The 144,179-nt window shown below is 43.7% G+C and overlaps 2 protein-coding genes across 2 annotated transcripts; one reads left to right on the top strand and one right to left on the bottom strand.

The window, feature by feature from the left end:
• The first annotated feature begins 5,138 nt into the window (after positions 1 to 5,138).
• si:dkey-183c6.8 (protein O-GlcNAcase) lies at positions 5,139 to 41,348 on the top strand. The gene is made up of 17 exons (XM_060925077.1): positions 5,139 to 5,246; positions 11,833 to 11,884; positions 23,949 to 24,046; positions 24,142 to 24,272; positions 24,550 to 24,721; positions 25,079 to 25,177; positions 26,296 to 26,565; positions 27,326 to 27,412; positions 28,980 to 29,380; positions 31,181 to 31,355; positions 31,511 to 31,567; positions 31,636 to 31,721; positions 31,846 to 31,950; positions 32,603 to 32,694; positions 32,852 to 33,047; positions 33,282 to 33,438; positions 41,056 to 41,348. The coding sequence occupies exons 1-17, from the start codon at positions 5,207 to 5,209 to the stop codon at positions 41,190 to 41,192; spliced, it is 2,355 nt and encodes a 784-aa protein (XP_060781060.1). The 5' UTR covers positions 5,139 to 5,206; the 3' UTR covers positions 41,193 to 41,348.
• Positions 41,349 to 50,295: 8,947 nt separating this feature from the next.
• Positions 50,296 to 113,679, bottom strand: si:dkey-183c6.7 (urea transporter 2). The gene is made up of 8 exons (XM_060933956.1): positions 113,586 to 113,679; positions 103,819 to 104,008; positions 103,560 to 103,688; positions 101,642 to 101,834; positions 83,360 to 83,507; positions 51,410 to 51,544; positions 50,560 to 50,609; positions 50,296 to 50,466 (listed from the first exon to the last, which is right to left on the bottom strand). Exons 1-8 carry the CDS (start codon positions 113,677 to 113,679, stop codon positions 50,296 to 50,298), a joined length of 1,110 nt encoding a protein of 369 aa, XP_060789939.1.
• Positions 113,680 to 144,179: the final 30,500 nt, after the last annotated feature.

The following is a 144,179-nucleotide window of genomic DNA, read 5'->3' as shown; positions in this document are numbered from 1 at the left end:
CTGATGTGGATGGCCTCCAATTGCGGTCTTTGCACGAGAATGCAAAAACTTCCAGTCTTTGGCATTCTCCGAAACAAAATTAAAATGCAGAAAAAGGGAAAGTGAAAATACAAACAAAAATGAAAAAGATAGTGGAAAATTATTTGTAGAAAAGATGAAAAAAGATTGTAGATTAAACTCCAACACCAAAGAAAAAAGACTCGTGGCAAACAACTCGAAAACAAGAATTACGTCACAGGAAACTGTGTCACGGCATCACAGCTATTGACGTCACAGCATCAGAATTCATCATAGCCCTACCATACACCTCATAACTCTTACTTTTCTTAACTATACTTCTTATATGTTCTTTCTACGTTAGTCTGGGGTCAAAATGTGCTCCAAAAAATGAAAGCATTCTGCTCTCTTTATATTATTTCCAGACAACTTTAGAATTCCTCCCTTCCCTTACTTTCTTATTGGATGAAAAACATAGCTTTAGTTTTTTCCACTCAGAATTTTAAACCCCATTCTGTTCCACATCTTTTCCACTTGATTTATCTCTTCTTGTAGTTTCCTAACTATATGTTCTACATTCCCTCTCCTCTTCTACAATGCTCCATCATCTGCAAACAGAGACCTTTCTGTGCCTGATGGTACACTTTCAAATATATTATTTATTATAACTGAGAATAATGTAGGATATATAACACTCTCCTGAGGCATACCATTTTTTTTTACAACATGGCTATCTGAGAACCCTGATACTGTTTTAACCTCAGTTGTCCTTCCACTTAGAAAATCCATAGTTCAACAGAAGGTGTTTCCCTTAATTCCCATTTGATGTAACTTGATCAACAACTCTTCTCTCCATGACATATCATATGCTTTTTCCACATCAAAAATCACTGCGGCCACTGTTTCGTTATTAACCTGGGCTTTTCTGACCTCATCCTCTGAACACATAATCAGGTCCATTGTGCTCCTGCCTCTCCTGAATCCACTTTGGTATGCTGCCACCAAGCCCCTCTTTTCCAGACAGTGCATGAGCCTCTCATTAATGATTCATTCCATTAGTTTACAGATATGTGATGTTAGGGCTATGGGTCTGTAGTTTACCAGCTTACTAGGATCTTTCCCAGGCTTTCTCATTGGAATTATAATTGCTTCCTTCCATCTCACAGGAACTCACAGTTCCTTCCAAACTTTATTGAATAATGACAGCAATTTACTTAAAACTCTTCCACTTAGGTGTTTAATCATTAACATATTTTCTCTTGTATCTTCAACTTTCCAATAGTAAATGAGATATTTAATTCACTATCTCTCTTTTATTTTTTTGCCAGCTGAAACATCTCATCAGCTTTGGATCAAATGCCCTCACATTATAAGTTATAAATCCAAAATACAACTAAGTTCTTTTGGGATATGTTTGGCATCAAACTCAACCAGGACTGTGTCTGTATTTTTTTCTCAGCTCCTCTTGTCATTCTTTTTGTATTTTTAATGACTGTTATGCACTTTAAGGTTTTCAACTAGCTCCCTCATACTGACACTAAGGGAAACCCCTATTAGTCTATGACCCCCTTAACCACTGGTTCTCTGCTCTCCAACTTTCACTGTTTTTGTGACTTTAACTTTTCCTAAAAGCTAAAGGGTTAGGTGAAGCCATGGCCTAATGGCTAAAGAAGCAGCTTTGGGAAGAAAAGGTGACTTGTTCGATTCTCTGGACCAGCAGGAATGGCTTACGTGCCCTTGAGCAAGGCACCTAAACCCCTAACTGATGCTCTGGGTATGTGGTACATTGCTCTGGATAAGAGCATCTGCTAAATGCCTGTAATGTAATCCTACACACAGTCGCTTTCTTGTCCTACACTCACATATTTAACTTTACTTACATGCTCTGATTAGTTTTGTGAGATTTACAGGGTTCATTTTCTTTTCTCCCCCTTCTCCCTCAAGCCTTATCACAACATTAAGGAATCCTATGTTGGGATTCTTTGCTTCATCCGCCTGTTCCTCACTCTCTGTTTCTCCCAAGCTAGCCTTCTGTTTCTTTCTCTTCCTATCACTAGCCTTCTGATACCTGCCTCCCTTCCTCACAAGAGTTTGATCAGTTTTAAATGGTCCTTGATCCCTTGCTGTCATGTTCGACATCCTCCTGAGACAGTGTTTCCCTGTACTGAATGCATCCAAGAAAGAAGAGTTTTTATAAAGCGGTGGGCAGATGTAACAGTTTATAATCTCATCTCATCTCATCTCATTATCTGTAGCCGCTTTATCCTTCTACAGGGTCGTAGGCAAGCTGGAGCCTATCCCAGCTGACTACGGGCGAAAGGCGGGGTACACCCTGGACAAGTCGCCAGGTCATCACAGGGCTGACACATAGACACAGACAACCATTCACACTCACATTCACACCTACGGTCAATTTAGAGTCACCAGTTAACCTAACCTGCATGTCTTTGGACTGTGGGGGAAACCGGAGCACCCGGAGGAAACCCACGCGGACACGGGGAGAACATGCAAACTCCACACAGAAAGGCCCTCGCCGGCCCCGGGGCTCGAACCCAGGACCTTCTTGCTGTGAGGCGACAGCGCTAACCACTGCACCACCGTGCCGCCCCAGTTTATAATCATGTCTAATAAACATTTTAAACCATTTCCATATTTGTAAACCAATATTTGTTGGTTAAAAAAAAAATCAAACTTTCAATTTTAAAAGCCAGGAGAAGACAAGTGACAGGGTTAGTCAAAATTATGTTAACACAAAGAGCAGAAACCAATCGGATCTGTAGTGGAAGTTCATCAATGGTGTACTGCTGCACCATCTGTAAGTAGACGTCTGACATCACTGTTGGGGTGTCAAAATAGTAGGGCCCAATTATGCCAGCAGCGATCACGGTGTATCACACATTCAGGAGAAATATAATCCATTAGTGTTAACATATTTTGACTAAGCCTGTGTATATATATATATATATATATATATATATATATATATATATATATATATATCTGTCTGTATGTCTGTCTGTCTGTCTGTCTGTGTATCTCCATCTCCTAAGGCTTAGAACCTAAAGTTAATTAAGACACTTGTTTCTTACCTGGTTTTCATAATCAGAAATGTTTAATAAACATTATAGTTCACTTTCACATTTGTAAACCAATATTTGTGGGCCAAAAAACAAATATCAAACTTTCAATTTTTTAAATCAGGGGAAAATAACAAGTGATGTTTTCTTAACAAGCCTCAATGTATTTTTTAAATCAAATTAAATTAAATTAAATTAAATTAAATTAAATTAAATTATTTATTTTTGCCTCAGGCTTAGAACCTTAGGTTTATTAAGACACTTGCTTCTTACCTGATTTTTCTAAATGACTATAAATTATAATGAGATGAGGGGTACTGGGGTCATTTCTTTTAATTATATTTTCCTACATCATATATTAATACAGAGAGCAGCAGCATTGAATATTGCCTGAACAGGGAAAGGAGAGAGATACTGTACACAAACTGGTCGTTAGCTTGCCCTATTTCTTAAAAGATCCGAGTCATTTGAATCGATTCATTCGTGTTTCAATAGGGCGGGAGAAGAAGTGAACCACAGCAGCTACAGTGAGCTTCATATTATTTCTCTTCTCATCTCATCTCATTATCTCTAGCCGCTTTATCCTGTTCTACAGGGTCGCAGGCAAGCTGGAGCCTATCCCAGCTGACTATGGGTGAAAGGCGGGGTACACCCTGGACAAGTCGCCAGGTCATCACAGGGCTGACACATAGACACAGACAACCATTCACACTCACATTCACACCTACGGTCAATTTAGAGTCACCAGTTAACCTAACCTGCATGTCTTTGGACTTTGGGGGAAACCGGAGCACCCGGAGGAAACCCACGCGGACACGGGGAGAACATGCAAACTCCGCACAGAAAGGCCCTCGCCGGCCACGGGGCTCAAACCCAGACCTTCTTGCTGTGAGGCGACAGCGCTAACCACTACACCACCATTTCTTATTATCTCATCTCATCTCATTATCTCTATCCGCTTTATCCTTCTACAGGGTCACAGGCAAGCTGGAGCCTATCCCAGCTGACTACGGGCGAAAGGCGGGGTACACCCTGGACAAGTCGCCAGGTCATCACAGGGCTGACACATAGACACAGACAACCATTCACACCTACGGTCAATTTAGAGTCACCAGTTAACCTAACCTGCATGTCTTTGGACTGTGGGGGAAACCGGAGCACCCGGAGGAAACCCACGCGGACACGGGGAGAACATGCAAACTCCACACAGAAAGGCCCTCGCCGGCCCCGGGGCTCGAACCCAGGACCTTCTTGCTGTGAGGCGACAGCGCTAACCACTACACCACCGTGCCGCCCGTTTCTTCTTATTATTATTAAATTAGGCATCTGATTTTTTAACAACAATAAAAACATTAGCCTATTTATACTAAGCCTATATGTATAATTTTACCTGCTATTCTATAAAACCTTTTGGTCTTTATACTGTACTTTTGAAAGGTTTAATTCAGTCATGCAAACACTGATTTCACACACTCTCTAAACAGCTATGTTTTAGTTAGTTATGGCAGGGTTCTTGGCTGAATTGATAATCACATGATCAATTTTTTCGCTGCCTAATCAGATACAAGGTACCAGGGGTTAGGCGCCTTGCTCAAGGGCACTTGCGCGAGCTCTGCTGGTTTAGGGACTCGAACCAACAACCCCGAACCTGTTTCTCTAACCATTTAGCCATAGCTTCCCCTAACTGTTATGGCTATATTTTAATTCCATTCTATGTATTTTTTTTTTTTGAAGAGAAAGCTACAGTGTAAACTGAAGCTCTAGTTCAAGAGAAAAGAACCGAGTCTTTTACACGACGGCGAATCGACTCGATTCGTTAAAAGAATGAATCATTCTCGAGCGACACATCAGTTTCAGCCGGAGAAAGAGAGGAGCACAATCGGTCGTATCATTCTCACTTTACTCACATCTCTTCCCCCAGTGATCTACCTGAGGACTCAGGGCCAGAGCTCCTCTTTCTCCGACTCTTTGGGCAGTGAGAGGTTAAACTGGGCTTCAGTGGAGTGAAGCATCCATCGGTTGTTAAGCAGCTACCTGGGAGAAGAGGATGGAGGGATGGAGGCAGCATCAGAGCTGTAGTGTGTGCTGATCACACGCTTTTCCTTTCGTTTTTTTTAACCATAATCACAGCGATGGAGGAGAAAGAGGAGTTTTTGTGCGGGGTTGTTGAAGGTAAGCGGCGCTTCCTTCACATCCTGTAAACATCCAGGTGAAATCTGATCTAACGGATCATCACTTCTGCAGGGCAGGCAGCCAGGGACTGTGTGCTTTACCATTCAGACAAAAGAGATACAGCGGAGTGCATTGGTTCTGGTCCTGTTTTAGTCTACCATATTAAATCAGGCTTCTTTTATAGAGTAGTGGAACAGCTGATTCATTTCATGCAGCCTCAGTGCATTATAAATAGCCACATTCACAGAGAGTGAATAGAGGCTGTTCAGGCAGTGCTACACACACACACACACACACACACACACACACACACACACACGTGTGTGTGTGTGTGTGTGTGTGTGTGTGTGTGTGTGTTTGTCTCTTACTATCCTTGTGAGGACCTTTCACTCAAATAATTATTTATTAATAATATTTGTTAATAAATTATTAACAATTACTGTATAATTTGTATTAATAATTATTAATTATTACATTGGTTACTTTGCAGATGCTTTTATCTAAAGCGATTTAACATTTATCCAGGATGCAAATGAGTAGTTGAGGGTTAACAGAGTTTTGGTCCTAAAGCTGCTGTTTTCCCTTTAAAAAAGTTTTCCTCATGGGGACCAGCCAAATGTCACCACAAGGACAAAGCTGTCATATATTCCTTTGTTCCCCACCAAGTTATAGAAACATGTCTACACACACACAGAGAGAGAGAGAGAGAGAGAGAGAGAGAGAAAATCTAATTGGCTCAGCCAGTGTCTGCATGTCCAAGTGATATTATTGGGTGGTTTAATCTTTTGCCCAGCAGGGAAAATGTCAGTCTGGAAGTGTATGTGTGGGTCTCCTCTGTCTATTGACCCACTTGCAGCAACACACAGCTCAATACAATTTGCTTATGGCTAAACAGATTTCTGTACAGCAGGCACTAAGCGTACATACATACAGTACTGAACATGCAAGCTACACACACACACACACACACACACACACACACACAATCAAAGAATATAGATACTTTATTGATCCCAAGAAAAATTTAGGCATCCAGTAGCTTATATAACACATACAAGAACATTCATGGTGCACATTCATACTAAAGCCCTGTTTCAACCGTATCACTTCTTCAGTGAACAGATGAGTTAACGTCATGAGCAAGTCTGCAACAGGTTTCTTTTGCTATGAACTTACATTATTGTGTCTTGTGTCACAAAGATGATATACAATAAATTTTATTCTGCAAAAGTATAGCTTTCATTATTCTATCCACATTCACTGGATATGAGCAATTGCGCACTCTGATTGGCTACTCTACTTCTAGGATATCAGCTCATATACCATGAGTAGAGAAAAACAAAAATAGTGGAGCATGTTGCTGAACCAACCAAGGATGAAATAAAAACTTGAAATCAAAACCCCCCAAAATACAAAAAAACCTGCAACAAAATATGGAATAAAAGTATTTGATGGTAAGAACATGTCTTTTTAAAATTTTTCAAGAATTATTATTATTATAGCATTTTTCACAAATTGCTCCTGTTATTTCACCGGTTTGTTTACATTCTAAGCGGAAATGATTTTGTCAGACATTTTACATAAAGTTTTTATTGATTGAATTTGCAAAAAATAAAAATGCTCTGTTTCTCACAGTCCAGTGAATGTGGATAGAATAAAACAGTTATTCTACTCAATCTCATCATACATGGCTTATAGCCAACTCGGCGCTACGAGCCTGGTCAGCTATCAGCTCATGCACAACTTGATGTCATGGAATAATTGTTAATTATAACAGGTAATTTACTTAGCTTCAGTATTATTACACTTTTTGGATTTACTTTATATTTTCCTTTCAGTTGACTGCCAGTGAAGATGGTGCTTGCCATTAGGACTGTATTTAGAAATTCTCTGGATATGTGCACAGAATCAGTTAACTATGAATGGGGGCGGGTTTGACCAAAAATTTTTTTCTACCCCCTCCAAAATATGGAGATGATCTATCTAAGTATGGAAATACCAATATTTGGCCAACTGAAAAATGCTAACCCCCCTGTACATACAGTACCCTCTGAAGTTAATAACCCCTCCAAATGTTGGAAGCATCCCAGAAGGGAACTCAGCCTGCTCTATGTACTCTACTACACCTAGTATCTTCTTAGCTTTTGACCGTGTTGTAACAGAAGCCATTATTTACCGTACCTGCAAGAATACAAATAATGACTATTTAATACATTGGGAGATATAATTCAGATATGAATCATTTGTGCATACTGGTTCTTAAAACTCAATTAGTAACCTTAAGTAATGATCCTCTGTGCTTAAAAATAGTTCATGTTTGAGGTATTACTGAAGAGTGTGACATTCATCAATAACTTTAAAACTTGCTGAAAAAGAGCAGAATTACCATATGTTTAATTTACTTGAATGTAAGGTTACTTACCACTAAGCTTATTACCTTAAAATAATGATCATCTGCACTGAAAATGTTGTAATCGTACCTAGTGGCATACCTGAAGAGGTTCTCATTCATCGATAACTTTAAAACACATTAAAAAAGTAGCATTCTAATATTAAACAGCACTGTAATGTATTTTGTCATATTGTAAGAATGGAAACTTTCAGAGGGTATGTACAGGGGGGTTAGCAAGGTTCAATTTAATAAAATTTGACATTTTCCCACATAGATGGACCATCTCCATATTTCTAGGGGGGTAAAACACGGAAAAGTCAAAATTCTTAAAATAACAATCCTCCCACTATGAAACATGATAGTGGTCAAAATTTTTCAAATGCAAGAGACAAGATAATTCTGTACTTCTGTTTGTGAAAGTACAGAATTATCTTTTATAGTGGGACTAAAATGATCAGATGTTATTGAATAATATTAGATATTTTGGATTATAAGGGATAGAAGGAGTAAAACACTGACATTAGATGTAAACCAAAGAAATGAATAATAAATGTAAGAGATGGAGGTTTCCTATTGGCCCATGTAAAACAAATGCCATTCTAATCATCATCATCACATCGAGCTTGCTCAGATTCTTTTGACAATATCGTGCCAAGCATTTCTGTCCATCATCACAGTAGGTACTTCATCAAGGTTGAGTCCAGAATCACAGATGAGTTGGTCTATGTAAGTCTTTGAAGGCCTTCCAGCACTCTATGGCCATGAGATGGAGTCCAGAGAATTAGGTCACTGATCAGCTCATCTTTACTTCGGAAACTATGCCCAGCAAATCTGAGTCTTCTTTCTTATACAACTTCTGAGATGGGGGCAAGATTGCCATAAAGTTTGGTTTTTGTAGGATGTTCCTGCCATGAGATATTGAGAATGGCTCTGAGCATCTGAGTATAATTGCCATTTAGTGTGTTCTCCAATTTTTTTGTAAGGGTCCAGGTTGAGGAACCATACAGCAAGACAGATTCGACTCCAGCACGGAAAAAGTTTTTCTTAACTTTGTTGGGAAGATTTGATTTCCAAATAATTGAGAGCCGTTTAAGAGCTGACCATGCTTTGGCAATTTGGATGTCAATGTCTTTTTCTGAGAATATGACGTTGCTACCAAGGTATGAAAAAGTTTCCACTGAGTTAATTGGAATACCTGATAGTGACTTGATAATTTCGTGACAGTTGATGTTTATATATTCAGTCTTCTTTGCATTTACATACAGCCCTATGCTAGATGCTGCTTGCTTGAGAGAGTGTAGGAGTTTGGTTGCTCCTTCAATTGTGTTTGACATTAGAACGAGATCATCTGCATAGTCTGCATCAGTGATGTTTAAGGTAGGATGTCTTTGACTCTTTCTTTTTCTGAGGGTAAATCCAAGCTCATTTAAGTCATCCAGTGAGGTTTGTAGGACATAGTCCAGGCATATAATAAATAGATATGGGGCAAGTGTGTCTCCTTGAAGTACTCCAGCCAGGATGTCAAAAAACTCAGTGTCTTCATCTGGTGAGCGGACTTTAGCTTTCGAGTTTTTATACAGTATCGTGGTGGCATTGACTATCTCTTGTGGGATTCCATATGCGAGTAGAATTTGCCCCATCTTTTCTCTGTGGATTGAATCGAAGGCCTTTTAAAAGTCTATGAAGAGTAAAACCACACTTAAATTTTTAGCGTGAACACCTTCCAGGATTCTATGTATTGTAAGTATTTGTCTAACAGTTGATCTACCTTTGCGAAATCCATTCTGATTTCTGCGTACGATCTTTTCTATGGATGGTTGAATTCTGTTCAGCAGCACTGAGTTGTAGATTTTGGCTGCAATTGAGGTTAACGTGATGCCTCTATAGTTGTCAGTTAAGCCAAGATCTCCCTTTTTTGGAAATGGGAGAATGCATCCTTCTGTCCAATTATCGATAGGGTTCTTGTTGTAGACTTTGTTGCAGAAGTCAAGCAGGAGGTCACTAAAAGCTTTTGTCTTCCAAGTTTCAGGTGGAATGCCATCAAGACCTGAAGCTTTTCCATTCTCGATCTTTGAAAGAACCTTGTTCAGCTCATCCTCACTGAAGGGCCCAAGTTTGATGTCTAGTTATTGGTGTACTACTGGAGTAATGTTTCCATCAGTTATAGTAGGTGGTTTACCAAGGAGATTTTGAAAGTGGATTTTCCATTTGTCTAAATGATCTTGGTGACTGGAGGCCCTAAGTTTAGCTCGGCATGTTTTCTTTCTGCCACTAATTTCTTTTACAACTTGCCAGGCAAGAGAAGACTGTTTTCAGAACTCTGTTTGATTGCATCTATTTTGCTTTGAATGTAATTCTTCATTTCAGCATGATACAGTCATTCCATTTCTTCTTTATGTTGGTTCTAAGAAGCAATATTATTAGGGGTGGGTTTGATCTGCTTGCGCTGCGCTGATTGCTTAATTTTGTTACATTGTGCTTCAATATCTGCTGATTCCCATGGGCAGGGGCGCAGATAGGAATTTTGAACTGGGGGGGACTGAGCTGTCAGCAAATGATTCCATTTTGTGTGTGTATATATATATACACACACACACACACACACACACACACACACACACACACACTACCGTTCAAAAGTTTGGGGTCACTTTGAAATGTCCTTATTTTTGAAAGAAAAGCACTGTTCTTTTCAATGCAGATCACTTTAAACTAATCAGAAATCCACTCTATACATTGCTAATGTGGTAAATGACTATTCTAGCTGCAAATGTCCGGTTTTTGGTGCAATATCTCCATAGGTGTATAGAGGCCCATTTCCAGCAACTCTCACTCCAGTGTTCTAATGGTACAATGTGTTTGCTCATTGCCTCAGAAGGCTAATGGATGATTAGAAAACCCTTGTACAATCATGTTAGCACAGCTGAAAACAGTTTAGCTCTTTAGAGAAGCTATAAAACTGACCTTCCTTTGAGCAGATTGAGTTTCTGGAGCATCACATTTGTGGGGTCGATTAAATGCTCAAAATGGCCAGAAAAATGTCTTGACTATATTTTCTATTCATTTTACAACTTATGGTGGTAAATAAAAGTGTGACATAACATTTTAACATAGCCTATGGAAATCCAAAGTTTACACATTATCATCACGCACAGAAATTGCAAAACTGCAAAACTAGTTTTAAAACCGCTAAGTTCCAACTGTTAAACATAGCGAGAGGCTGGGCTACGTGTGTGTGTGTAAAGTGTAAACCAGTGCATCCTGACTTTCTAACTATGCCTGTGTGTTGCGTGAGCGGCAGTCAGTCAACAACTCTTCGCAAAGTTTCCTTATGAAACAATATGCTCGCTGAAATTATGGCAGGGAACGCCAGATTAAACATTAAAACTGCCTTCTGAGCACTGTATCTACAGGCTACCACCGAAAGAAGGAGGCTACCAGAAAGGCATCTCTACTCCGTATGATTTTACTTTCACTACGACATTACTTTGAACAGACTATCAAAAAATTGCAAGGTGATATGATAAAGTAAGGCACAGTTTACTTACAGTCGTTTTTTTTTTTTTTTTAAAAACGATGCAATCGTTTTCTGCCTTTTGGCACCCTTCATCATGCCGTGTTGGGGTCCTGAACTAGGAGGCGCTGTCCCCGATATGCCTGTCAAACTTGTGGGTAACCATAACTATGTATGTACTGCTGTGCACCTCAATAAACCGAATGGTAATTAGTCTTTTGATTTTTCCGTGAGGTTTGCCTTATGCAAAGAAAGACAGCATAGACATTTTTTCCTCCCTATAAGTGGGGGGGACCGAACGAGGTGAATTTAAATCTGGGTGGGATGAATCCCCCCCGTCCCCCCCTCTATCTGCGCCCGTGCCCATGGGACTCTTTTGCGAATGTTAGGCTTTAAAGGAACAAATCTTTTAGTGGCTTCACGATGTGCTGTAATAAAGTTGTTGTAACTTTCGTTTGGAGAGTTTACTTCGGATTCTAGTTGGAGTGCCTCAAATCCATTCTAATAGGGCTTTTGCAATCATGCTGTACTGCGTTCTTAGTGTTTGAAGAGGGCAGTGTGTGAGATGAAGCTGATGGAAGACTTCTGGAGGGTATTTTCCTTTGTACTGTTTATGTGAGTGTGTTCATGCATGCAGATGTGTGAGACGTGAGTTTAATGTGTATATATCCCTCCTGCAGGTTTCTATGGGCGGCCCTGGTCCATGGAGCAGAGAAAAGTGCTATTTCAGTGGTGAGTATGCCAGTCACACCCACACACCCACACACACACAACATAATAAAGCCAGATATAATTAAAAGTTAATTGCTGTTGAACAGTATTCAGATGATCTGTATTCAGAAGTCCTTTTCTTGCATAAGCTGTGACTGAGTTGCACAGTTTGTTGGTGAAAGGCCTTTGCAGTCAGAGCGACTGGGCACTGACTGGTGCTGGCATTGTGCCACTGAGTTGCAGTTTTACAGGCCCCAGTGGCTTTACCATCATCCCTCAGAGAAGTGAGTGACGCAGAGTAGCTGCGTTTTCCCTGGGTGAGGTGGGAATCGATAAAGTGATGATTACTCTGGTGATGTAAGGCGTTAGATGAGAACTGGAGCAACTGGAGAGAGAGAGAGAGAGAGAGAGAGAGAGAGAGAGAGAGAGAGAATTTTATAGCTGAATGAAAAACTAAGAGAGAAAATAAGTTAGAGCAAGTGAGCAGGACAGACATGTCTGTGTGTGTCTTTTTGTGTATGGGCGAAAGTTGAAGCATAACCTTCTGAAAGAGGGGTCAGTGCTTCCATCTCTCTAACCTTCAATCTTTCTGACTTTTTCATTTCCCTGCTTTTCAGTGTTGCATAATTTTCTTTTGTAGTAATCTAATTACATTCAGGTCTTTCACAGTTCTGTATGTCAGTGTTACTGTTAAATGTTTGTATGTCAGTAAAGACAACAACATATTATATAAAAGACCACTTTTCAGACAAAAACATCATGAAGGCTGCCAGTTTTTTCCCCCAAAATAAGAAGCAAGTGCAACAAAGTGTCCAGAAGAACTGTGGCTGGTTCTGCAGGATGCTCAGTAAGGGCCTGGTCCCACAACACCGATAACTATAACTATACCATCACTACAACTATGACTGTACCTCTGCCTGAATTTAGTTCCAGTCTGGAACAGTTATACCACAACTATAATCCCAACTATAATATCAGTTGGTGCTGCCACTCAGGTAAATAAATGCATGCAATTTAGGAATAGTCATGGAAGTTTTTTCCAAGTAGTAGCACATTATTCTGGGTCATACTGTACAGCTTGGACTTCAAAACAGCCCATTTACATACTACAGTGGTTGATATAATACAGATAGGTCACAGACTACAGAAATATAATTAAAAATGATACAAAATATGGAGTGGTTATGGGTTTTAATATGGATGCATCATGGATGCTAATAATTTACTGATTGGTTATGGACGTTTCAGTATATTACAGATTGGTGGCCGATTTCATACAGATGATGCATCATGGATAAAACATTAAGAAGTCTAAAACAATAAAATGTTTGGACTGCCAAAGTTCATAATTAAAATATCTTACCTGCATTTATATGTTTACTTTATTAATTTACTATTGATATGTCATGGAAAATCACATATCCATGAATAAAAGATCTGTGCTTTGTATTGTATTTATTTTCCGTGAATCTGTATTCTGTGACTTCATGATGCAACAAGGATGTACAAAGACACCCAGGAAAAATAGCAGATGCTCAGACAACATCACATATAAACAATTACCTGATTGGTCAGATGTTTTATTGGATCAGGTCCAGGTCTGGAAAAATTGCTCCAGAAGCAATCTCACTGATACGGATAAACCCAGGCCTGGGCTATAGGTATCATTATTAGTCTGGTGTGACCACCAACTACATGAACTGCAGGGGACCGATTTATTTATAGTTATCGTTATAGTTGTAGTTAAAATTATAGTTATCAGTATTGTGGGACCGGGCCTTAAAACCCACAGCTCATTTCTTTATAAAACTGCACTAATTGCATCTGAGACTACTTTTTTTTTTTTAAAGCAAAGGGTCATCATACCAAATATCGACTTTGTTTCATTTATTACTGTTTACTGCTATTTATAGTATTTTTTAAATGTAGTAACTTTTAATTTCTGAAAAAATAGTAGTCTCAGGTACAAGTTCTATTATAAGGAAATTAGCTGGTAAGTTGCCACCTTCCTACTCTATATAAGTGCACTAAATATGTCATATAGAAAACCTTTTCACATTAAATCCTATTGTCTCCTCTTTGCTACACATACACTTCAAGCAGCTCAGCAAATGAGAAATGTGTTTGTGAAATGCTGTTGCTGTTCTAAATTAGTTTTCTACTTCCTTTATGTGTATTTCTTCATGTGTCTGTCTGCAATGTTTCTCTTTCATGATTGTCTCATCTACAACATTCTGCAGTAGCAGTGGGCCCAAGTGTGCATTTGTAGTTTTTGAAAGAAGAGCACAAATGAGCAAGACACCATCTGGACAGGAAGAGAGGAGAAAAGAGAACATTCTACCCACACAGAAAAACAGAGAAAGAGTTAGGAGGAGAGGAAGGGCACTGGTCCAAGTTCAGTGCTGGAAGAAAGGATTAACAGTAAATGAGTGAGAAAAACAGAGGAAGATACTGAAGTAGGCAGGTGAGAATACACACCCGGTTGAGACTAGAGAGTTCCTGCTGGGTTGAGGCAGAGAGCAGGAGAATTGACAGGTGGGGACATCCAAATGGGTGAGTGGGAGAGAGCCAGGAATGGCTTCGGTTTTTTTTTTTAAATTAATTAATTAATTTATTTATTTATTTTTAAGATTTCCCAGAGGTGGGGGTTATATGCACTAGCAAAGAGCTACATGCTTCACATATCTGGTGCAAAGGCAACCCTCAGGAGGTGTGCTTTAATATTTCAGAGCAACTCCAGCTCAACTTCAATATATGTAGGACATCTGAATTTTTGCTTTTTATTAGAGACTCTCTCTTTCTCTCTCTCTCTCACCCAGCCATTGCATCTGACCCAGTATATTACCAAACACCCACACACAGACCTCATACGGCTGTTCACGTCAGGAATTACTCACACAGAGGCCACTTATAATACACCATGTGCCGTTTAGATCGGTCACTTTATAAATGGTATTATATTATAATATCCATACAGTACAAGTCAAAACAAGTGTTGCCAGGCAAAACAAACCTCACCCGGTAGCACTTATGATGAATATGAAAGAAGATATTGTGAAAAAAATAGGTACCCTATGGGTCCATGTGGCTACTGCTTATAAATAAAATTGTTTTCTGATACCATGTCCATACAGTAAATATACCATATACAGTATATTTACTCTATGAGGCAGTAGCCACAAAAATGAAGCGTAATCCAAAAATGAATTATTTAAAAATCACAGAAGTAAAATATACCGTGTCTGTACTTTATATTATTCTACTCTTACCTCTTACAGTTTTTGAAACTGAAACCTCTGAACCGAGGCTGACATACACACGCTGTCGCCATGACCCAAACACTTATTTCCCGGAAATGGCCTGGCGCTAGAGCTCAGTGGAACGCACTTTCCCTCTGTAATAAGCATAAACATGTCTGAAAGCGATTTTTTTAGTTTAGTCCATTTATTTTGAATGGTGAATTGAATTGCATACTCTCACTGGCCATTTTAATCGGAACACGTGTATGCGCATGTGCAGTGCACGATCGTTACACTCTTACATTCTTACAGCACAATGACATAGTGGCTAGCACCACTATATGAGACAGTAGCCACAAAAAAAACAACGATTTTGCCCTTTTTGGTGACCTTGACTGGATGACCCTCAAAATGTTGGGAGGTTCTATTTGAGACCAATGCCCATCTATCCTGAAAGTTTCATGAAGATTGATCCAGCCATTTTCCCATAATATAGTGTGAGGGAAATTTAGTGAATGAACATTGACATTCCTATTCTCTGTGTTTCTGTGTGTTGAGCTCAAGTGGCCTAGTGTACTGAGAAAAGTTGTTTTTCCACATGATGTAATCGCTTTTCTGTGGCCTTGGCTGGTGATAAGCAGGGTGTTTGAGTTCCTGCACATCCCAGAGCATGCCAGGTGCACGCTCTAACAACGCTTCATAGAAAATCTTGAGCTAATCACGTGAAGACGCGAGCAGTAAGCGAATGCCTTTAGAGTATAATAGATAACAGCCACTAAAACACAACTCAGAATGCGCGTACTCTCGGCATCACTGAAGTGGTGTCTTCTTTTCTTCTTCTCTTCTTTTTTCCTTTCCTATTTTATATATCTGTTTTATATGATCTACTATAATAAATAACTGAAAAGACAACTGCTAAGCGTTCTGAAGTGTTTATTAGAAGTTTCCATTACAATAGTTAACAAACAAACCCAACCAAAAACAATACCTCACTCCCTGATGGACTCCGTCCCGGGCAAGGTAAAAATTGGACAAACTGTCTAATTCAATAGTTTTTCTTTTTTTAATTAAAAGTCACTTCATGTCTTAAAGTAATGATGGATGTCATTTCTCTTTACTTATTGAACGGTTCTTGACATAATATGGATGACTACAGTTGTGGAATAGGGCTATTTACTGTATTTGTATTAATTATTTACTGTTTGAGCTCAAACTCATTAAGAAGGTAAGAAATTGGACTAATTAACTTTTGACAAGGCACAGCTGTTAACTGAAAAGCATTCCAGTTGATTCCTTCATGAAGATGGTTAAGATAATACCAGTAGGGTGCAAAGAGTCATCAAGGTAAATGGTGGCTACTTTGAAGAGGCTAAAATATCAAACATATTTTGTTTAATACTTGTTATCTACCACATAATTCCATATATGTTCCAGATGTTATTTCATAGTTGTGATGTCTTCAGTATTGTTCTACAATGTAGAAAATAGTCAAAATACAGAAAAAACTATGAGTAGGGGTGTCCAAACTTTTGACTGGTACTGTAGATCCACATGTCCTCCCTGTGTCTGCATGGGTTCCTCCAGGTTCCTTCCATCTCCCAAACACATGCCAGGTGTTGGACTGGCTGTCTGAGTTGCACTAGGTGTAAATGAGTGTGTGAATGTTTGCATGTGCATAGTGCTCGGTGATGAACTTGTTAGGGCTGGTGGAGGTATGGTGAAGTTAGGATCCGAAAACAGACCACAGACAGTAATCCAATAAATAAGATGATTTAATACAGGGGAAAAAAATGGTGTGGCAAAAGATAAACAAACAGGATGAAAAACAAATAGCAAAAATAGTCAGGGCAAAATGAGAACAAACAACTTGACAAAAACATGACAGGCAAAGACAAACACTAGCGCAAAAAAAAAATATAAACAAGAAAAAGACCCTTAGTGCAAGAAACCATGAACCAGAAATAACCCTTAGTGCAAAAAAAACAAGAACCAAAAAAACGCTTGTGCAAAAACCATGGACAAGAGAAAATAGCTAGAGAGAAAAACCACGAGGAGCTAGAGAGGCAAACGAGACATTCTGGCAAAAACAGAGTCTGAGAATGGCCTTTAAATAAGCGAATTGTGAATCTCGGCCCACGCAGTGCATTATGGGATCGCTAATTTTTTTGGGCTACCAAACAGCACTTCAAAATGTCGGAAAGCAGGATTGACAACTACGATTTAGATCAGTTTAAACTTTGGAAAGTTGACGATTTGAAATGGTTTTGCAGTCGTTGTGGACTGCCTGTGACAACCAAGACCACGACTGGCACTAGGGCAAAACTTAAAGAAGAACTGGTTGCCCTTGCCTATGCAGCATCAGTCCAGAATTTACCATGCGTTTTATCTTAGGCCTACATTGTCTAGACTATACACACATACATGTATATATATGAATACATCAACTGTTAATTATATAAAGTAATCTAAGCCTGCTTTAATCTGTAGGCCTCCTGACTATAATCTATATCTACTGTATATGGCCCTTATTATGGGACACGAAGGTGGGCAATATTACAGTAAGATGGAAAGATTTAGTAAACCTGTAGGCCTTTTCTGCATAATAACTACATAATATTTTGTTAGAATTGCCAAAAATAAATGACAAACTAAATATCTTAACAAACTTACAACTTTTTGCCATCTTTTACGTCCTTCTGGGTCTTTTTGTTGGTTGGAAATGTAATCAAAACAAACAGAGGTTCACATTTACATGACCCGTCTTCAGATGTAGGCCCAGTACAATTGTGTGTTTTCTTCCACCGCTTAAGTTTATAACTTCCGTTAGTACATTGGTAAAAAGCACAGTGTGCACCTGTCATAGTTTTACAATTCACTTAAGGCTTAAGGTCTTTAAGCCAATCGCTATAAAGCTTTAAAGTTCACGGTCCACTACCCGTCTTCCTATAGTAACTTCAGCGCCTCGGTAGTTCGTTTGGTAGCCGAAATAGTTGACCTAGAAAAGCCGCGCATGCGTACAAGTGTTGCGCACTTCGCTTATGAGCAGCAGTGAAAACCAGGAAGTGAGTTCAGGGGAGAAGGAATTCCTGTCCCGGATCAGGATCGGCACTGGCATGAGAGATCCGTAATCTCCAGAGTGGATGTCCGGGGCAGAGCGCGACAGAACTGGCATCCCATTCAACCTACCTCACCCCCAGTATTCCTGTGATAGACTCTGGATCCACTGTGACTCTGACCAGGATACTGAACCTGAATGAATGAATGAATGAATGAATGAATAATTTTATCCAAAGACAAAAGTTTCTGCTCCAGAGATATTTGTCAAATGATTACTCATCCAGAGCCATATCAGTTTCCAGATTAACAGAAAATCTTTGAAACTGACTCTGAGTGGATCCATTGAATGCATTAAATATCGTTCCAGATCTATAAATATGAAATCTGAGACTGAACTTTTATTGACCTGCGGTGTGTCTCTTTGCCTGCACAATATCAGCGCAATGAGATGGTGTGCATAGTTGGTAATGTGACCTGTCTGAAAAAATGCACGCAACGAGCCACAAGTAAAATATTCGCTTACGTATTGTACCTGCAGTAATATATCAGTAATGTTATGGATGTTACAGCACACAGACAAACTGTGATAAGGATTCAGATTCAGTCTACTCCATTATTGATAATGAAGTAAAGTGTAGCATCTCTCCCACTGCCTTGGATGCTCTTTTTGCCATATCCGTTTTATGTTCTTTAAGTGCCCCATACTTAATGTACATTCGGTTCAAGGATTCCATCTGGGGAGGCTTTTTATAGGACCAGTATGAAGGAGGAGTTTTTAATGTTAAGCTAGCTTCTGCTTGCAAGATCAATTTCAATTTCATTTGCAAACAATGCAAAATCAATTTCAAACTGTGCATGGATCATCTTTTAAGGAGAAGAAACAGAGTTGTGCACCTCTTTGAAAGCTGGGCTAGAACATTGTGAGCTAAAGCTTGGTATAAAGAAACTATCCACATCCATCTATCATCTATATTGCTTATCTGTCAGGTTTGTGGGGGAATTTGGAGACAATCCCACCTGACTTCTGGTGAGGTTCACCCTGAGCAGGTTGCCAAACTATTGCAGGGCAAAAGCAGAGATGAACAACAATGGTCAAGTCAAGTTTATTTGTATAGCGCTTTTAACAACAAACATTGTCGCAAAGCAGCTTTACAGAATTTGAACAACTTAAAATATGACCTAATTTTATCCCTAATCTATCCCCAATGAGCTAGCCTGTGGCGACGGTGGCAAGGAAAAACTCCCTCAGACGACATGAGGAAGAAACCTCGAGAGGAACCAGACTCAAAAGGGAACCCATCCTCATTTGGGCAATAACAGACAACATGACTATAACATTAACAGTCCTAACATAAAGTCAGCTTCGTTGATGCTATAAACCCCCCACCGACGGAAACCCGAGCACAAAAGCATTCACGACAACCGCAGTCCCAAAGTCAGCAAGTCAACTGCAGTCCTAAAGTCAGCAAGTCAACTGCAGTCCCCAGCCACAAAAGCACCACTGCAAGAGTCAAGAGCGTCCTCCAGGTGCGATCCCCAACTGTCCACATGGGGCCGTCCTCCACAGGAGCGAAGCGATGAGACTCCAACCAGACACAAGGCACCAGGATGGATCAGGCAGGTCCGAGGAGCAGAAGAGGTCAGCATCTTGATCCCAGGACCAACATGTAACTATTGTAACTAAATGTAACAATGTAACTAAATTAACAATGGTTAATTTAGAGTAGACAGTTGACCTAATCTGTATGTCTTTGGACTCTGGGAGGAAACCAGAGCACCTGAAGGAAACCCACACAGACACAAGAAGAACATGCAAACTACACACAGAAAGGCACCAGTTGATCGTAAGGTTCAAACCCAAAACCTTTTTGATGTGAGGTGACAGTGCTAACCACTGCACCACCATGCCACCCCTGTACCTTACCAACCGTAATTCATAACTGCACTAGTATGGTCTGTGTTTAAAAAAAGAGGAGCAATCAGAACTGATTTTTTTAATAAGAAATATGTTTCATTACAAATGAATTAATCAAGATGTATAAGAAGGAGCTATGTGATTACTTAATACTTATTATTATCCATATGGGACACTTTTTTGATGGAAAAAAAAACGTATTCTATTCCCTTCTAGTGGGTTTCATTCATTTGGTTTGATAGCATGCAATATTGTTAGTATATCATTTATCCTATGTGTATTACATCACTCTACCCAACAGAGAATGACCGTTGAATATGGTTTATGATATTGCATGGTTGTCAAGACAACATGACGTCACATGTTGGAGAGGTAAAACTTCCGCACTAGCAAGTGACTGTGACAATTTGTAAACAAACATGGCCTCCAGGTTTGCTTTGTTAAATACGGAATATTTTGAAAGAATTTTGAAAGAGCAAGATGCGTGAACACCCGAAAGGAATGTGTATGCATAATAATAATAATAATAATATTGGCTGTTTTTTTACATGGCATATCAGACATATTCCATTCAGCTACCATGATATTGAATGAGTTGAAGATGAGTTATATCTGATATACCACTCAACACCAACTAATATTATTTAAATATTTAAAGACAGACTGCCTTTCAGATTTTTCAAGTGTAGGTCATTAAAATAATTTTCCCTGACACCCAATTATTTTTGTTTAGTGGACCATAAGCTACTGAATTCGAATAACAGACTTCCAATTTTATTTTTTATATAGAACAATTTAAGAATTTAGGGCCATGTGGCCCTAAATTCTCCACTATTTTTTCCTGCTTCACCATGACCCAATTCAAGATACTACATCATGCATCACGTGGTGGGCTTTCCCCATTCACACAAGGCATTGTGGGATACAAATTTGAAACAGGAGAGGAAAATGGAGGACGTGAGTATGCAAATGAAATATGAAAGATCGACCACAGTAACGGAAAGCAAGAATAAAAGACGTTATATTGCGAAGGAAAGGAAATGCAGGACCAAACTAATAAATATTGGCGGTCAGCAAGCACCTCGGTGTGATCAGCTGTTCGTTTAGCAACAAAATGATGTAACTGTTGGTGCACAGTCAAGGAAAACCTGTAGATGGCAGTAATGCAACACTGGATGCCAGCTACTGTAAAACCTAAAAGAAGAAGAAGCTAAACCTGCACATGCGCACACGGACTTCCTCTGTGTGTGCAAAGCAAAGCGATGTGCGATTTCATGCACATTATTTTCTAGGGAATCCCTTCAAATTAAATAACTTCCCAGCCACAGAATGGCCTGGATTTTTTTTAGATATTACAGAAATAAACATATATCACAATGACCATGTTAGGGTTTTTTTTCACCTCTGGCCCTCACCATCTCGAGATCAGTCCCCTCGTGTCACCTAGACGTCTGGGGGTGAGTCGCAGAAAAAAGAAAGGAACCCCACAATCTCCAGTTCGCAATCTTTATTCGCAAGTCCCCCAATACAACAAGAGAATACAGGGATTTTATATGTGTCTTATCTGTGTGATGAAATGACATCACTGTTTGATATCTGTCTATGTGTGTGTGTGTCTGTGTGGATATGCAGCTATGCTATGTGTGTGTGTGAATGTGTGTGTGTGTGTGTTATGTGTGTGCGTCGTAGGATGTCAGACTATGACAACAGTGACTAGGTCAGTAAACCTTGGACTGAGCAAAACACATCTTAATTCCATTAATATGTATGTGTGTGAGTGAAAATATATCCTGTATACATTTCATATTAGCAGATGTTCTAACAGATATCAACATTTACGCACAACCTTATGTTCTGATAGAATGTTCCAAAAGATATCAGTATTACGTCTCGAACAATGTGTCTAGCTTAGACAGAAGGTCACACAGTAACTTGGTCAAGTTACACAGGAGACAGAAGAATTCAATGCCTTCTAGCTGAAATAGTAAAATAGAACAGAACAGAACAATATTAAGAATAAATCATTACAATTTTGTCACAAAATAAATTACTGCCTTCTTGGTCAAGAATAAATACCGTACTTACAATTATTTATCCTTACAAAGGAATAAAACCTTACAGACCAAATTTTGGAGGGAACTAAATTTCACCGATTTTAAGAAATCGAAAATCCGTCTAGCTTCAGTTACGCAATATTAATCTCAGTGAATGTCTTAAATGTCTTAAAGCTTAAAAAAAACTACAGAGCAGTAAAACTTTCATAAGCACAGGCAGACAAGGCTAGTTTACACAAAATACAGTAAGCTGCCCTTTGGCTAGTATAATCACCAGCAATTGAGGTTTTTCACCTGATGTCACAGGGTCACGTGACGCCCCGGTGTCCGCCATTTTGAAGGTCAAGCTACATACCAACGCTGCAGACAGAGAGGGAGAACCAGCTTGAAAAAAAACGTGTTACAGACACCGGACCCAGTGTAAATAGCTGCCGGAGCGCGCTCCGGCTTGCTCCCCCTCAAATTAAGCAGCGCGCTCCGGCTTGCTCCCGGAGTGCTCCGGCCGAGGTTCCAGAGCGCGCTCCGGCTTGCTCCCCCTCAAATTAAGCAGCACGCTCCGGCTTGCTCCCGGAGTGCTCCGGCCGAGGTTCCAGAGCGCGCTCCGGCTTGCTCCCCCTCAAATTAAGCAGCGCGCTCTGGCTTGAGCGCGCTGCTTAATTTGAGGGGGAGCAAGCCGGAGCGCGCTCCGGCAGCTATTTACACTGGATCTGGTGTAAATAGCTGCCGGATCATAATTACAGTAAACTAGTAAATACAGTAAAGGAAAAACTTGAGACTGAAAGGTTTTAACAGTCATCCAAATGACTGAACGTAAATACTAGCTACTATGTTGTTGACATTAGCTAGTGCTAACAGCTAGCTGCTAGTACACTGCTACAACACAGACACCGACCCTAATAATACAGTTCTTGGTCATTGCCTGGTAACAGCAAATTTATAACGGGCCATGTCTCAACAGACTAAGAAGTTATTTCAATGACATTTAATAACATTTTGTTTATCCTGAGGACCGAAAGTAAATGAAAATGTGAACAAACCTTAGCTGTAATAAGATGGCGACCACCGGCTCCAGGGACGACCCACTGATGTAGGCATGTTACCCAGCCTGACACAAAATATTTGTAGGCATCCAAACTCTTATACGCTTTCAGATCAATACCTGTGTATGGCGATGGGTTTTTAACGACATAGGTATACAGATCATGTGGGCCGAAGTCAGGTAAAGATGAGGGCTTTGTGTACTTCCGTACGTCAGTGAACAATCCTGGTGGAAGCAGGTAAACGTCGTTCTCTAAGCCTGCTAACCTCAATTTTTGCAAATACCTCTCCCTCTGCTCGCCCTGTAAATGCCCTACGTCGTTGGATAGTGAAGGTGTTTTCTGCATCTCGCTCCTTTTTCTTTTATGTTTTTCATTTGTCGCCTTCCTCGCATTCAGACTGATTCGAGCCGTGACGTCCAAAATGGCACCCTAACGATGCATCACATGACTTGGTCACGTGGGTGAAAAACCTCAATATAGGCTGTACTCCAACTTTCTTAAATCACATTCAATAATAGTTTATACTTCGAGTTATTGGGCTCTGAGTGTTCTCCCAGGTAGGCTTTGCTTCTCGAGCATACTCTGGCATGGCCATTAAGTGTTACAGTTAGGTTCTATAAATACAATAACTTATAAATACACTAATTGCTCTGCACGTTTGAGTAATTGCTAATAATTTGGTATCTTGCAAATATAATACTATTTGTGCTCCTCTATGCTATTATGTGTGTACCATTAAAGGCAGCCTCTTCTTTTTCAATGTCTGTGTTATACACACAGGATGCAAAGATGGGGATTGAACACATACCTGTATGGCCCTAAAGATGACCTGAAGCATCGTTTGCTGTGGAGAGAGGTGTACTCCACAGAAGAGGAAGGTATAGGATGGTTTCACATGTAGCATTATTTGTTTATTCTCGACTTCTTTTATTTTTAACTCTCATTCTTGCTCTGACTCTCCCCATCTCTGTAGCCCAACTGAAAGCATTGGTGCATGAAGCTGAGTCGAGAGGGTTGAGGTTTGTTTATGCTCTCTCTCCTGGTCAGGACATTGTGTTCTCCAGTGCCTCTGACCTCACACTGCTGAAGCGCAAACTTCGACAGGTACATGAATACATGCATACACTTACACAGTCACATGTCTGCATATAAATCTGTTTGCATGAGAGACATGACTGCAGATCAAGGGCAATTATTATTAGCTTCCACCTCCTTAACTGCACACATAACCACACTCCTACACACACCCACACAGCCCTTCTTTATTGTTTAGCTTACCAGTGGCCTACTGGGATTAAAATATCTCCCTTTTAGCTCAGTCCCTTAAGTGATACCAAAGCCTGCTCCACTTTCTCTTGTATCTTTTTGTCCTCACTACTAGGTGGCAGAACTGGGTTGCCAGGCATTTGCCATTCTGTTTGACGACATCGACCACTCCATGTGTCAGGCTGATACTGAGGCTTTCTCCTCATTCGCGCATGCTCAGGTGTCTGTGACCAATGAGACCTTCCGTTTCCTGGGGGAGCCGCCTGTCTTCCTGTTCTGTCCCACTGGTAGGCCACTTTCCATGTTTATTATGAGCAAGTTGGCATGAACATTTGCTCAGCAATAATATGTACAGCTAAGAATCGTAGTCCAAAAATATTAGCACCTTGGTTGAGTACCTGGGTCTGTTGCATATACAGTAGGTACTCAAATGTAGGAGCTCGATGACATCATGGACATAATTTGCCACACAACTCTAGTTGATGCTAAGTAAACAAAGTAAGCTTTGAGGTCTGATTTATATTTTACTTGCCATTTGGTTGATGGCAATAGAGACAGAGAGCTCTCATTTAGCAAGTAGCATATTCAGCTAGAATCTCTCTCTCTCTCTCTCTCTCTCTCTCTCTCTCTCTCTCTCTGTGCAGAGTACTGCAGCTCTCTCTGCTCTCCCAGTGTGTCCAAGTCTCCATACCTGCTGACAGTAGGAGAAGATCTGCTGCCCGGCATCTCAGTCATTTGGACTGGTGAGCATATGATATCTGATCAGTTTTTAGCTCAACCGGCTGCAGGCCAGGCTGGATGAGCTTATGCGATCACACGCTGTCCGTCTGTCATGGTCTGTCCATAATTTGCAAAAATCACTACTCCTCCTACAGGATTAATTGGATTTCAGTCAAACTCACATACAATGTTCCCCAGGTGGGTGTGCATAAAAGTTGTCAAGATGGTGGTGCCACCTGTCATATTTACGATTTTATGAGCAGCTGGAATTTTTGGGTGACTCGTCACATTGAACACTACTCTTTGTAAACTGCTGAGACGTTTTCACTGAAACTCACCCAGAAGACTCTAAAGACATATTCCAACAAAAATTGTTCACCAGGTGGCACCACCTACCATGAATGAGGCTCCAGAGGGGTCACATGCATTTCATAAAAATCACTACTCCTCCTACAGGAGTGATCAGATTTTGATCAAACTCATATGGAATGTTCCCCAGGTAGATGTGCATAAAAGTTGTCAAGACGGTGGCACCACCTATCATATTTATGATTTTATGAGTGTCTGAAATTTTTGGGTGACTCGTCACATTAAATGCTACTCTTCGTAAACTGCTGGGATGTTTTCAGTGAAACTCACCCAGAAGACTCTAAAGACATATACCAACAAGAATTGTTCACCAGGTGGCACCATCTGCCATGGATGCAGCTACACAGGGGTCATATGCAATTTCACAAAAATCCCTACTCCTCCCACAGGATTGATCGGATTTCAAACTCACACACAACAACAGTGGCCGGTATGAGCTATAGCCTCATTGAGGCTATTTTTAAACTAAGATGTCCATTTCCAAATTAGGAAAATGCCTGTAGACAATTTTCTGTCATTGTGAATGCATGGGTTATTAGCGTTCATGTAAGATTCAATATATCTTTAAATAATATTACAGCTGTAACTGACATTAATTAGTTTATAGATATATGTTGGCTTATTATATTGATTCATGTGAGTAATATGAATAATATGTGAGTTGTGAGTGCAGAATTGTGAGTCTGTGTTTATAACATCATTTATCAGCCTATCCATTGCCATAGCCTCAGAAAATCGTGATTAACATGTTTATATGTCTTTCATCCAATAGGAAGCAAGGTGATCTCTCGAGAACTGAGTGCTGATTCTCTGATGGAGGTGCAGTCAGTGTTACAGCGCCCTCCCCTGGTGTGGGACAATCTGCATGCTAATGATTACGATTCACGTCGTGTCTTCCTGGGGCCGTTTAAGGGTCGTCCACCTGGCCTCCATGCTTATCTCAGGGGTCTGCTGCTGAATCCTAACTGTGAATTTGAAGCAAACTACATCCCTCTACACACACTTGGGACATGGCACAAAGCAGGGAAGGAGAAGAGAGAAGGTAAGAGGAAAGATGTGTGTAGGAGAAAGAGGAGAGGAGAGGAGCAGATGGAAAGTAAAAATACAGTAAGAGTAATGGGAAAAGAAAGGAAAGAAAAACAAGAAAATATGAATGGCAGAAGAAAGGATGGTGGTAGATTGCGTGGGAGACTGAGGATCTGATTTCATGAAAGAAGTGATGGTGGGTTAAGTGGGCATTGATGTCCAAATGAATCATGGAGGAAATATGTGTGGTTGGTTATTAGCTCAAAGAGCAAAAGGATGAAAGGGAAAGAGTTAGACAGGACCGAGTGGTCAATTACATAATATGATTAACTTATGAGCATTCTAAGGACTGAAAGACATTAATACACCTTCATGGACATTATAACACTGATTTTCTATTCACTATCACTGTTTCTCTGATGAAATGGTGCATATGTAGGACTTTACGGATAATGACTGTTGGGTTCAGAAATGTTAGACCTGAGAATACTGTACAATGCATTTTGATGTGTTTCTGTTCCCTAATGAACATGTAAATGCTGTACATGAATGAGGGTGTGATTGAGAACGCTGTTCTGTTATCCTTACTGTTCCCATTGACACTTAATGCTGAATCACTGCAGGGATGTTGTTTATGAAGTTAATAAAGTTATCTTGAGAAGTTGGCTTTTTGAAACAAGGAGCAATGTTATGATAACAAAAACAGATAATAATTGAATCAATCTAGGGATAGACCTATGGTATAATAATAAACAAAGCCGTGCATGTGTGTGCAGGTAAAGGGCATCAGTACTGTCCGGAGCGAGCACTTTCTGCTGCGCTGAAAGACTGGATGACTGAGCTGAACCAACCTCTACAGCCTGGTATTTTACACACACACCTCTCATCCATTAGAGTCAAACACGCAGCTCATGTTTGTGTTACTGATTCTGATACATCATATATTCATATGATTCATATATTCATATGATTCATATATTTATATATATGATTCATATATTTATATATATGATTCATATATATATATATATATATATATATATGGACATGAATGTTTTACTGGGAAATATATCACTTGTATTTTTCATATGAGCTACATCCAGGACATGGAGATCCAAATCCGCGACATAAATCTCTGTATGTCACTCTTGAGGAAATCGATGAATTGTTTTGATAAATTTGGGTACTTTTTGTTCGTGAATGTGTCTATATAATAAAAAGAAAATCACACATTGGCTTGAAGATATGAAATTCATCTTCTCGTGTTGAAAAAGTTGCATTTTTCAGACGAAATACATTGAGGATCTGAATGACATATTTAAATAATATTGGCTGGTGTTGAGTGGTATATCAGATATATTCCATTCAGCTAGCATGATACTGAACGATGTGAAGATGAGGGAAAAAAAAGCCAGCCAATATTATTATTATACATACACATTTATTTCTGATGTTCAGTGCATCTTTCTCTTTCAAAATTCTCTCAAAATCTTCCATATTTAATGAAGAAAACCTGGCAGCCATGCTTGTTTACAAATTGTCACAATCACTCGCCAGTGTGGAAGTTTTACTTCTCCGACATGTGACATCGTGTTGTCTTGACAACCATGCAATATTGTAAACCATATTCAATGCTCATTCTCCATTGGGTAGAGTGACGTAATACACGTAGGATAAATGATATGATAACAATATTGCATGCTGTCAAACCAAATGAAGGAAACCCATTAGAAGGGAATATAATACATGTTTTAATTCCATCAAAAAAGTGTCCTGTATGTGTAATAATTCCCGATATTTTACTTTGATGATGTCACTCCCAGTGTTTTCCTGCGTTGTCAAAATGGTGAACCGGTTCAAAATTAAAATTATTTTGATTAACTTGTGTATTTTTGTTTTGTGGATGTGTCCCTATAATATAAACAACATTACATGGTGGCACAAAGATATGAAGTTCATCTTCTTGTGTTGAAAATATTTTCACTCATTCACTTCGCTCACTCTTAAATATGTTCACCACTTGAAGATAAACTTCATATCTTCACACAACCGTGTAATATCCTCTCTCTCTCTCTCGTCAAAATGTTTAGATGTTTATAAATCACCTGCTTTAAAAGATGATTAAAGAGACATTCAAATGTGAATTTTGCCTCCAAATGCATTCATATTATAAAAATTGAGATGCACAAACATTGGTTTCATAATTGCATCATGGCACCCTAAATCGAAATTCAATTCAACTGCAAACTCACTGGAGACATTTATATCTTATTTCTATTTTGCTTTGTCAGTGTATAATTTAAGGACTGATTTCCTGGGCAGGTATACAAAGATTATTCTGCAGCCAGGAAAGTGTTCCTGGAAAAAGTGTCCAAAATTAGACATTTAAACAATTCTGATTTCTTCATTTGTGACACCTCTTCTCCTCAGGACGGCAGAACAGGCCTACAGAGCACAAACCATCTGCCACCTCCTCCAAACCTAAACCTCCTGAAAGCTTAGACAATCTGCATGGAGCCCAGTCTAAATCTCCATCTGCTGCTGGGGTTCTGGTTCCTTCTTCCACATCGGTAGTAAAAGTCTCGGCTGAGACTGAGAGTGAGGAGCGGGCCCCTGGAGGCCAAAGCAGGGAGAAGGCCTCAGGAAAGGGCCCATGTGCTGGGAAATCTCCACTCAGCGAGGCCCAAGTGCAACTGCTGGTGGGACTGTACTACCTGCCCCATGAGCATGGCCCACCCGCCCAGAGCCTGCTGCAGTCACTTACCTGGCTCAAAAGCCACTGCCATTATGTCAGTGTCAACGGCAGCAGCAAGAAGATGCAACCTCAGAAGGTCTTTATCTGTGATACAGAATGGTCTGTGCATGTGCACAGGGTGCACAAAGGCTAGATGAGAGAAATATGTGTGGAACTTGTTGCGACAGGTGCATGGCTTCTGTACATTCTGTCAAAGTCATCATATGAAGACCATAACATTTTTCACGTATTGAATAATAAATGAGTGACACTGGAGGGCAGCAGGTAGTCTTGGTGTTTCAAGGGTCTATGTTTTGATCCTTGCCCCAGTGTGAATGAAAGTATGAGTGTAAGTGGTGTGCTGTGTGTATCCCAAACTTGTATATAATATAATATAATATTCCTGGGATAGTCTCAGTATAACCAGCTACACTGACCACGATTAAATAGTTTCTGAAAATTAGTCTATTTATAAATACTTTAGTACTTGATTTGACTAATGCCATTTGATGACAGTAAAACACACAGAAGTGCCTACACTTTTGTCTTTATCCAATTAGAAATACTCACTCACTCACTCACTCACTCACTCACTCACAGTATCAGCTTTATCATAGTCTGGCTCATGGTGGAAATGGAGTCGGTCCTGGGAACATTGGGCAAAAGCCCCCAACTCCAGCATGGCTATAGCCTTCTCCTGATAGACTGATGAAAGGTTTTAAATAATCTTCTATACTTTGCATGGCCTGCATTTGCATATTTGAGCTTATATTTTATGATGCAGTAAGTTTACAGATATGCATTTAATACCAAATCTCACTTAGCCAGGTGTCAAATATACTCAAATTAATTCCCTGAAAGGATTCGTCATAAAAATGCATGTTTTAAAAAAAAGTGACTGTAAAGCTTCTTCCTGTCTTACCATTTCCCCTATAATTTACACTCCTACGTTCTCCTAATTTTTGCAAAAATAAATAGTAAGAGATTATAAATATCTACTAGAGATTGATCCAGTATGAGTATCAGTATCAGGCTAATAGCAGCAAGAAAAAAAAGAAAGAAAGAAAAGTAGATCATATATCAGAGAAAACAGATTGGATATCTGACTGGAATTGGATTTGGAAAATAATTTAGTTTTAGAACTGGAAATGTTTAGATATCAAGAGACTTAACTAGTTTTTATTTTGTTAGGATCAATATTATTATATTTATAGGTTATGTTTCATTATATTTATTATTTTACAATGCATGTGACTTTTATGCGAAGGAGTTTAACTGTAAAGTGTTTTAGTTAAAATAATAATTTAAGGTTTCATAAGTGAGTGGCACAGTGGTGTAGTGGTTAGCACTGTCGCCGCACAGCAAGAAGGTCCTGGGTTCAAGCCCAGCGGCCGACGAGGGCCTATCTGTGTGGAGGTTGCATGTTCTCCCCATGTCTGTGTGGGTTTCCTCCAGTTTCCTCCAAAGACATGCAGGTTAGGTTAATTGGTGGCTCTAAATTGACCGTAGGTGTGAATGGTTGTTTGTTTGTGTGTGTCAGCCCTGCAATGACCTGGGGACTTGTCCAGGGTGTACCCTGCCTCTCACCCATAGTCAGCTGGGATAGGCTCCAGCTTGCCTGAACAGGATAAGCGGTTACAGATAATGGATGGTTTTGTAAGTTTTAAAGAAAACAATCGTGGATGGGTATCATTAGCGGCTGATATTCAGGCTTTCAGTATATTGGATTGATATCAGAAAAATGAAACAACATATGCCATCTCTCAAATTTACCTAAACAGATCATCTCCTACTCTATGATCTCTCACTTTTCTATTTAATTAATTTCATGCATTTTGTAATATAATAATAGAGTCTCTTTCCTTCTTAGCTACTATGAATCTTATTTTTCCCTCAGATGGAGGAGTGGCGGGTGCGGGCAGGCCGGTTTCTGGTTGCATGTGATGAGATTGCAGTTCTGCATGGCAGCGTGGTGAACAGCGTGAACAGAGCTGTGCTCTATGACCTTTACCCATATGTCTGGGACCTGAGAAACACATTGCTTGTAGCCAAGGCCTTCATCAGTTGGCTGGGTGAGAGAGAGAAATTAGAAATTGATTGAAAGAAAATGTGAACTTGGATTGATTTTCATAGCTTGAGACTATACAGATGTATTGCTTTATACCTGAGATGATTTGAATTGTTCTGATACATCTCTCTCCCCCTTTCTCTATTTTCTCACCTTTAGAGGGTCGGGTGATAAGTGAAAGTTCTTCACTGGGTTCCTGGAAGAACTGTTTTCATTGTGAGTATCGCTTTCCATTCAACTCCATATTGCACATGCTGTGGGACTAAGTGGCTTCTTCTCAACAGGGTGTGGAGCCTCATCAGGGGCAGAGCTTCTCGGTGTTGAAGCGGAGCCCTGGGTATTTAAAGGAGGGCTGTCAGGGGAAGTCCAGGTACAAATAACATTGAGCAATTAGGCGAATAATGCAGCATGAATGTGGTTAGATTATGGCTCATGCCATATATTCCTCATAATTTTTTCTCTTTGTTCCTCTCTCCATCCGGTGTGTGCCGAAGATGCTTCTTCCTGTAGGCACCAGCAGTGAGCTGTTCAGTCACCCCCCTCCTCTCTTCCCTACGTCTCGTCTCTACAACATACGGCCCTTCCAGCACAAAGACAAGGTGAGATATACTGTGTACAGCCAAGGCCAAGTTAATGCCATGCTGCTTTTCTTGGAGATACACAATTGTGTTGTAAAACTTACAACTTCACAACACGCTGAAGTCCCTCATTCATAGTGTGCTCAGACTCTCACTTTCAAAATTTAAATAGGCTTTCTTAACATTTTTATAACAATTTAATACATTTTATAACAATCTTATACTAACTAAAAGGCGCATAGATTCTAGTTACTGGATGGCTTTATAAGTAATAGATATTGCAAACCTCATCTACATTATAATTCCTGGGTATGTTTGAGGCAAGGCAAGGCAAGGCAAGTTTATTTATATAGCGCATTTCATACACAGTGGCAGTTCAATGTGCTTTACAGAGGTAAAAGCAAAACAGTAAACAATAGAAAATAAAATTACATAAAATAAAGGGGGAAGAAGAGAGAAAAAATAAGAATTAAACAATAGTAGAAATAAAATAAAATGAAGTAAAAGTTCAGTAAAAAACAGCAGAATGAAATGGAATAAAAGTTAAGTAAAGTTTAAAACATGCAAAGACTTTAAAAGTTAAGTAAAGTTTAAAACATGAGGATAAATGCAATCCTCATCTGCATTATAATTCCTGGGTATGTTTGTGTGCTCTTATCCTGTTTCTTGTTAGGTAGAGCTGTACCGCATGGTGCGTCAGCTTTATCAGAAAACCAGAGGTGCTCAGGATGTGACTGTGCTTCATCCAGACTTCATCGGTGACAGGTTACATTTGTTTACATAAATATGCAAACTTTACAGAAGTACCTTCACAGAAGTTTCTCTGTCCCTGTAGTGTCATAACAATAATTCCTAACGCTGGCACCTGGAGTAACTTCAAATGAATGTTTATGAAAGTGTTTCTGCTTGTGTGTGTGTTCAGGTGTTTGGGTGCATCTCTGTCCCTGTGCCCAGAGTACAGCTTTGTTCTAGAGGATGAGCTGGGTGTGTGTGGGTGTGTTGCTGGCATTCTAGATGTACGCTCATTTGTCAAGAAGTGTCAGGCCACCTGGCTGCCTGCTATGAGAGACAAATACCCCACACGTACACACATAGCCAATGGACACACTGCCCAGAAGGTCAGAGTTCAAACCAGGAGAGATAAGCATCATAGGATTATGGCTCGATCAATTTTTCTTTCTGTAAATTTAATATAGTCAGATCTCAAACACATGTGCTAGACAATAGTGGTGTTCACTGCTGTATTTCTGGATAAACAGTCAGACTTCCTGCCTCACAAACAGGTACAAAGATGGAACACAAGAATTTTCACACAAAACATTCACTAATCTCATTTCTCCCTGTAATCACAGGAGGTGCTGCTGAGTTTGCATGAAGAGCAGGATTACCCTGACTCCCTGCTGTACCACTTCCCGTCTCAGCTCCGACTTGAGGCGCTGCCTGAACTGGTGGACTGCAGTGTCAGCAGAAGCCTTCTCACGTCCCTGCTCACAGCACTCAAAGCTAACGGTAATAAACAACTGCCATTTGTTCTTGGGCGAGTGTCTTTCTTTTAATTATTCTGCTTTCAGCACCAGAAACAACAACTAGAGCATCTCAAATTATCTTAATGATCATTGTTAATATGATGCTTGATCAAGCCAAGTAGGAATCAACCATTTCACTAATAAACAACACAAATAAAGAGGAAACGCATGGCTAATGGTCATGGTAAAGCTTCCTATGAACAGCTACACACATCTAGCGTGTAATTAGCTCATCTGGCTATGGGCAATTCCGTGGTTATGGATGTACGATTCGTACACTTCGCAAGGACCTCTCTGACAGAGGAATAGTAGTAGGATGGTTTTGATTTGTGCATGATATATGTACTACTTAGCACTATTAGTCATACCATCAACAGGGTTGTTGACTTTTTTATATTTGAGCTGTAAGGGGAAAATACACCGGTTATGGACGTATGCAGACAAAGTCAGTTTTTCAATGTTGTGTCATTCCTTGTCAAAACTCTGTGAAGTATACAGAGATATTAACAAAGAAACACTTTTCATGGGTAGGCAAGTATATCTACTAACAGAAAAAATAACCATTAGGATTATTCATTGCATATTAAATGAACGGCCCAACTTAACACTCGGTTATGGACGTACATGAATTTGGTTATGGACGTACCCGTGTGAAGGTTATGGATGTACATGGTAATTGACAGTATGAAGTCCTTTTCAACATAGTTTATTTGAATATGGCAAGTGTGAAACCAATAAAGGCACATTGAAATTTTAATAATAGGACACAAAACAGGTATTTTAGAAGATTTATTAAAAATTCTGGAACAAATTACAAATTCACATTGAAAAGATTTCACACGTTCGTATTTAAAGAAAAACATCATAACTAATCAAAGTAAGAGTAATTGTCAATTCTTCATTATTTCTTTAATGCTTAATCCATATCAGACTTTAAACAAAACAGGATAGGTTTTAATGACTGCAAACTGAGGGAAGGATTCTGGCCACCATTCCCAAGGATCAATTTGAATGGTCACAGTTCCAACATCATATAACATGCATATTTGCATATTCAATTGGAGTTCTAGACTATTATATTATATTTGGGATTTGGCACCATGAATAGCACATAACTTAAAATACCTCATTGAGATTTAATGATCTCATGTTTTAGTCTTCGGCCAAAACTGCCGTGACGGCCTTACGCTTCCTCTGCGATTTGGGAAGGGCTTGCTTTGCCTTCTTTACAGCCTTGCCCAGTGACTGACGTGAGCAAAAACCTGAGGGGGATTCTTCCCCAGCCCCATGACCCCCTGCATTTTTCTGCGCACGGAATTCTCTCAGTCTCTTGTTTTCTTTCGCCTGATATTCTTTCCACTTTTCTGGATTTCTCTTCAGGACTTGTCTTTCAAGGGATTTTCGTTTCCGGTCCTTCTCTGTAAACTTCTCATGAAGGGAGGGGTTCTTCTTCAGGCGCTCCCAGAAGCGGGCCTGCTTCTCTCTATTCGTTAGAGCCATGGTCCCCACACCTGGTTGGCAAATAAACCTACTTTAAGTATTTGACTACATCCACAACAAATCAAAAACTCGTAGTCAAAATGAACAGGATAGCAAAGAACTTGGTAAATATTGATTGGCTGCTTGCAGTTTACAAGGATTTCACATTACTCTGAGAATCAGTGAGATGTAGCATCCATTTTGGGAAGTGTCAGGAATTTTTTTGAGGGAAATGAACATTACACATGTATGGAAATTGATTAAAAAATAATTAGAAATTCTATCAAATAACTTCATAAAGAATATAACTCACCTTGTATTCCATAGAACTGGGGTTCCTTTAATGTCGATTGTTGCTGATTTGAAACTTTGTATCAGGTAGGGCTGGGCGATATGAGAGAAAATTATATCACGATATATTTTTTCAAAATTTTCGATAACGATATATATCACGATATAAATCAAATCACCATTTTTGTATTTTCTTTAATTTTCTGCTCAAAATATGAACATTACAAATTAGTAGTTCCTTCCTAATTAACAAAAATAGCTTAACAAGCCTTCAAGTTTCACAGAACCAAAACAAACTGGATGCACATTCTTTTGTTCTTTTTGTTCAAATGAATAAATTGAAACTGAAAAATAAAAACTATATACCATTGTTAATCATTTGTGCAAATTCTAGCAGCTTTCAAATAAACATAAAAGACATATTGACATGTAAACCTTATGCTGCAAGGAGAAAAAAAGTGCAATCTTGTACGTCAGTGTGTTTAAGGTTTTGTGTAACACTTTGTTGTATGTCCGATTTTAAATATCCAAAATACCTCCACACAACCGAAGATCTCTGGCCCTTCTTTTCAACGATGTCCTCCAGGGCAGTGCTCTGACTTTCCTGTTCAGAACTCCGGTCAGTCGGCTTCTCGCTCATTTTTATACAGGGTTCCTACAGATATTTTATGTTGAATTTACTACCTTTTTACTACCTTCACAATTTTTTTTACTACCACAGCGACAATTTGGATTTGGACATTTTCTCACAATTTAACAAGGTAATCTTTGAGTGTATGTGTTAGTCCAAGTGAATGTGCTACATATAAGTTAGTGACAACTCTACCCAAAGAGTTGGATTGATGAGACAAGATAGAAAGAAAATCTGAACGTACCGGTAGTGTAACTCTTTCCCTTTGGACGCATAATAGAACCTCCCATTGCTAGGGCTACACATGGAGTAATGCATATTTGCATAAAAGAAAACAAACTTCCACATACAAGTTATAATTTTATTGAACTGTGAAACTGTGGCCCATAACCTCTTAACGGGTACACGGATTTGCACTAAACCTTGTGTGTCAACACTTCACATTAGGTACAAGATCTGATTACATTTTGTCGGCCAACACTTTCAAGATGGCCAACCTTTTGTTTGTGGAATAATCTTTTGAACAGGTGAACAGATTTGCACAAAAAATCTTATGTGCTTAGGTACATCAACTCATTACATTTAGATCAGGTCAAATGGCAAACACGAACCCCCACACACACACATGACAAAGACAAGACACACACCCTAAAGATACAAAACACACATAACCCAAGCCCTATTTTGGCAGTCTCTCAACACATTGCCAAGTTTGCTTAAGATAGTCATTTGCACCAGTCCTGTAGTCGTGAAGGCCCGTGGGCAGAGTCAACACCTTCCTCCCAGAGATCAGTGTTTTAGAGGGTTAATCTTAATCATTTGAACAGTTCAACAGATTTGCTCATCACATTTTGGATGCCTCAAATGGCGCGCACAACGCACCAGGCGCGCGCGCGCACACAACACAACGCACCAGGGGCGCGCGCGCGCGCACAACACAACGCACCAGGGGCGCGCGCGCGCACAACACAACGCACCAGGCGCGCGCGCACAACACAACGCACCAGGCGCGCGCGCGCGCACACAACACAACGCACCAGGCGCGCGCGCACAACGCATTACATGTGCCTCGATCAACTTTTCACTGAGCGCCTCTCGCCGATTGCCATCTACCGCCTTTAGCCAGTCTTTAAAATCAGGTTCCTCCAGCCAGAGGTCTGAAAATTTGCATTTCCCCATTGTTTAATTCTTGTGCAGATGTCGCCAGTCGGGTCAACAGATAGATTCGACTACAGCCGTATAAACAAAGTCAGTCTCGTACTAAACAATCTCTGGTATAAATTTATACTGGATTCGACCGTTATTGGAATTCAAAGCGCATGCGCCACCAACTCCTCACTGCGGTCCTCCTCGATACATAAAAATAAATTCGCCCAAATGTAGTAATTTATGGATATTATGGCATGCAGGTTAATTAAACGAATTAGAAAACACATAGGCCCAGTTGGATGGGGGTCAAAAAAATTTACTACCACGTCAGATTACGTTTACTACCTTTTACTACTTTTTACTGGCCATAATTTAGCCTATTTTAATTAACTACCTTTTAAAACCCCGCGGGAACCCTGTTATAATCGCTTTGTTTCACGATTTGTTGGAGAAATGCCGCGCTCCTGCAAACTTCACCACAGCCATGCTGTGCGTTGCTGCTACACGTGTTTGTGTGTGCACGCAACCTAACTTGACGTGGCTCTCTTCCAACTGATTGGTTACGTGCGGTACTGTTTAGTTATGATTGGCTATTCGCGTGTCTGTCAAAACTTCGGATGAAGTAATTTTATTGAAGGCGTAGGCTTATCGTAGGCATATCGTACGTGTCTAATTTCTAATCGTAGAGATTTTATATCGTGAATAACATCGTAATCGTAAAATCGCCCAGCCCTAGTATCAGGTGTGTCTAGATGTAGCAGGGCACATGGAATTCAACAGGAAGTGATGTCATGCTTAGTTAAAAAATTGTACACCAGAGGGCATGGGTTATTTAATGGCAAAAGAGATCCACCAAAGGGCTGAAAGATACAAAACATGTGATCTTGCATGATTATGGATGTATGTTTAGATTGGTTATGGATGTACGGTTATGGATGTACATAAATTTGGGTATCTTTATTTCTGTAAAAAATATGAACAGCCCATTTTTTTATGGTTGCTTAGGCTTAGGATCTGAAGTTAGCTTTGCATCATAAGAGAAATTGAAATGGTACAAATATTCTTTAAAGGGGATAAAAAAAATCAAATTTTTGGTTATGGACGTATGCATCGGCCATTTCGGTATTGAAGCTGGCTATCCCAGAATGAGACCATAGTTGAGCCAACTTAATAACATAGGAGAAAGACCAAATGTTATACTGTTAATTTGATATAAAACAGCAACTCTCAGTAAGTAACATTAGTGGATTATGAGGCATCTCATGATTTCATCCTTTTTTGTTGAAATTTGCAAATTTTATTTCAAGAGACTTTAAAGACCTATACGTATCTCTTGAATGCATGATTCAACAAACACATAACATTTACAAGAAGTACAGGTTGTTAGCTTTCCAATGATACCTCATTTATGTATATAGTCCCAGTTTGAAATTCTGACTGTGTGGTTGACACTTCCACGGAATTGCCCCATAATGCTGATGAGCTGTTGCCATGGCGTGGCGTCCGTCATCCACAATTCAGTTAAATCGTATCTCCTCCGTCAATTCTCCACAGATTTCCATTCTGATTTTTTGTTTAAAAGAATTCATCACTCTGCACAAAACTTGGTCATTGTTTTGTCAAATTTTTGGCTAATGAGTTCTTAATTAGGCCAAATTAACAAATTTTCCAAGCCTCTCAATAGAATTTTATCTCCTCTCTCATTTCTCATCCGATTCCAGTTCTGATCGATATTTGGCATAGCTCTTCCCTTGAGGAACAAAACTTGATTGTTTATTTGCTGATTTTTCCTGTTGTAAACAATTTGTTTATGACTTTGGTTATTTAAATTTAAATCATATCTCCTCCCTCAATTCTCAATGGATTTCAGTTCTGATTATTTCATTTGAAAGAACTAGTCCTTCTGTACAAAACTTGGTCATTGTATTGTCAAATTTTCTCTAACGAACTGCTAATTAGGTCAACTTCACGAATTTTGGGACTTCTCATTAGAATTGTATCTCCTCTTGCAGGTCTCACCTGATTTCAGTTCTGATCAATGTTTTGGGTAGATCTTGCCTTGGGGAACAAAACTTATCTGTTTGTTTGTTGATTTTCTTGTTGTATACAATTTGCTTACAACTTCATTTAGTTTCAGTTAAATTGTATCTCTTCCCTCAGTTCTCAATGGATTTCAGTTCTGATTGTTTTATTTGAAAGAACGAGACCTTCTGCACAAAACTTGGTCATTGTATTGTCAACTTTTTTCGAACAAATTAGCAATTGGGTCAACTTCACAAATTTTCTTCTGACTAGAATTGTATCGCCTCTCATTTATCATGCGAATTCACTTGTGATTAATGTTTTGGGTAGATCTTCCCTTGGGGAACAAAATTTAGTCCTTTGTTGATTTTCCTGTTGTAAACAATTAGTCGTGGAGGTTGGTCCTCTCTCACATCGTCACATTTCAGTTCCGTTTGATGTTTTGGTAGTCATGGTTGTTTTGATGGCAGGCCAGATGAGCTACTACGTCCTTGATGTTTTAGTTAACATCTATGGACCCTTTTCACGTGACGTCACGACAAACGCGACCGCCATTTTGGACGTGTACTACCAGTAGTTTACCACAGCCAACATTGAGGAATGGCAGCAAAGAAAGTTTTTACTTTCAGCAAGACTTCCATCATGCCACTATATTGTTGTGCACCTGGATGTAGTAACCATCAACAAACAAGGCAAGGTTTATCATTTTATCGGATCCCGACGGAGAAGATGGATAGCGGCCATTAACAGATTGGCAGCCCTCGGCATACCAACGCTTGTGTAGTGACCACTTTGTTGGAGGTAAGACGAATAAAATTAGCCAGAAAAGGCATTACATTGCTGTTAACATTCTGTGGCGGCGAGTGTGTAACCAAATAGGCTAAAATAACCCATTGTAACCTCTTTGCTCTTCTGTAGTAGCTATTGTTGACTAGCTAATGTCAACAAGTAGCTGGTATGTTACTGTAGCAATGTTTACGTTCAGTCATTTGGATGACTGTTAAAACCTTTCAGTCTCAAGTTTTTCCTTTACTGTATTTACTAGTTTACTGTAATTAGGATCCGGCAGCTATTTACACCGGATCCAGTATAAATAGCTGCCGGAGCCAACGTCCGAGGTTCCGGAGCGCGCTCCGGCTTGCTCTCCCTCAAATTAAGCAGCGCGCGCCGGCTTGCTCCCGGAGTGCTCCGGCCGAGGTTCCCCTCAAATTAAGCAGCGCGCGCCGGCTTGCTCCCGGAGTGCTCCGGCCGAGGTTCCCCTCAAATTAAGCAGCGCGCGCCGGCTTGCTCCTGGAGTGCTCCGGCCGAGGTTGCCCTCAAATTAAGCAGCGCGCTCCGGCTTGCTCCGGAGCAAGCCGGAGCGCGCTCCGGAACCTCGGCCGGAGCACTCCTGGAGCAAGCTGGAGCGCGCTCCGGAACCTCGGACGTTGGCATGTATGTGTATGGCGATGGGTTTTTAATGACATAGGTATACAGATCATGTGGGCCGAAGTCAGGTAAAGACGAGGGCTTCGTGTACTTCCGTACGTCAGTGAACAATCCTGGTGGAAGCAGGTAAACGTCGTTCTCTAAGCCTGCTAACCTCAATTTTTGCAAATATCTCTCCCTCTGCTCGCCCTGTAAATGCCCTATGTCGCTGGATATTGAAGGTGTTTTCTGCATCTCGCTCCTTTTTCTTTTATGTTTTTCGTTTGTCGCCTTCCTCGCATTCAAACTGATTCGAGCCGAAGTCCACTACATGTCCAAAATGGCGGTCGCATTTACGAAGGTCACGTGACTGAAAAGGGTCTATAATAAAGTCTCAATGCTAAAGGACTTGAAATTGGATGGTAAAATTTCTTAATGCCAGAAATGAAACTTCTCAAATCCTCCACATTTGATATTTTTAACACTCCCACATCCAAATCTAGACATTTCCAAATCAGCTTGATGACTAAAAAAACCCTAATAAACTAGAAGTGTTGAGGAATGAGAATGAAGAAAAATATCCTGCTTGTTCTCTCTCTCTCTCTCTCTCTCTCTCTCTAGGTTCCCAGGGTGTGTTTTGTGAGGTGCAGCCCACAGACCGACTAAGGCTGGAGTTCCTAACTAAGCTGGGCTTTCTGGAGATTGTGAGGGGAGAGGCTCGCTCCACAGAGGGACTGATCCTGGGCAGGCTGCTCTAGAGCCTTAACCGGCTCACAAGCAATCACTGATGAAACAATTGGACTTATTTGGGCAAAGATACATGTTAACCAGCCCTGCAGTTTAAGTAAAGGTATCAAGTTCAAGGACATATCCTGCGTTCCGATACATCTTTCAACACATCCTCATCCACTTCCCGTCTGACATTTAATTTAGATAGATGCACAGAACCAATCATGGGCCATTTAATATTTTATTAACTTAAGAGATGTTTGCTAAATGACCTTTTGTGGAGAGCAGAAATTGCTCTGAATGCATTGCAGTCTAATACAGAGCAATAAAGTACAAAGTATTTCCAAAATATAACATTTACTTCACTGAAATTGGCTTTTAATGTAGCCACTATTGTATCTATAGATGACAGCTGATGGACCTTTATTACTGTACTCAGCTAGCTGTTTAGCAAATCTGTTCTCCACTACACCCTCAATCCCTCCTTCTGCAAGTGGCCACTTGTGTCACGTAGGTAATACACACTTCCCTGTAATGGTGGAAAGTCAGTGAGGGCCTGTTGAAAGCAGTATTGTAATGCAGGACTATTTCGGGCTGAAGAAGCACTTTGCCCAAAACATGCTGTTGACTAACAGTCAACTGGCCACTGTGGCCTGGTTAGCATGATGCTAACTGCTCTATACTAGCCTTTACATGATTAGCACCATTAGCGTTATGACTGGTGCATTCCTTAAAAGCGATGAATGAAATGTATTCGCAGTTGATTAGTACCATATAACATCTTTATCAGAGCTGTTTATTTAAAGCCTCCCCACAGCACTTAGCAAGAGTTAGTTCAAAGAGAGTTTAGGCTTTATCCACATTAACGTGTTTTCATTTTAAAACAAAAATGATATCCATCCAGATGAGTGTTTTAGCTCCATATCAGAAATAATCTTTGTCAGTACTAACACAACTGAAAACGCATATCACATGACCATTCACATACACTGTTCATCAGTGGTGAACCGTTACTATTAGAGCTGGGACTTCAGCTCAGCCAAAACTTAGCCAGACACACCAAAAAAGCAACAGGGCAAAGGATTTTGCAAGGGATTAGCAGCAAGCTGCCAGGTCGCTCCATTGCGTGTAGCTGTCGATGTTGATTTTAAAAGTAACTCAGTAAATTACATAGGGAAATGAATACTTAAGTATGATTGAAAAATACTGTAGTGAGCGTGCAGCGTGGAAGAAGAATCTGAAGACAGAAATCTTAGGCTCTGTCCACATGGCAACGGATTCAGGTGACTCCGATACAATTGCTTATCGTTTAGGCCTGGCGTCCACACGGCACCGGCGTTTTGGGTGCCCAAAACGCAATCTTTTTGAGAACGGGTTCCAGAGTGGAAAGATCTGGCAACGTTGCCATTGTGAAGTTGTCTGGATGAGTAGAACGGATTTGTTTACGATGACATCACAACCACATGACTGTGAGTGCTTCACGCCGGGTAGAAGTGTAACGAACTCGATGCGAGTTGTCAACAAATCCTATAACTTGGTTCATGAAACGTGCTTACAAAATATTTTCACTGTGAATATTTATTGTGTAATGGTGCAAAGTGAGAGAGAGAGAGAGAGAGACTCTGCCCGTAGGGCAGAGTCAATCCCGCCAGCAAAAATAGGGAAAAAAAGGAGCGATCTCACCTCTTCAGATGTTGATTTAAGTCCGACAATACATTCCTCAAAAAGGGTGTAGAAGAGCAAATTAATCCATCAACGTGTAGCATTCAATTTATTCCGGACCATTAAAGACGCCGCCTTCCGCGTAGAATCATACGTCATCCTCGCCGCCATATTGGATAGGTCAAAGCTGAGAATAAAGATTCATGTGCTGTGTTTAACTGTACCAACAGGTTTACCGTCCAAACGAGATCATATGGGATTACCTTTCACAGGTGAGAAACAACAAATTAATCCATCAACGTGTAGCATTCAATTTATTCCGGACCATTAAAGACGCCGCCTTCCGCATAGAATCATACGTCATCCTCGCCGCCATATTGGATAGGTCAAAGCGGAGAATAAAGATTAGCTGCGTTTAACTGTACCAACAGGTTTACCGTCCAAACGAGATCACATGGGATTACCTTTCACAGGTGAGACTGGAAAAATACTTTTCATTGTATTTGGTCATTATAATGTAATTTTACGAACAGATTTTCCTGACTTTGTGGCTAATATGAAGTCTCGTGCATAATAGTTTATGCGCATGTGTCCTTACTTCTTCTATTGTTCTGGTGTCTCCGAAGGGACCGTCTTACAGTGCTCCTAGAGGTGTGGCATGTGTATTGCATCGTTTTCAGCAAGCGTTGCGTTGCCATATGGACCTGATATTTTACTGATCGTTGCCCATTTGGACACAATATATTTTTAAATAACATCTCGTTGCCATTGTCGTGTGGATGTAGCCTTAGTTTATTGGTCGTTAGCCTGTGCTATTTGCTCTCAATAGCACTGGCTTGACCGCTTTATTAGCATTCACTAATACTATTGATGAATGCTACACCGGCTGGAAGGTGACTTCACTGCTGCACCAACTCATGGTTAAGTTCGTGTTGGCCTTCGAAAAGGCTTAGGGTGATAAAGTTTTGGTCCCTCCCACTATAAATCAAAATCTGATTGGTTAATTCATCTGTTACTTCTTACATACACATACACTGCCATGGCCTTCTGTCCTAGCAATGACGTTCTAACCAATGAGTGAGCCAGCTCTAAACACTTCTCAGCCTAGAGACAACAAACAAAAAAATCTCATTGGCTGAATCTATTTTAATGTTTTCAGGACAGTAACCTTTTCATTTCTGAAGTAAATTTGATAGAAAATGAGGCCAAATTAGAATGAGAAGAGAATAATTATAATGAAATTATGAAAGAATGAAAGCAATTAAAGAATGAAAGAAATTAAATATAACATTTGAAATGCTGATATGTTTGGGCCCTCTCTGAAGGTCTAGAAGGCCCTGACAGTTCTTCTCTGCTGTTCATGCATGTGCTGGTATAAACAGCTGATGCCATTTGTTTTCATCCAGAAAGGGTCATGTGATGGAGGGACGAATTGTAGCAAAACATAGCGAAAGTGCCATGTTTTAAAACTAAAACATATTAATGTGGACTTAGTCTTAGTTCAAAGCCAACTGTTGCAAGTATGAGGTCCCTCACTGGGCCTTTCTGCTTAGACCTGTTTTCATAAAGAACCTACAGGAAGAGAAATGTGCAGTGGTCTGTCCCATGTTTTCCTCATATGGCCTGACATTGTCCATGTTTTAGTTTCCAGTAATGAGTAACATTGAAAATGACCTGTGTTCTGTGGTGTAGTCCAGTCTAAAGTAGGCATTTAGTCTCGCAAATGCTAATATTAGTAGTATTTCAACATTCTACACCTGTAACTGTATCTGCATGCACATGAGATTTCATTCATCTGTACGAAATGAACAACTAACTCATCAAAATTCTTCAAAAAATATCAAATGAAAGTGAGCAATCAAATTGTATTCCATATGTTCAAACAGATGCACAGGTTTTGTCTGACCCTGCCCTGCCAGTGAAGTCCACCATCAAACCCATTAAATATCTTTATATAGAAATGATTGTATTGTGCTTAGCAATTATGGTGCTATATTGTTGGTTGGTGCCAATAACAACATTTACTCCATTGAGAACTTGGTAGTTTTCTGCCAGTTTGCCACCACAGGAGACTGAAAAACAGTTCAGCAATCTTCAACACAAGTGATAACAATCAAGTTTTGCAGTTAATTTTGACAAACAAAAGAGCAAACATATGTTTTTTTCGTTGGCCATTTTCCAGTGATGTTCAATATCAAATGAGAAATCCAACACTGACGTAGTGGAGAGAACGAACACTAGGCACAAAGGTCCAGAATGCAATGCAGCTCAGAGACTTGGTCTGGCTAAGTAGAGAACTATGACACAATGAGTGCAATGGCCTTAGTATGAAAGTTGTTGGTAGATGAGCTGTTGGAGCAGAGTTTACAGATGAGGAGGTGAAAGATCTTTACAGACTAAAGGACTAAAGCATTGATGAAGCACTGGCTAAAACCTACTGGCGTCACTATCATCAGTCAAGTAGTCAAGCAGGATTGTAGGTAATGTTGGAAAACATTAGCCAAGGTGAAAATAGATTAACATGTCAATAAACATACATGTCAACCTATACGGAATGTCCGTATTTTATACAGATTTGATTCAATAAACGTAGTATACGGGCGTACAAATAAAGTTATACGGATTCTTTAAAAAAACTTCAATATTTATTTAGAGCTATAATCAATTCCCACGATGATAAAAGAGCGCATAACATTTACAAATGTACTGTACACCACAGACAGCCAGTAAAGAGTCTTATGAAATTGCGCGTTATCTTGTGGTAGCGAGACTTCGTTCCACTTCTGATCATGCGCACACCGCATTGCGAGAATCCCACCAACCCGGAAGTATTTTGTTTGAAACGCGTATTTCCACCTGAGCGACTTTCACTAGCGACTGAAAAGATTCTGAATGGGCACTCCGGCAAGATCAACACAGACACTTGCTGTGACATGCAGCCTAGTGAGTATTGGTGCAGACTGCTAAAAAAAGCTGTCATGGAGTACAATTCAGAACATTAGAGTGACACTTTGTGTTTTTGTCGAACATTGGAGCTTTGTATTCATTCTGAAGGTTTATTGTTATTAATATTGAATAAAAAGTAACTTGGATATATCATTGTTAATTATCATTCAAATTTTAGGTAAATTATTTTAATTTGCATCTTATACGGATTTTATAAGGGAAATACGGATTTTGGAGGTTGGTTATACAGGTTTGATTGACCAAAGGTTGACATGTATGAATAAATGAAGTTTAAACAAAACAAAACAAAAAAGTTATATCTTGGGTGTCACTGAAGAGCACATGTTAATTATAAAAATTATTATGCAAGTCATTCAGTGTGAACTTTTCCTTCAATACCAAAAAAATCCAAGTAGTTCTACTATCATTAGAATTAAGCACCCACTGGAAAGCACACTGGAAAAAGCATGTGTATACACAACACATAGCCTTGACTACACCACAGTCTTGGTATACTCGCTCCTTCCCCGATGGGAGAAATGATTCTATTTCTGTGCCTCTGCTCGTTCAGCAAACATGACCTGGAAACTCAGGCTACAGTTTTTTTTCTTTTCTTTTTTTAATGCTAGGTCTGTTACTGTTTGGTAGGAACGATATCTTAGACTTGCACTGCTCCTTTTTTGGATAAAATTGGAGAATGCACTAATTTCATATGCTGTGTAAAATGGCCTGCACACCTGCTTAAAGATTTGCTAATGAATAACTGCCATCGATCACTATATCATACCTGATCCAGCATGATTAAATTCATCTCATTTCTTTCTGTTGGTTTCTTCACTAAACTGGTACTCTTTACATGTCTTCTAGCTTTCGTGGTAATGCTCTGTAGCTCGTTATGAGTGATTGCAAGCTTCTGTAATTGCGTTAGGAGCATAAAGCACAGTGACTAGGCTACTGTAGATGCCGTTTGAAGGATAGCACTATTCTCACTGTCATTTGCCACACACACACACACACACACACACACACACAGAGAGAGGCCTTGAACAATATGAATAGTCTCGGCATCTGTTCCTACAGGAATTAGCATGAAAAATTGCTGACTGACATAAGCTTTTTATACCTCCCCATTTCTGTGCAGGACTCAATACACACACAATACTATTCAGTACACACACACACACACACACACACACACACACAAATGTAGAAATATCTCTGTGAAGGAGAACTTTTATCACCTTCAACCCCCTTAACTGCATGCAAGAATACACACTCGCTCATACACTAGATTACATAACAACTCCTCATGGTTCTAGGTTGGCAAAAAAAAAAAATCATGGCAGATTGACTTTCATCTGAGAGTAGGTTTTGTTTTATTGGATATATGTCATTATCATTACAACTCATTTAAAAACCATTATTATTTGCATGTTTGTATTTTAAAAATTGTGTTCCTGCTAACAATTGCACTACTCTGGCTGGCTGAAATATAGGTTTGTTTAATAAAAAGCCCACACATTGGGGTACTAATGATACTTAATGTAGAATATTTTATGTTGGACGTTTTTAAAGAATGTTTTTTTTTTTTTTTGTACTGGAATGAAGTCTGTTTACAGCACCATTAAAAGCTTTTCATTTGGACTCAAATTCAGTTGTCATGGTTTCAGCTTTCAGAAGTTATAGAACAGGGTGTCAAACTCAAATTCTGCCTGAAGGGCCATAAATTAAGCTATGAATTATCTTGAAACATATTATTACCTATTCTACTGATTTAACATGAATAACCTAGGCTCTTAAAGTAAAATAGGAAGATTTGAGGAAACAAAAGGGCAAGCAAACTATTCAACTGTATGTATGCACTATTCTGTGTTCTGTGATAACTAACTATACTGAGTTTATATATATATATATATATATATATATATATATATATATATATATATATATATACACACACACATTCAGTGGTGCTTGAAAGTTTGTGAACCCTTTAGAATTTTCTGTGTTTCTGCATAAATATGACCTAAAACGTCATCAGATTTTCACACAAGTCCTAAAAGTAGATAAAGATAACTCAGTTAAACAAATGAGACAAAACTATTTTACTTGGTCATTTATTTATTGAGGAAAATGATCCAATATTACATATCTTTGAGTGGCAAAAGTATGTGAACCTCTTGGATTAGCAGTTAATTTGAAGGTGAAATTAGAGTCAGGTGTTTTCAAGCAATGAGATGACAATCAGGTGTGAGTGGGCACCCTGTTTTATTTAAAGAACAGGGATCGATCAAAGTCTGATCTTCACAACACGTTTGTGGAAGTGTATCATGGCACGAACAAAAGAGATTTCTGACGACCTCAGAAAAAGCATTGTTGATGCTCATTAGGCTGGAAAAGATTACAAAACCATCTCTAAAGAGTTTGGACTCCACCAATCCACAGTTAGATAGATTGTGTACAAATGGAGAAAATTCAAGACCATTGTTACCCTCCCCAGGAGTGGTCGACCAATAAAAATCACTCCAAGAGCAAGGCGTGTAATAGTTGGCGAGGTCACAAAGGACCCGAGGGTAACTTCTAAGCAACCGAAGGCCTCTCTCACACTGGCTAATGTTAATGTTCATGAGTCCACTATCAGGAGAACACTGAACAAAAATGGTGTGCATAGCAGCGTTGCAAGGAGAAAGCCACTGCTCTCCAAAAAGAACATTGCTGCTCATCTGCAGTTTGCTAAAGATCACGTGGACAAGCCAGAAGGCTAGTGGTAAAATGTTTTCTGGACAGATGAGACCAAAATAGAACTTTTTGGTTTAAATGAGAAGGGTTATGTTTGGAGAAAGAAAAATACTGCATTCCAGCATAATAACCTTATCCCATGTGTGAAACATGGTGGTGGTAGTATCATGGTTTGGGCCTGTTTTGCTGCATTTGGGCCAGGACGGCTTGCCATCGTTGATGGAACAATGAATTCTGAATTATACCAGCAAAATCTAAAGGAAAATGTCAGGACATCTGTCCATGAACTGAATCTCAAGAGAAGGTGGGTCATGCAGCAAGACAATGACCCTAAGTGCACAAATTGTTCTATCAAAGAATGGTTAAAGAAGAATAAAGTTAATGTTTTGGAATGACCTTAATCCAATGGAAATGTTGTGGAAGGACCTGAAGCGAGCAGTTCATATGAGGAAACCCACCAACATCCCAGAGTTGAAGCTGTTCTGTATGGAGGAATGTGCTAAAATTTCTCCAAGCTGGTGTGCAGGACTGATCGACAGTTACCGGAAACGTTTAGTTGTGGTTATTGCTGCACAAGGGGGTCACACCAGATACTGAAAGCAAAGGTTCACATACTTTTGCCACTCACAGATATGTAATATTGGATCATTTTCCTCAATAAATAAATGACCAAGTATAATATTTTTGTCTCATTTGTTTAACTGGGTTCTCTTTATCTACTTTTAGGACTTGTGTGAAAATCTGATGATGTTTTAGGTCATATTTATGCAGAAATATAGAAAATTCTAAAGGGTTCACAAACTTTCAAGCACCACTGTGTGTGTGTGTGTGTGTGTGTGTGTGTATACACAGTATGTATCATAATAATATTGGCTAGGTTTTTTTCATGGTCTATTGGATATATTCCATTCAACTACCATGCTATTGAACTTGTCTTCAACTTGTTCAATATCATGTTAGATAAATGGAGTATATCTGATAGACCATGAAAAAAACCCATCCAATATTATTTAAATATATAATAACCAAAATATAGTATATAATAACCCAAACTGAATGAAACTGTGTTACTGTTCTGTAGCCATGCACTTGTTTGATGAATAACTGCTTACATTTTTTTGTATAACTGTATCTGGTTGTTTTTGTTATGCAAGTCAAGTGAGACCTCAAACCCACACTGTCTACTCCAAATTGCCCAACATTACACAGGCTCTATTGTTAATGAGGAATGTTTTACTTTTCCTCCAGACATTGTTGACATTTCTACAATTGCATACTAACTAGAAGACCAGTAGATTTAGGCCTTTAGACACAATTCAGCTTAATATCCAACTTTCACACATTCTATCAGTTTAGTTGAGATGTGTATTCTGCCTTGACCTGATGTGACCTGCACGCGTTCACTTTGAAGATCAGTTATCACAGTCAGGATCAGGATGTGAAAACTCAGTGCGAGTGGGAGGAGGATGAGCGTGGGATGTCACACAGAGAGCAGAGAACCATAAACTCAGTCTGTCCCAGTCATGCTTCCTAAGTGTTAACAACAGCAAAGTTGATGAGTTGAATCAGGCTACCCACATGTTTCTATCTTTAGAAGTGCTTTTCAGAGCAAACTAAGTTTAGTCCCTATGGGATGCATTCATCAGACATTTCTGTAAGTGCAATAATGCATAAATAGTCGAAAATACTTGTGGATCAAGCACCATTAATACATTTGGTTCACCGTGTGTGTGTGTGTGTGTGTGTGTGTGTGTGTGTGTGTGTGTGAGAGAGAGAGAAGCTGTGTTACACAGAACTACTGTCTGTGTTATCCTCAGCACATTGACTGGGTGTGTGTACGGGGCTTCCAGGTGAGCTGTCTTGGCGAACGGCACTGTGGCATGTCAAAGGCTCACTCACTAACAACAAAAGACTGATAGTTAGTGTGGAGGCCCAACTGCTGGCAGGGAGACCCACCTGCACACACAACACAGGAATACATAAATTAAAAGCACTGAGTTTGGCTTTCCAGGTGTATCTCTAACTAGCAAATACACACGGTGCACTCACATTTGCCAGCAGATTGCTCAAGGCGAAGTGTGCATAGGAAGAGAGGAAGGCTGTAGAGAATGGAGAGAGGTTTAACTAATAGGCACAAGCATCTCATCGCATCTCATCTCATTATCTCTAGCCGCTTTATCCTGTTCTACAGGGTCGCAGGCAAACTGGAACCCACCCCAGCCGACCATGGGCGAAAGGCGGGGCACACTCCGGACGAGTCGCCAGGTCATCACAGGGCTGACACATAGACACAGACAACCATTCACACTCACATTCACACCTACGGTCAATTTAGAGTCACCAGTTAACCTAACCTGCATGTCTTTGGACTGTGGGGGAAACCGGAGCACCCAGAGGAAACCCACGCGGACACGGGGAGAACATGCAAACTCCGCACAGAAAGGCCCTCGCTGGCCACGGGGCTTGAACCCGGACCTTCTTGCTGTGAGGCGACAGCGCTAACCACTACACCACCATGCCGCCCTGGGCACAAGCATCAAAAAACAAAAGCTAATGTACATTCTTACCCTGGGTCTGCTGTGTTTACAGAAATAAGAATATCGCAGGATATCTCTGAGATATTCTGTTATAAACACTGCAGTGCTTCAAACAAACAAACAAACAAACAAACTTTATTAACAGCAAGGGAAACATTATAAACTAAACAGCATTAACAAGACTAATGACAGGACCACAAGAACAGAAAGATTGATTATTTAAAGAAAATAGAAAGCAGAAGAGACTAAATGGGACAGATAGTGTACAGAGTATGGAAGGTGAACAGAGTAGAATTTGGCCTGATTGCGTCATTGGGTAATATCTGAGCATTATCACAGGAGGAAGAGTGTGAATGTCTCACCACAAATAATGGCGAAGATATGAGTTCTCCAGCTTAATGTGAATAAAAGCCCTCCAAAAGCCATGCAGCCAAGAGTGCCATTAAAACTGGCCAGCCCTGTATATAAAGCATCGTGCTGCACTGCAACTGAAAGACCTGCAGAAAGACAGAGAGAGACTGAAAGGCTCATCATATTTCCAATCAATATTAATATAATTTAAATGTTTTTCATACTCTCTTCCTCAGATATTTCTCAGCTATTTTAAAGCGAGATGACCTTTTGATTTCATAAAATTGGTGAAATTTAGTATAAATATAAATGTAATATAAATATATAATTTATATTATTATATACTGATATAAATATCAGGCCATTCTGTGGCTGGGAAGTTAAATTTGAGGGGATTCCATGTGCATGAAATCACTTGCTTCGCGCAGTCAAGCAGACAGAGGAAGACTGTGTGCATGCGCAGGTTTACCTTCTTCTTCTTTTGGGTTTTACAGTACCTGACATCCACAGTGTTGCATTACTGTCACCTACAGGTTTACCTTTGACTGTGCACTGACAGTTACATCATTGTCGCTAAACGAACAGCTGATCACACCGAGGTGCTCACTGACCGCCGATATTTTGACCGCCGATACTGACCTCAGAGCTTTTTTGTCTTATTTTATTTATTTATTTTTTCTGTGTGTTTGTGTGGTTTGATGTTTGTTTGAGTGTTTTGTCTGCCAGTTGTGGTGTAGCTCCGGACCCAGTTTTGGGCGTTGTTTCCCTCCAGGCCTTGGTTTGCCGTGAGCGATGCCTGCGCTCCCAGCTGTGGACTGCAGTGAGCTCGTTGCTCATTTTACATCGTGGTTGTCCAGCACTCTGTGCTTTAATGCTTGGCGTGATGTTCCGAGCGATGTTGCTCGGTGGTGTCGCGGCGGCTGTGCAGGCGGTTTGGGACACACCAGCGCTCTGCGTGGCGGAGCTTCTCTGCTCGCATTGTGGATTCATGGTATGGTGTTCGAGCAATGTTGCTGGCGGTGGTGCTGGAGATGTGGGACCTGTTTTCGTGCGCCTTTTGGTGGGACTGTGGCTGCTACACCACGGGAATTACATCCTGACCCCTACTTGGTGGACTTTTTATTTATTTTTTTTAATTATATTTTTATTTTTACTTTCTTTGTCTATTATTGTTATCTGTTGTCTGTGTCTGTGTGTTTGTGTGTGTGTATATATGTGTGTATGTTTGAACCTCCTGTAAAGCATCTTTGAGTACCATGAAAAGCGCTATACAAAACAGATGCATTATTATTATTATTATTATTAGTTTGGTCCTGCGTTTCCTGTCCTTGACAACATAATATCTTTTGCCCCTTTTCCACCAAAGCAGTTCCAGGGCTGGTTTGGGGCCAGTGCTTAGTTTGGAACCGGGTTTTCTGTTTCCAAATCAAATCAAATCAAATCAAATCAAGTTTATTTGTATAGCGCTTTTAACAACAAACATTGTCGCAAAGCAGCTTTACAGAATTTGAGCGACTTAAAACATGAGCTAATTTTATCCCTAATCTATCCCCAATGAGCAAGCCTGTGGCGACGGTGGCAAGGAAAAACTCCCTCAGACGACATGAGGAAGAAACCTCGAGAGGAACCAGACTCAAAAGGGAACCCATCCTCATTTGGGCAACAACAGACAGCCTGACTATAATATTAACAGTTTTAACAGGTATAACCCTCAACTGTCCTCATGGGGCCGTCCTTCACAGGAGCGGTGCGATAAAACTCCGACCAGACACAGGGCACCAGGATGGATCAAGCAGGTCCGAGGGGCAGAAGAGGCCAGCATCTCAATCCCAGGATCAACATGTAACTCAGAGGGACAGATTTGGGGGGGGGGGGAACACGTTGTTAGGTATGCCCTAAAAATGACAAGTATTAAATCTGTGTGGTAGGCTCGCAGAGACGAGAGTCTTTACATCAGGCATAACACACAACAATGGCATGTTAATATGGTAAAATATATCATGACCTGCTCTGGCTGGATGCTTGATTGGGTGATGGGAGCACACTCCTCAGCAATGATGAGATGCAGATGGGACCCTTAGGGCTGGCCAAGACAATTCAGTTACATTTCACCGGGTCTGGGACATGCGACAGAATGTCTGACGGCCGATTCCCTGCAGGCTACGATAGCCAGTCGAGGTCTCCACCCTCTCCACCAAAAGATTTCCTGTTGACTCCATGTAACTCAGAGGGACAGATTTGGGGTGGGGGGGAGGGAAAGAAAACACAGGTGGTTAGGTATGCCCAATGTCACCTGAATAAGTAGGAACAGTATACATATTGCACCGAGTACAAGCAGGGACTCCGGCAACTAACTATGACAGCATAACTAAAAGGAGAGAGCCAGAAGGTAACACAGGCATGAGGGAGCCCCGGGACATAAAGCAGCCAGCCACTACACCGTCAACAAACTCGAGTGAGCAAGCGAGTGGGGACTGACAGCATCCATACATCCCAGTTTACCAAAACACTCTATGTCTGAGGACCTTCCAGATCTACTCCTTTACCTCATAAACACCATTAACAAAAGGCTTGACTAAACAGATATGTTTTCAGCCTAGACTTAAATGCTGAGACTGTGTCTGATTCCCGAACATTACTTGGAAGGCTGTTCCATAACAGTGGGGCTTTGTAAGAAAAGGCTCTGCCCCCTGATGTAGCCTTCACTATACGAGGTACCAGCAGATAGCCTACACCTTTTGATCTAAGTAGGCGTGGCGGGTCATAGAGGAGCAGAAGTTCACTCAGGTACTGTGGTGCGAGACCATTTAGTGCTTTAAAGGTCAATAGTAATATTTTATAATCAATACGAAATTTGATTGGGAGCCAATGCAGTGTGGATAAGACAGGTGTGATGTGGTCATATTTTCTAGTTCTAGTAAGGACTCTTGCTGCTGCATTTTGAACTAACTGGAGCTTGTTTATGCACTTATTGGAACATCCAGACAGTAAGGCATTACAATAATCCAACCTGGAGGTAACAAAAGCATGGACTAGTTTTTCTGCATCATGCAATGACATTAAATTTCTTATCTTTGCAATATTTCTGATATGAAAGAAAGCTATCCGGGTGATGTTATCAATGTGAGTTTCGAATGAAAGACTGGGGTCAATAATCACTCTGAGGCCTTTTACTGCTGCACGTGAAGAAACAGAAAGGCCATCCAGAGTTACTGTGTAATCAGAAAACTTACTTCTAGCTGTATGTGGTCCTAGTACAAGTACTTCAGTCTTGTCAGAGTTAAGCAGAAGGAAATTAATAAGCATCCAGTGTCTAATGTCCTTAACACATTCCTCAATTCTATTAAGCTGGTGTCTCTCATCAGGTTTTGCAGAGGCGCAGAATTTCCACTGACAAAGAACTGGCTCTGGGGCCAGAAAAACTGGTTCCAGGCTAGCACCAACTCTCTGCTGGGCCAGAGGAAAGAACCGCTTATGTCGGGGGGGGGGGGCGGCGGAGTTGTTAAGACCAACAACAATAACAAGACTGCGAAAGATCGCCATTTTTAAGCGACGAGAAGCAGCAGCTGTACAAACGCGAAGTCATCCATTATTATTATTGTTGTTGTTGTTGCTGCTGCTGCTTCTTCCGTGTTGTTTTTGCTTCGATATTCGCACCAAGGTTTATGCAAACGTAGAGACGTAACTGACGTATACAATGACGTAACTGATGTATACAGCGACGTAATGACGTGGCTTCCCTTAGGATCGCGAGCTATGGAAAAGCAAACTGGTTCTCAGCTGGCTCGCAAGTTGAATGAGTTGTGAACCAGCACCAGCACTGGCCCCGAACCAGCCCTGGAACTGATTTGGTGGAAAAGGGGTATTTGTGGCAGCGGGGGCGTGGCCAAGCAGCAGTCTGTGAATGGAGGGCGGGGTCGGGGAAGGTAAGTGGCTAAGTCATTCTACCTGCTGTCAATTAATGTGTGTGTGTGTGTGTGTGTGTGTGTGTGTGTGTGTGTGTGTTTGTTACAGGGATGGAGTATAAAAGGAGAGAGAGAGAGCGGAGAAAAGGCACTCTCTCTCTGACCACAACGCATGTGTGAGTGAGTGAGTGAAAGAAAGAAAGAAAGAAAGAAAGAAGCTGAAAAGCTCAAAAGCTCAATAAAGTGTTTGTGTAAACATCAACTCTCGCCTGCCATGCTTCTGTGCTCCACCCACATCAGGAACTGTTACAGTGGTGCCGAAACCCGGGAGCACAGAAGGGAACCACCCCATGGAGTCCTTCCCATTTGAAGAACTCATCCTTGCTCTTGCTACCGCCCAGCAGAACCAGCATCAAGCGCTGAACACCCTCTGAAAGAAACAGGGGCAATGCTTCGAAGCCTTGATGCTGGCCCAGCAGGAAGATTGCCAGGCGTTCCGGCACCTGCTCGTGTCAGCAGGGGTGTCGAACACTGCTGCCAGCACCCTCACAAAGATGGGACCACAGGACGATCCAGAAGTGTTCCTCACTCTCTTCAAGCAAGCAGCCGAGGCATGGGGATGGCCGCTGGAGCAGTGCGTGGCCCGCCTCCTCCTGCTCCTGACTGGCGAGGCGCAGCTCGCAGCGCAGCAGGTCCCTGCTGATAGCCGACTGGTGTATGCTGACCTGAGGAAAGCCATCCTGCAGCGGCTTGGCCGCTCCCCGGAGCAACATCAGCACTTCCGGATGCTGGCATTGGAGGAGGTAGGCTGGCTGTTTGCATTCGGCCAGCAACTCCGGGACGCCTGCCGGCGGTGGCTGAGGGCGGAAGACTGTGACGCCGATGAGATCATCAATCTGGTGGCACTGGAACAGTTTATCTCTCGGTTTCCGGAAGGAACGGTGGAATGGGTCCAGTGCCATCACCTGGCATTGCCAGAACGAGCCATCGAGCTGGGGGAGGACCATCTGGAGGCAGCTCTGATGGCAGGCAGATGAGGCATCTTCCCTCACTTCTCTTCTCTCTCTCTCTTTACCCCCCATCTCTCGTCCCCCTCCTCACCCCGTTCCCCTGCCACAGAGGCGGCGGCTGGCTCCTTCCTAGCTGGCCCGTCACACCTGTGGTGTCCTCCTCTCTCCTGTGTCTGTGTTGTCTCCCCCTCAGGTGAGTGACACCCATGACACCAGTGCAGAGGGAAATGGCCCTCCAGCCATTTAAGTTCGAGGTGATCCACAGGCCAGGGGCACATATGGTGGTGGCGGACTTCCTGTCCTGTCGTGAGGGGAGTCAGCTTCAGGCCGGATGGCTCCCCGGCCTGAGTCGGGCGGTGGGGGTATGTGGCAGCGGGGGCGTGGTCAAGCAGCAGTCTGTGAATGGAGGGCGGGGTCGGGGAAGGTAAGTGGCTAAGTCATTCTACCTGCTGTCAATTAATGTGTGTGTGTTTGTTACAGGGATGGAGCATAAAAGGAGGGAGAGAGCAGAGAAAAGGTGCTCTCTCTCCCCGACCACAATGCATGTGTGAGTGAGTGAGTGAGTGAAAGAAAGAGAAAGAAAGAAAGGTAGCTCAATAAAGTGTTTGCATAAACATCAACTCTCGCCTGCCGTGCTTCTGTGCTCCACCCACATTAGGAACTGTTAGTCTTTTCTTCTCACTTTCCATTACTGTAGTTGGTCTTTCAGTTTCATTCACACACTCGTCCTCCATTTTTCTCTCCTGTTTCAAATTTGTATCCCACAATGCCTTGTGTGAATGGGGAAAGCCCACCACGTCATGCATGATGTAGTATCTTGAATTGGGTCATGGTGAAGCAGGGAAAATAGCAGAGAATTTAGGGCCATGTGGCCCTAAATTCATGTTCTATTTGGAAAAATAAAAACCCCGAATAAAATTGGAAGCCTGTGATACAAATTCAGTAGCTTTTGGTTCACTAAACAAAAATAATTGTGTCAGGGAAAAATTTATGACTTCAAACAACCTAAAAATATATATATCAGCACTTATTTTCACAATTTGCACAAATTCATGTAGGATAAAACAGTCAGGTAACCCTTACACTTGGCATTGGATGTTTAAACATTGATTTTTGTGGAACAAAGAAGGAAAGAAGCAGGAAAAGAAGGAAGGAAGCAGAAAAGGAAGAGAGAAGGAAAAGAGGGGAGAAAAACAGGACAGGGATTAAGAAAGATAGGAAGGAAGGAAGGAAGGAAGGAAGGAAGGAAGGAAGGAAGGAAGGAGGCAGAGGTATGTATAGGAGGAGGAAGCAAAGAAATGAAGGAGGAAGAAAATTAAGGGAGACTTGTCATTCTCCTTTCTCAGTTTCAAATGTTTTCATGTTTTCTTCCCATTGACTTAATTCTCATATGTAAAAATGCAATTGGTATTTAAAGGGCTTGTACACGTGACTGCTATAGTGCCTATTACCTAGAGGAGGCACTGCAGACTTGGACATGATTTCCTCTTTCTTTACTATTTTCCATTGCTCATGCTCAGTGTCCAAAATGGTTCCCTATTCCCAAAGTGTGCATATCTGTTACTCCCTAGAATGGACACAAGTGTATATTAATGAATATCACAAACGCACTGAATAGTCCTGTGCCTTTATATGTGACGAAAATACCAAAACTCTTAAAATATTACACTATACAGTGATTAGGGTGTGGTTTCATACATGTAGAAGATCCTCAGCGTCTCTCTCTCTCTCTCTCTCTCTCCCCTGATCACCTCACCCATTTTTGTCCTTTTCCTTTTCTTTCTTTTATTCTTGCTTTTCCAAGGCTGTGTTCTCTGAAGAGCAGTCAAAGTGTGAATGGTGAGAAACTGTCTTCAGTAAACACAATGTAACTTGTGAACTTTCATGCTACATTAGCTAGGCATTAAGCCTGGGGGGGTTTTCTCTCCTCACTGTCAGACTGGAGAATGTGAATGTGAACACACACACACAGCAGAACATTAGCTCATATCTAAAAATTGCCCAATGACATTTTCTTCCAACACACAGGAAATGAAGCCTGTAGCTTCGAATTGCAATCATCCAGCTCTGGCATGATGGAAGACCACATACTGTGTGTCTCTGAAAGCATGCAAGCCCAGATATTATGTTTTTTGTTCATCTTGCAAACACCAACATGTTTGTTTTTTTATTGATTGATTGATTGATTGATTACTTTATTCTGAACAATAAAGAAGAAAGATATAAAAATAAAAATTTAAATAAAAGATACAATAATCAAAACATCATCATAAACAAACAGAATAGCGTAGCCACAAGGCAATAACATAATGTTCAGAAAGGATTAGGAAGAAGTAATAACTTATCCAATCCTAACCCTCTATACCACCGCTAATCAAATGTCACTTTCCACCATAATAAACTATATATACAAAAGAAAACAAAAGCAATAAACAAAAAAGAAAACATACCAACATACAAAAACATACCGACATGGTATAATATCGACCAAATCAAATCATATATACAGATACTTATGTTATGCATATAGACACACATACAATACATATATACAGTACATACATATACACATACCTATAACTATACACTAAATACAAGAAGACCAGTCACAGACTTACTCTCAATTTCATCATCACCTATATAGTCTGCCTGTCCTCATTCTCATATATTTTTATTAACATGTTTTTATATAATTTTTTAAACAGTTTTATGTTGGTGCTATTTTTGAGTTCATTTTCCAGACCATTCCACAATTTCACCCCACAGACTGTTATGCACATACTTTTCATAGTTGTTCTAACATTTACTCTCTTAAAATTCATTTCCCCTCTCAGGTTATACCCACCCTGCCTTTCCATAAACGTATTTTGTACCTCACCTGGAAGAAGGTTATGTCTTGCTTTATACATAATTTGTGCAGTCTTGTGTTTAACCAGATCAGTGAATTTTATATATTTTTTTATTTTGCTTGGAGGAATACTGTATAGGCCTTAGGCCTCTCTCACCTTAGCCTTGATGACTAGTTACTATGGAAACAGAAATGTGAAAATGGGGTACTTGTAAGTTATGAGAATGCGCTCCTGCATCTTCGAGGTTTCTGACTGTAGAGATTATTTATGAGCTACAGAACCTTGGTGCCTGAAAGACACACAGAAAGTTTGAAGATGGTTTGTATCTTGGTGCAAAGTTTCAGCAAAATATCATAATTTCCTTCTTTGCCTATTTGTCCCTGGATTTGGTTGGATTAAAAAAAAAAAAAAAAAATCCAAAATCTGATGCAATACTGAGGTGACTTTTTGTTCTCAGTTGACTGGATCTGATTACAAGTGGAGGAGGGACATGCCCAATACTCCCTCCCTCTTCCTAGCTCATTATTCCTCTCTTACATGCCCTCTAGTCTCTCTCTCTCTCTCTCTCTCTCTCTCGGGTCTTGGGGTATATACTGTGTTTCTGCCACACCTGAACACCGCTGCAGCAACACAATAACCTCTTTTCTTGCCCAAAATGTAGTTAAACCAATTCAAATGTTCAAATATGGTAATGCTCCAGTGTGTAATCATGTTCTGTTGTTCGGTTGCAATCAGCACTGTATTGTTACTGTCAAGACACTCTGCACTCTCTTTTCACATAATTTATGCATATCTGTAAATGGGATGGAAACATTTGTGGATAGATTGTTTGAATATTCCTTTTCTCTGTACAGTTAGTATCCACATAATTTTAAAGCAATTTATCTTGATAGTAACTGTCTATTTACATGAAACAACACAATATGTCATTACACTTAATTGAAATGAACATAAAGGGAAGAATTTCTTTCATTTTAAATATGTAAACTCTGTTGGGAAGCACAACTAAAGCAGTGCTCTGGTGAATTCAGCTCTGCTTTGTAAAAGACTTGACTTACTTTACTGTTCATACAGATTATGTTGATATTGAGCTGTCAAAATGGCTGATTGAATAATATATGTCTCTCCACAGCCCTCCAATCCCCCATTTTTATCAGTACCAAGAATACTGAATGATAAAATCTGTTTATATTCCTTAGCATTTATCATTCCGATGGTTTTTGCCCAGATGCCCTAAATCATTTATTGAACTGCACCCCAGACGCAGAGAAACATTTGTGATTTATTGGTGAAACTTTGACTATAGGGGACAAATAATCTGCCAGATGCTAAGCAGCAATGCCAGTGGATTTCTTTCTGTCCCTTAAAGAAATGACCTTTAAGAAGCAATTTCTTAAATGACCTTTACAAAGACAGTTGTTTGTGTTTCACCACATTTTCTGCCTTCAAATTCCTTTTTGATGGTTTGAACATGAAGCACAGAAAGATTAGTTTGGTGGGCAGTTTGCTCACTCACAATGTCTGTGTTGCTATAAAACTCATATGGCGCATCTGTCAATTTGTCAAGTAAAAATAGACAACCCCAAATCAGAAAAAGCTGGGATGGTATGCTGAAATTGAAATTAAAACTGAAAGCAATGATTTGTAAACAATCTTTGACCTGTCTTGCACTCAAAATAATACAGCAGCACATTATTTGATGCTTTAACTGATTAATTTTATTGTTGTTTTTTTTTTCAGAATAAACACATTACAATTTTGATTCTTGCAACCAGGGCTTTGAACCAGAATTTTTTCCTATTGGTTCGTTCCGAACAGAAACGGAATTTTAACGTTTCCGGTTTTGGGTTCCACCATTAAATAGACGTTCCCGAACCGGTTAGAACAAAAAAATTTCGTTCCCGGAACGGTTAATTACGTTCCCTGTCAGCTGTTTAACAAATGGCTATAAAATTATGTCTCTGTCTCATCCAGCTTAAGCCAAATGTAGGCCAATTCTATTACAACCTTCATTAAATAAGACAAGAAATAATTCAAAACAATTATTATTTCAAATGTTGGCGATTTGGATTCTCAGTATGTCTTCCCAGCTACACAAACAGAAAAAGTGCCAAAAATGAAAGATAATTCGTTTAGTGTGTTACCAAAGGCTAGTCAGGCCCTATAGAGGGCTACCGCATGACGTCACCGCGCCGCGAGATTTTGTTAGGCGCCATATTGGAAGTACACATCTATGCAAGTACATACATACATAAAACAAACTACAGCTGAAATGTAGCCAGGGCCGGTTCTGCCCTAATCTGGGCCCGGGTGCAACATCGCGCACCCCCCCCAAAAAAAAAACCCACCAGTCTAAATCAGGACAACCATCACATAACTATAACTATAAACATTTTATATCAACTATTTTAACTAAATGGGCTATAATAAATAAGCCTGCAGGCAGCCACGGCGGGCTGCCTCAGAAAAGTAACCATTCAATGACAACTGAAGGCCTGCAGCCACGGCGGGCTGCCTTAAAAAGTAACCATTTGTCCTACCTTAAAACTCGTTTTGCATTTTCTGCCTCCTTTTTTGTATTTTCGACCCTCCGTTTATTTTCTTTCCTTTTCTGAAAACCCGATTTGTGTCCAGACATTTTGTTCTGCTACCAACGAACTAACTCGTCAGGTCTCGTCTCTCGAGCCCGCGATGATTCCCGTGGGAAGGGCAACAATTGATACATTTTTACAAACAGCCAATAGGGAGGTTGCATCGTTCAGACTCTTCTTTGCTCAGACACTCAGTAATTCACCTAGTATTCACTAGTAGTCCACCTTCCCGCTCTCTCCATTCAATCAGCGAACGTCACACAGGAAGTGAACCCCAGCGGGTCATAGAAACTTCCGCAGGAGAAGAATGACTATTTGTAGGCTACAGAAACTTTTTGAGGAACGAAATAAAAACCGGTATTAACCGGTTACCATTATTTTTAATAAGCGTTTCTGTTCCGGAACATAAAAAATAATAAAGTTTCTGGTTTCGTTTCTGTTCCATGTGAAATAGAAAAAGTTCCCGGTTTTCGTTTTCGTTCCTTGAACCGGTTCAAAGCCCTGCTTGCAACACATTTCAAAAAAGTTGGGGCAGTAAAGAATTTACCACTTTGTAATGTTGCCATTCCTTCTCACAACACTTTAAAGATCTTTAGGGACTGAAGACACCAAATGATGAAGTGTTTCAGGTGCTATTTTGTCCCATTCTTCCTGAAAACAGGTCTTAATACATGTTCAGGATCATCATTGTCATTTTTTCTTTTAAAAATTCACCACACATTCTCTGTTGGGTACAGAGGGAACAGACCCCTCTTCTTCCACAGCCATGTCTTTGTAATATGTACAGAATGTGTTTTTGCACTGTCGTGTCTCACTGTCGGGGAAAAGATGTCATCTTAAAGGTAGTATATGCTGCTCCAAAATGTACTTTTCTGCATTAATGCTGCCATCACAGAAGTGTAAGTTACCTTTGTCAAGGGCACTGACACAACCCCATATGATGATAGACCTTGTCTTTTGGGCTTGTTACTGGTAACAGTCTGGATGGTCCTTTTCATCTTTGGTCCGGCACATACAGCATCCATTTCTTATAAAACAGACCTGGAATACTGATTCGTCTGACCACAATACACGCTTCCACTGTGTGATGATCCATTCCAGATTCCTCTGAGCCCAGAGAAGTTGCTAGCACTTATGGACACAGTTAACATAAAGCTCCCTTTTTACACAGTAAAGTTTTAACTGACATTTGTGGATGTAACTCCATATTGTAGAGCTTGACATAGGTTTGCCAAAGTAATCCCGAGGCCATGTTGTTACATCAGCTATAGATGAATGATGGTTCTTGATGCAGTGCCATCTGAGGGATCAGAGATCACGGGTGTTCAGCTTAGGCTTATGCCCTTGCCCTTTACACACTGAAATTCCTCCAGATTCCTTGAATCATTGAATGATATTATACACCATAGAGACTGAAATATCCAAATCCCTTCCTATCTTTCTTTGAGGAACATTGTTTTTAAACATTTCAATAATTTTATCATGCATTTGTTGACAAACTGGAGAGCCTTGGCCCATCTTTGTTCCTCAAAGACTAGGCTTTTCCTGGATACTGATTTTGTATAATTACCTGTTGTCATCACCTGTTTCAAATCACATTGTTATTTAATTGTTTTACCTCATTACTAGCCTTAAATTGTTGTTGCGCTGTCCCAAATTTTAATTAAAATTTTTTTTTAATGTGTTGCAGGCCTGAAATGCAGGAACGGATGCATATTAACAAATGAAATGAAGTTTACCTGACAAAACATGAAATATTTTGGGTTCATACTGTCTGCAATTAAATGCTAGTCAAAGTAAATTTAGAAATCACTACTTTCTTTTATTTTTATATGCATTTTCCATTCTGTCCCAACTTTTTCTGATTTGGGGTTGTACATACAGGTGGCAAATGAAAGGAAAATCCAACACAATTATTTGGTGGAAAAGGAAAAGCTTTTATAGTTAGTTACAACTGAGTTAGTAAGGTGTTTGGTTATCACAAGCCAGTAGAGCAGCATCAGTGTTCTGTGGCACAGATTTTACAATTCTCAGGGTCTGTACTGGAGCAATGAGTACTGTTCTCCCAAAAGATCTTCTGTTTTGATAATGTAGAGAACTGTCCAACACATCTCTCCAAAGCATCCCATACAGTGGTGTTGAACAGTGTTCAACTGGGATAGGATCTAGTGACTATGAAGGTCATAGCACATGATTGACATCATTATCATCCTGAATGAACAATTCAGTGAGCCCTCAGAGGCCACTCTCATTAGGACTGAAATGTTTCATCAGAAGATATTGATAAGATTGATCACTTATCTTATGATCAGTCAGAAAAAATATACTGATTTCCAGTGACCATTCTCTCCAAATGAACAAGTGCATACAGTCCATGTCAGCAAATAATAAATAGGACTGTTTCCCCCCTTTATTTCATCATTCATGTGTATTTATTAATTTATAGGTGAGTGCACGTGTGTACGCATGCCCATACGCACGCACACGCACACACACAGTCAGTCAACAATAATAATGACTGTGTGTACCACATCACTTCCCATGCAAATGCTATGACTCATTCATTTCGTGCTTCACGAGACTTAATGCTCTCTTCTGCATTTTTTGTGTTTCAGTCTATCTCTCATTCTTTCTCTATCCAAACCACTTTACTCTGTACTGCAATATTTCCTGAAGTAAAACACCATAGCAATGTTTGCATTAGAAAAAAGCATCCAACATATGTCATATGAAGTCAGTAACCTAAATTCTTCATCTGTGCCCTTATACGGATTCATCTCTTTCCTATTTTCAGCATCACCATGGTGACTGTGCGTATGCATGAGTGTATCTCTTTGCCCTCAAACTGCTTCCAGTGCTGGAGTGTGTTATATTTATTCTAAGCTTAGCACCTCCCAAACTGTCCAATGCAGATTTGATTTTGAATCTCTTGCATTTCTGTCTTCCGAGTATTAGGCAATTAAGGGTTTTTTTTTTTTAACTTTAAGATGATCTTACATTGTTTTAAATAATCTCTGTGAAGTTAAGCAGCCTGTGCTGCACTGTAATCCTGAAGGACATGCTCTCCTCAGAGAGGAGAGGATGAGATAGTTGATACCCTCACCCTTATCCAGTGCATTTAGTTTCACATATCATTCCAAATGTTTATGACACCTGTCATTGCACAGCAACAGAGAAAAAAAGGCTTAGGATTATGTCGCTCATTCATCAGCTCACACCAGACATTCCTGTTCAAAATAGATCCAAAACTTGACTCTAAAACGTACTTTACTCATTGCAATTTTATGTACTCTACCCCATGGTTATTGTTATTACTGTATGTCCAACAAGCTTTTCAGCTCAGAAGGCCAACTATTTCAATGAGGAGAAGGCAAAAAGTGTCCAGTCTGCATTTTAAGGCTTCTATAACATCATGATCGCTTAGTAGTTTTATAACACAAAAAGGAAAAAGAGTAAAACTAAAGCTGGCAACACCACTGTTACCCACACCTAATCTTTAGACATCCATACTGTACCAAACAAAATTTTGGACACACCTTTAATTTAGTGTTTTTCTTTATTTTTATTAATTATAATACACTTCATGCCTTAAAGTAATGATGGACTGTCATTTCTCTTTACTTAGTTGAGTGGTTCTTGAAATAATATGGATTATTACAGTTGTGGAATTGGGCAATTTATTGTATTTTTATTACTTACTATTTGATCTCAAACACAGTAAGAAGGCAAGCAAATGCACTAATTGACTTTTAATGAGGCACACCTGTTAATTGAAAAGCATTCCAGGTGACTACCTCATGAAGCTGGTTAAGATAATGCCAATGCTGTGTAAAGCATCATTAAGGTAAACAGTGGCTACTTGAAATGAACATAGTTTAACACTTTATATATATATATCAGCTGGATAGTACAGTGGTAATGCTCACTGACTACGACGCAGGAGATCGGGGTTTGAATCCCGGTTGGGGCAAAACATACCCCAGTAAGGGTCCTTAGGCAAGACCCCTCATGATATATCAGCCTACCTCAGGAATGAGTGTCATATAGAGTGTCAAATAGAGTCATACCGGCTCAGACGTCGCCCGGGTCAACAAGGTCTGCGTCAGTTGCTAGGGAACCAGGGCAAACTGATGAGAAATGGGCTACTGGAACAAGACATCGATGGACGAGGACAGAAAATATGGAATTGCTGGAATGCTACTATACAAGCAATCCCAGAGAGAGGATACATGCAGCGAATGTGGGACCATTGGATACTTTGAAACCCACAATCAAGGCTAACAAAGAAACAGCTATTAGCCCAGTGTTACATCCGTAATACATCCGTAATCGAAATCTACTATCACAACTAGAGATTAATGAAATACAACAGCAAGGCAAGGGGGACAGGTCAGTGGCTACTTGAAATGAACATAGTTTAACACTTTATATATATCAGCTGGATAGTACAGTGATAATGCTCACTGACACAGTACAGCAACAGAGATGTCATCATCATCCCCACAACCAGAGATTGGGTACCAAGCCCCAACAGCTAACAGCCTCAACACAAGAGCTGCTGACCTGAGAAGGAAGATCGTGACCCAACTGGAAACCTGGAGCCCCCGACGAATACTGAAGCTGAGTTGCCAAGTACCTTCAGAAGATCTACTAGTAGATGTGAATGCTGCTCTGAAGACAATCTCCACAAGAACCATCACTGAGACCAACAAGCTGATACACAGTACAGCAACAGTAATCATGGAGATGCTTGGACATAACAAACAGTATCCACCATGGAAAAGACGATTAGAGGCCAAGATAAAGGCAGCACGGAGAGCTAGCTAGAAAAGGAACATGGTGAATAAAGGGGCACTCCATACCAGAGGCACTCGAAACTGCCAAACAACCACCCGGTTGAAGAGATACACCAAGGAGGGAGAGGCCAGGAGAATAAACAAGCTCAGTGGCAGGGAAACAACAACCGGTCAGACCCACCAAGAGCTGAGGTGGAAAAATACTGGAAAGACATATGGGAAAGAAAGGCATCACACAACACCGATGCCCAATGGTTAGTGGACCTAAGAGCTGACCACAGCAACCTCCCAGAACAAGAACAAGTAACCATCTCAATGGCAGACGTCCAAGAAAGAGTGTCAAAGATGAAGAGCTGGACAGCACCAAGCCCCGATATGATCCATACGTACTGGCTGAAGAAGCTAACTGCACTCCATGAATGCCTAGCAGCACAGATGAACCAGCTGCTGAGGGATGGGACCCACCCAGAATGGCTAACCCAAGGCAGGACAGTCCTAATCATGAAGGACCCCCAGAAGGGACCCATCCCATCCAACTACCGGCCAATTACCTGTCTCTGCACAACATGGAAGGCCCTGTCAGGCATCATTGCGGCAAAAATGAGTAAGCATGTGGCTCAATACATGAGCGAGGCACAGAAAGGAATTGGCAGTAACACCAGAGGAGCCAAGCACCAGCTACTGGTTGATAGAACAGTCGCCCGAGACTGTAAGAAGAGACAGACCAACCTGTGCACTGCCTGGATTGACTACAAGAAAGCCTACGACTCAATGCCACACACATGGATACTGGAATGTCTGGAACTGTATAAGATCAACAGGAACCTAAGGACCTTCATCCAGAACTCAATGGAAATGTGGAAGACAACCCTAGAGGCCAACTCAAAACCCATTGCCCAAGTCAACATCAAGTGCGGCATATACCAAGGAGATGCGCTATCACCACTGCTGTTCTGCATAGGCCTGAACCCCCTCAGTCGGATCATCACGAAGAGCGGCTACGGGTACCGATTCCGTAGTGCGGCAACAATCAGCCACCTGCTCTACATGGATGACATCAAGCTGTATGCCAGGAACAAGCGAGAAATAGACTCACTGATCCACACCACCCGGATCTACAGCGATGACATAGGGATGTCATTCGGATTGGACAAGTGTGGCCAGATGGTCTCAAAGAGAGGCAAGATGATCCGAACTGAGGGGATTGACTTACCAGAGGGCAATATAGGTGATATCCAAGACAGCTACAAGTACCTTGGCATCCCACAGGCTAATGGAAACCATGAAGAGGCCACAAGGAAGTCAACCACAGCCAAATACCTCCAGAGAGTAAGGCAGGTCCTGAAAAGTCAGCTGAATGGTAAGAACAAGGTCCGAGCCATCAACATGTATGCACTACCAGTCATCAGATACCCCGCTGGTATCATAAACTGGCCAAAGGAGGAGATAGAAGCCACAGATATCAAGACTAGAAAGCTCCTCACCATGCATGGAGGGTTCCACCCCAAGTCCAGCACCCTGAGACTATACACTAAGCGGAAAGAGGGAGGCCGAGGGCTAGTGAGCATCAAGACCACGGTCCAGGATGAAACATCGAAAATCCGAGAATACATCAGAAAGATGGCCCCAAAGGATGAACTGCTAAGTGAATGTCTCAGGCAGCAGAACCCTGATGAGAGTGCAGAGGAGGAGGAGGAACAGACAACCTGGAGGGACAAACCCCTACATGGCATGTACCACTGTCAGATAGAGGAAGTGGCTGATATCAAGAAATCCTACCAGTGGCTGGATAATGCAGGACTGACAGACAGCACAGAGGCACTAATCATGGCAGCACAAGAACAGGCCATAAGCACAAGAGCCATAGAGGCCAGGATCTACCAGAGTAGATCAGACCCAAGATGCAGACTGTGCAAAGAAGCCCCTGAAACAGTCCAGCACATAGTAGCAGGGTGTAAGATGCTAGCTGGATCAGCGTACATGGAGAGGCACAACCAAGTGGCTGGGATAGTATACAGGAACATCTGCAACCAGTATGGAATAGAAGTACCCAAGTCCCAATGGGCCATACCACAGAAGGTGGCTGAGAACAACAGGGCCAAGGTTCTGTGGGACTTCAGCTTCCAGACTGACAAACAGATCCTGGCTAACCAACCAGACATAGTGGTGGTGGACAAAGAGCAGAAGAGGGTGGTGGTGATAGATGTGGCGATCCCAGCTGACGCCAACATCAGGAAGAAGGAACATGAGAAGCTTGAGAAGTATCAAGGGTTGAAAGAGCAGCTGGAACGGATGTGGAAGGTCAAGGTTTGCGTGGTCCCTGTGGTAGTGGGGGCACTTGGGGCAGTAACCCCCAAACTGGGAGAGTGGCTCCAGCAAATCCCAGGAACAACATCTGAAGCCTCAGTCCAGAAGAGCGCAGTCCTAGGAACATCGAAGATACTGCGCAGAACCCTCAAACTCCCAGGCCTCTGGTAGAGGACCCGAGCTTGAGGATGACATGGATCCCACCCCCCCGCTGGGGGTGAGAAGGAGATTTTTATATATATATATATATATATATATATATATATATATATATATATATATATATATATATATATATATCTCACTCTCACACACACACACACACACACACACACACAAGTGTTTTACTGGGAAAAAGAAAAATCACACATTGGCTTGAAGATATGAAGTTTATCTTCTCGTGTTGAAAAGGTTTGTATGAAAAAAAGTTTTTCATACATCATGGATCCGAGTGACATATTTCCCGATATTTCAATCCGATGATGTCACTCCCAGTGTATTCCTGCTGAGTTGATGCAAACTGGTTCTAAATTAAAAATTTTTTGATTAACTTGCATATTATTTTGTGGATGTGTCTAGAGAGTATAAAGAATATGTTCACAAGTAAGCGAAGCAAACAAGTGATATTTTTCAACACAAGATGATAAAAGACACAAGTCTATATAATCAAAAGAGAATACAGAGATTTATGTCATGGTTTTGGTTCTCAATGTCCAGGATGTAGCTCGTATAAAAAAATACCGGTGGCGTATTTCCCAGTAAAACACTCGTGTCCATATACAACCCCAATTCCAAAAAAGTTGGGACACTGTGTTAAACATAAATAAAATCAGACTGTGAAGGTTTGCAAAATCATGGAAACCCAAGATTTACTTGAAAATAGTACAAAGGCAACATATCAAATGTTGAAACTAAGAATTTTTTTTGTTTTTTGAAATACATATGCTCATTTTGAATTTGATGTCAGCAACACATTTCAAATAAGTTGGTACAGGGGCAACAAAAGACTGAAAAAGTTGTGTAATGCTAAAAAACAACAACAACCCTAATTTGGTTAATTGTCAACAGGTTAGTAACATTACTGGGTATAAAAAGAGCATCACAGAGAAGTGGAGTCTCTCAGAAGTAAAGATGGGGAGGGGTTCACCACTCTGTGAAAGACTGCATGGGCAAACAGTGCAACAATTTAAGAAAAATATTCCTCAATGTAAAAATGCAAAGAATTTGGGGATCACATCTATGGTACATAATATCAGTAAAATATTAAAAGAGAAACTGGAGAAATCTCTGTATGCAAGAGACAAGGCTGAAAACTGACACTGGATGACTGTGATCTTCAGGCCCTCAGGCGACACTGCATTAAAAGCAGACACGTGTCTGTAGTGGAAATCACTGTATGGGCTCATGAACACTTTAGAAAATTGTCTGTGAAAACAGTTTGTGGCAGTGGGGGCATGGTCAAGCGTCAGTCTGTGACTGGAGGGCGGAGTCAGGGAAGGTAAGTGGCAGAATCACTACACCTGATGTGAATTAGCCTGTGTTTGTGTGTCTTCCCAGCAACCACGCCCTATATAAGGAGAGAGAGAGCAGAGGAAGTGAGCTCTCTCCCGCACCAGATGACTTGTGTGTGTGTATATATATATATATATGCGTGTGGCTGGGAGAGTGTACGTTGCTACTGAAAAGTGCAAATAAAAAGAGTTTTTGGAACTCAGTTCTGACCTGCTGTACTTCTGTGCTCCACCCACCCACTCTGACTTCTACAGTGGTGCCGAAACCCGGGACGGAGCACAGAGGAGAACAGCCCCATGGAGTCCTCCCCCTTCGCAGACCTGATCCATGCCCTCACCACGGCCCAACAGAGCCAGCACCAGGTGCTGCTCGCCCTCCGAAAGGAGCAAGAACAACGGTTCGAGGCCCTGGTGCTGACGCAACAGGAAGATCGTCAGGCATTCTGGCACCTCCTCACGTCGGCGGGGTCCACCACCTCTACCGCTGCGGGCCCACTCCACCTCACCCTAACGAAGATGGGCCCGCACGACGACCCCGAGGCCTTCCTCACGCTATTTGAACAAGCAGCATTGGCCTTGGGGTGGCCGGTGGAACAGCGCGCGGCGCGCCTCCTCCCCCTGCTAACGGGCGAGGCGCAGCTGGCCGCGCTACAGCTCCCCGCCGACAACCGGCTGGTCTAGGCGGACCTGCGCCGGGCCGTCCTCCAGCATGTGGGGCACACCCCCGAACAACATGGTCAGCGCTTCCGCGCTCTGCGCCTAGAGGAGGTTGGCCGCCCGTTCGCGTTTGGCCAGCAACTCCGGGGTGCCTGCAGGTGGTGGCTGAGGGCTGACAACCGCAACACCGAGGGAGTCGTCGACTTGGTAGCACTGGAGCAGTTCTGGTCCACTGCACCCATGGTGTCCTCCCGTTTCCCACTTCCGTGTCTGTCTCTCTCCCCCCCCCCCTCAGGTGAGTGAGCCCCAGAGTACCGGTGCAGAGAGAAAGCCCGGGCCGGTTTGATGGCGCTGCGGGGACCCGGGGCATCTTCAGTATCAATGCTTGGCAAAGGAGGTGGGCGTGGTGGTCCGGATCCCCGACGCGCCAGGAGCCGCCCTCGATCAGGCCGGAGCATATCACATACTGGTGAGTATCCAAGGGGATACATATCAGGCTTTGGTGGACTCTGGCTGTAATCAGACCTCAATCCACCAAAGCCTGGTGCAAGATGAGGAATTGGGGGGAGCACAGGGGGTGAAGATGTTGTATGTGCACGGGGATGTTCACAGCTACCCTTTAGTGTCGGTCCATATTCTTTTCAGAGGGGAAAAATTTAGAGTAAAGGCGGCGGTTAATCCTCGCCTCACCCACTCGATAATTTTGGGGACTGATTGGCCGGGATTCAGGGAGTTAATGAGTCATGTAGTAAAGAGTGGGTCCTGCCGTATTTCAGCAAGGGGAGGTCCTGGTGTTGCATTGGTGGGAGCAGCGGTCACAGAGCCATCTATGTCATCTCCGCATCAGAGTGGGGAGCCGCCGGCTCCTCCTCCCTCTCTTGGGGAATCCCTCGCTGATTTTCCGTTAGAACAGTCTCGAGACGAGACTCTGCAGCATGCGTTTGACCAAGTGAGAGTAATCGATGGTCAAATGCTCCAGCCAAACACCACCCCATCCTTCCCCTATTTTTCTATTATGAAGGATAGATTATACCGAGTGACGCAGGACACTCAGACTAAAGAACAATTCACGCAGCTCTTGATTCCAAAAAGCTGCCGGGAATTGGTATTCCAGGCGACTCACTTTAATCCCATGGCTGGACACTTGGGGCAGGATAAAACACTAGCCTGAATAATGGCCCGGTTCTATTGGCCAGGGATTTGCGGCAATGTCCGTAGGTGGTGTACGGTGTGCCGCGAATGCCAGTTAGTAAATCCAGTGGCCATTCCAAAAGCGCCTTTGCGCCCTCTCCCATTAATCGAGACCCCATTCGAAAGAATTGGGATGGATCTCATTGGGCCATTAGATCGGTCAACACGAGGGTACTGCTTTATATTAGTTCTAGTGGACTATGCAACACGATACCCGGAAGCAGTGCCTCTTCGCAATATCTCAGCATGCAGTTTTGCAGAAGCACTCTTCCACATTATCTCCCGAGTTGGAATCCCCAAAGAGATTCTGACTGATCAAGGCACCTCGTTGTCACAAACACTGAACGAACTTTATGGGTTATTAGGTATTAAGCCGATCTGCACCAGCGTTTATCACCCACAAACGGACGGTTTAGTCAAACAATTCAATCGCACCCTCAAAAATATAATTAAGAAATTCGTAAGCAAGGACGCACGTAATTGGGATAAATGGCTCAAACCCTTGTTGTTTGCAGTGCGAGAGGTCCCACAAGCCTCCACGGGGTTCTCCCTGTTCGAATTGTTATATGGGCGTAAGCCACACGGCATTTTAGATGTGCTGAGAGAAAATTGGGAGAAGGGACCTTCACCAAGTAAAAATGAAATTCAATATGTTATTGACCTGCGCTCAAAACTCCACACACACACACCCCTAACCCAGGAGAATTTGTGGCAGGCCCAAGAACAGCAAACCGCCTGTACAACAAGGGTACGCGCCTTAGGGAGTTTGCACCGGGACATCGAGCTCCAAATTGGTCGCCAAGTGGCAAGGACCCTTTGAGGTCACATGGTGAGTCGGGGATGTCGACTACGAGGTGAGGCGAATGGACAGGGGTGGGGCGCTACAGATTTACCACCTCAATCTGCTCAAACTCTGGAACGAGGAGGCCGCCATGGCGTTGCTGTCGGTGGTTCCGGAGAAGGCAGAGCTGGAGCCAGAGGTTCAAAAGGGAGCACTGGCATCGTGTACCTCTCCGGTCCCCTGTGGAGACCACCTCTCCCCGACACAACTCGCGGAGGTTGCCCAGTTGCAGACCGAATTTTCGTATGTGTTCTCGCCCCTGCCCGGCCGCACCGACCTCATAGAGCACCACATTGAGACGCCCCCAGGGGTGGCAGTGCGTAGCCACCCTTACAGGCTACCCGAACACAAGAAAAAAGTGGTTCGGGAAGAACTCGAGGCCATGCTCGAAATGGGCATCATCGAGGAGTCCCACAGCGACTGGAGCAGCCCGGTGGTCTTGGTACCCAAGGCCGACGGGTCGGTCCAGTTCTGTGTGGACTATAGAAAAGCCAACGCGGTGTCTAAATTCGACGTGTACCCAATGCCTCGTATTGATGAGTAGCTCGATCGACTAGGTATGGCTCACTTTTACTCGACACTGGATTTGACAAAGGGTTATTGGCAGATCCCCTTGACTCCATTATCCGGAGAAAAAACAGCCTTTTCCACACCGTTCGGCTTACACCAGTTTGTCATACTTCCTTTTGGGCTGTTTGGGGTGCCCGCTATGTTTCAGCAGCTGATGGATAGGGTCCTCCGCCCCCACACCACCTATGTGGCCACATACCTTGACGACATCATTATTTATAGTCATGACTGGCCACGGCACCTACAACACCTGAGGGCTGTCCTTAGGTCGCTGAGGCGGGCGGGTCTCACAGCCAACCTGAAGAAGTGTGTGATAGGGCGGGTGGAAGTATGGTATCTGGGCTTCCACTTGGGCAATGGGCAGGTGCGTCCCCAAATTAACAAGATGGCAGCGATTGCGGCCTGCCCGAGGCCCAAGACCAAAAAGGGGGTGAAACAGTTCCTGGGGCTGGCTGGCTATTATCGTAGGTTTATACCTAATTATTCGGACGTCACCAGCCTGCTGACTGATCTCACTAAAAAGGGGGCAAAATCAAAAGTAGAAATTCTTTTGAGAAATCATGGACACTACGTTCTCCAGACTAAAGAAGAAAAGGACCATCTGGCTTGTTAATGACAAATTTGAAAATATCTGACAAAAAATTCAAACTACTAATTTAAGGCCAGATTATTTAAGTAACCCTGTAGTTAACAATATAACTGTATCAGATCATCAATTAGAATGTTTTACTGCCCTTAGAGAAATAAAACTAATTTCATTAATTTCCACATCAAAATCTTCAACTTGTGGACTAGGTCCCTTACCTAGACAAGTCTTCAAACAGATAATACCAGAAGCAATTGAACTTCTTCTAAAAATAATCAATTCTTCCCTTAGAATTGGTTATGTACCCAAATCCTTTAAACTAGCAGTTATCAAAACCCTGATTAAAAAACCTGACATTGACCCTTGTCAGCTGTCCAATTATAGGCCAATACCATACCTGCCCTTTATCTCCAAGATCCTAGAAAAAGCTGTGGCACAGCAGTTATGCTCATAGCTACACAGGAATAAAATCCATGAAATGTATTAGTCAGGATTTAGACCTCATCATAGCACAGAGGCAGCACTGGTTAAAGTAGTAAATGACCTACTGTTGGCATCTGATCAGGGCTGTGTCTTCCTGCTTGTATTGCTTGACCTTAGTGCAGCCGTTGACACCACTGATCATTCCATTCTCCTGGATAGACTAGAAAACGTTGTGGGAGTTAAGTGAATGGCCCTCTCCTGGCTCAGGTCTTATTTAATTGATTGCTATCAGTTTGTTGATGTAAATGGTGATTTTTCTAGACATACTGATGTCAAGTTTGGCATTCCACAAAGTTCTGTCTTAGGCCCACTGCTTATGCTTATATTATATTGTGGCAGTGGGGGCGTGGTCAAGCGCCGGTCTGTGACAGGAGGGTGGAGTCAGGGAAGGTAAGTGGCAGAATCACTACACCTGATGCCAATTAACCTGTGTTTGTGTGTGTCTTCCCAGTGACCGCGCCCTATATAAGGAGGGAGAGCAAAGAGCAGAGGAGCTCATCCCCGAACCAGATGCCGGTTGTGTGTGTGTCTGTGTTAGCCACTAATGTTTCACTGAAAAGTGTGGCAATAAAAGCCGTGTTTTGCAAACCTGATCTCTGGGGCGCACCCCTGAACAGCAGCGTCAGCGCTTCCGCGCTTTGCGCTTGGAGGAAGTTGGCTGGCTGTTTGCGTTCAGCCAGCAACTCCGGGACGCCTGCTGGCGGTGGTTGAGAGCCAACAACCACGACGCCGAGGGGATCATCGACCAGGTGGTGCTGGAGCAATTCATCGCCCGCTTGCCAGGAGGAACCGCGGAGTGGGTCCAGTGCCACTGCCCGGCATCGCTGGATCAGGCAGTCGAGCTGGCGGAGGACCATATGGCAGCTGTCCCGGCGGCAGGACAGCAGACAGCCTCTTCTCCCCTCTCCTCTTCTCTCTCTCTCTCTCCCTCTCCTCCTGTGTCTTGTCCTCACCCCATTCCCCCACCGCGGAGGCGGGGGCTGGCGCCACCGGTGCCGGCCCACCGCACCCGTGGTGCCCTCCTGTTTCTCCCTTCTGTGTCTGTCTCTCCCCCCCTCAGGTGATTGAGCCCCAGAACACTGGTGTGGAGAAGAAGCCCAGGCCGGTTTGCTGGTGCTGCAGGGAGCCGGGCCACCTCCAACAACAGTGCACGGTCATGGAGGTGGGCGTGGTGGTCCAGATCCCCAATGTGCCAGGAGCCGCCCTCAATCGGGCCGGAGCGTATCGCATACCAGTGAGTATTCAAGGGGATACATATCAGGCGTTGGTGGATTCTAGTTGTAATCAGACCTCAATTCACCAAAGCCTGGTGCAAAACGAGGCATTGGGGGGAGCACAGGGGGTGAAGGTGTTGTGTGTGCACGGGGACATTCACAGCTACCCTTTAGTGTCGGTCCACATTTTTTTCCGAGGGGAAAAATTTATAGTGAAGGCGGCGGTTAATCCTCGCCTTACCCACTCTTTAATTTTGGGAATGGATTGGCTGGGATTTCGGGATTTAATGACACACTTAGTAAAGAGTGGGTCCTGCCATTCAACAGGGGGAGGTCCCGGTGTTGCTTTGGTGGGAGCAGCTGTCACAGAGCTGTCTACGTCATCTCCGCATCAGAGTGAGGAGCCGCCGGCCACTCCTCTCTCTGTTGGGGAATCCCTCGCGGATTTCCCATTAGAGCAGTCGCGAGACGAGACTCTGCGCATGCGTTTGACCAAGTGAGAGTAATCGATGGTCAAACACTCCAGCCGAATGCCACCCCGTCCTTCCCCTACTTCGTGATTATGAAGGATAGGTTATACCGAGTGACGCAGGACACTCAAACTAAAGAGCGAGTCATGCAGCTTTTAATTCCGAAGAGCCACCGAGAATTGGTATTCCAGGCGGCTCACTTTAATTCCATGGCTGGACACTTAGGGCAGGATAAGACACTAGCCCGAATAATGGCCCGATTCTATTGGCTGGGGATTTGCGGCGATGTCCGTAGGTGGTGTACGGCGTGCCACAAATGCCAGTTAGTAAATCCAGCGGCCATTCCAAAAGCGCCTTTGCGCCCTCTACCATTAATCGAGACCCTGTTCGAAAGAATTGGGTTGGATCTCGTTGGGCCATTAGATCGGTCAACCCGAGGGTACCGCTTTATATTAGTTCTGGTGGACTATGCAACGCGATACCCAGAAGCCGTGCCTCTTCGCAGTATCTCAGCATGCAGTATTGTGGAGGCACTCTTCCGCGTCATCTCCCGAGTTGGAATCCCGAAAGAGATTCTGACTGATCAAGGCACCTCGTTTATGTCACGAACACTGAACGAACTGTATGGGTTATTAGGTATTAAGCCGATCCGGACCAGCGTATATCACCCACAAATGGACGGTTTAGTTGAACGGTTTAATCGCACCCTCAAGAACATAATTAAAAAATTCGTAAGTGAGGACGCATGTCTCGTCTTGTCTTCTTCCGCTTATCCGGGACTGGGTCGCGGAGGCAGCAGTCTAAGCATGGAAGCCCAAACTTCCCTTTCCCCAGACACCTCGGCCAGCTCCTCAGGAAGAACACCGAGGCGTTCCCAGGCCAGCCAAGAGACATAGTCCCTCCAGCATGTCCTGGGTCTTCCCCGGGGCCTCCTCCCAGGGGGACATGCCTGGAACACCTCCCCAGGGAGGCATCCAGGAGGCATCTGAAAAAGATGCCCGAGCCACCTCAGCTGATTCCTCTCGATGTGGAGGAGCAGCGGCTCTACTCCGAGCTCCTCCTGAGTGACTGTGCTTCTCACCCTAAGGGAGCGCCCAGCCACCCTGCAAAGAAAACTCATTTCGGCCGCTTGTATCCGCGATCTTGTTCTTTCTGCCATTACCCAAAGCTCATGACCATAGGTGAGAGTCGGAACGTAGATCGACCGGTAAATTGAGAGCTTCGCCTTTTGGCTCAGCTCCTTCTTCACCACGACGGACCGGTAAAGCGACCGCACGTAATTGGGATAAATGGCCCTTGTTATTTGCAGTGCAAGAGGGCCCCCAGGCCTCCACAGGGTTCTCCCCGTTTGAATTATTATATGGGCGTAAGCCGTGCGGCATTTTAGATGTGCTGCGAGAAAATTGGGAGGAGGGACCTTCACCAAGTAAAAACGAAATTCAATACATTATTGACCTGTGCGCAAAACTCCACACACTCACGCACCTAACCCAGGAGAATTTGCGGCAGGCCCAAGAACGGCAAACCTGCCTGTACGACAAGGGTACGTGCCTTAGAGAGTTCGCACCGGGAGATAAAGTACTCGTACTGTTGCCCACATCGAGCTCTAAATTAGTCGCCAAGTGGCAAGGACCCTTCGAGGTCACACGGTGAGTCGGGGACATCGACTATGAGGTGAGGCGGACGGACAGGGGTGGGGCGCTACAGATTTACCACCTCAATCTACTCAAACTCTGGAATGAGGAGGTCCCCGTAGCGTTGGTGTCGGTGGTTCCGGAGAAGGCGGAGCTGGGGCCGGAGGTTCAAAAAGGCGCATTGACATCGCATACCTTTCCGGTCCCCTGTGGAGACCACCGCTCCCTGACCCAACTCGCGGAGGTCGCCCAGTTGCAGACCAAGTTTTCAGATGTGTTCTTGCCCCTGCCCGGCCGCACCAACCTCATAGAGCACCACATTGAGACGCCCCCGGGGGTGGTAGAGCGTAGCCGCCCTTACAGGCTACCCGAACACAAGAAAAAAGTGGTTCGGGAAGAACTCGAGGCCATGCTCGAAATGGGCATCATCGAGGAGTCCCACAGTTACTAGAGCAGCCCGGTGGTCTTGGTACCCAAGGCCGACGGGTTGGTACGGTTCTGTGTGGACTATAGAAAAGTCAACGCGGTGTCTAAATTCGATGCGTACCCAATGCCTCGTATTGATGAGTTGCTCGATTGACTAGGGACTGCTCGCTTTTATTCAACACTGGATTTAACGAAGGGATATTGGCAGATCCCCTTGACTCCACTATCCCGAAAAAAAACAGCCTTTTCCACACCGTTCGGTTTACACCAATTTGTCACACTTCCATTCGGGTGGTTTGGGGCGCCCGCTACGTTTCAGCGGCTGATGGACAGGGTCCTCCGCCCCCACGCCACCTATGCGGCCGCCTACCTCAATGACATTATCATCTATAGTAATGACTGGCCGAGGCATCTAGAACATCTGAGGGCCATCCTTAGGTTGCTGAGACGAGCGGGTCTCACAGCCAACCCGAAGAAGTGTGCGATTGGGCAGGTGGAAGTATGGTATCTGGGCTTCCACTTGGGCAACGGGCAGGTGTGCCCCCAAATTAACAAGACAGCAGCAATTGCGGCCTGCCTGAGGTCCAAGACCAAAAAGTGGGTGAGACAGTTCCTGGGGCTGGCTGGCTATTATCGGAGGTTTATACCTAATTATTCGGACGTCACCAGCCCGCTGACTGATCTCACTAAAAAGGGGGCACTGGATCTGGTCCAGTGGACGGAGCAATGCCAGCTGGCTTTTTCTGAGGTAAAGGCCGCACTGTGTGGGGGGCCACTTTTACACTCCCCTGACTTTTGTCTCCCCTTTATATTACAGACCGATGCGTTGGACAGAGGGCTGGGGGCGGTTTTGTCCCAGGAGGTGGAGGGAGAGGACCGCCCAGTCCTATACATCAGTAGGAAGCTGTTGGTGCATGAGGGGCACTATAGCACCATAGAAAAAGAATGTCTAGCAATCAAGTGGGTGGTCCTCGCCCTCCGTTACTACCTGCTGGGGCGCCCTTTCACCCTCTGTTTGGATCACGTGCCCCTCCAGTGGCTCCACCGCATGAAGGATGCCAACGCACGGATCACTCGTTGGTATCTGGCACTCCAACCCTTTAATTTCAAGGTGGTCCACAGGCCAGGGGCGCAGATGGTCGTGGCAGACTTCCTCTCCCGTCAGGGGGGGGAAGTCGGCTGCAGGCTGGATGGCTGCCCAGCCTGAGTCGGGTGGTGGGGGTATGTGGCAGTGGGGGCGTGGTCAAGTGCCGGTCTGTGACAGGAGGGCGGAGTCAGGAAGGTAAGTGGCAGAATCACTACACCTGATGTCAATTAACCTGTGTTTGTGTGTGTCTTCCCAGTGACCGTGCCCTATATAAGGAGGGAGAGCAGAGAGCAGAGGAGCTCATCCCCGAACCAGATGCCGGTTGTGTGTGTCTGTGTTAGCCACTAATGTTTCACTGAAAAGTGTGGCAATAAAAGCTGTGTTTTGCAAACCTGATCTCTGTCCTGCCATCCTCTGTGCTCCACCCTTCATTAGATCTGTTACACACATACACACATATATATATATATATATATATATATATATATATATATATATATATATATATATATATATATAAAAAATCTCTGGGTGATATTATTCATAAGCATGGTATTAATTTCCACTGTTATGCTGATGACACACCGTTGTATGTTTCTGCAAAGCCAGAGACACCAGCTTAATAAAATTGAGGAGTGTGTAAAGGACATTAGACACTGGATGCTCATTAACTTCCTTTGATTTAACTCTAACAAGACAGAAATACTTTAACTAGGACCACGTGAAGCTAGAAGTAGGTTTTCTGATTACATAGTAACTCTGGATAGCCTTTCTGTTTGTTCGCATGCAGCAGTAAAAGACCTTGGTGTGATCATTGACTCCAGTCTTTCCTTTGAAACTCATCTTGATAACATTACCCAGATAGCTTTCTTTCATATCAGAAATATTGCTAAGATAAGAAATATAAGGTCACTACATGATGCAGAAAAACTAGTTTATGCTTTTGTTACCTCTAGGTTGGATAATTGTAATGCCTTACTGTCTGGATGTTCCAATAAATGCATAAACAAGCTTCAGTTACTTCAAAACGCAGCAGCAAGTGTCCTTATTTGAACAAGAAGATATGACCACAATCACCCCGATCTTATCCACATTGCATTGGCTCCCAATCAAATTCTGCATTGATTATAAAACATTACTATTGACCTTTAAAGCACTAAATGGTCTTGCACTACAGTACCTGTGCGAACTTCTGGTCCTTTATGAGCCATGACACCTACTTAAATCAAAAAGTGCAAGCTAACTGTTGCTACCTCAGATAGTGGTCTACATCAGGGGTCAGAGGCTTTTCTTTCCAAGCCCCACAGTTATGAAATAGCCTTCCAAGTAGTGTTCGGGACTCAGACATTGTCTCAGGTGTTTAAGTCTAGGCTGAAAACATATCTGTGACAGATCTTGATGTGGGTGGAGCACAGAAGCATGGCAGGCGAGTGTTGATGTTCACACACACACACACACACACACACACAATTTTTAACTATTTTGTTCAGCTTTCCAGCTTTATCATTCACCCATACACGCACGCTAGAGAGGAGAAGAGGCGTAGCCGAGCTGTGGCCTGTCTCTAGCCGTCTTTGCTATCCAGTCACCACTGTTTATGATATCTTCTGCTAGCCATTGCGTGTGGACTGGAGCCGGATAGAAAGCTGTTTCCCTTGGATATGAGGACAGGTCACCCGCCATCACCTGGCTTGGCTTGAGGAGCACTTGAGTATCAAAACTATATATTTTTTTATAGAGCTCTATAGTGTTTTTTGGGGGGGTACCCAATTTTATTTTTTTCTTCGCTGGGATTATTTTTTTTATTTTCCTGACTGAGTAATATCAGACTGTGGATTACAACATTCGGAGGAGAGATTTAAGTGTTCATTATCCAAGAACAAAAAGGCTGATTTAATTTTGATAAACACTGAAACAGAAGAGACATTTCACAGGAACTCTGGGTTGATATTACAGCTATATTGCTGTCCTTTTATTTATGTTGCCTGATTAGGTCAAATTATTCATACTGAAGCTGAAGAGAATTTATTTTTATATTATATATTTTTTTATTTTTATTTGAAATCTGAAGTGGTTGTGTCATTACAATAAAAGAAACACTGATTTAGAGGAAGGGGTACGTTCCAGTCCAACTATTTTTCTTTGGACTATGGTAGCAAACTACTTCCAGACCCAAAATAAATTCCTGTCAAGTATAAGTTAAAGCTGGTCTCATCTCTGTTATTTCTGCTAAGGAGGGACAAATTTAGTTACATGTGCACGTGTGTAAAATTCACCAGGGTAACACTGAGCTTTTGTTACGGGAAGTAAAACTGAATATCAATGTCAGGAAGTGGGAGATAGAGTGCAGAAGGGAGAATGATCCAGACTCTCTCTCTTTTTAGTGATGAAATATTTCTGGTCTGAGCTGTCAGCCTATTGATTCAGATTGCATTTAGTAGCAGCTAAGGCTAATGCTAATCTAGGGAGAACCTATTTGTGAGTGTAATTGTAGTCTTAAGAATACAAAAATACTGATCCTAAGGTCAGCACTTTAATGTCCGTTTACATCACTATATGATAGCCTAGACACGAATCAATGTGGTTCATCAATAAATGTTAGAACTGAGTAGATATTCTATGGCTTGCACTCTGCAGGCTGTGTAACACTCTTGCTGGAGGAAAACAGATTGCATATTTCTGATTCTGCTAAATTGGCTTTCTAACTGGCATCAGACACCTATGCCTATGAGGCCAAGCATGCATGGCTGCTGCTTGATAAGGCGCAGCTTGTGGCTATGCTTTATCAACTTCTGTGTATGAATGGCTCTCATACACAACCTTCATCTTTCCATGTAAATCTCTCTCTCTCTCTCTCTCTCTCTCACACACACACCTCAGTAGCACCTCTCTGTCTGTTACCATTATGAGTCATACTAGACAGTAATGTGTGTGTGTGTGTGTGTGTGTGTGTGTGTGTGTGTGTGCGCATAATGTGAGAGTGAGTGAGTGGAAAGACAATAGCACACTAACAGCTCGATTCATCTTCAAGGCCTTTTGGCCTATATATGTTACACAAAAATGGTTGATTTCTCAAGAACTCATGGAAAGGAGAATAAGCAAGCGTTAACAGCCACTGAACTCCTTTGGTGATGGAAAAACCTCTGGTGAAGATCATCATCTCAGGAATATCATGTCCACATACCATCTCATCTCATCTCATTATCTCTAGCCGCTTTATCCTTCTACAGGGTCGCAGGCAAGCTGGAGCCTATCCCAGCTGACTACGGGCGAAAGGCGGGGTACACCCTGGACAAGTCGCCAGGTCATCACAGGGCAGCCACATACCAATTAAAAATATATGCTTTGTATATGTATTACTTCCTCATAATGCAAACTGCTATGTATATAGAATAACGTTATACTACTGTATTGTTTTAGCAGTAGGAGGGCATTCTCATGCTGTTCCTGTCACTTTTAATTAAAACATTTCCATGCAATGTTGCTTATAAATAATTCCTTGCATGTTATGCATCTATCATTTTTATTTTCTTTGTTTAGCAAAACCGTGGTGAAAGTGAGAGAAATGCATGAGTATAAGCCGAGTCAGAGCTATTATTTATACTTGATGAATACATTTTAATAGGGCTACATAGTATCAGGAGCACTGATCTCAAACTTTTAATTACATTTTGAGAAACAATGAATACCTGCCAGTCATCAGCAATGACTCTAGTATAGTGAAAAAAGTTTTCTAGCGTTACAGCATGGAAGGATGAAAAATGTAATAAAATGGTTAAACATAATATGGAACATTTTGAATAGTCAGTATCCCCACACACACACACACTCACCTGCTAGCACCCCGAGACTTGATCCCAGCAGTGCATGAAAGGCCAGGACTGGAGAGTATAGCAGAACAGCTACAAGAATGACTATGGATGACCCAAGAGCATCACAAGCATAGACCTGCCCCACTCCCAACAGTGCACCCTGCATGAGCTAACAGAAAATGCAGATATGCACAGTCATATACCACAGAGCAGAGACAAAATCTACCCCCACACACACACCAAAACAAGAAAACCTACTTGTATTTAGAGTTCCCATTCAACAGCATTTTGTCACATGGAAGTATGGTGTCTTGCAAAAGTATTCATCCCCCGTAGGGTTTGTCCTGTTTTTTTGCATTACAAGATAGAATTAAAATGGATTTTTGGAGGGTTAGCACCATTTGATTTACAGAACGTGCCTACCACTTTAAAAGTGCAAATTGTTGTTTTACTGTGAGACAAACAATAATTGAGATGAAAAAACAGAAATCTGGAGTGTGCATAGGTATTCACCCCCTTTCATATGAAACCCCTAAATAAGACCTGGTCCAACCAATTCCCTTCATAAGTCACAATTACTTGATTAAGCGTCACCTGTGTGCAATCAAAGTGTCACATGATCCGTCACATGATGTCTGTATAAAATCAACCTGTTCTGGAAGGACCCTGACTGTGTCAGAGTGCAGGCACTTATGGATGTACGTATGTGCAGGGGATAGCAGGGAGCAAACTGGAAATGAAGCCAAATTGCAAGACAAGAAGCATAGTCAAGCAAGGGTTGGTCGGTCGGCAAACAGGGCAATAGAGACAAGACAGGTAACGTAAATAGAGTTAGCGAGGATCAGAAATACTAGAGTCAGGCAGACATTGAAAGGCTTGGTATGGACTGGAGAAACACAGAACAATACTTCTAACTGAAGGTGTGTGAGTGAGCAGCTTAAGTAGCGTAGCTGATGAGTTTGTGAATTGTAGTTCTAAGTGTCCATGTTTGTAGTTTGGCCCATGCTCTTGTTCTCAATGGCTTTACTGACAGAACCCCCCCAAGGAGCTCCCTCTGGGAGCTAACTTCTTCCTGGGGCACCCTCTTCCCCTAGGTGCAGGTTTGTCAGGATGTTATGTATGAAACTCCTGTTTGAGCAAAGGATCCAGAATGTCCTTGGCTCCCACCCAGCTTTGTTCCTCAGGTCCATAACCTTCCCAGTCTACCAGGTATTCAACTTGACTTCTTCTGTGTCTGGAATCAAGTATTCTGTTCACGTGGTAGATGGGCTCACCTTCTAGGTTGAGTGCTGGGTATTCCTGGACTGGGGCATTCTCAGCGAGAGGGCCCGGAATTGCAAGATTCAAACTGGAAACATGGAATGTGGGGGGAAGTTCTAATCTGTATGAAACATCTTAAATGCACCATAGTACTTTAAATGGTCCGATGTAATGTGGCTGTAATTTCCAACAAGTATTGGGTTCCCTAAGGTTTCTTGTAGACACCCATACTCTGTCGCCAAGAGAGAAATCTGGATTGTTACCTCTGTGTTTGTCTGCATATTCCTTGTATTTGGCGTTAACGGTTTCTACGTTTCTACGGATGTACCTTCTCCCATATGATTTAGCTATGAGAGAACCAGTCCGCCACTGCTTGTACTTGTGCTGGTGTGTCATCCCAGGGAAATGGGGTGGTTGGTAGCCAAGTATGCACTGAAAAGGTGTTAGTTGCATCCTGGAGTGTTTGAGTGAGTTTTGTGCATATTTGGCCCATGGGAGAAATTGGGACCAGTCCCCTGGTTCCTCATACAGAAGATTCTCAAAAAGCATCCAATCTCTTGGTTGGACCATTCCACTTGACCATTGGATTGTGGGTGGTAACCAGATGTGAGACTCACAGACACTAATTGTTCCATAAAGCAGGACCAAAAACACAAGATAAACTGGGGACCCCAGTTGCTGACTATGTCCTCAGGGATGCCAAAGTACCTGAATACCTGTTGGAAGAGCAGTTCAGCTGTTTGGAATGCCGTGGGGATGCCAGGTAATGGGATGAGTTTCAGGGTCTTGGAGAATCTGTCAATAGTTACCATGATGGTGGTGTTGCCTTGGGGGGAGGTCTATAATAAAGTCAATGGCTAGATGGGACCAGGGTCTTTGAGTATCAGGAGAGGACACAGTTTGCCAGCAGGAGGGGTTCTGGGCAGAGGCGTTGCCAGGATGTCATGCTTGGGTGGGCATTTGGTTTATTTGGGGGGCAACAAATTACATTTCTTATTGTAGTGTATGTGTATGTATGTGTGTATAAGTCCCCCATTTTCGTGATCAGACGTGTTTCCCATGATTAATTCAGATGGGTATGAGCAAATTAATAGGACAAAGATTTCCTAAATGATAGTTGCTGGTGATTGGTTGAAGCAAAGTGGATAAAATAACATAATGGTGGGAAATCTGCACTGCTTGGAAGAGGTTTTGTTTATTGCTCTTGTGACATTTGCTACTTTTTATCATCATCGTCCTCACCATCATCATCTGCTTGACCCCAGGGAGTTGGGTAGCCCCACTGGGCTCTGAATCTGCTACAAATCCAGTAATGCAATTTGAACTATAAGATGTTTTGATTGAACTAGGTTTTGATTCCAGTAATTATCACCTACTAATGCTTCCAATTTCACAAATGGCCATTTTTAGTTCTTTACAAGAACAAAAATCTTTTGAAACTCTATTTTGCGTAATAATTTGGAACAGTCCATTTTTAGTTTTTTTTTTATTTAAAAAAATACAGTTAGCATTGGAAGGTTCGTTCAAAAACAGTTGATTTGTACACTGACGGTTGATGACTTGAAAATTAGGACGATTGTCATTTCTATTGACTCTTCAGGAAAATCAGTGAAAAAAGTCATTTGCATAATAATTTGGAATGTAGTGTAAGTTGAGATCCATACTCACACATAAACATTCAGAGGGTCAAACATGAAAAAAACAGACACATGAAAAAAAGGTTGGGCTTCATTATGCACCATATCTGCATCTAGTGATAAAAGGAAAGGACCTGTCATTACATGGACTTGTGTGATTAATAGAAGCAATGGAACATTTTTATATCAATATTTTTTCCCTTTTTTATGAATACAAACAGAACTTATAGGCTGCAATATAGGTGTATTAAAGAACTATACCTACTAGAGAACAAGAATAGTGGAAAATTGCTCTCAGTCTAGTTAGATAAGTGATCAGTTTCTAGTGTATAACCTGGAATATCTACAGTATTAGTCTGCGGTTAGATTTGGAAAATTCTAAAACAAATTCATTCATATCCAAATTCTTTGTTATTTGTTTTTCATGTGCCAGAATGACTAAATGTGTCTTGCTTGAATGCAGCATTGTTCTTTGGAGAGGTGTGAGAATGCGAGTCAGAGTAGAAAAAGAGCTTTCACATGCAGCTGATGACACACCAATGATGAGTGCGGTGACATACAGTTTATGCAGCATGGGGAAGGCCTCCTTGTACTGCTGGATGCATTTGCACACTTCAGAAAGGTTAGCATCTGTGCTTAGATTATTGACTAACAGTGTTTTTGCCACAGCAATTTCATTTTGTAAGCCCACATCATTAAGTTCCTGGCCTGCAAGCACTTGAAGTGGCTGTAGGAGAGAGGGGTCAAGAAAAGACACAGATTTGGGCAGGAGGAATGATGTCACCTTCATTAAGTCAACATTTTTTTGACAGAACCTTGTCTCCATTTCCACAATAGCTCTGTCAAGAATGTTGTTCATAGCCCTTTTAAATGCCTGATTAGGAGCACTTGCTAGGTTGTTGGAGTCACCATGCCCTATATTTGACAAAATAATGCTACCATCAAGCTGGGAGTTAACTGTCCGTCTCCTTTTAGGTGGATTAGGAGTGCTTCCACAGTGAGAGAAATGCTCCTCCCAGAAGGAGTCGCAACGTAACTCCTTCAGTGTACTCAGTGAGGCTGCCACCACCTCTCCTGCAGTGCATAAATCTACTGTTTGTGACTGGAGAATTGAATTGGCTGGCTTCAGCGCACCAAGCACACGAAGGAGAAATCTACCAGTGTCAAAGAAGTTCAGGCAGTTCAGCTGGGTCAGAAGACCACACGCTTCTGTACAGAGGTCAAAAGGAGCAGTGTTATCGTCTGCTACCTCAGACAGAAGCTGCCTGATGGCATCCTCATTGTCAACAATTGATTTTGTGACATCATGATGACTGGTCCATCGGATTTCAAGGAGTCTTTTCAGTGTGGGGGTGTCATATCTATGTACAACATAATGTCTGTGACAAAATGTGTTCATTGCACCAGACCAGTCAAAGAACTTCTTTGCTAGAGGCTCAGACTGCATTGCATGTACCACTGCCAGATGTAGTTGGTGATTGTAACAGTGGACATAAGGGATGTCTTTGCCAACTTTGCTCTGTAGCAAGGCCTGGACACCACCCCTCACTCCTGACATAACAGAAGCACCATCATAGCATTGGGAGACCAAATTATTTGCACTGTAACCCAGATCAGACAAATGTGAAAGGATTTGATTGCACATATATTCAGCATTAAGCTGGTCCAATTCAACTAAGCCAATTAAATGTTCTTTTCCTTTCTTTTTTTTTCTTTCGATTACGTTCATTATGTCTTATATTAAATATAGTTAGTTTTTTTTTTCTTTTTTATCAGACATCTAATTTTTGGGTTTGTTTACCTGACATGTTTCGACGTACAACTTCCGTCTTCCTCAGAGTGTCACCGGATGTTATTGGTGACGCATCTTTTATCAGCTGCTGTTTCTGAAGGCGTGGCCTTCCTGTCTGATTTGACAGGTCGGTCACGCCTTATACTGTCTGTTCGTCCCCTGCAAGATGTCACTCCAGGTATGGGAGAGCATGTATGCTCCCTCATCCCGGTTGATGGTCCTCGGGCTTCGCTTACGGATCTCTATGGCCTCCCTGATCCAGCGCTGATGTTTGTTATCTTCTGTGCAGATGACTCTGGCATTCCCCCAGTCCATAATGTGATTTTCCCTTTTGCAATGATCTGTAATAGCTGACTTATAATTTTCCTGTTGTGCCTTTTCTTTAATTGTTCGGGTTTGTCTTGTAGCTGTCTCCTTTTCGCACTCTTTCTTATGTTCATTTTTTCTTGTGTTGAAACTCCTTCCTGTCTCCCCAATATAAGTTTTATTGCATAATTTACATGGAATCTCATATATGGTGTTGCATCTGTTGTCCGGATGTATTCTGTCTTTGGGATGAACCAGGATCTGACGGAGTGTTGTGTGTGGTTTGACAGGTGTGTTAATGTTGTGTTTCCTCATTACTCTTTGAATGCGTTCAGTTATTCCCCTGATGTATGGTAATGTAACTACTCCCATGTGTTCTTGTTTGTTAGTTTGTTTTTTCTCTTTCTTCTGTGTTTTGTTGTTCTTAACCTGTTCCGCCCCTTTGGATATTGCCCATTGTGGATATTGACATGCCTTCAGTGCGTGTTGTATATGTTGTTCCTCCTGTTCTTTGTCCTGTGGATCTGTAATTATTGCTGTGCGTTCATGTAATGTTCTAACTACGGATATATTTTGTGCATTATGGGGTGTTCGGAAGTCCAGTTTAAATATTGGTCGGTATGTGTGGGTTTTCTGTGTACTTTTATTTTGATGTCCCCATCTTCTGTGTGACACTCTGAGGAAGACGGAAGTTGTACGTCGAAACATGTCAGGTAAACAAACCCAAAAATTAGATGTCTGATAAAAAAGAAAAAAAAAAAAACTAACCAATTAAATGTTCCTCTGGAATGGAATTCCGGACAAATCAAATTATTATTGACAGGTTCTCAATGTTACAGCGGTCCCTGGTGCCATCACACTTGATGCTCATGCCAGGGGTGTCAGCCTCATCATATTTCCTTTTGATTTCTTTTAGAACCATTTTTGCCAGAGTTTCAATTATCTCGTTTTGGATGGTGTTAGATGTGTATTTAGCATTTTCGGGGATGCATTTTGCGATATCCTTCAGTTTTTGATCTTTGAGGAGTGTATACTCGAACAGCCGGATTAACCCTCATCCTACCATGCTATTTTACACCTTAATCTTACCATGTGGGGTCCGTTTGGACCCCAATACTTTTCTTTAAGATTAAAGCTTATAAAGACAAAATCACCAGATAAGTTTTGTTCAGAACATCTTGTATTAATAACAGCAATACACTAAAGGGCCCAAGGCATAAAGAACACACTTAACCTTCATCCTACCAGCCAATTTTACATACACAAACTACCAAGCGGGGTCCGTATGGACCCCAGGAGGGAATACCTTGAAATCTATGCAGTAAGAACTAATTCAATGCAGCAAACAGACATAACTTTATTGAAGAACAAAATCCACTATGGCTGAATATCAATGATGTATTATAAATGCAATAACATTGCAATAATATTGCAATAACTAGCATACATGTAGCAAATTATAGCGCCACAAAAAAATTTGGCATTATATACATGATTTTTGCAGCTCATGCAGCTGTAAAACATTCTGGATTACAACTTAGGTCTTTTCTTACAGAATTTAAAACAAAAAAGTAATTGTAAAATAATTTAGGGCTTTTGTTTTGCAGCCTGTGTTTATTGCAGCATTGGGGTCCACATGGACCCCAAGAAAGAATGCCTTGGTAGTTTCATTATGGAACATAAAAGAAATAAAAGAAGTTAACTTTCAGTGTGCTATTCAATTATAAAATGAAAGACAGATAAACTTTACTCTGGGGTCCGGTTGGACCCCAGTAACAAATTAATTATACCTTCACAATGCAAAAAGCTGATCTTCCGGTGCTTTAGTGTTTTAATTAAGACATAAATTCCTACAAATTCATAAAACGGTGAGGCAGTATGTCACATATTTTTAAAATGGCAAACAAACATATAGGTGCGGGGTCCAGATGGACCCCACTTGGTAGGATGAAGGTTAAAAGCCCTTCCTCATTCTCAGCCCCGTGAGTGTGCCCCCAAAAAGCCAGTTCATTTACTGCGAGGAATTGTATGACTTCACCTACACTTTTCACATACTATCTGTTCTTTTCAATCTGAGTTTGACCGAGAAGGTGAACGATACTTTCTCCTGTCTCTCCACAGCGTTGACACTCCTGCCAGGCGGACATCGCCCTAATGTGCACAAGGCTGGAAGCGTGCTTGTTAAAGCCACCATCTTTTTCCAGAGCCTTTTTCCAATTAGTGTACCCACGTTTGGTGAATATGTTGTCCGAATTTAAACTAAATTTGCGACAGGCAAAACAAAAGCTGGCATCTTGCAAGACTGAATATTCCAACCATGGCCGTGACTGAAACCAGCCTGCACTAAATGACCGGTAGGTTTGGCCAAAAAGGCGTTTTGGATAAATTTTTAGAATGGGCTGAGATGGGCTATCCGTGTTTAAATCAAGGGGAACAGAAGACTGTATGCCTGTAACGTTTGTGCAGAGCAATGCATCTTTATCAGTAATATCTGTTGTAGCAGAGGTGCTAGCGTCAACGGGAACAGAGACATGTACGATGTTAGCATCCACCGACAAAGATGCAGCGCTTAGCACGGTGTTGAGGCAACTTTGGTTGAGGGCAGAGGTGCTGGGCTGAGAAACGTCCTCAGTATCGGAGGAAGTGCTGGGCACGGGGGGTGAGGGTGTCTGCTTTTTAATGAGAAACCTATGCATGACTATCAGAAGGGAAAGTAAGCAATGTATTACTGTTAAGTATTAACTCGGAATCTACAGTACTGCCGTACACATTGACTTTGCTACTACCGCATGTGCGTAGAGCGAGCACTCACGCAGCTTTTTTATATATAGGGTGGGCAGGGCACCCCCCCTCCCCTTCCCTTTCGAAATGGCCAATGAGAAAGCAGTAGAGTGCAAAATGGATTTAAAGGAGAACACAAGACGCCACCTCCAAGCAAAATCGCGCATATTGTGATGATATTCACAGGCGTTTTTTATAGGATGGGCAACCAATTTATCAGGGTGGGCAAGGCTTATCTCAGGGTGGGCACTGCCCACCCCTGCCCCCCCCGTAGACATGCCCCCGGTTCTGGGATCCTTTGCTTGGGCACACTCAGAGCAGGAAATGATGAACTGATTAATTTCTGTGAGCATGTTCTCTCACCAGTACTTGTTCTTAAGCATCTGATGTGTTCATTGGCTGCCAGGATGTCCTGTGGCAGGAGATGTGTGAGCCCAAGTGATGAGTTGACCTTGGAGATGTTTTGGGACATAAAGGAGACCAAGCGGAAGATTGATGGGGCTTGTCCATGGTTGGGAGTTCTTTATTTCCTGGTCCAGGTCCCAAATGATGGATTGGACAAAGCAGTTGGATGGAAGAATGGGGTGAGAATCAGAATCTTGATGTGATGAGTCGAAGGTATGGGATAGGGCATCTACTTTGGTATTTTTTAAGCCAGGGCAGAACAAGATAGTGAAATTAAAATGAGTGAATAAGAATGCCCATCTGGCTTGATGTGGGTTCAACCTCTTTGCTTTCTTAAGATATTCGAGGTTCTTATGCTCTCTCAGAATCAAGAAAGGATGCATGGCTCCCTCCAGCCAGTGTCTCCACTCCTCAAGGGCTAGTTTAATGGCAAGTAGTTCTCTGTTCCCAATGTCATAATTCCTTTCTGCAGAGGTGAGTTTTTTTGAGAAGAAAGCCACTGGGTGAAGCTTGTGTTTCTCACTGAAGCACTGAGACAAGTGTAGAGACAGCCACTGTCCCGTCTAGAACTACAAATCCCATCAACTAACTTCCGTGATGACCTACATAACGGCTGGGTGGGATCACCTACGTCACTTCCTCCATGATCCTATAAGTGACCCGGTCACACTCAAACTCGCTCTCTCTCGCTGTGGACTTTGCATCATACAGACATATAGAGACACCCCCCGCTCACTGGACCGTCCAAAATCACGACTTCTGCCTGGTAAGAAAGAAGACTCAACGCGCTTTCGCATATACCACTGGCCATGGTAAAAAGTACCTAAGTTGCGTCGTCTCACTCAATCGAGTTACAACCGGTTTATTTGTTTATTATAAGTAACGTTATGACTGCAGCCCAAGCAGTTAATTAAAAGTTAGAAGCGACCGGATTCCTTCTGACTTAATCGCTGTGAACATTGTTTGATCAGAGACTTATCCTCATGAACGACGAAGGTCAGACCAAGGAAACCTCTGCGCTTTTAGAGGAGCGACCCACGAGCTTCTGTGAACCCCGCAAAACTTCGGGACATCTCTGCATATCCTGCATAGAAGCAAGATACTAGAAGTAAGGCTGGCATTTGGGCAACTAGTCTTAGGAATTAGCTTTATGAAGTAGTGTGAATTTAAACTCAGAAACTGTTTAATTGTGCACACTGATCATTGTGTTCTACAATTGTTCTCTCCCCGTTGTTTAATAGATAGGCTGTTGCATGCTCTTTGCTATCTTCTCTAACATCCTTTAATTTCATTATTACACACATTTTGACCTCATCAAGATTTCAGTGAATTTGGTAATGTTATAAGTTAGTGGGTTAGAAACCACGAGGTGATATTCCTTTGTCTCAAGAAACCACGAGGTGATATTCCTTTGTCTCAAGAAGACCACGAGGTGATTCACCTCCCCCCAACACCTTAGATAACATTCCAATCTCCGATTGATTTACACATTCTGTCCACACACCTCCCGCATGCATATTCAAACTCTCTCTCCCCCTTTCTGCCTCACACTCCTCCCTTCTCACAGTGCGCAGCCACGTACGGGACACACCCTAAGAGCTCAGTCGCTCGCTTCACAGCAAGGAGACTCTCTCTCTCTCTCTCACACACACACATACACACACACACCCTCACTCTCCCTCTCTCTCACACACACACCCTCCCTCTCCCTCTCATACACACACACACACACATACACACACCCTCACTCTCCCTCTCTCTCACACACACACCCTCACTCTCCCTCTCATTCACACACACACACACACACACACACACACACCCTCTCTCTCACACCCACACACCCACTCTCCCTCTCCCTCACACACACCCACTCTCCCTCTCCCTCTCTCTCACACACACACACACACACACACACACACACACACACACACACACTGTTTTGCTGCTGACCATATTGAATGTATTCAACTGCCATTACCCATTTAGCATCTTTGTTATAATAAATTCAATCATTCTGTTAAACTGTGCTTGTCTGTTTTGCTACTATATCCTTGAAGTCACACAATCTCAAAGAACTCCAAATTGCTTTCACCCAAGTGTATATGAATACTATTGGCTGTAGTGTCTATGTAATACGGTAAGTAATACATTATTGCTGCATTGGTAGTGATCATAATAATTTGGAATATACCATAATTTAGCTGTTTGGTAATTTATTATTAAACACCAAAATTAAAGGTATCATTAATGAGACTGATTTAATGAGACTGATCACTTAAGACCAATTGCACCCACACAAGATTCCTCCTACTCCAGAATCAGAAGCGTCGACCTCAACTGTGAATGGCTTGGTCAGATCAGGGTGCTGTAGAACTGGAGCAGAGGTAAAGGCATGCTTGAGTTGGTTGAAGGCTTCTTCTGCTGAAGGATTCCACTGAAGATACTTGGGTCCCTTCTTGAGCAGGGCCATTAGAGGAGCGGTAATCATGCTGAAGCCTCCAATGAAATGATAAAAGTTGGCAAAGCCTAAGAAATGCTGAAGGTCCTTTATAGATGTGGGTGCTGGCCAGGATATGATGACTGATACCTTGGCAGAATCCATGCTGACTACTTCTGCACTAATGTAGCCCAAAAAGGAGACTCAACTTTGATGAAATTCACATTTCTCTGCCTTCACATAGAGATGATTAGCCAGCAGGCGTTGGGGGACAGCTCGGACATATTCTAGGTGGCTTTTCTCATTGGAAGAGTAAATCAGGATGTCGTTGATATAGACAATCACGAACTTGCCTAGCACATCCCTTAGCATGTCCTTGATCAAGCACTGGAACATGTTAGGCACCGAAGAAAGTCCATAGGGCATTACCATGAACTCAACATGGCCGGCGGTTGTGTTGAAGGCGGTCTTCCATTCATCACCTTTCTTTATTCTGATGAGGTTGTAGGCACTATGTAGGTTGAGCTTTGAGAAGATCTTGGTGGATTTAAGCTGTTCTAGAGCTGAAGGAACAAGAGGAAGAGGATAGGGATATCTGCCAGAGACTTGGTTCCTCTGTAGTCTATGCATGGCTGGAGACCACCACCTTGTTTGTCCACAAAGTAAAAGCCTGCTGATGCAGGAGACTTTGAAGGATGGATGTAACCCTGTTTGAGGGCCTCTTGGATATATTCCTCCATGGCAGAGTGTTCCTTCTGAGAAAGGGGATACATGCAACCAGGTGGAGTTGACATGCCTGGTAGAAGATCGATGGCGCAGTCATAAGGTCGATGTGGTGGTAGCCCGCAGGCCTTCCCTTTGCTAAAAACTTCTTTCAAGTCCATATAGCACTCAGGAACACTCCATGGAATCTGGTTGTGGCCTCTCAGAGGTGGAGGAGAGACTGATTTGGGGACGCGAGAGACCATTCTGAAAGCAGGTGGATGACTACTGGAGAATCTTTGTTCTGCCAAGAGATAAGTGGATCATGAAGCTGTAACCAGAGGTAACCAAGAATTATGTCATGATTAACAGTGGTGGTCATGTAGAGGGAGATGAGTTCTGAGTGGAGTGCTCCCACCTGAATATAAATGGGAGTGGTGTGAGTAGCGACAAGACCATCACCTATTGGTCCCCCATCAATGGTTCTGATGCTGAGTGGATTTTGCAGAGGGGTTGTGGGAAGGTTGAACTTCGGGATGATTGTGCTGTTGAAGTAGTTCCCCTCTGCCCCCGAGTCAACAAGAGAAGACAGAACATGCGTGGAGGATGCCAATTTTAACACTGGAACTTTAAAAGACTTAGCATTGAATTTTTTCACTGGACTCACCGTGTGAGCTGGATTTTCAGCTGGGCTGGTGCAAGACAGATGGATGGGGCACTGGTTGATATGATGCTCGGAACTCCCACAGTACAAGCAAAGACCCTCCTTCCTCTGCCTTTCATGTTCAGCACATTTCAAACTGGAGTGAAAAACCTCCATGGGTGTAGCGTCCTCAGAGGGTTGAACTGATTTGGAGTTCTCTTTGATCAAGGGTCGGTGGGGCAATAAATTGTCTAGTCATATTTCTAGGTCAATGAGGGAGTCCAATGCTAGTTGCTCATCTCTACAAGCCAGTTCACTGAATTTCTGGATGAAGACCTTGGTGAAACACAGCTTTTAGTGCTGGATCTTTCCATCTGCTGGCTGCCGCTAGTGTTCTGAAGTCCAGGGTGTATTCAATGACTCCTCGGGATCCCTGTGAGATTGTGAGTAGACTTTCACTGACTTCAATTCCCTCAGGTTCATGGTCGAACACTCTCTTGAACAACTTGAGGAAATGTTCATATGAAGTCATGTGCTCACTGCCATTTTTTCAAACGGTGCTCACCCATTGTAACACTTTGCCAGTGAAGAATGACAGAAATTTAGTGATCTTGTGTTCATCAGAGAGATTAGGCATAGTGGAGAAGTACATGGAGCACTGAAATAAGAATCCCTTACAAGCAAGAGCATTCCCAGCATATTTCTCTGGAATGGGAAGTTGCAAAGCAGGACTAGGAGAAGCCTCAGGACGCATTAGGAAAGCCTGCAACATCACAGTTGCGAGCTGCGTCATTTAGGTGTTGAGGTCTGCAAGCATCTGTTGATGTTCTCCTAGAAGTCATCCTCGAGTGTTCAGAGCAGTTTGCTTCGCCTCTCCTGCTACATCCATGATAGGCGAAGTATCCTGTCAGAGTGCAGGCACTTATGGGTGTATTTGCAGGGGAGAGTGGGGAGTAAACTGGAAACAAAGCCAAATTACAAGACAAGAAGCATAGTCAGAAAGCAGGCAAGGGTCAGTCGATCGGCAAACAGGGCAATAGAGGCAAGACAGGTAACGCAAACAAAGAGAGATAGCAAGGGTCAGAAATATTAAAGCAAGGCAGAGATTGAAAGGCTTGGTATGGACTGGAGAAAAACAGAATGATACTTCTAACTGAAGGTGTGTGAGTGAGAGGCTTAAGTAGCGTGGCTGATGAGGTTGTGAATGAATAACAGCTGATTTCAATAAGCTGGTGACGGGGGTGCTGTGCTCTCTAGGAGTTGTAGTTCTGAGTGTCCATGTTTGTAGTTTGGCTTGTGCTGTCATTCTCAATGGCTTTACTGACACTCTGCAACACTACTAAGCAAGCAACATGAAAACCAAAGAGCATCAAAGACAAAGTTGTGAAGTGTGGATCAGGGTTTGGTTATAAAAAATATCCCAAACTTTGAATATCCCACAGAGCACCATTAAATCCATTATAGCAAAATGGAGAAAAAAGCATGCTACCATTACGAACCTGACAAGAGAAGGCCACCCACCAAAACTCACAGATGAGGCAAGGAGGGCATCAATCAGAGATGCAACAAAGACACCAAAGATAATACTGAAGGAGCTGTAAAGGTCCACAGTGGAGATGGGAGTGTCTGTCCACAGGACTACTTTAAGCTATCCGCTCCACAGAATGGGGCTTTGTGGAAGAGTGGCCAGAAAAAAAAGTAATTGCTGAAGAAAACACATTTGGAGTTTGCCTAACTGCATGTGGCAGACTCACCAAACACATGGAAGAAGATTCTCTGGTCAAATGAGACTAAAATTTATCTTTTTGGCCATCATGGGAAATGCCATGTGTGGCGCAAACCCAACACCCTGAGAACACCATTCCTATAGTGAAGCATGGTGGTGGCAGCATCATGCTGTGGGGATGTTTTTCATTTGCAGGGAGAGGAAAGCTTATCAGGACTGAAGGAAAGATGGATGGCACTAAATACAGGGCAATTCTGGAGGAAAACCTGTTTGAGTCAGCCAGAGGTTTGAGACTGGGATGACGGTTCACATTCCAGCAGGACAATGACTTTAAGCATACTGCAAAAGTGACACTGGAGTGATGTAAAGGGAAACATTTAAATGTCTTGGAATGGCCTAGTCAAAGCCCAGACCTCAATCCAACTGAGAATCTGTGGTGTAACTTGAAGATTGCTATACACCAATGCAACCCATCTAACTTGAAGGAGTTGGAGCAGTTTTGCCTTGAGGAATGGGCAAAATATCCCAGTGGCTAGATGTGCTAAGCTAACAGAGACATACCCCAAGAGACGTGCAGCTGGAATTGTAGCAAAAGGTGGCTCTACACAGTGTTTACTTTTTGAGGGGGTGAATACCTATGCACACTCCAGATTTCTGTTTTTTTTCATCTTAATTATTACTTTTTTGTGTCACAATAAAACAACAATTTTCATCTTTAAATTTGTAGGCATGTTGTGTAAATCAAATGTTGCTACCCCCCCCCCCCCCAAAAAAAAAAAAATCCATTTTAATTCCAGCTTGTAATGCAACAAAACAAGACAAATACAAAAGGGGGATGAATACTTTTGCAAGACACTATAGGTTTCATTGTTGTCACGTCTGAAAAACACCTGATATCAAGTAATGTAATATGGCCTTCTCTGCCTCATGGCTTTCATCAGTGGTCGAGTTTTCAACTGATTAAATAAAATTCTTCATATTATACACAGACCTTTGGACTTTACTGTTGCCCCATTTGAGAACAGTTAATGCACTAAATAATGCACTAACTGTATAATTTTCACTGTAATTTCATCTCATCTCATTATCTCTAGCCGCTTTATCCTTCTACAGGGTCGCAGGCAAGCTGGAGCCTATCCCAGCTGACTACGGGCGAAAGGCGGGGTACACCCTGGACAAGTCGCCAGGTCATCACAGGGCTGACACATAGACATAGACAACCATTCACACTCACATTCACACCTACGGTCAATTTAGAGTCACCAGTTAACCTAACCTGCATGTCTTTGGACTGTGGGGGAAACCGGAGCACCCGGTGGAAACCCACGCGGACACGGGGAGAACATGCAAACTCCACACAGAAAGGCCCTCGCCGGCCCCGGGGCTCGAACCCAGGACCTTCTTGCTGTGAGGCGACAGCGCTAACCACTACACCACCATGCCGCCACTGTAATTTGTATTGTAAATAAATTTAATTAATTAATGTTAACAGATGTTCAGATAGTATACTAACTCTGTACAAGTCTGAAATGAAAAGAGGAAAGATTTGTGGTAAATGAATGGAATGTTGGAACATTTTTTCATTTATAAGTTTCAACACATTTTCTAACATTGTGCCATGAAAAAGTTTTGTGCTAATGCATGAATAAAGTATATATAAAATAAATAATGTGATGTCATAGCTTGATTTACAATGTACAGAATGAGAAATGCATTTCACTGCCAGTGAGAGTTACAGAAGTGAGTGGGAGAGCTCTGGAAATTTCCATTCGCCCAATCGGCTATTCATGATACAGAGCTATAAAAGGGCTATAGCCGTAAAAAAGTTACGACTCTTTCTTGCTCCCTCTCTCCTCACACCCGTCCTCCACTGCTCACTCTCTCTTAGCACTAGTTGTCTCCATGGAGATGTTCCGGATGCACTGGAAGCTGTTAAGCTGTATTTTGATGAGGCCTGAAAGGACTGACACGGGGTGCAACTGCATCAAGGAGGCAAAAAATAAAATCACAGAGATAACCTGACACAACACAGATTAGCATGGAGGCAATGTGGACATAGGTTCTTTGAAATTCAGACTAGCATGGTGGAGGTAGAATACTGGTACACTATGAATTATAAATAGACTCTTCTTTTTTTGTTTTTCACACCCATACATGTTGAGACTTGTGCACTTCTGAATAGAGAGAGCAACAGATTTTTTCTAGGACTAGTAAAGTAAAAAATAAAAACATAAAAAAGGACACTAGCAGTGTGATGATAGCAGTATGTGAATATACACAGTATATTAATGTAAAATCTAAAATAGTTACAGTATATTATTAATTTTGTGCATATTATGGTTTCAGTCAGCACATGGTACAATGGGTAGCATTGCTGCCTCACAGCTCCATAATCTCTGATTTGATTCTGAGTTCGGGTTTCTGTGTAGAGTTTCACATGTTCTCACCACTTCCCAAAAACATGCCAGTCAGTGGGTTGGTTATTCTAAATTGCCCCATTCTACTCTGTTCACCTTCCATACTCTGTGCACTATCTGTCCCATTTAGTCTCTTCTGCTTTCCATTTTCCTTATATACTAGTGCATCTCAAAAAATTAGAATACCATGAAAAAGTTCCTTTTTTCATAATTTAATTCAAAAAGGTAAACTTTCATATATTCTATATTCATTACATGTAAAGTGAAATATTTAAAGCCTTTTTTGTTTTAATTTTGATGATTATGGCTTATAGCTCATGAAAATCATAAATCCAGTATCTCAAATTATTAGAATATTCCCTAAGATCAATCAAAAAAAGGATTTACAATACAGAAATGTCCAACTTTTGAAAAGTATATTCATTTATACACTCAATACATGGTTGGGGCTCCTTTACCATGAATTACTGTATCAAAGCGTTGTGGCATGGAGGTGATGAGTCTGTGGTACTGCTGAGGTGTTATTGAAGCCCAGGTTGCTTTGATAGTGGCCTTCAGCGTATCTGTATTTTTGGGTCGGGTGTTTCTCATCTTCCTCTTGACAATACCCCATAGATTCTCTATGGGGTTCAGGTCAGGCAAGTTGGCTGGCCAATCAAACACAGTGATATCATGGTCAGCAAACCATTTGGTAGTAGTTTTGGCACTGTGGGTAGGTGCTAAGTCCTGCTGGAAAAGGAAATCAGCCTCTCCAAAAAGCTCGTCAGCAGATAGAAGCATGAAGTGCTCTAAAATCTCCTGGTAGATGGCTGTGTTGACTTTGGACTTGATAAAATACAGTGGACCAACACCAGCAGATGACATGGCACCCCAAATCATCACAGACTGTGGAAACTTCACACTGGGTTTCAAACACCTTGGATTCTGTGCCTCTTCACTCTTCTTCCAGACTCTAGAACCGTGATTTCCAAATTAAATGCAAATTGTACTTTCATCTGAAAAGAGGACTTTGGACCACTGAGCAACAGTCCATTTCTTTCTCTCCTTAGCCCAGATAAGACACTTCTGACATCGTCTCTGGCTCAGGAGTAGCTTGATATTAGGAATGCGAAAGTTGTAGCCCCTTTCTTGAAGATGTCTGTTCGTGATGGGTCTTGATACACTGACACCAGCCTCAGTCCACTCCTTGTGAAGCTCTCCCAAGTTCTTGAATCAACTTTTCTTGACAATCTTCTCAAGACTGCGGCCATCCCTGTTGCTTGTGCACCTTTTCCAGCCACCCTTTTCAGCAATGACCTTTTGTGGCTTACCCTCCTTGTGGAGGGCATCAGTGATCATCTTCTGGACAACAGTCAAGTCAGCAGTCTTCCCCATGATTGTGGTTGTGTGTACTGAACTAGACCGAGAGATACACTGTGTTCATACTGTTTTACTCAAACTCGAAATGAAATATTCTAATATTTTGAGATGTTTTTTTTAATGTTTTTGTACTGTATACCATAATGATTAAAATTAAAATAGAAAAATGCTTGAAACATTTTAGTTTATGTGTAATGAGTCTATAATATATAACATTTTCACTTTCTTAAATAACTGATGGAAAATATTGAACTTTTTTGAGATGCACTAGTAATAGTGTGTGTGTACTGTATATATAGAAAATCCCAGCTGTCATATCCTGCCACCAAAATCTCAAACTGCATCCAGTTTTTCAGTAATGTCACACAAACTTGCTGATTCAGACACACTTGGGCCTCTTACAGATTTTACATGAACAAAACTTCACAGTGGAGATAAACACTACAACAGTTAACAGGGAAGCTATGTTGGACAACCATAATCCATGTTTACCATATCATAGTTTGATACTATGTATGTATGTTTTATTTTTAAATGAAACAGTTTTGGTATGAAAATAAATGCAGCACTGCAGACAAATTTCTTACTGCTATCACTGATAGCCATGTTTTTTTTCCCATTTATTATCTGCTAAAAGCTGGTTATGGACTGGTTAGTGTAAAAAATTTCCATTACTCCACACATCTTTTTGTATCACATCTCTAAATAGTGAATCATCCAGGTCTGAGCAACATTTCTCAGTATGAATACAATTATGTATACTTAAAAATGGTCTAGAATAGTACAAAACATGCATAGATCTAGTATTCTCAAATGAGCACATTGATGTTCTAACCTGGGGTATGTTGAGGTTCGTGCTGTTGATGCTCTGTGTTGCCACCTGAGGTAGGACTGGATGGTTGGGGTAGTAGGGGTTCTCAATACCGGTGCAGGCCAAATACAGCAGCAGGACAGTGTTGAAGGGGAACACACTTACAGGTAAATTCCATCTGTCTAACACAGCAGTCAAGCCACTGTGTACTAATGTACTGAGAGAGAGAGAGAGAGAGAGAGAGGTATAGGACCATCACAGACAGGCCCGCCGACAGGGGGGGACAAACGGGTATGTTGTCCTGGGCCCAGGAATGGGGGGGCCCAGAACTGGGCTCTCATGAAGTTGCGATTATCTTATTTCATTTCAAAATGTGTTGATTTGGGGGAGAAATGTGCTATATTTGCATTCAATAAATGATTTCTAGATCTTTTGCCTTTATTGTCTTTGAAAAAGGCGTCAAGAACCCCCTACCACCCCTAATGCAAAAATGGTTTGGTCTGACTCTTTCAGCCCGTCCCTTGTGTGTGTGTGTGAGAGAGCGAGCAGCCCCTCCCCCAACCTGCGCGCTGCGAGCAGAGTGTCACAGGATTTTCTCAGTGTGCTCCCTCCAAACAACGGGGATTTACACGAAAACGGAAGGAGATATTCACAAATTTCTTTCACAGTGAGCGCCACAAGGCTCTCCTGAACACACTGATGTAATTTTTTTGTCTGTAGTGTAAAAAAAATGAGGTCACTAGAGCGAGTTAAAAACGAGTGACTTTTCTGCCAAGTTTATAATGGGAGTCTATGTGGCTGCGCGCCTGCCCTCTCCTCACTTTCAGGCTTCTCATTCAAAAACTGTAAATCCTATTGTGTAGGTAGACACAATTTGTGAATCAAGACAAGTGTGGCTACTACTTTTGAGAAAATTATGTGTGTGGAGTGAAAATTGGGGCTGAGAACACAGTTTAAATGAGAAAGTTTGAGCTATTTTTCCAAGCTCTCTACAGTCTAACTTAACGAGCTCCACTGGTGTGTAACGCAATAGACACCCATTATAAAGTCTGACTTTCTCAGGCTTTATAAGGGGGAGGGGGGTGGAGACGCAGGGGGTGGGAGCATGGCGAGGGCGGGCGTGTTTCTTTTCAAAATATGGCTTGCGGGAACCGTGATTCCAAAATCTCGTACTCCACCTTTAAGGGGAAAAAAACAACATCGTTCGATCATAGCCCTTCGACAATCAGCGTGCGTGCCATTTGCCAACATGCACAAGTCAGGAGCACAGAAAATAAAAGAGAAAAAGAGAGGAAGAAACCAAGAGACTCAGGGGCTCACTGCATAAATATTTTAAAAAAGATTCAGATGATGCAGCAGGTACTAGCAAAGGCAGTGGGGCAGCTGAGCCAGGTAAGACACAGCCAACTTTTTCCAGCCCCATAAAGTAACCCCAACCAAGGCACGCGTGGCATGCAATTCATGTTACAAACGAGGGGAGAGCAAGTCACACTGAACACCATATCAAACGCACAGGGCATTGAATCATTTCATAACCACAACGGCTTAATAACATTGTGTTTCATATATCTGATTGAAGCTATGAATATTCACATTAGCCCGCAATCATATCCCACCGTTTCTCGAGCGGTGTGTTCTTTTCTGCTTTTCACACTGGACAGTACGCACGCACAGTATACTATGTTCGCCCCCAGCCCTGCCCGAAATCCCCCGTCCATCGCTGCTCCTTCAAGAGCACCCCAATCGTGTGAGTAGAGACTGGGATAAAAGAGGTGTGTGTGTGTGGGGGGGGTTTGTTGGCCCCGGGGGGGGGGGGGGGGGGGGGGGTTGTTAGGGGGGGCCCATTCAGAGCATTTTGTCCTGGGCCCAGCCAAAGCTGTCAGCGGCCCTGATCACAGACTCTGTGTATGTGTGTACATATGTGTGCATGTAGGCATCTTACGTTGTGGCTCCAGCGAGACTTGCAGGCAGCAGTAGCCACCAGTACCAGTCTCCTGCACTGCTGGACACACTGATCAATAAGGCCACCAGCATCCCATTATAACCATGTTCACCACTGGAAACAGCTGCTCTGTGGCACATTGAACACACCCACACCATGAAAATGTCTCACTATTTCATCAAACAGAGAGTGTGTGTGTGTGTGTGTGTGTGTGCGCGCGCACGCGCATGCGTGCACAAAGTCTGTGGTTTTCCCTCACCGTTCCTCTCCAATGAGGATTGCCATGACTGTGGAGGAGAGGAGTCCTACACCTCCCAGCAGGGCCTGCCAAGGACTGGCAATTGACAGAGCAGTAAGAATCAGAGCTCCACTCAAAGGGTTATTTAGCATGATCACACCAGAGACTCCCCGCAATAACCACTCCAGCAGCTGCATGAGGAAAGCCTGATCTTTCATAGACAGAGACAGAAAAGCAGTGGAGTGCAAGGGTTTGCTTCAATCATAATATTTTTAATGGGAAAAGTTGAAATGCACATCTATTTTACAATCTACCCTATCATTTCAAATTATTCTGAGATGTTAGACGGGAAAAAATAAGAAAGCTATAACTTTCTCCATCTCCAGCCTCATTTGAAAAAAGGCAGAAAATGATGATGTACAGTTTATTGTAAAATATTTGCATCACAGATTTTCTTGAGTAATAGCTTTATATCTACTTTTTGACTTTTGATTTTCAGAATAATAATGAAACATCTCTGAAACATACCACACTAAATACCTGTATACACCCACTTTTTGGGTGGCAAACCACTAGTTCATATGCTCATCTGGTCCACTCATCAATACTAAATGTTTTCTCCACAAATTTCCTCAGATTAATTATATCTTTGGTGTATACAGTGGTGCTTGAAAGTTTGTGAACCCTTTAGAATTTTCTCTATTTCTACATACATATGACCTAAAACATCATCAGATTTTCACACAAGTCCTAAAAGTAGATAAAGAGAACCCAGTTAAACAAATGAGACAAAAATATTATACTTGGTCACTTATTTATTGAGGAAAATTATCCAATATTACATATCTGTGAGTGGTAAAAGTATGTTTGCTTTCAGTATCTGGTGTGACCCCCTTGTGCAGCAATAACTGCAACTAAACATTTCCGATAACTGTTGATCAGTCTTGCACACCAGCTTGGAGGAATTTCAGCCCATTCCTCTGTACAGATTAGCTTCAGCTCTGGGATGTTGGTGAGTTTCCTCACATGAACTGTTTGCTTCAGGTCCTTCCACAACATTTCAACTGGATTAAGGTCAGGACTTTGACTTGGCCATTCCAAAACATTAAGTTTATTCTTCTTTAACCATTCTTTGGTAGAACGATTTGTGCACTTAGGGTCATTGTCTTGCTGCATTACCCACCTTCTCTTGAGATTCAGTTCATGGACAGATGCCTGACATTTTCCTTTAGAATTTGCTGGTATAATTCAGAATTCATTGTTCCATCAATGATGGCAAGCCATCCTGGCCCAGATGCAGCAAAACAGGCCCAATCCATGATACTACCACCACAATGTTTCACGCATGGGATAAGGTTCTTATGGTGGAATGCAGTGTTTTCCTTTCTCCAAACATAACACTTCTCATTTACACCAAAAAGTTCTGTTTTGGTCTCATCCATCCACAAAACATTTTTCCAATAGCCTTCTGGCTTGTCCACATGATCTTTAGCAAACTGCAGATGAGCAGCAATGTTCTTTTTGGAGAGCAGTGGCTTTCTCTTTCCAACCCTACCCTATTTTCCTCAATAAATAAGTGACCAAGTATAATATTTTTGTCTCATTTGTTTAACTGGGTTCTCTTTATCTACTTTTAGGACTTGTGTGAAAATCTGATGATGTTTTAGGTCATATGTATGCAGAAATAGAGAAAATTCTAAAGGGTTCACAAACTTTCAAGCACCACTGTATCTTATCTTAAAAAGGTAAACTTTATTATATTCTATATTCATAAAGTGAAATATTTCAAGCCTTTCTTGTTTTAATTTAGAGGATTATGGCTGCGGCAGTGGTCGATGGGGGCCTTTGTGTGGAGTTTGCATGTTCTCCCTCCCTGTGTCTGTTTGGGTTTCCTCCGGGTGCTCCAGTTTCCCCCCACAGTCCAAAGACATGCAGGTTAGGCTGATTGGTGGCTCTAAATTGTCCGTAGGTGTGAATGTGAGTGTGAATGGTTGTTTGTATCTATGTGTCAGCCCTGCAATGATCTGGTGACTTATCCAGGGTGTACCCCACCTCTCGCCCATGGTCAGCTGGGATAGGCTCCAGCTTGCCCACAACCCTGTAGGACAGGATAAGTGGCTACAGATGATGGATGGATGGATGGATGGATGGATGGATGGATGGATTATGGCTGCTCAAGAAAATCAGAAATTCAGTATCTCAAATTATTAGAATATTTCCCAAGAGCAATCAACAAAGGATTTACAATATAGAACTGTCCAACTTCTGAAAAGAATGTTCCTTTATACACTCAATATTTGGTTGGGGCTCCTTTATCACAAATTACTGCATCAATGCGGTGTGATATGGAGGCGATCAGCCTGTGGCACTGCTGAGGTGTTATTGAAGCCCAGGTTGTTTTGATGGTGGCCTTCAGCTTGTCTGTATTTTTGAGTCGGGTGTTTCTCATCTTCCTCTGGAAAATACCCCATAGACTTTCTATGAGGTTCAGGTCAGGTGAGTTGGCTGGCCAATCAAGTACAGCAAAGCATTGGTAGTAGTTTTGGCACTGTGGGCAGGTGCTAAGTTCTGCTGAAAAAGGAAATTGGCATCTCCATAAAGCTTGTTAGCAGATGGACACAGGAAGTGCTCTAAAATCTCCTGGTAGACGACTGCATTGACAGTGAAAGCACAGTGAAATTCGTCCTCTGCATTTAACCCATTTGAAACAGTAAACACACACACGCATGCACACACAAGCAAGTGAGCAATGAGCACACACACATACCCAGAGCAGTGGGTAGCTATGCTACAGTGCCTGGGGAGCAGTTGGGGAGTAGGTGCTTTGGTCAAGGGCACTTCAGCCCAAGGCTGCCCCATGTTAACCTAACCGCATGTCTTTTGAACTGTGAGGGAAACCGGAGCACCCAGAGGAAACCCATGCAGACACAGGGAGAACATGCAAACTCCACTAAGAAAGGCCGCTGTTGGCCACTGAGCTTGAACCCAGAAGCTTCTTGCTCTGAGGTGACAGTGCTAACCACTACACCACCATGCTGTAAAATCTCCTGGTAGATGGCTGAACTGATTTTGGACTTGATACAACACAGTGGACCAACTCCAACAGATGATGTGGCATTCCATGTCATCACAGACTGTAGAAACTTCACACTGGACTTCAAACACCTTGGATTCTGTGCCTCTCCACTCTTCCTCCACACTCTAGGATGTTGATTTCCAAACAAACAAAAAAATGCTTTCATTTGAAAAGAGGACTTTGGACCACTAAGCAACAGTCCAGTCCTTTCTCTCCTTAGGCCAGGTAAGATGCTTCTGACATTGTCTCTGGTATACAAGTGGCTTGATATTAGGAATGCAACAGTTGTAGCCCCTTTCCTGAAGACGTCTGTGTGTGGTGGCTCTTGATACACTGACATTAGCCTCAGTCCACTCCTTGTGAAGCTCTCCCAAGTTTTTGAATCAACCTTTCTTGACAGTCCTCTCAAGTCTGCAGTCATCCCTGTTGCTTGTGCTGCTTTTCCAGCCAGCCTTTTCAGTAATGACCTTCTGTGGCTTACCCTCCTTGCCGAGGGTGTCAGTGATCTTCTGGACAAGTCTACAGTTATCTTCTGCAAGTCAGCAGTCTTCCCTTTGATTGTGGTTGTGTGTACTGAACTAGACTGAGAGATACATGGTATTTATACTTGTAAACATTCCCTGACTGGGGCGGATGCCGAACAGATGGGCAGGTGGATACAGTTCAGATTCTTTCTTTTTTATTTTCAAACAGAACAAAAACTCACTTTCCAGCAGATTCAGAATGAACATAGACAGAACAAAAACAGTATGCACTGATCAGTCACAACTCTGGCCAGAAGCACCTCTCTCCACTCCTCTCCCCCTGTTATCCACTTCTTGTCTGTGGCAGCAGGGGCATGGTCAAGTGTTGGTCTGTGACCGAAGGGCGGAGTCAGGGAAGGTAAGTGGCAGAATCACTGCACCTGATGTCTATTAACATGTGTTTGTGTGTCTTCCCCAGTGACCGTGCCCTACATGAGGAGAGAAAGAGTAGAGGAAGGGAGCTCTCTCCCCAACCAGATGACTTGTGTGTGTGTGTGTGTGCACGGGTGACTGGGAGAGTGTGAAAGAAAGCTGAAAAGCAACAATAAAAGTTGTGTGAACTCAGTTCTGGCCTGCCATCCCTCTGTGCTCCACCCACCCATACGAAGTGGTACAGTGGTGCCGAAACCTGGGACGGAGCACAGAGAAGAACAGCCCCATGGAGTCCTCCCCCTTCGCAGACCTGATCCACACCCTTGCCATGGCCCAGCAGAGCCAGCACCAGGTGCTGATCACCTTCCGGAAGGAGCAGGAACAGAGGTTCGAGGCCCTGGTGCTGGTGCAGCAGGAAGATCGACAGGCGTTCCGGCACCTCCTCGCGTCGGCGGGGTCCACCACCTCCGCCGCTGCGGGCCCTTCCCACTTCACCCTAATGAAGATGGGCCCGCATGACGACCCCAAGGCCTTCCTCACGCTCTTTGAGCAGGCAGCAGAGGCCACAGGCTGGCCAGTGGAACAGCACACGGCGCGCCTCCTCCCCCTGCTAATGGGTGAGGCGCAGCTGGCCGCGCTACAGCTCCCCACCGACAGCCGGCTGGTCTATGCGGCCCTCCGCCAGGCCGTCCTCCAGGGTGTGGGGCGCACCCCCGAAGAACACCGACAGCGCTTCCGTGCTCTGCGCCTGGAGGAAGTCGGCCAGCCATTCACGTTTGGCCAGCAACTCTGGGACGCCTGCTGGTGGAGGCTGAGGGCTGACAACCGCGACGCCAAGGGAATTGTCGATCAGGTGGTACTGGAACAGTTCATCACCCGACTACCCAAAGGGACCACAGAGTGGGTCCAGTGCCATCGCCCGGCATCACTGGATCAGGCCATCGAGCTGGCGGAGGACCATTTGGCGGCTGTTCCGACGGCAGGACAGCAGATTTCCTCTTCTCCCCTCTCCTCTCTCTCTCTCTCTCTCTCCCCCTCCCCTTCTGTGTCTCACCCTTGCCCCGTTCCCCCATCGCGGAGGTGGGGGCCGGTTCCACCCCAGCCGGCTCGCTGCACCAGTGGTGCCCTCCTGTTTCCCACTTCTGTGTCTGTCTCTTCCCCCTCAGGTGAGTGAGCCCCAGAACTCCGGTGCAGCAAGAAAGCCCGGGCCGGTTTGCTGGTGCTGCGGGGAGCCGGGCCACCTCCAGCAGCAGTGCTCGGCAATGGAGGTGGGCATGGTGGTTCGGATCCCCGACACGCCAGGAGCCGCCCTCGATTGGGCCGGAGCGTGTTGCATACTGGTGAGTGTCCAAGGGGATACATATCAGGTGTTGGTGGACTTTGGCTGTAATCAGACGTCAATCCACCAAAGCCTGGTGCAAGATGAGGCACTGGGGGGAGCACAATTGGTGAAGGTGTTGTGTGTGCACAGGGATGTTCACAACTACCCTTTAGTGTCGGTCCACATTCTTTTTCGAGGAGAAAAATTTAGTGTAAAGTCAGCGGTTAATCCTCGCCTTACCCACTCGATAATTTTGGGGACTGATTGGCCAGGATTTCGGGAGTTAATGAGGCATGAAGAGTGGGTCCTGCCTTAGTTCAGCAGGGGGAGGTCTCGGTGTGGCATTGGCGGGAGCAACTGTCACAGAGCCATCTACGTCATCACCGTGTCAGAGGGAGGAGCTGCAGGCTCCTCCTCCTTCTCTCGGGGAATCCCTTGTGGATTTCCCATTAGAACAGTCGTGAGATGAGACTCTGCAGCATGTGTTTGACCAAGTGAGAGTAATCGATGGTCAAACACTCCAGCCAAACGCCACCCCGTCCTTCCCCTAATTCTCCATTATGAGGGATAGATTATACCGAGTGACGTAGGACACTCAGGCTAAGGAGCCAATTACACAGCTTTTGATTCCAAAGAGCCACCGGGAATTAGTATTCCAGGCGGCTCACTTTAATCCCATGGCTGGACACTTGGGGCAGGATAAGACACTAGCCTGAAAAAGGGCTGGTTCTATTGGCCAGGGATTCATGGCGATGTCTGTAGGTGGTGTACGGCATGCCACGAATGCCAGTTAGTAAATAAAGCGGCCATTCCAAAAGCGCCTTTGCGCCATCTCCCATTAATCGAGACCCCATTCGAAAGAATTGGGATGGATCTCGTCGGGCCATTAGATCGGTCAACACAAGGGTATCGCTTTATTTTAGTTCTGTTGGACTATGCAACACGATACCCGGAAGCAGTGCCTCTTCGCAATATCTCAGCACGCAGTATTGCGGAGGCGCTCTTCCGCGTCATCTCCTGAGTTGGAATCCCCAAAGAGATTCTGACTGATCAAGGCACCTTGTTTCTGTCACGCATACTGAGCGAATTGTATGGGTTATTGGGAATTAAGCCGATCTGCACCAGCGTTTATCACCCACAAATGGACAGTTTAGTCAAACGGTTCAATCGCACCCTCAAGAATATAATTTAAAAATTTGTTTACGAGGACGCACGTAATTGGGATAAATGGCTTGAACCCTTGTTATTTGCAGTGCGAGAGGTCCCACAGGCCTCCACGGGGTTCTCCCTGTTCGAATTATTATATGAGCGTAAGCCACGCAGCATCCTAGATATACTGCGGGAAAATTGGGAGGAGGGACCTTCCCTGAGCAAAAATGAAATTCAATACGTTATTGACCTAAGTGCAAAACTCCACACACTCACATACCTAACCCAGGAGAATTTGCAGCAGGCCCAAGAACGGCAAACCCGCCTGTACGACAGGAGTACGTGCCTTAGAGAGTTCGCACCGGGAGATAAAGTACTCGTACTGTTGCCCACATCGAGCTCCAAATTGATCGCCAAGTGGCAAGGACCCTTTGAGGTCACACGGCAAGTCGGGGATGCCGACTATGAGGTGAGGTGAACGGACAGGGGTGGGGCGCTACAGATTTACCACCTCAATCTGCTCAAACTCTGGAATGAGGAGGTCCCCGTGGCATTGGTGTCAGTGGTTCCGGAGAAGGCGGAGCTGGGGCCAGAGGTTCAAAAGGGAACATTGACATCGCATACCTCTCCAGTCCCCTGTGGAGACCACCTCTCCCCGACCCAACTCGCGGAGGTTGCCCAGTTGCAGACCGAATTTTCGGACGTGCTCTCGCCCCTGCCCGACCGCACCGACCTCATAGAACACCACATCGAGATGCCCCCGGGGGTGGTAGTGCGCAGCTGCCCTTACAGGCTACCCGAACACAAGAAAAAAGTGGTTCAGGAAGAACTCGATGCCATGCTCGAAATGGGCATCGTCGAGGAGTCCCACAGTGACTGGAGCAGCCCGGTGGTCTTGGTGCCCAAGGCCGACGGGTCGGTCCGGTTCTGTGTTAGCTATAGTCAACGCGGTGTCTAAATTCAATGTGTACCCAATGCTTCATATTGATGAGTTGCTGGATCGACTAGGCACAGCTTGCTTTTACTCGACACTGGATTTGACAAAGGGTTATTGGCAGATCCCCTTGACTCCACTATCCTGAGAAAAAAACAGCCTTTTCCACACCGTTTGGCTTACACCAATTTGTTACACTTCCTTTTGGGCTGTTTGGGGCTCCCATTACGTTCCAGCGGCTTATGGACAGGGTCCTCCACCCCCCACACCACCTACGCTGCCACATACTTAGATGACATAATAATCTATAGTAATGACTAGCCGCGGCATCTGCAACACCTGAGGGCCATCCATAGGTCACTGAGGCAAGCGGGTCTCACGGCCAACCCGAAGAAGTGTGCGATTGGGCGGGTGGAAGTACGGTATCTGGGCTTCCACTTGGGCAATGGGCAGGTGCATCCCTAAATTAACAAGACAGCAGCGATTGTGGCCTGCCCGAGGCCCAAGACCAAAAAGGGGGTGAGACAGTTCCTGGGGCTGGCTGGCTACTATTGTAGGTTTATACCTAATTATTCAGACGTCACCAGCCCGCTGACTGATCTGACTAAAATGGGGGCACCAGATCCGGTCCAGTGGACGGAGCAATGCCAGCAGGCTTTCTCTGAGGTGAAGGCTGCACTGTGTGGGGGGCCACTGTTACACTCTCCTGACTTTTCTCTCCCCTTTATGTGACAGATGGATGCGTCAGACAGAGGGCTGGGGGCTGTTTTGTCCTAGGAGGTGGAGGGGGAGTACCATCCAGTGCTGTATATCAGCGGAAAGCTGTCAGTGCATGAGGGGCACTACAGCACCATCGAGAAAGAGTGCCTTGCCACCAAGTGGGCGGTCCTCACCCTCCGCTACTACCTGCTGGGACCCCCTTTCACCCTCTGTTCGGACCACATGCCCCTCCAGTGGTTCCACCACATGAAGGATGCCAACGCGCGGCTCACCCATTGATATCTGGCACTCCAGCCCTTTAACTTCAAGGTGATCCACAGGCTGGGAGTGCAGATGGTCGTAGCAGACTTCCTCTACTGTCAAGGGGGGGGGGTGTCGGCTGCAGGCCGGATGGCCGCCCGGCCTGAGTCGGGTGGTGGGGGTATGTGGCAGCGGGGGCGTGGTCAAGCATTGGTCTGTGACCGGAGGGCAGAGTCAGGGAAGGTAAGTGGCAGAATCACTGCACCTGATGTCTATTAATGTGTGTTTGTGTGTCTTCCCCTAGTGACTGCGCCCTACATAAGGAGAGAGAGAGTAGAGGAAGGGAGCTCTCTCCCCAACCAGACGACTTGTGTGTGTGTGTGCCCAGGTGACTGGGAGAGTGTGAAAGAAAGCTGAAAAGCAACAATAAAAGTTTTGTGAACTCAGTTCTGGCCTGCCGTCCTTCTGTGCTCCACCCACCCATACGAAGTGGTACATTGTCATTACAAACAAACATACAGACACATCACACTAATTATCAACAGGTGCTTTCATTTTGCCACTGACCTTCCCCAGCTTCACTCTCCATTCACAAACGAACACTTGACCATGCCCCTGCTGCCACAATACTGTTTTACTCAAACTCAAAATGAAATATTCTCATATTTTGAGATTTTTTTTTTTTGCTTTGTTGGCCATAATTATCCAAATTAAAATAGAAAAATGCTTGAAACATTTTAGTTTAAATGTAATGATTCTAGAAAAGTTTATCTTTCTAAAATAACTGATGGAAATATTGAACATTTTCCACAATATTCTAATTGTTTGAAATGCACTAGTAAGCTGACACTCTGTTGCTGTTACTGCATTCACCTTTATTGTTTTTGCTGTTATTGTTCATATTTTTCATAAATGTATTCAATTTTTATAGTAACTTCCCTCACACAGTTCTGCCAATAATGTTTACTTTAGATGACTTGAATGACAGAAAAAGAGTCTGATGCTCAAAGTTTTAGCATATTGGCAAATCTAAAACAAACAGTTGAATAAAAAGAATAACTAGCCAGGTTTCTATCATATCAGTGAAACTGGATTATTGCATTATGGAGCTTTCTCATTGGAAGGACATATGTGTTTTGTTTTTAGAGCTAACAGCAAAATATGACCATTATCTCTTACATCTGAGATAAAAAAAAATGAAAGTCTTTTTTTTTCTTTTAGGAAAAACACTTTTGCATCTGCACTAGCAATAACAATGTTGCCCATGGTGTCAAAACTCACAGAAATAATGAAAATACATTAACTAAAAAATTAGTACCAGCAACACTAAATACATGACAAATATTTCAATATAAACATATTTAATGTGTTTCTTTGTGGACATTTCCTTTAACTGTCTATAGTTTCTGTTACAGAACTTTTGGTATGTAGGGATATAACACAGACACTTACCCTGCATGTACTTGTGAAAGCGGTCCATTTCTCCTGTGCAGTACAGCAGCTTCTGGATCAGGTGTTGCTCGCATGTTTTTTTAGTCATAAACATCACGAACAGAGACCCACAAGTATCAAGCAGCTGAGTCTCTGTCTCTCTCTTGCTCTTTCCCTCTGTTGGAGACAGTGTCTCACTCTTTCTAATTCACATACACTCCCTCTCTTTGTCACTATCTCACTCTGATGTTCTCCTTGCCACTCTGATGGTTAATGTGAACACCAAAACCAGTAAGGTAGTTTTTGGGTAATGTATTGAGCCTTCATGAACAGTAAGGAACAAAGTCCACTTTGTGTTTCCTTTCCCACTTTACAGTTTTCTGTTAATCTCCCACCCTGCATCCTGTTTTAGGAAATATTTCTTAACTCTGTGTGCTCCATATTGTGATACTGTACTTATAGATCAAATCACTTCTAAATTTTTACTGGAAAAATTTCCAGAAAAGCAATATGTGGCAGCAGGGGCGTGGTCAAGCGTCGCTCTGTGACTGGAGGGCGGAGTCAGGGAAGGTAAGTGGCAGAATCACTGCTCCTGATGTTGGTTAATCTGTGTTTGTGTGTCTTCCCCAGTGACCGTGCCCTATAAGGAGAGAGAGAGCAGAGGAAGGAGGCTCTCTCCCCAACCAGACAACTGGTGTGTGTGTGGATAGATAGAGTATCTAAAGTCTGAAAAGACATAAAATAAAGAGGTTCTTGTGGAACTTAATTCTGGCCTGCCGTCTTTTCTGTGCTCCACCCCCACGAACTGCTACAGTGGTGCTGAAACCCGGGATTCGAGCACAGGAAAAAGAACAGCCCCATGGAGTCCTCCTCTTTCGCGGACCTGGTCCACGCCCTCGCCACAGCCCAGCAGAGTCAGCACCAGGCGCTAGTCACCCTCCGAAAGGAGCAGGAGCACCGGTTCGAGGCCCTGGTGCTGGCGCAGCAGGAAGATGAACAGGCGTTCCAGCACCTCCTCACGTCGGCAGGGTCCACCACCTCTGCCGCTGTGGGCCCCTCTCCCCTCACCCTCACTAAGATGGGCCAGCATGATGACCCCGAGGCCTTCCTCACGCTCTTTGAGCAGGCAGCAGAGGCCTCGGGCTGGCCGGTGGAACAGCGCGCAGCGCGCCTCCTCCCCCTGCTAATGGGTGAGGCGCAGCTGGCCGCACTACAGCTCCCCACCGATCACCGGCTGGTCTATGCGGACCTTCGCCAGGCCATCCTCCACCAGGTGGGGCGCACCTCTGAACAACAGCGACAGCGCTTCCGCGCTCTGCGTCTGGAGGAAGTCAGCCGGCCGTTTGCATTTGGCCAGCAGCTCCAGGACACCTGCTGGTAGTGGTTGAGGGCTGACAACCGCAACACCGAGGGGATCATCAATCAGGTGGTACTGGAGCAGTTCATCGCCCGTTTACCGGAGGGAACCGCGGAGTGGGTCCAGTGCCACCGCCTGGCGTCGCTGGATCAGGCGATCGAGTTGGCGGAGGACCATTTGGTGGCTGTTCCAATGGCAGGACAGCAGACATCCTCTTCTTCCCTCTCTCTCTCTCTCTCCCCCTCTCTCCTCCTGTGTCTCGTCCTCGCCCTGTTCCCCCACCGCGGAGGCGGGGGCTGGCCCCACCCCAGCCGGCCCGTCGCACCCGCGGTGCCCTCCCGTTTTTTCCTTCTGTATCTGTCTCTCCCCCCCCCAGGTGAGTGAGCCCCAGAGCACCGGTGCAGAGAGGAAGCCCGGGCCGGTTTGTTGGTGCTGCGGGGAGCCGGGCCACCTCCAACAGCAGTGCTCGGCGATGGAAGTGGGTGCGGTGGTTCGGATCCCCGACATGCCAGGAGCCGCCCTCGATCAGGCTGGAGCATATCGCATACCGGTGAGTATCCAAGGGGATACATATCAGGCTTTGGTGGACTCTGGCTGTAATCAGACCTCAATCCACCAAAGCCTGGTGCAAGACGAGGCATTAGGGGGAGCACAGGGGGTGAAGGTGTTGTATGTGCACGGGGATGTTCACAGCTACCCTTTAGTCTCAGTCCACATTCTTTTACGAGGGGAAAAATTTAGAGTAAAGGCGGCGGTTAATCCTCGCCTCACCCACTCGATAATTTTGGGGACTGATTGGCCGGGATTCGGGGAGTTAATGAGCCATCGAGTGAAGACTGGGTCCTGCCGTAGTTCAGCAGGGGGAGGTCCCGGTGTCACTTTGGCGGGAGCAGCTGTCACAGAGCCGTCTATGTCATCTCCGCGTCAGAGTGAGGAGCAGCAGGCTCCTCCTCCCTCTCTCAGGGAATCACTTGTGGACTACCCGTTAGAGCAATCATGAGATGAGTCTCTGCGGCATGCGTTTGACCAAGTGAGAGTAATCGATGGTCAAATGCTCCAGCCAAACACCACCACATCCTTCCCCTATTTTTCTATTATGAAGGATAGGTTATATCGAGTGACGCAGGACACTCAGACTAAAGAGCAAGTCAAGCAGCTTTTGATTCCAAAGAGCCGCTGGGAATTGGTATTCCAGGTGGCTCACTTTAATCCCATGGCTGGACACTTCGGGCAGGATAAGACACTAGCCCGAATAATGGCCCAGTTCTATTGGCCATGGATTCGCGGCGATGTTCATAGGTGGTGTACGGTGTGCCGCGAATGCCAGTTAGTAAATCCAGTGGCCATTCCAAAAGCGCCTTTGTGCCCTCTTCCATTAATTGAGACTCCGTTCGAAAGAATTGGGATGGATCTCATCAGGCCATTAGATCGGTCAATATGAGGGTATCACTTTACTTTAGTTTTGGTGGACTATGCAACGCGATACCTGGAAGCAGTGCCTCTACGCAATATCTCAGCATGCAGTAGTGTGGAAGCGCTCTTCCACATCATCTCCTGAGTTGAAATCCTGAAAGAGATTCTGACTGTCCAAGGCACCTCGTTTATGTCACGTACACTGAACGAACTGTATGGGTTGTTAGGTATTAAGCTGATCCGCACCAGCATTTATCACCCACAAACGGATGGTTTAGTTGAACGGTTCAATCGCACCCTCAAGAATATAATTAAAATATTCGTAAATGAGGACGCACCTAATTGGGATAAATGGCTCGAACCCTTGTTATTTGCAGTGCGAGAGGTCCCCCAAGCATCCACGGGGTTCTCCCCGTTCGAATTGTTATACGGGCATAAGCCGCGCGGCATTCTAGATGTGCTGCAAGAAAATTGGGAGGAGGGACCTTCACCCAGTAAAAATCAAATTCAATAAGTTATGGACCTGCGCGCAAAACTCCACACACTCACACACCTAACCCAGGAGAATTTGTGGCAGGCCCAAGAACGGCAAACCCGCCTGTACGACAGGGGTACGCGCCTTAGGGCGTTCGCACCAGGAGATAAAGTTCTCGTACTGTTGCCCACATCGAGCTCCAAATTAATCGTCAAGTGGCAAGGACCCTTTGAGGTCACACGGAGAGTCGGGGACGTCGACTACGAGGTGAGGCGAACAGACAGGGGCGGGGCGCTACAGATTTACCACCTCAATCTGCTCAAACTCTGGAATGAGGAGGTCCCCATGGCATTGGTGTCAGTGGTTCCGGAGAAGGTGGAGCTGGGGCCGGAGGTTCAAAAGGGAACACTGGCATCACGTACCTCTCCAGTCGCCTGTGGAGACCACCTCTCCCTGACACAACTCGTGGAGGTCGCCCAGTTGCAGACCGAGTTTTCAGAAGTGTTCTCGCCCCTGCCCGGCTGCACCAACCTCATAGAGCACCACATTGAGATGCCCCCGGGGGTGGTAGTGCATAGCCGCCCTTACAGGCTACCCGAACACAAGAAAAAAGTGGTTCGGGAAGAACTCGAGGCCATGCTCGAAATGGGCATCGTCGAGGAGTCCCACAGTGACTGGAGCAGCCCAGTGGTCTTTGTACCCAAGACCGATGGGTCGGTCCGGTTCTGTGTGGACTATAGAAAAGTCAACGTGGTGTCTAAATTTGTCGCGTACCCAATGCCTCGTATTGATGAGTTGCTCGATTGACTAGGCATGGCTCACTTTTACTTGACATTGGATTTGACAAAGGGTTATTGGCAGATCCCCTTGACTCCATTATCCCGAGGAAAAACGGCCTTTTCCACACTGTTCGGCTTACACCAGTTAGTCACACTTCCTTTTGGGCTGTTTGGGGCGCCCGCTATGTTCCAGCGACTGATGGATAGGGTCCTCTGCCCCCACGCCACCTATGCGGCCACGTACCTAGATGACATCATTATTTATAGTAATGACTGGCCGCGGCACCTACAACATCTGAGGGCCGTCCTTAGGTCGTTGAGGCGGGCGGGTCTCACAGCCAACCCGAAGAAGTGTGCGATTGGGCAGGTGGAAGTATGGTATCTGGGCTTCCACTTGGGCAACAGGCAGGTGCGTCCCCAAATGAACAAGACAGCAGCAATTGGGGCCTGCCCGAGGCCCAAGACCAAAAAGGGGGTGAGAGAGTTCCTGGGGCTGGCTGGCTACTATCATAGGTTTATACCTAATTATTCAGACGTCACCAGCCCGCTGACTGATCTGACTAAAATGGGGGCACCAGATCTGGCCCAGTGGACAGAGCAATGCCAGCGGGCTTTCTCTGAGGTGAAGGCTGCACTGTGCGGGGGGCCACTGTTACACTCCCTTGACTTTTCTCACCCCTTTACGTTGCAGACGGACGCGTCGGACAGAGGGCTGGGGGCCGTTCTGTCCCAGCAGGTGGAGGGGGAGGACCGCCCCGTCCTGTACATAAGCAGGAAGCTGTCGGTGCGTGAGGGGCGCTACAGCACCATCAAAAAGGAGTGCCTGGCGATCAAGTGGGTGGTCCTTGCCCTCCGCTACTACCTCCTGGGGCACTCTTTCACCCTCTGTTCGGACCACGCGCCCCTCCAGTGGCTCCACCACATGAAGGATGCCAATGCGCGGATCACCCGTTGGTATCTGGCACTCCAGCCCTTTAATTTCAAGGTGGTCCACAGGCCAGGGGCGCAGCTGGTTGTGGCGGACTTCCTCTCCCGTCAAGGGGGGGGGAGTCGGCTGCAGGCTGAACGGCTGCCCGGCCTGAGTCGGGCGGTGGGGGTATGTGGCAGCGGGGGTGTGGTCAAGCGTCGGTCTGTGACCGGAGGGCGCAGTCAGGGAAGATAAGTGGCAGAATCAATGCACCTGATGTTGGTTAATCTGTGTTTGTGTGTCTTCCCCAGTGATCACGCCCTATAAGGAGAGAGAGAGCAGAGGAAGGAGGCTCTCTCCTCAACCAGATGACTGGTGTGTGTGTGGATAGATAGAGTATCTAAAGTCTGAAAAGACATAAAATAAAGAGGTTCTTGTGGAACTTAATTCTGGCCTGCCATCTTTTCTGTGCTCCACCCCCACGAACTGCTACACAATACTATTTAATCTGTAAAGTACACCGTAATGAACATCATGCTTAAAGTAACAGACTGACCAAAAATAAAATGTACTCACCCCAAATGTATTTGATCATCCAGAATACAAAGGAGAATATATCTGGATTTAACAATGAATTAGTATGTTATCATTATATTCATTTCTACTGTGTAATTTCATCTCCAAATTTCCTTTATTCACATCTCCTACTCTAGTCTGAATCTATGTGTGGCACTAAACAATTTTATGATGACTACTGCTTTTTGCATATATGACTTTTTTCTTTAGATATCAGTGTGTCATACAGTTTCAGGAACCACATAAGCAAGTTAGTTTGAACATCTTGATGCAAAAATGGTGGTAATAAATAAATGTAAATAATATGAATAAATCTACAGCAGGGGCGGCACGGTGGTGTAGTGGTTAGCGCTGTCACCTCACAGCAAGAAGGTCTGGGTTTGAGCCCCGTGGCCGGCGAGGGCCTTTCTGTGCAGAGTTTGCATGTTCTCCGCGTGGGTGTGCTCCGGTTTCCCCCACAGTCCAAAGACATGCAGGTTAGGTTAACTGGTGACTCTAAATTGACCGTAGGTGTGAGTGTGAATGGTTGTCTGTGTCTATGTGTCAGCCCTGTGATGACCTGGTGACTTGTCCAGGGTGTACTCCGCCTTTCACCCGTAGTCAGCTGGGATAGGCTCCAGCTTGCCTGCGACCCTGTAGAACAGGATAAACCGGCTAGAGATAATGAGAAATCTACAGCATATATTCTTATGTATTTTAGTTACATCAGCCTTGTAGCCTAAATAAGCAAAATTCAGCTGCCAAATATGTCTGTCGTGATGAGATTTTTTTTTTTTTGCCTAAAATGGAACGCATTTGCTTTCTGTTCAAATAAATGCACCTGTGGTGAACTGTTTTGAACTTTGAAAACTACATGCTGAGGGCTTGAAGTGACAAATCACTGTGGTACTGTTTATATCATACACAGTTTGGGGTGGACTTTCTTATGTATTGGCAAATAGTAAGAACACAGCATGTGCTTTCAAAGAGAGAGAGAGAGAGAGAGAGAGCAGGTGAGCAAGTATGGGCACTGATGGTAACACATACCAGGTACCATCAACATTTCTCATTGCTGTCACCTTTGCATTGAACAGACTGCACCTCTCAGTGCCACTGATTGTAAAACTGTCTGTCTGTCTGTCTGTCTTTAAAGGTTATTCAGATAAAGTGTTCCTACTTGTTTTTTCTCTCTCTTTCTTTTAAATGTTTGTTCTATGAATTATACATTTCATCATTATACGCCTGATTGAGCACCTCATGACTAACTGACGTGACAGAGAATGGAGACCAACAAAACAGGGACAAACAACATTAAATAGTTTAATTTTGGCAGCACCAGATGAGCCCACCTGGTGACAGAGGGATCATCTGCATCTGGGCTTAAGTAATGATACCTTTATAATCAGGTGGTCTGGCAGACAGATCAGCCTCCCCCCCGATTTTCTGTGTGTGTGTGTGTGTGTGTGTGAGAGAGAGAGAGAGAGAGAGAGATGTGATATATGTGCATTGGGTGTTTTATGGCAGGGTCCACATTGATATTCTGCTCTCGGCTTAACCTTAATCAGTAGCAGCTTGTATTCTTGGTCACTTTGGAGCACGAGGCCACTAACATTTAAAGGACACAAACATGAATAAATACATGCCAAGAGATTTGTGTGTGAATGACGGAGTAAGAGAGAGTTAATGATTAGATTAGATTAGATTAGATTAGATTAGATTAGATTAGATAAAACTTTATTGATCCCTTTGGGAGGGTTCCCTTAGGGAAATTAAGATTCCAGCAGCATCATTAACATACCTGTCAACCCTCCCGTTTTTCCCGGGAAATCCCTTATTTTGACTTATTTCCAGCTGTCTTCCCGTTTTTTTATTTTCCCGAAAATATCCCATATTTTCACAATATAAAAAAGTCGGTAGGTCCAGAATTCATGATGTGCCTCTGACAGGAGTTTACAGCAGGAAGTCGGGCCATGAATTCACGTCCCCGCCCTCTCAGGCATCAGTAATGACATAACTACGTCCGGAGGCGAGGCTGAACAAGTGATTAGGTCCAGTGTTGCCAGATTGAGCGGTTTCCCGCCCACGTTGGGCAGTTTCAAGTGCATTTTGGCGGGTTTTGAACATATTTTGGGCTGGAAAACGTTAGCAGTATCTGGCAACACTGATTAGGCCTGAGGTGAAGATGGCGATGCTAATAGCTAAGAAAAACATTAGCCTCTCTTTCTTTGATGATTTCAACAAGTGCGTGGCTGGAATGTTCCCAGACTCTTCCATTGCAAAGAAATTGTCCATGGGGAAAACGAAAGCCTCCCAGATAATCAAAGGTAAGCTACACATGTTTATATTAAGTATGCCCTGGTTAAGACCTCATAAATAGCCTAGTGTAAACTAATTGGTGTATTAACTGTTTTATCCACTCATTGTCTATTTTATTTTCTATCTGAAACTTACCCATTTTAAATCACTCTTGGTTTAATATCTTATATTACTCTTTATCTCTTTATTACTCTATCTATCTATCTATCTATCTATCTATCTATCTATCTATCTATCTATCTATCTATCTATCTATCTAGTGTTCCGAGGCCATGACTATGGTAAAACCATAATAAATTGCAATGAAATTGAATTTATTGACTGGTTATATAATGATCTTTCTTATTTTAACATAAGATACATATTTTAGCCCTTAATTTGGGAAATAACTGGTACCACTGAAAGCAAATAAAAATAAATGTATAGTTTATTCACAAATGCACTCTATAAACCATAAGCATATTGAGTTTGGGTCTTGGCTATCACCAACATGCACCAGAGTACAGGAAATCACAAATACTAGATAGAAAATTGCCCCCCATTCAACTACACACCCACTTTTGGTGAAGGGTATGACTTTCTGAAATTTTCCCTTATTTTGAGTTAAAAATCTGGGAAATATCCCTTTTTTTCAAACCTCAAAGTTGACAGGTATGATCATTACAGATAAACAGAGAAAAGAAATGGAGAAAAACTTCTAGATAAATTAAAATAAATTAAGTATTTACATATACAAATATAAAAGAATAAGACATGGGGAAGAGAGGAAGGAGGGAGGGGGGAAAGGGGGGAGAAGTGGGGTTAGGGTAAGTGTGTGTGTGGGAGCAGGAAAGATATTGCATTTTATATTGCACATTATATTGCACATTGTCCAGTATTGCTTATTGTTAGGCTAGGCTAGGCTACTGCTCCTTCCCATCCTCTGTCCTCCTGTTACCCCTCCTCCCCCCCAGAGAGGAGTTGTACAGTCTGATGACGTGAGGGACAAAGGAGTTTTTTAGTCTGTTCATCCTGCACTTGGGAAGGAGCAGTCTATCACTGAACAGGCTCCTCTGGTTGCTGATGACGGTGTGCAGGGGTGACTGGCATCATCCATGATGTTCAATAGTTTGTCCATAGACCTCTTCTCTGCCACCATCACCAGAAAGTCCAGCTTCATGCTGACCACAGAGCCGGCCCACCTGATCAGTTTGTCCAGCCTGGATGTGTCCTTCTTGGATGTGCTGCCCCCCCAGCACACCACGGTGTAAAACAGGACACTGGTGACCACAGACTGATAGAACATCCACAGGAGTTTCCTGCAGATGTTAAAGGACTGCAGCCTCCTAAGGAAGTATAGCCTGCTCTGTCCCTTCCTGTATAAGTGATTAGTGTTGCAAGTCCAGTCCAGCTTGCTGTCCAGCCACAGCCCGAGGTACTTGTAGGAATCCACAGCCTCCACCTCAACTCCCTCGATCAGAACTGGTCGTGACCTTGGTCTGGACCTCCCAAAGTCAATGACCAGCTCCTTGGTCTTTGAGGTGTTGAGCTGCAGATGGTTCCTGTTGTGCCACACAGCAAAGTCCCTCACTAGGCTCCTATACTCCTCCTCTCTGTCACTGATACACCCAACGATGGCAAACTTCTGAGTGTGACACAGCTCCGAGTTGTAGCAGAAGTCCACGGTGTACAGGGTGAAGAGAAGAGGGGCCAGCACCATGCCCTGGGGTGCTCCAGTGCTGCTAATTACAGTGTCAGACGTGATGTCCTTCAGCCTGACGTACTGCGGCCTGTCAGTGAGGTAGCTGGAGATCCAGGTGACCAGGCAGGGGTCCACTCTCATCCTGTTCAGTTTGTCCTGAAGCAGTAGGGGCTGGATGGTGTTGAAGGCACTCGAGAAGTCCAAGAAGAGGATCCTCACTGTGCCATTTCCCTTATCCAGATGTGAGTGGGCTCGGTGTAGCAGGTAGAGGATGGCGTCTTCCACACCAACACCTGCCCGGTACGCAAACTGCAGACAGTACTGGGTATGTTGTACCTGGGGTCTGAGGAGGCTGAGGAAGGGCTGCTCCAACGTCTTCATCAGATGTGAAGTGAGCACCACCAGTCGGAAATCGTTCAGCTCGCTGGGCCAATTCTTTCTGGGAACTGGAACTATACATGATGTCTTCCAGAGGGTTGGCATTCTCCCCAGCTGCAGGCTGAGGTTGAAGATGCATTGGAGTGGTTCACCCAGTTCAGCAGCGCAGGTCTTCAGTAGTCATGGACACACCTTGTCCGGGCCTGCTGCTTTCCTGGGGTGAAGCTTCCTCAGTTGACCTCTGACCTGGTCTGCAGTAATGCATGGAGGAGTCTGTGTTGAGGTGGGGGAGGAGGGGGCTGCTGTGATGACTGGGGGAGGTGTGTTGAGGGAAGGAGAGATGGCTGCAGTGAGGGAGAGGGTGGGGGGGACATGGGCTGGTTGAACCGATTGAAGAAGTCATTCAACTCGTTCGCCCTCTCCACTGTCCCTTCAATGACTCTGGTCTTTGTATTGTGGCCTGTGATGGTTTTCACACCTTCCCAGACCTCCCTCATGCTGTTCTCCTTTAGCTGTCCTTCGCTTCCCTCATGCAGTGTTTCACCTCCTGCTGTGCTGCTTTCATCGCCTCCCTATCCCTGCTCCTGAAGGCGGCCTTCTTCCTGTTGAGGACAGCTTTGACTTCCTGTGTTACCCATGGCTTGTTATTAGGGTAACACTGTACAGTCTTAGCGGGGGAGACCATGTCTGCACAGAAGTTGAGGTAATCTGTCAGTGTGTCAGCCCCTCTATGTCCTCACAGTGTGGGCTAAGCAGCACATCCCAGTCCGTGATGTCATAGCAGTCTCTGAGGGCATCTTCCATTTCAGGGGACCACCTCCTGATAGAGCTAGTTGTTGCAGGCTGCCTTTGGACTAGGGGGGTGTACTTCGGCTGTAGACAAACCAGGTTGTGGTCAGACTTCCCTAGTGGGGGGAGGGGTGTGGCTCTGTATGCATCCCTCACATTAGCATACAGCAAGTCAATTGTCCTGTTGTTCCTTGTTGGACAATTCACAGCCTGGTAAAAAGCAGCCAAAGTAGAGTCCAAAGTAGCATGATTAAAGTCCCCAGAAATAATCATAAATGCCTCAGGGTGCTGTGTCTGCAGCCTTGCTGTGACAGAGTGAATCCTCTCACATGCAGTGGCTGCATCTGCCTTCGGAGGGATGTAAACACAGATGGTGATCACATGACTGAACTCCCTCGGCAGATAATATGGCCGCAGGCTAACGGCTAGCAGCTCCAAGTCCGGGCAACATAAAACTGTCTTTACGGAGATATGTCCCGGGTTACACCAGAGGTTGTTGACATAAATGATGAGTCCCCCACCTTTGCTTTTCCCGCATGTTTTAGTGTCTCTGTCAGCTCTCACAGCAGTGAATCCCCGCAGGTCCACGTTAGTATCTGGTACAAGGTGTGTTAGCCATGTCTCTGTAAAGATAAATAAGCTGCTCTCCTGGTAAATCTGCTGGTTGTTCAGTGCAGATAGCTCGTCGACTTTATTCGGCAGCGAGTTCACATTCCCCATGATAATGGAGGGAATGGATGGTTTGTAGCGCCACCGGTTGTCCGCTAGCCTAGTCTTTAGCTTAGCTCCAGCTTTGCAGCCCCTGGGTTTCCTCCTCAGCTCTGCCGGGATGGGGTGTCATATCCCAGCTCATCCCATTGTTTTCAGGGCCAGCAGCTCCTCTCTCGAATAAGTGAGAAAACTGGCTCCTGGTTGCGTGTTAAAGTTAAAAATATCCATGATATATACTTAAACACACTGTCTTCGTAAGAAGAGCAAAAAAGTAAAAAAAAAAAGGTGGAAAAAAAGAGGTTTAAAGAGCTAAAAACTACAGAGCTACTGGAGAGGCAGCCGTCTCACACAGTGCCCATACGTCTATCCTGATTAAGAAGGTGATTAAGAGAATGGTGATTATTCAAGAGCCAAAACTTGTGATTTATTTATATGTTTGTGCATGTTTGTGTGTTTTAATACTCTTGAGATGCTGGTACACACAGATATTCCCACTCTCTCTGTGTGCTTGCTGTGTAAATAATATTTTGAGGCATGCTGAACAGAAGCATTTTTCTCTAAAAAACAGCACCTGGGGCGGCACGGTGGTGTAGTGGTTAGCGCTGTCGCCTCACAGCAAGAAGGTCCTGGGTTCGAGCCCCGGGGCTGGCGAGGGCCTTTCTGTGTGGAGTTTGCATGTTCTCCCCGTGTCCGCGTGGGTTTCCTCCGGGTGCTCCGGTTTCCCCCACAGTCCAAAGACATGCAGGTTAGGTTAACTGGTGACTCTAAATTGACCGTAGGTGTGAATGTGAGTGTGAATGGTTGTCTGTGTCTGTGTCAGCCCTGTGATGACCTGGCGACTTGTCCAGGGTATACCCCGCCTTTCGCCCATAGTCAGCTGGGATAGGCTCCAGCTTGCCTGCGACCCTGTAGAAGGATAAAGCGGCTAGAGATAATGAGATGAGATGAGAAACAGCACCTGTTAGTGTGTCCTTGGGATAACAGTCCCTGATGTGCATGCTCACACACACACACACAGAGTCACATGAAGATCCACCAATGATCTGGTTCAGACATCACAATACACACTCATCTGATTTCTAACACACCTGTTTCCTGTTTTCCCCCAATCACCGTTGACTAAAACAACTCAGTTATGAACATTATTTGTAAGATTTTGTCACAGCGCAACTCTGACTGCTTTTTCCCAATTGCTTCTCATGTTTAGACCTTTTGCTGTCTCTGTGTTTCGATCATGTTTTGTCCTATATTGCTGACTCGGACTTGAATAAAATGAAACTCATACTTACATTCTCTTCCCTCCTATTCACGAGAAATAAAGTTAAGCTTAGATGTGAAAATATTATGGCATAGTTATATTGCCTAAAATTCAAACAGTAATTGGTAGATTGAGCCATAACATTGGGGCTCTGAAAGCAAGAGATGCTGTCTAATGTGAATGTGAACAAGTAACTAATGTGATGGTGGCTAAAATGTCAGACTTCTTAGTTCTAGTTACAATATTTGATGCTATATTTTGCACAACCTGGAGCTTTATTGCTTCATTGTCTAATATAAACACAATCAGTACAGAACTGAATTACATTCTCCTTGTTTGTAAAGAACTGGGTGACAGCTGCTCTATTACAACACCTACACATGGACACACATATATAGTTGCGGTCAGAAGTTTACATACAGTGACATGAATGTCATCTTGGATATGAATGTCATGGCAATATTTGGGCTTTCAGTAATTTCTTTGAACTGTTCTTTTTCTGTGGCAGAATGATTATACAGCATACATCTTTAATTACAAAAAAACCCCACTAGAATTTGGTGCACAAGTTTTAATTTTCTTTGGGTTTTCTGAAATCAACACAGAGTCAAAATTATACATACCGGGTCAAAAATATACATACAGCACACTTAATATTTGGGTAAAATGTCTCTTTCCAAGATTCACCTTGACCAAACATTTTTGTTTGTCATAAACAAGCTTTTGGCAGAATTCTGGTTGGATATTTTATGACCCTTCATGGTAGAATTGGTGGAGTTCAATTAATTTTTTTTTCTTGGTATAGACTCGACTTAGGGACGGCACGGTGGTGTAGTGGTTAGCGCTGTCACCTCACAGCAAGAAGGTCTGGGTTCGAGCCCAGCGGCTAGTGAGGGCTTTTCTGTGTGGAGTTTGCATGTTCTCCCCGTGTCTGCGTGGGTTTCCTCCGGGTGCTCCAGTTTCCCCCACAGTCCAAAGACATGCAGGTTAGGTTAACTGGTGACTCTAAATTGACCGTAGGTGTGAATGTGAGTGTGAATGGTTGTCTGTGTCTATGTGTCAGCCCTGTGATGATCTGGCGACTTGTCCAGGGTGTACCCTGCCTTTCGCCCATAGTCAGCTGGGATAAGCTCCAGCTTGCCTGCAACCCTGTAGAACAGGATAAAGCGGCTACAGATAATGAGATGAGACTCAACTTATAAGCCCGGTCCATATATTTTCAACAGGGTTGAAGTTAGGACTTGTTTTAAGCTTAATGTTAGCCTGCTTTATCCTCCACAACCAGCTCTGATGCGTGTTTGGGTTCATTGTCCTGTTGTAACTCCCAAGTCACAAGTTGTGTTCAAGTTGCTGATGGTTTATGCTGAAGAATTCTGAGGTAGTCCTCCATCTTCATCATTCCATCCACCTTGTGCAATGAACCAGTTCCACTGGCAGCAAAACAGCCCCAGAGCATGATGATCCTACCACGACCACCAGCTGGTACAGTGTTCCTCTGTACATGGTGGTCATTGTAGTCAAACAGTGTCTCATCTGACCATACAGCTATCCTACAGAAGGCTTTTTCTTTGTCTGTGTGGTCAGCTTCAAACTTTAGTTAAGCTTCAAGGTGTCAATTTTGGAGCAGGGGGCTATTTCTTGGATAGCAGCCTCTAAGTCCATGCTGATCTGAACCATAGACAGTGATCCATCAGCTTCCAGTTCATGGCAGGGCTGTGCCATGGTGGTTCCCAGATTGTTCCTGACCGTCCAAACCAATTTCCTTTCAGCTGAGGGTGACAGTTTGGGTTTTCTTGAAGCACAGTGGCTTGGCAAAGTGATCACACCTCACAATAACTTAGATACAATTGTTTGAACTGATCTTCAAACAATTGTAAACAAACCCTTTTAATGAAGGCACAGACAAGCTACCAGCTGTAGTCAATCATGATCACTAACAGGAAATTAAAAGACCTCAGTCTTGACAAGATAAGAGACATTTTGGAAGTTTCAGCGCCTCTGAATTAATAATCTAAGTGAGTGTATGTAAATTTTTAACCCTATATGTATAATTTTGACCCTGTGTTTATTTCAGAAAACCCAAAGAAAATTAAAACATGTGCACGAAATTCTAGTGGTTTTTTTTTAATTAAAGATGTATGCTGTACAGTCATTCTGCCACAGAAACAGAACAATTCAAGAAATTACCCAAATATTGCCATGACATTCATATGCAAGATGACATTTATGTCACTGTATGTAAACTTTTGACCACAACTGTATATCCAATCATCCACGTACGCACTCATTAAGTATGCACAGGCTCTATGGCTGGCTGCCTGTTGGGTCAAATTTTACCCATTACCAATTTTACCCACACACCCATTACACACACACACACACACACACACACACACACACACACATGAAGACAAAACATAAACACAGAAACACTATAAGATGCTTCCAAAAATGTTTTAATTTGGACGAAGTGACTGAGCGAATAAACTGGCATGTGAACAACTTTCACGTGTTCCCTTGTCTGTGTTCGAGCTGTTGATTCGTCCACCTTGGGCCCGAGGGAAAGGCATTCACGAAGGAATCCAGGGTCTCTTTCTGGGTGAACCCAACACTGCCAGTCATTAATTCTGCATGTGTCAGGATGGAATTACCTGTTTATTGCTTTTGCTGAACCTTTGGAACAAGAAGATGTCAATCTGTGTGTGTGTGTGTGAGAGAGAGAGAGAGAGAAAGAGAGAGAGAGAGAGAGCATGTGAGAGCACGTGTGAGCACTGATGGTGACACATACCATAAACATTTCTCATCGCTGTCACTTTGCATTGAATAGATTGCACCTCTTGGTGCCACTGATTGTGACACTAATGTGCATGTGTGCACTCATGTCTGTCTGTCTGTCTGTCTGTCTCTCATTAAAGGTATTTAAAGGAAGCAATCTGCAGTTTGATTACTGCTCACTGCTTTTACTACTTTTCCAAATGAAACATTTCATCTGCTTCCCACTCTACTAATAAATCTTCCACTAGAATGCATCATTACCCTCACAGTGTTCACCTGATCTTTTTGGCAGTGGATTATCTATTTTTTTCTCATCACTTTACACTAAAATTGTGCTTTCGTCTGTAATAATCTCTCATCTCATCTCATTATCTCTAGCCGCTTTATCCTGTTCTACAGGGTCGCAGGCAAGCTGGAGCCTATCCCATCTGACTACGGGCGAAAGGCGGGGTACACCCTGGACAAGTCGCCAGGTCATCACAGGGCTGACACATAGACACAGACAACCATTCACACTCACATTCACACCTACGGTCAATTTAGAGTCACCAGTTAACCTAACCTGCATGTCTTTGGACTGTGGGGGAAACCGGAGCACCCGGAGGAAACCCACGCGGACACGGGGAGAACATGCAAACTCCGCACAGAAAGGCCCACGCCGGCCACGGGGCTCGAACCCGGACCTTCTTGCTGTGAGGCGACAGCGCTAACCACTACACCAGCGTGCCGCCGTCTGTAATAATTAAGGACAGAAATCCTGTGATTTAGAGATTCACAGTTTGCAGGTAGAAAGTGAGTGGTTTATGATTTGGTTAGTAGTTGACTTATGACTCTTACAGCTGACCACAGAGAAAAGAAGTGTTTAGCTCAGCTGACTGAGGGGGAAGAGGAAACGTAATTGATAGAGAGAGAGAGACTTGTGAAGAGGATTCATTTTAGCAATTGGATGTGTCAGAGGAAGAACTCTTTGGAGAAAACTCTCTCTCGCTCTCTCTCTCACACACACACACGCGCGCACACACACAAACACACCATTACAGCAGATAGGTGTTAAAGCCTTTGTGTGTTCTGTATACACACTGCTCTGTTACCACATTACTGAGCAGAAAAAAAAAGTTTTTGAACAATAGCTATTTCATAGTCCAACTATGTTTCATGTCTGCAGTATGTGTGTATTATCAATGCAGGCTCTCTTTGTCATGCTGAGAAGAGGCATCTGCCATGCTGCACACTGCTAATGGTTCTCCTGGGCAATGGCACAATTCACAGCAATGTTTGTGCATGCCCGTGTGTGTGTGTGTGTGTGTGTGTGTGTGCACGTGTGTGTGTGGGCGCGTGCATGTGTGTGGGTGTGTTCTACACTCCTGAGAGACCACATAGCAAAACAGCAACTCGACCACGGAGCACAGGGCACCAGTGTCTAAGTGAAGTACGTATAAGAAATAAACTTTCTTTCTGTCAGAATCTCCATCCTTCTCCATCCTTTCTCTTTCACTCACTTCCCTCCCTCCATCACCATGACAACCAGGACCATCTGACGGTTGACTAGGATTGCACATATTTATTGCACATTCACCATATATTCCCACATTTTTCTTTCTCTAGCTCATATTTTTTGTTTGTTTGTTTAAGTTAAATAACTACATATAAACATTAAATTCAACCATGTTTGGATGGCTGTGATGAATAGCAAGTGGTGATGAGGTCTGTGAGTAAATTAAGTCAGGAAGCAGTAAACCAGTCCAGACTGGATCAGGCTCTGATGTGTAAACTATTATGGATATCACATTATCGATGACCTGTGCCAGAGAAAAAAACAAGTGCAGTGAATAAAAATCCTTGAACAATAGACATCGGGAACATTATTTGTTCTATGAACATTGACACTAGAATTAAAATGAATATTGATGATTTCAGTAAAACATGAAAACATAATTATCACAGGCACAAAAGAATAATTTAGTAGACTTAACCCTCTGTACTATTTTATATGTACAACCCCAATTCCATAAATTTGGGACACTGTGTAAAAATGTAAATAAAAACAGAATATGACAATTTGCAAATCATGGTAACCCTATATTTCATTGAAAATAGTACAAAGACAATGTATCAAATGTTGAAACTAAGAAATGTTATTGTTTTTTGAAAAAATATGCTCATTTGGAATTTGATGTCAGCAACACCTGACAGAAAAGTTGGGACGGGGCAACCAAAGACTGAAAAAGTTGTGTAATGCTAAAAAAACTAATTAGGTTAATTGGCAATAGGTCAGTAACCTATTGCCAATAAAAAGAACATCCCAGAGAGGCTGAGTCTCTCAGAAGTAAAGATGGGGAGGGGTTCACCACTCTGTGAAAGACTGCATGGGCAAACAGTGCAACACTGTGTTGCATCACCTCTATGTTTAACAACACTCTGTAAGCATTTGAGAACTGAGGTGTCATGCTCCGCCCCGGACATCCACTCTGGAGATTACAGATCTCCCACGCCAGCGCCGATCTGGATCTGGGATGGGAATTCCATCTCACCTGAACTCACTTTCTGGTTTTCACCGCTGCATATATAAACACCATTCTCAGACTCTGACTTTGCCAGAACGTCTTGTTTGCTTCTCTAGCCGTTTCTGTGCCTCTCTTGCTTCTCATGATTTTTCTCTCTAGTGACTTTTTCTTGTTCATGGTTTTTGCACTAGCGTTCTTCTGGTTCATGGTTTTTTGGACTAAGGGTTATTTCTGGTTCATGGTTTCTTGCACTAAGGGTATTTTCTTGTTCATGGTTTTTTGCACTAGTGTTTTTGTCTTTGCCTGTCTCATGTTTTTGTCAAGTTGTTTGTCTCATTTTGTCCGGACCATTTTTGCCATTTGTTTTTTGTCCTGTTTGTTTAACTTTTTGCCACACCCTTTCTTCCCTGAATTAAGTCATATTATTTATTGGATTACTGTCTGTGTTCTGCTCTTGGATCCTAACTTCACCACACCTCCATTAACCCTAACAGTACGTTCTGGCCAATATGGATCCAGCGGAACTTGCCCATCTGAGAACGGCCATCTAGCAGCAAGGGACTCTCCTCGGGACCCACCAACAAGCCCTACAACAAATTATCTAGAACCTCGCCACCCTGTCCAACTCAACCTTCTCACCATGCAGATGCAGCGCTGTCAAGCCATGCCTACCCCTGCCCAGCCATCTCCTACTTCAGCTCCTGCCACCACCTTTCTCCATGAACCGAGACTTCCAGTGCCTCAGCCCTACAATGGAGAACCAGGTACTTGCAGATTGTTTTTGTCTCAATGTTCGTTGATCCTAGAGCTGCAACCTCTGGCCTTCCCCACAGAACACTCCCGAGTAGCATATACAATAATGCTCCTCACCGGCAAGGCCAGAGAGTGGGGAACAGCGGTCTGGGATGCCAATGCACCCTTTTGTTCCAGTTTCAAGGATTTCTCTGAGGAGATGAGGCAAACTTTCAATTGCTCTCTGTCTGGCCAGGAGGCGGCCAGAGAGCTCATGGAGCTGCGGCAGGGGTCACGGTCTACCTCGGATTATGTCATCAAGTTCCAGATGTTGGCGGCTCCATGCAGTTGGAACGAGAGTGCCCAGATCAACGCATTCCTGCACGACTTGTCCAACGCTATCAAGGACGAATTGGTATCGAGGGAACTGACGTCAGACCTCTCTAGCCTCATGGACCTCGCCAACCGCAGTGATGCTCAGATCCAGCAATGGAGGAGAGAGAAGAACTGCCCCAGCTTTACCTCCTCTCCACCTCCTGCCTCGTCCATCGACCCCATGCAGGTAGACCGGGTTCGGGTGTCAGCAGAGGAACGACATCGCTGGCAAGGCATGGGGCCTGCTTCTACAGCGGTCAGCTGGGACACATCTGCCGAGCCTGCCAGCTAAAAGGACAAGCCCACCAGTGAATCAAGGGGCCCTGGTGGGCATCGCTCGGAACCAGTCCCCTGCTAATCATCTATTACTTCCTGTCATCATTATCTGTGACAACCAGCATCACCACCTCCAGGCCCTCGTCGACTCAGGGGCGAACAGGAACCTGATCTGCTTCGCCACCGCCAAGCGTCTGGGAATCCCGCTACTTGCTCTCGACATCCCTCTCACTGTCCTGACACTCAATGACACCGGCTTGACCAGCATCACCCACCTTACCGCCCCACTCACTCTAAAGATTTCCAGTAACCACTTAGAAACCATCCAGCTTCACGTCATGAACAATCCCCACATACCCATCATCCTAGGATGACCATGGTTAACGCAGCACAACCCCCACCTTAACTGGGCTGACAACATCATCCTAGGCTGGAGCCAGTCCTGCCTAGCTTTCTGTCTGAACTCCACTCTGCCTCCCGCCAAACCACCGCAGCCTTCAGCCAGCGAGTTCCCCGACCTCTCTCACATGCCTTTGGAATATCTGGATCTCAAACTCGTTTTCAGCAAGACCCGAGCAGTGTCCCTCCCTCCTCACAGACCCTATGACTGTGGAATCGACCTCCTACCCGGGACAGCGCCACCCACAGGATGACTCTACTCTCTGTCTCCCGTCAAAAGACAAGCCATGGAGAAGTACATCTCCAAATCTTTGGCAGCTGGGATCATCTGCCCTTCCTCCTCCCCAGCAGGGGTGGGATTCTTCTTTGTGGAAAAGAAGGACAAGTCGATCTGCCCCTGCATTGACTATTGGGGTTTCAATGCCATCACGGTCAAGAACCGCTACCCACTACCGCTCATGACCACGACCTTTGAACTACTCCAGGGAGCCAAGGTATTTACCGAGCTAGATCTACACAATGCATACCATCTCGTCAGGATCAGGGAGGGGGATGAGTGGAAGACGGCCTTTAACACCACCACTGGTCACTACGAGTACCTTGTGGTCCCTTTCGGCCTGACCAATGCACCTGCAGTCTTCCAAGCACTTGTTAATGATGTCTTAAGGGACTTCCTAAACATCTTCGTTTTCATGTGCCTGGATGACATCCTGATCTTCTCCTGCTCCCTGGAGGAACATTGGGGTCACATCCGGCAGGTCCTCCAGCACCTGCGAGAGAACAAATTGTTCATCAAGGCAGAAAAGAGCGAATTTCACCAGATCACTGTCTCATTTCTGGGATTCATCATCTCTCCGGCAAGGATCCAGATGGACCCTCTCAAGCTCAAGGCAGTTGCCGATTGGCCCACCCCATCCTCGTGATGAGAGTTGCAGCGTTTCCTGGGGTTTGCCAATTTCTACAGGTGCTTCATCCGTGACTTCAGTACAGTGGCCGGACCTCTCACGGCATTAACCTCGATCAGGACCCCGTTCAAATGGGGGAAGGAAGCAGAGAAAGCCTTCTCCATGCTTAAACGCAGGTTCACCACAGCACCCATTCTCACCATACCCGATCCAGCCAAATAGTTCATTGTGGAGGTTGACGCTTCCGAGTCGGGGGTCAGAGCCATCCTCTCCCAGAGAGCCAGTGATGATGAGGTCCATCCCTGCTCCTTCTTCTCTCACCAGCTGCCCCCTGCCAAACGAAACTACAACATCAGCAACAGAGAGCTGTTGGCCATCAAGCTCGCCTTGGAGGAGTGGAGGCACTGGCTCGAGGGGTTGGATCTCCCCTTCCTTGTCTGGACTGACCACAAGAATTTAGAATACCTCAAGTCCGCCAAATGTCTCAATTCATGACAAGCCCAATGGTCTCTCTTCTTCTCCCACTTCTATTTCATGCTCTCCTACTGCCCAGGCTCCAAGAATGGCAAACCCGATGCCCTGTCCAGGATATTCTCTTCCCACCAGGAGGAGTCTAAAACACCCAAAACCATCCTCCCTCCATGCTGTCTGGTGGGAGCCACCCTACTTGAGGTAGAGGCGATAGTGCAGAAGGCCCTGGAGCAGGACCCCGGAGAGGGTAATTCAAGCAACACACCAATAACCATCTGTTTGTTCCCTGTTCTGTGCAAACTCAGGTGCTGCAGTGGGGTCATGGCTCCAAGTTGGCTTGTCACCCGGGTGCTGCTCAAACCCTGGCACTTATCCAACTATGCTTCTGGTGGCCATCCATCAAGGAAGACATCCAGGAGTTTGTAGCAGCCTGCGACACATGTGCCTGGAACAAGACAGCCAATCGACCCCCTGCCAGCTTGCTAAGGCCCCTCCTGACTCCTCATCAACCCTGGTCTTCCCCTGGACTTCATCACAGGACTTCCCAACTTACAGTAGGTGGCAACACATGCATCCTCAGTTATCGACAGTTTTTCCAAGACAGTCCATTTCATCCCTCTGGCCAAGCTTCCCACGGCTAAAGAACCCGCCGAATTACTCATTGTGGCAGCGGGGGCGTGGTCAAGCATCAGTCTGTGAATGGAGGGCAGAGTCAGGGAAGGTAAGTGGCGGAATCACTGAACCTGATGGGAATTAACCTGTGTTTGTGTGTCTTCCCCAGTGACTGTGCCCTATAAGAGGAGAGGGAGAGCGGAGGAAGGGAGCTTCTCCCCAACCTGGATACTTGTGTGTGTGCGTATAGTTTAAAGCTGAAAAGCTAATAAAAGAGTCTTTTGAAAACTCAGTTCTGGCCTGCCATGCTTCTGTGCTCCACCCACCTAGAACACTTGTTACAGTGGTGCCGAAACCCAGGAATGGAGCGCAGGAGAGAACAGCCCCATGGAGTCCTCCCCCTTCAAGGACCTGATCCATGCCCTCGCCACGGCCCAACAGAGCCAACACCAGGCACTGGTTGCCCTCTGGAAAGAACAGGAGCAAAGGTTCGAGGCCCTGGTGCTGGCGCAGCAGGAAGATTGCCAGGCATTCTGGCACCTACTCGCGTCAGCGGGGTCCACCACCTCCACCGCGGCGGGCCCTCCCTACCTCACTCTAACGAACATGGGCCCGCACGACAACCCCAAGGCCTTCCTCGCTCTCTTTGAGCAGGCAGCAGAAGCGTGGGGTTGGCCGATGGAACAGCGCGCGGCGCGCCTCCTCCCCCTGCTCATGGGCGAGGCACAGCTGGCCGCGCTACAGCTCCCCGCCGACAGCCAGCTGGTCTACGTGGACCTCCGCAGGGCCGTCCTCCAGTGCATGGGTCGCACTCCAGAGCAACAGCGGCAGCGCTTCCGTGTGCTGCACCTGGAGGAGTTCGGCCGGCCATTCACATTTGGCCAGCAACTCCGGGACACCTGCCGCTGGTGGCTGAGGGCCGACAACCGCGACGCTGAGGAAATCATCGATCTTGTGCCGCTGGAGCAGTTCATCGCTCGACTTCCGGAAGGAACCGCGGAGTGGGTCCAGTGCCATCGCCCGGTGTCGCTGGATCAGGCCATTGAGCTGGCGGAGGACCATATGGTGGCCATTCCAACAGCAGGACAGCGTGTCTCCCCTTCTCCCCTCCCCTCTCTCTCTCTCTCTCTCTCTCTCTCTCTCTCTCTCTCTGTCTCCCCTTCTGTTCCTCGCCCTCGCCCCATTCCCCCACTGCGGGGGCCGGCTCCACCCCAGCTGGCCCGCTGCACCCGCAGTGTCCTACCATTTCCTACTTCTGTGTCTGTGTCTTCCCCCCCTCAGGTGAGTGCTATCCAGAACACCGGCGCAGAGAGAGAGCCTGGGCTGGTGTGCTGGTGCTGTGGGGAGCCGGGGCACCTCCAGCATCAGTGCTCAGCGATGGAGGTGGGCGCGGTGGTCCGGATCCCTGATGCGCCAGGAACCGCCCTCGATCGGGCCAGAGCGTATCGCATACCGGTGAGTATCCAAGGGGACTATCAGGCTTTGGTGGACTCCGGCTGTAATCAGACCTCAATCCACCAAAACCTGGTGCAAGACGAGGCATTGGGAAGAGCACAGTTGGTGAAGGTGTTGTGTGTGTGTGTGTGTGTGCACGGGAATGTTCACAACTACCCTTTAGTGTCGGTCCACATTCTGTTTCGAGGGGAGAAATTTAGAGTACAGGCGGAGGTTAATCCTCGCCTTACCCACTCTATAATTTTGGGGACTGATTGGCCGGGATTTCAGGATTTAATGACACACTTAGTGAAGAGTGGGTCCTGCCGTAGTTCAGCGGGGGGAGGTCCCGGTGTGGCATTGGCGGGAGCAGCTGTCACAGAACCGTCTACATCATCACCGCATCAGAGTGAGGAGCAGCAGGCTCCTCCTCCCTCTCTTGGGGAATCCCTCGCGGATTTCACGAGAGCAATTGTGAGACGAGTCTCTGTGGCATGCGTTTGACCAAGTGAGAGTAATCGATGGTCAAACGCTCCAGCCAAACACCACCCTGTCCTTCCCCTATTTTTCCATTATTAAGGATAGGTTATACCGAGTGACACAGGACACGCAGACTAAGGAACAAATAACCCAACTTTTGATCCCAAAGAGCCTCTGGGAATTGGTATTCCAGGCGGCTCACTTTAATCCCATGGCTGGACACAGGGCATGATAAGACACTAGCCCCAATAATGGCCCGGTTCTATTGGCCAGGGATTTGAGGCGATGTCCGTAGGTGGTGTATGGCATACTGCGAATGCCAGTTAGTAAATCCAGCGGCCATTCCAAAAGCGCCTTTGTGCCCTCTACCATTAATTGAGACCCTGTTTGAAAGAATTGGGATGGATCTCGTCGGGCCATTAGATCACTCAAGACGAGGGTATCGCTTTATTTTAGTTCTGGTGGACTATGCAACATGATATCCGGAAGCAGTGCCGCTTGGCAATATCTCTGCACGTAGTATTGCGGAAGCACTCTTCCACGTCATCTCCCGAGTTGGAATCCCCAAAGAGATTCCGACTGATCAAGGCACTACATTTATGTCATGCACACTGCACGAACTGTATGGGTTATTGGGAATCAAGCCGATCCACACCAGCGTTTATCACCCACAAACGGACGGCTTAGTTGAACGGTTTAATCGCACCCTCAAAAACATAATTAAAAAATTTGTAAGCGAGGATGCACGTAACTGGGATAAATGGCTCGAGCCCCTGCTTTTCGCAGTGCGAGATGTCCCACAAGCCTCCACGGGGTTCTCCCCATTTGAATTATTATATGGGCGTAAGCCGCGTGGCATCCTAGATGTGCTGCGGGAAAATTGGGAGGAGGGACCTTCCTCGAGCAAAAATGAAATTCAATACGTTATTGACCTGCACACAAAACTCCACACACACACCTAACCCAGGAGAATTTGCGGCAGGCTCAAGAATGTCAAGTCCGCCTGTACAACAGGGGCACACGCCTTAGGGAATTCACACCAGGAGACAAAGTACTCATGTTATTGCCCACGTCCAGCTCTAAATTAATCACCAGGTGGCAAGGACCCTTTGAGGTCACATGGCGAGTCGGGGACATCGACTATAAGGTGAGGCGAATGGACAGGGGTGGGGCGTTACAGGTATACCACCTCAATCTGTTAAAACGTTGGAGCGAGGAGGTCCCCATGGCACTGGTGTCGGTGGTTCCAGAGAAGGCGGAGCTGGGGCCGGAGGTTCAAAAGGGAAAATCAGCATCACCCACCGCTCCGGTCCCCTGTGGGGCCCGCCTCTCCCCAACCCAGCTCACGGAGGTCACCCGGTTGCAAAAATAATTTTCTGACGTGTTCTCGCCCCTGCCCGGCTGCACCCACCTCATAGAACACCACATTGAGACGCCCCCAGGGGTGGTAGTGTGCAGCCACCCTTACAGACTGCCCGAACACAAGAAAAAAGTGATTCGGGAAGAACTCGAGGCCATGCTCGAAATGGGCATCGTCGAGGAGTCCCACAGTGACTGGAGCAGTCCGGTGGTCCTGGTTCCCAAGGCCGACTGGTCAGTCCGGTTCTGTGTGGACTATAGAAAAGTCAACGTGGTGTCTAAATTTGACGCGCACCCAATGTCTCGTATTGACGAGTTGCTCAATCGACTAGGCACGGCTCGTTTTTATTTGACACTGGATTTGACAAAGGGATATTGGCAGATCCCCTTGACTCTACTATCCTGAGAGAAAACGACCTTTTCCACACCATTTGGCTTACACCAGTTTGTCACACTTCCGTTTGGGCTGTTTGGGGTGCCCGCTACGTTCCAGCAGCTTATGGATAGGGTCCTCCGCCCCCACGCCACCTATACGGTCGCATACCTAGATGACATTATTATTTATAGTAATGACTGGCCACGGCACCTAAAACACCTGAGGGCCATCCTGGGGTTGCTGACGTGAGTGGGGCTCACAGCCAACCCGAAGAAGTGTGTGATTGGGCAGGTGGAAGTACGGTATCTGGGCTTCCACTTGGGCAATGGGCAGGTGCGTCCCCAAATCAATAAGACAGCAGCAATTGTGGCCTGCCCAAGGCCCAAGACCAAAAAGGGGGTGAGGCATTTCCTGGGGCTGGCTGGCTACTATTGTAGGTTTATACCTAATTATTCGGATGTTACCAGCCCACTGACTGATCTCACTAAAAAGGGGGCACCAGATCCGGTCCAGTGGATGGAGCAATGCCAGCAGGCTTTTTCTCAGGTAAAGGCTGCACTGTGTGGGGGGCCACTGTTACACTCCCCTGACTTTTCTCTCCCCTTTGTTTTACAGACAGACGCATCGGACAGAGGGCTGGGGGCTGTTCTGTCCCAGGACGTGGAGGGGGAGGACCATCCAGTGCAGACATCAACTGCAAGCTGTCAGTGCGCGAGGGCAGGTACAGCACCATAGAGAAGGAATGCCTCACCATCAAGTGGGCGGTTCTCGCCCTCCGCTACTATCTGCTGGGGCGCCCTTTCACCCTCTGGTCGGACCATGTGCCCCTGCAGTGGCTCCACCGCATGAAGGATGCCAACGTGCGGATCACCTGTTGGTATCTGGCACTCCAGCCGTTTAAGTTCGAGGTGGTCCACAGGCCGGGGGCGCAGATGGTTGTGGCAGACTTCCTCTCCCGTCGGGGGGGGGGAGTCGGCTGCAGGCCAGAAAGCTGCCTGGCCTGAGTCGGGCGGTGGGGGTATGTGGCAGCAGGGGCGTGGTCAAGCATCAGTCTGTGAATGGAGGGCGGAATCAGGGAAGGTAAGTGGCGGAATCACTGCACCTGATGGGAATTAACCTGTGTTTGTGTGTCTTCCCCAGTGACCGCGCCCTATAAGAGGAGAGGGAGAGCGGAGGAGGGGAGCTTCTCCCCAACCTGGATACTTGTGTGTGTGTGTGTGTGCGTATAGTTTAAAGCTGAAAAGCTAATAAAAGAGTCTTTTGAGAACTCAGTTCTGGCCTGCCGTGCTTCTGTGCTCCACCCACCTAGAACACTTGTTGCACTCATCCACCATATTTTCTGCATACACAGACTCCCCACTGACATTGTCTCTGACCGGGGTCCTCAGTTCACTGTGCAGTTCTGGAGGGCCTTCTGTAAACTCACTGGGGCCTCCTGTAGTTTCTCCTCAGGTTTCCATCCCCAAACCAATGGCCAGGCAGAACGGGCAAATCAAGATTTGGAGGTGGCACTCAGGTGTTTGGCGTCCAGGGATGCTGGTTCTTGGAGTAAGTACTTACCTTGGGTCAAATACGCTCATAACACTCTTCCTTCATCTGTCACAGGTCTCTCACCTTTCCAGTGCTCCCTAGGTTACCAACCACCACTCTTCCCCAACCAAGAAGAGGAGGTCACCATACCCTCAGCCCAGATCTTCATATACCGCTGGAGGAGGATGTGGGCATTGGCCCGGAGAAAGCTCATTTGCTTCACCCTAGCATCCAAGAGGCAGGCCGACAAATGCCGCTCTAAGGCACCCACTTACTGGATGGGGCAACGAGTTATGCTCTCCACACACCATCTGCCACTCAGAACCATCAACCCCAAGCTGGTTTCCAGGTACCTAGGACCCTTCCTCATCAAAAAGGTAATCAACCCATGTTCCGTCAGACTGGCACTACCACTCACCATGCGACACATCCACCCCACGTTCCATGTGTCACAGCTTAAACCTCTGGTCTCTAGTTCTTAGCACCCGTACTCTTTTACTGTGGAGCCATGCAGTTTTAATATGTGCAGAAAGCAGTCTGGCATTGTCTTGCTGAAAGAAGGAAGGTCTTCCCTGAAAAAGATTTTGTCTGGATGGCAGCATATTGCTCTGAAATGTGTAAATATCATTCAGCATGAATGATGCCTTCCCAGATGTACAAACAACCCATTCCATGTGCACTAATGCCCCCTCATACCATCACAGATGCTGGCTTTTGGACTGTGCACCGATAACAAGCCAGATGGTCCCTCTCCTCTTTAGCCTGGAGGATGTGGTGTCCATGATTTCTAAAAAGAATTTCTACTTTTGATTTGTCAGACCTCGGGACAATTTTCCACTTCGCCGCAGTCGTAAAAGAGCTCGGGCCCAGAGGAGGTGGTGGTGTTTCTGGATATTGTTTATATCTGGTTTTAACTTGCATTTGTGGATGCAGTAATGAACTGTTTTCACAGACGATGTTTTTTTGAAGTGTTCCTGAGCCCATACAGTGATTTCCACTAGAGACACACGTCTGCTTGTTATTTTGTTCATTAATTGTAACTGCATTATCCTGATCAGGGTCACACTGGATATGTAGCTTATCCCGGGTACACTGGGCAAGAGGCAATGATACAACCTGGATATGACTTTCAGCACACTGCATGCATGCATACTTTCACACCTGGCAGCAATTTAGTGTAGCCAATCCAGCTACCAGCATGTTTTGGGTGGTGGGAGGAACCCAATGAACCCAGAGGAAGCCTACACGGAATGGGGAGAACATGTGAAACTCCACATAAACAATAACCCAAGATCAGAATGGGTCTAACTGGGACCCTGGAGCTGTGAGGTGGCATGGTACCCAGTGTGCCACCATTTCTCTAAAGTATGATGGATTACCATGCGAGTAATGGAAAAATGTTTTGCTTGAAAACTCACTTATAATGAAATTCTACTGGTAAGTGTTTAATTCTGTTAACACATTTAAAATATATTACATGCACAGATAATGTGAATGTAAAACTACAATTTAGATCATATGATAAAACAGAACAAGGAAAGAGAAAAAGTTTACCAAAGCCATTCTTGTACAGTACCAGTCAAAAGTTTGGACACACCTTCTAATTCAATGTTTTTTCTTTATTTTTATTATTAAGTCACTTCATATCTTAAAGTAATGATGGATGTCATTTCTCTTTACTTAGTTGAGCGGTTCTTGACATAATATGGATTACTACAGTTGTGGAATAGGGATATTTACTGCATTTGTATTATTTACTGTTTACTTTGATCTCAAATGCATAAAGAAGGCAAGAAATTGCACTAATTAACTTTTGACGAGGCACATCTGTTAACTGAAATGCATTCCAGGTGACTACCTCATGAAGCTGGTTAAGATAATGCCAATAGTGTACAAAGCATCATCAAGGTAAACAGTGGTGAGTTTGAAGAATCTAAAATATGAAATATATATTTTTAACACTTTTTTGTTTACTGCATCATTCCCTATTTGATCCACATGTTATTTCATAGTTTTGTTGTCTTTGTTTTGATAGTCAAAATACAGAAAAACCTATGAATGAATAGGTGTGTCCAAACTTTTGACTGGTATTTCACCAGAAAAAGCTCAGAATCAGAAAAAAAGCTTTATTGCCAAGTAATTGTTGCAACTACAAGGAATTCGGCTTGGAGTTAAGGTGCTAGCTAGCTAAATAAATAAATAAAGTCTGTTCTAATAAAGGAGCTACATAAAAACAGTATTTCTAACATATTAAGAAAGAAGAACTAAATAAACAAGATAAAAATAAGATAAAATAAATAAACAACTGTGTAACTGTGCAAATCAGGTAAACAATAAGATAAAATAAACAAATGTGCAAATCGTAAACAAATGTACAAATCACATATGATATTTTTATAGAATTTTCCAGCATTGAAAAAATACAGCAATAAGTAATTTTGGGTAATCTCAACTTCCTGAAAGTTTTATTGTGTCCATGTGTGACTGGACTCACACAACTTTATTGATAACACATATTTATATATTCTTCTCTGTGAAAACATATTCCCATCTCTAAAAGCATGAATTATTTAGAGTTTGATTTACAAATACCTTTGAGTGTGGAGTTCTACAAAACTTCATGCTCAGAACAAACATTTATAGAGGCCCAAAATTAGCTATGGCTTCAATTATAACTTAATGTGACCTACTTTGCTTCAGAGAGACAGTGAAAAACAACCCTGGAAGAGCAGAGAAAGTGGCCTCCTGACACACAGCTAAGACACATAGTGTAATAAAGTTGTGTTATTACAGCTGTGCATTAATGGTTCTCAGTCCTTGGGGAGCTCTGCATGGCACCCTGTGGTGCTTTTCCTGGTCTAAAACACCGATTCATCTCAACATTTCAGGATAAAGGGTTCATGGTGTGAGGTAACGATCGTGGAATTATGCAGTTCAGAGACATTACTCTAGCTTTACTGTTTCTACTCATTTTTCTGTTATGACCAATCCCATTCATATACAATATTATGAATATATCAAAAATATATAATGTTTCAATCTTATGCCTTTTTGCCTTATGTGCATGATAATCACTTTTATAAAACTAAGTTTATGAAAATGTATTGTTATTATCAGCACTATACAAATAAAATTTAGATTGAACACCATAATTACACGGACAGTTTGGTAAAAACAAACAAATTAATGAATAAACAAAAAAAAACCTTAATAGCAATGTAACTGGTGGGAATTAAGTAATCATTTGCAAATATTTCTTCTGAAATTTAATTTGTAGCTTAATTTAATGTGATTGGTGTAGTGGTTAGCGCTGTCGCCTCACAGCAAGAAGGTCCGGGTTCGAGCCCCGTGGCCGGCGAGGGCCTTTCTGTGCGGTGTTTGCATGTTCTCCCCTTGTTTGCGTGGGTTTCCCCCGGGTGCTCCCACAGTCCAAAGACATTCAGGTTAGGTTAACTGGTGACTATAAATTGACCGTAGGTGTGAATGTGAGTATGAATGGTTGTCTGTGTCAGCCCTGCGATGACCTGGCGACTTGTCCAGGGTGTACCCTGGACAAGTCGGTAGTCAGCTGGGATAGGCTTCTACTGCGACCCTGTAGAACAGGATAAAGCAGCTAGAGATAATGAGATTTTATATATATATATATATATATATATATATATATATATATATATATATATATATATACTCTACACCACCGTGTAGTGGATAGCACTGTTGCCTCACAGCAAGAAGGTTCTGGGGTTCGAGCCCAGCGGCTGACGGGGG

This window comes from Neoarius graeffei, chromosome 1 (genome assembly GCF_027579695.1).
Source record: "Neoarius graeffei isolate fNeoGra1 chromosome 1, fNeoGra1.pri, whole genome shotgun sequence".
NCBI lineage: Eukaryota > Metazoa > Chordata > Actinopteri > Siluriformes > Ariidae > Neoarius > Neoarius graeffei.
Note: the sequence above shows the minus strand (reverse complement) of the source record. Positions and strands in the feature narration are given on the sequence as shown.

Bases quoted from the DNA above. Each gene is read 5' to 3' on its own strand.
- si:dkey-183c6.7 (XM_060933956.1), bottom strand. From the start codon at position 113,679: ATGTTTATGACTAAAAAAACATGCGAGCAACACCTGATCCAGAAGCTG. The intron at 101,835-103,559 runs GTAAGATGCCTA...TCTCTCTCTCAG, and splicing joins AGTCTCGCTGGAGCCACAAC to TACATTAGTACACAGTGGCT. The intron at 50,610-51,409 runs GTGAGACATTCA...CATTCTCTACAG, and splicing joins TATCTTCGCCATTATTTGTG to CCTTCCTCTCTTCCTATGCA.
- si:dkey-183c6.8 (XM_060925077.1), top strand. From the start codon at position 5,207: ATGGAGGAGAAAGAGGAGTTTTTGTGCGGGGTTGTTGAAG. The intron at 24,722-25,078 runs GTAGGCCACTTT...CTCTCTGTGCAG, and splicing joins CTTCCTGTTCTGTCCCACTG to AGTACTGCAGCTCTCTCTGC. The intron at 25,178-26,295 runs GTGAGCATATGA...TTCATCCAATAG, and splicing joins CATCTCAGTCATTTGGACTG to GAAGCAAGGTGATCTCTCGA.